A 144,179-nucleotide genomic window follows, 5' to 3' on the forward strand; every position below is an offset into this window, starting at 1 on the left:
GACAACTGTTAGTATTAGGCAATGGTTAAATGCGGGTTAATGGGTATATATAGACAAAATCAGAAGTGTAGTCATGCCACAGGCAAATGGTTGATACAGGCGGCAGACAACATAAATGAGAGAACAAGGCAGGAGTCAGACACAGACAAAGACTAGACCAGAAGAATGCACGGTAATGTTGAAGGATAACCAAACAAAACTCAGCAATGAAAGTGTCAAAGTGAGCCATTTATTGGGTCTGTGTAATCAGTACTTGAGCAGCTTCTAGCTGTGTGTGTAATTAAAGGAGAACCGGAACAGCTGTGTGTGTGTGGTGCATGACAGGATTTGTAGTCCAAGTGAAAGTGATTGGGTTAGATCGCTGGTGATCATGACCACCATTAGCTTCAACTTTTTCACTTCCTGTTGGTATTTAGTCCACTGTATGAAGAATTTCTGGGTATGAATCGTCAGTTATTTAATTTTGCTGTCCTCATTTACACAAACTATAGTGTTCTGCGCCCTAGTAAAAAACAAACTGTCAAAAACGTTATTTCTATTTTGGGCTGTTTGTGTATTATACTACACTTACAATCATTTGGCCACTAGCTTCATAAAAAAAAAATCATAAAAAACTTGTTTCCAACAGGTTTCTCAACCACTCCACAGACCCTCTGTTACTAATTTATTCAAATCACTGTCACAATCATTGAAATCTGTGATAAACTGCTGTATTTTTGGTCTTTTCTCTTTTATTTCTCCTGTCTACTCTTTCTTGATGTATTTTCCACCCGTCCCATTTGTAATCGACCCGAAAACCAGAAGAAAAACATCTGCGAGTTCCACATTTGCAACTAATAACCAGTGAACCTGTTCAGTGTTTTCAAAGTAAATCAAGTTCGCCTCACGGAGAACTGGCTGATTTAGAGACAAGAATGAACAGAATCTAAATTCTCCTCAATTATTGTTGGGGGCAACTCTCGGGGGTTGCTTTGAAATCGATCCAGATTTGTAGGCAATTCAATATTTCTTTACCTCCCAGCTACTTCTGCATTTGATTTTATCCATCCATTGCTTAGCCTTACTTTGAGGCTAATATGTCCTAATATGTCCATTTTAGGACGGCAGTTAAAATGAGTTGTTGCTTGACTCCAAGGCTTAAAAATATATATGTATGTATTGCTTTCAGAAACCCCTTGTTCATTTTGCAGTCTAAGGCTGCACAATAAAGGAAAAATAAATATTGTAGTCCTTTGCTTTTCTGCAAGATATGTAAATATATTTATTTTGATTTTAACATAGGCTTATTCTGAAAATGTAGCAGTATATACATTTGTGGGGATCATGAATTATGTAGTATGTATGGCTGCATTTTGTCTTTAAAAGGAACACTACGGGGTGATATGACACTGTTACTTTTCCCGCTTACCAGCTAACCGATTACCTCCATATGGATAGCTTTCCCGCTGTTACAAGGTTTTCCAGTAGCTGGCCATGTACTGTACGTCTGCTGACTTGAGATGCAGAGAGGAGATGACCACAATGATGGGGTTCAAGTCTTGTGAAGAGCTGTTCCAGAAGGAGGGTAAGACAAAAACAGAAGCCAAAAAATTAAATAAATAAATAATAGGGGGGGAATGTGTTAAAAGATGAAAATGTGGTAAAAATCAGGTAGCTGTAAGGGCTTTTCTTTTTCTGGATTGCTTTTGAAAACATTATTGGTTGGGTTTAGGGTGATGAGGTCAATTAAAATCAGATGAAAAGCAAATGTAAGCATCTTAAAGGGGACAGGGCAAATCAGATACTAGAGAGCAGTTGATTGGTCAAGATTTGATTAGAAACGTTGATCCTTTTAGGTAAAATTGACAAATTGCGAGCTTTGAAATTTTAAAATGTGGTGAAAATCAGGCAGGGTCTTTTCTTTTTCTAGATAAATTTTTAAAACTGTCGGTTGTGTTTAGGGAAGTGGGTTGGCTGGTCAATCAGTGCTTTTGAAAATACTATTGGTTGGGTTTAGAAAAAAGGGAAGGTGGGTCAGTCGATCGGTCAGTCATTCATTCATTCAGTCGACAGCAGCCTCTCGTGGATTTAAGTGAGAACAGCAGGCGCGAATGAAGACTCGCGAGAGAAATTAGAGGTCTCAAAAACAGACCTTGTGGGACATATTTGGCGATCTTTAGAAATGTATATAAGGCTATGTTTTCTGAATGAGCCTTTGTTGTTTGATTTTTTATTGATTGTGGTGATTTTGTAGAGCAGCATATCTGCATAAAACATAATAGACAAGCATATATAGATAAGCATAGATAAATACAATATAATGCCACAATGAAGCAAACATTTCTTTAATATTATGGCTTAACTTTTCAGAGACAAATCAAGAGTTCTGAACTGAGATTCCAGCTCAGTAAAAGAAGAAATCTGTAAAACTTCTCAAAACTGGCAGATGTGGTTGCCAGAATAGCAACAAATACAGTAGAAACTATTGTTATACACCATAGTTTGGCAGTTCTAACATCTTGCGTAGTTTTGTTACACTGATAAAAAACAGTGTTTGTCCAGTGGCTCGTCGCGTACGTCAGAGGATTTGAGAGGTTAGTTAGGTTTAGGGTGCTAGTCAATCTGTGCTTTTGAAAATACTATCGGTTGGGGAGGATGGTGGGTCAGTCAATCAGTCAGTCGACAGTGGCCTCTGGTGGATTTACACGGGAACTGAAGGTGCGAATGGCACTCGCGAGAGAAATTTGAGGTCTCAAAAATCATACACAGTGGCCTCTGGCTGATTCACGAAAACAAAAAATGCAAAAAAACTAAGCTCCTTGGACGTATTTTGGCACTCTCCAACAATATTCATAGGGGTAACTAATCAGAAAGAGCATGGGTTGAGAGAAACATACTGTACTAATATATGGAAGAGGTTGAATGTCATTCACACAACTACTAAACATCAAGGCAACACACATAAAATTAACTTAATGCAATAAACATTATTTATTAACATAAGGCAAAGTAAAAAACTAATGTACATCACTGATGAGAAAAACCCTGTAACATCAACAAGTAATGTCAACAAAAAGCAATAAAGTCTTATGCTGGGAATTCTGTGAAAGTCAATTTACAGTTGTTTACTGTATATATTAAGGAAACTTGGTGTTAACCAATTAACCATTTTTATAGTTTTTCCGTTTATATCACAGTCAGTCTTTTTTCAAAGTGGTTCAGTATATTTTACTCTGATCATCCTGTGATGGAACTATTGAGGATGCACACATTTCAATGTTGATGCTAAAACAATACATTGTACAGCACCATCGCAGTAGCTCTCCTTCCATGACTATCATCATAGCGTTGATTGTCATCACTTCGAGGATTAGCACTGTCTGACTATGAAGCCACTGGACGCATGTGAATACTACAGTGGTGTGTGTGTTGCTGCCTGCATGAACCCTGCTATGCCACTGTCGCGGTATGTGCCGCCACCACAAAGTCTCCCCTGCCTTCTGCACCGTTTTCGGCATTCCCAGAATGCCTGCAGGGAAGCCAAACGCTGGCGAGTGGACTGAGCAGGCTGCCATGAGGAGGGGTTGCTGTCCATTGTTATAAGTTTTGAGCAGTTGAAGCAGGCCGTTTATTGGCTATCATCCCAGTCAGCATTGTGAAGCTGTCTTTGGATGTTGGGGATTGTGATGGATTGGGGTTCATATGGTAACACTTTAGGTCACAATTTGCTGTATTAACAAACATTGTAGCTTAATAAACTACAAATTAGCTGTTTATTTATAGTAAGGTAGAAGTTGGATGGTCACACTTTACAATAAGGTTCACTAGTTAATGTTAATTAATGCATTTACTAACATGAACAAACAATGAACAATACATTTACTACTGTATTTGTTCATGTTAGTTAACGTTAGTTAATGAAAATACAGTAGTTCATTGTTAGTTCATGTTAACTCATGGTGCATCAACTAATGTTAACAAGCATGTTAATAATGCATTTGTGAATGTTCAATTATGATTAATAAATGCTGTACAAGTGTTGTTCATGATTAGTTCATGTTAGTAAATGCATTCACTAATGAACCTTATAGTAAAGTGTTACCAAGTGTGTGATACAGTTTTGTGCGTGTTTGAGCTTGTGTACAAACCGAGAGTTACTAATGTACTGTACATTTACTCCCTTCATTGCAGTCCAGTGTTTGAAATAGCTTCTTTTTGTGACCAGACTTGGGGCCCTATCATAAACCCAGCGCAATGTGGCGCAAGGCACGGCGCAATACTTGTTTGGTAGATTTAGCTTGGCATAAGAGTGGTTTTGAGGTGTTGCGCTACGCTGTTTAAATAGCAAATGCATTAGCGCTCATATGTGCGTCCAGGCGTTCTGGTCTAAAAAGGAAGGTGTTCTGAGGCGCACTGCTGGCGGGTCGCTATTTTAAGAAACTAAAATAGATTTTTCTTTGGCCAAAACAAACCCGGTCTAAACTACCGGCGCAGAGTTGCGCCTTGCTTACGCACTGCTTAATACGCACAAGAGAGCAATAGGCAAATATCTCTACATATGAAAAAAATTTAATATTAAGGATATATATATATAGGATATAATAAGAATAGATATAGGATATAAATATAAAGGATTAAAATATTACAAAACATTATTTTCTAGCCTACATAAATATGAAAAACCACTGCTTTTATGCCTTCTTCATCTCTTTCAGTTTATTCATAACAATTTGCTTTTGTATAATGTTATTATTATCAGCAGTATTATTTATTATATCCATAATTATATTTGTTTTATTAAAAACAAGCTTATATTTGCCCACCTGTCAGGTTTTAGACCATAAGGGGCACAGCATGTGTTTTAGGATATAACTCAGGTTTTTGAGCACACTTTGTTATTATTGTTCATTTATTCGTTTGCTGGAAATTAGAACTGAATTTAGAAATAGTTTTGAAACGAATAATTGCGCTTAACAAACAAAATTATTTATTTATAGACTAATTGATGTCTGTGCATAAAGGTTTCCCTATCCAAGAGCGAAAGTGAAAGTAGTTCCATTATCTCTCATTCTCACGCAGTAGATGCTCTGTTTAACAGTTTTCTGTTAAAAATAACTGTTAACTGTTTGCTAGTGAAATGTTTTTCCACTTAGACTTACTTTGCGTCCTATTAATAGCGAATGCGTTTATGGCGCAACGCAGCTGGCTCTCAAAGGGAATGGGAGATGAGACTCAAATTGGTTTATTCTCAAAACACACCTATAACTCATTAGGAAAATAAACTCAACCCTTTCAGAGCATGCGCCATGGCACAAAGCGGATTTTCCAGTCCTTAAATTAGCAAAAATACATTCTGACATGCCCTGAAAGCGTTTGCGCCCTGCGTTTTGCGCTCAAAATAGAGCCCATGGTTTCAAATCACAGAATAAAGAAATCGCTAACACTTTTAGTTTTAGTAACAATTTACACTATTAGCTACTAGCTTATTACCTGCTTATCATTAAGATATTCAATGGTTATTACTACAAAATTAAAATTTTATGCTACATCACTTATCATATCTAATGTCTAAACACAACTACTAAGGCTGTGTGATTAATCAAATCTCATTCGCAATTTGAAATGTTGCGATTAGCTAATCCAATAGCCTGCGATATGTGCTATGTATTATTTAACTTCCTCCACTCAGAGAAAATGTGTGACTGCCATCGGTGTGTGGTAGACTTACTAGCAAATTGAGTGAGCACACTTTCGTTCTGCCCAATCCGAATTGCGCAGCCGAACAATGCAGAACGCACACATTAAAAAACAAACAAAGAGGAAAGCACGAACGAGGGAGATAATTGCATCTGCCACTTCAGAAGCATTAATAGACTAAGGCCGCATTTACACTGCTCAAGTGACTCAATTCCAATTTTTTCCCCCCATGTGGCACAGATCGGATATGGCCCGTGTACGTGTAAGCAGGAACAAATCACATGGATTCCAACTTACTCAAATCAGATTCAGGCCTCGTTCATATGTGGAAACTTATTCGATAGGAATTGGAACTGTGCTCTCGGGTCTGCAGTGTAATTAGGTAGATCGGATTTTCACCTGTCGATGCGAGTCGCGTATTATTAAAAACCATAGCTAATAACAACAAGTCTGAAACTCTAATTTTAGAACAGACTTCAGCAGTCCAACGTGGACTAAATACGCTTTTATTTTATCACATAGCACAAGTATTTAAGCATGTTAACGAGAGAGAGAGAGAGAGAGAGAGAGAGAGAGAGAGAGAGAGAGAGAGATTGCGAGAGCGTAACATCGACCACATTACCATAAACTTCCATGATAGTGCTTACAACTGGCAACTACGAAATGAAAGAGGGTATTTGTAATTTGTAATTGAATTTGTAAGGTGTTAAACACCGTGTTCCATTCAGAAATTCTCATTTCTGTGCTTAAATCCCTATAAGAAGATTTGTGGTTAAAAATATTGTGGTTGAAGCCGTCAAACTGACGTCAAAAGAGAAGGACTGCCACTAATGCATACGCAAATGGTTAGACTTTGATTGAAGATTAGCAAAACAAACATTTACTTACATAGATTCATTGTTGACATAAAAATAACAACGTGAGCATGTAAAAATAAACATTGTAAATTTTGATTTCACACAGATGTTTAACATTTAACATTAATCACTAACATTTAGCCTAACATTTTAGTCTGCTATTCCACTGACAGGATTAAAACTGGCAGGAATACTCAACTGAGCCAAACCTTTGCCACAGGTCTGCATATGAGAAAGGTAAATATTCAAATCTTCTGTTTTTTGTCACCATCTGCACTGTTTCTCAGCAGCTCAAAGGTTGGAGATTTTCCCCCTTGCTGAATGTTTAAAGTTAGGTTTTCATCAGTTTCTTTTCCTCCAATCTAACACATTTGTAAAATAAGCTTGTCTAGCCGTGAACAGGCCATTTATTTTGGACTCTTTCCATTGGGTTAGTATTAGACTCTGTGGGTGCGTTAGCCAATGAGGTTTCAGCCTCAGTTCTCTGTCTGTCACTATTAAGTCTGACAATGAAGTTAGTTTGATACTGATGGCTGTATCAGACGTGCGTGCTGGATTTGTCTGAGTCTTCTCATTTCCAGATATGTTAATGAATGTAGGTTACTAATAGCATTTACATGAGAGATGAGGTGAATGCTGGCAGACATCAGGACAATTTGTGTTTGTTTGGATTCCTTTTATCACACCACAACAAGAAACCTAAACAAAATGCTGGTATTTATGCAACTAGACTTTGTTTACACCTGGTATTAAAGGGATAGTTCACCCAATAATAAAAATTGTCATTATATTTTAAAATATATATATTTATATGTTTGTTTCTTGTGTTGAACACAAAAAATATATATATTTTTTTTAAATGCTGGTTGCTCGGACCCATTGACTTCCATTGTAATTTTGTTTTTACCATGGATGGCAATGGGTAACAGCAACCACCATTCTTCAAAATATCTTCTTTTGTGTTCAACCAAAGAAAGAATCTCATAAAGGTTTAATATCACACAAAAGAATAAATGATGAGATAGATTTTATTTGGGGTGACCTATCCCTTTAAGATACACTTTTGACAATCTGTCCACAAATGAATAAAAAATGCTAAAATCACGTAAATGGGTTCTGAAACATTTCTAGTTTGTAAACTTTTGACCACTTAGTAGTGAAAAACTAATTTGGCTGGATTGCTAGTGTAAATGCTCTTGTGTTTGAATGTGTTCAAAAAGACCACATACTCTCTATCTACTGACCTAATGCTTAAACATTATATGATGTGATGTAGAGGTGTAATCTGTACATCTAAAATTATCTTCACTTATTTATCTTCTTTTTGGCTTAGTCCCTTTATTAATCTGGGGACGCCACAACAGTATGAACCACCAACTTTTCCAGCACATTTTTTTTGCAATGGATGCCCTTCCAGCTGCAACCCATCACTGTAAAACATCCATACACACTTATTCACACACATACACCACAGACAAATTAGCTTACCCAATTCATCTATACCACATGCTTTTGGATTTGTGGGGTAAAACCGGAGCATCCGGAGTAAACCCGCGCAAAGACAGGGGGCTCAAACCAGCGACCTTCTTGCTGTGAGGCAATTGTGCTACCCACTGCGCCACCACGCTTCCCCTTTTTTCATTTATTTAAAATGTTAAAAAATGATGGGCAATGCAGTGGTGCAATGGGTAGTACTGTCACCTCACAGCAAGAAGGTCGCTGGTTCGAGCCTTGGCTGGGTCTGTTGGTGTTTCTGTGTGGAGTTTGCATGTTCTCCCTGCGTTCGCTTGGGTTTTCTCCGGGTGCTCCGGTTTTCCCCCACAGTCCAAAGACAATGTGGTACAAGTGAATTTGGTGGGCTAAATTGTCTGTAGTGTGTGAGAGTGTGTGTGAATGAGTGTTTGTGAATATTTCACAAAGATGAGCTGCGGCTGGAAGGGCATGTGCTGCGTAAAAACGTACTGGATAAGTTGGCGGTTCATTCCGCTGTGACGACCCTGGATTAATAAAGGAACTAAGTAGAAAAGAAAATGAATGAATGAATCAATTAATTAAAAAATTATGTGCTTTGTGCTGTGTTGTTTTTTATTGTTATCTGTTGTCTCCTTTTGCGATCGTTAATAAAAGGTGCATGCTATTTTACACAATTATAGATCTTAACGGGATACACAAAGCTGAAAAACAGTAACGATTGACATCCAGAGTCACAGGTTTCCAGTTTTTCTATCCTTTTTTGTGTTTAATAAACAAAAAAAGGCAAACATTACTCAAAAAAAGTAATTTATTATGTTCAGTCCACGTAAAAAAACAAAACAAAAAAAAAATGTTAGAGGGTGGGTAAACTGAGTATATTTTCAGTTTTGGATGAACTATTATGTAAATGTAACCAGGGAAGTGACATTAACAACTGAATTGCGGATCCACATGCAGTCAGGCAAGCAATGATAAACACTGGAGCAAACAGATGTATGAGGGCAATCCAGAGTCGTAGTCGAAATAGCAGGCAAATGGTCAAAGTCAGGCAGCATACAGGAATAATCAAACAAAACAAAGTAAAGGTTCACAACACGGAAGGCAAGGAAAATGTTGTAATGTTACTTAAACAGATAACAAGACTCAGCAATGAGTATCTCAAAGTGAGCTGTAAAAATGTGTGTGTAATCAGTACTTGAGCAGCATCAGCTGTGTTTGCAATCAGTCAGGATCAGGAACCGGTTTTGTGTGTTGCATGACTGGGTTCTGTAGTCCATAACATGGTGGATTTGTAGTTTGCATACTTCCAGACTATATAGTACACTAAATCAGTATGCGAGCCGAGTAGTATGTCCAAATTCATAGAATTCGAAAATCAGTATGCGAGAAATAACCGGACGACTTACTACTACCTGCAAGATTCTGAAGTGCGCATTCCATGCATGCTGCGCTATCCCATGATGCCCTGCGAGAGAATTTATGAATGGAACTGAAGCAACACAGCTAATGCAGGTAGGTCACATGACCATGACAAAATGTCAGATTTAGTACGTCCGAATTCCATTCATACTTTTCAATTTCGTACTGTATAGAATATACTTTTCTTATGGCTGTGTAGTACGTTTAAATTCAAATGCAGCACCTGAGTGGTAGGTGGTTTCAGATGCAGCCAATGTTTACCAGCGAACTCTGGTGGTTAGATCGCTGGTGATCATGACCCCCCCTCCAAAAAAAAAAAAAAAACCCAAAACAAAGTAAAATAAAAAAAAATTAAAATGCCCCACTTCAGCTTATGGTCTAATCAACCAAAACCCTAAATAGGGCTTAAAAATCTCAGACCTTATTCACATAAGAAGGGGACAGGGTTGCAAACACACACAATGCTATAAGCACCTGAAATTAAAATAGTAAGGCCATTCATTAATCATTTTTGTACCCAAATCACTATGCTTCAAAACATGAAGAGATGAAGAAACTAATGAAATTATAAAAGTGTCAGAAATATTACAAATAAACTAGTTAAGCCTTTGATTGCACTTTAAGCTGAATAATAGTATCTTGCAAAATAACTAATATTATGTTCTGTAGCTATGGCAAAGACAAAATAAATGAGTTACTAAAAATATTATGTTCAAAAATGTGTTGATCAGTGCTTAGGAAATATTTGAAAATTAACAAAATATCACAGGCTAATCATTTGGAGTGCAGCTGTATGTTTATTGAGCCCTCTTTTGACAGAAAAGTGCATTACAACACAAAGAACACATTTTGAACTCATAAACGGTTATGCTACAAAAAGTCTTTTTTTTTTTTTTAGAAGATCTTTTTGCTGACGGAAATCTAGCTTCATTTAACCAATTACAGCAGAAATTTAAATTCCCTCAGAATCTTTTTTTTTTTTTTTTTTCAGATTTTTATAGATTAGGAACTACATATATGCCCATACGTCTTCATTAGATAGTACACCCCCTTAAATCATTGACAAATGCCTAGATTGGTGTAAAGGTAGTAAAAAGCGTTATCAATAATTAATGAACAACTACAATATGTTACTTCCCCCTCCACAAAATGATTTAAGGAAGAGTGGGAGAAAGACTTGGGAGTGGAAATTTCAGAAAAAATATGGCAATCAGGTTTGGAGGATATTAATAAAGACTCTATTAATTCAAGACATTGTCTTATTCAATTTAAAATAGTTCAAAGGTTACATTATTCAAAGAAAAAACTACATAGAATCTTCCAAAATATTTCACCTTTTTATGACAAATGTAATTCATCAGATGTGGATCTATCTAACAGTTTTAGTTTTTTGTTCTAAGATACAGAATTATTGGAATGGAATTTTTGAAGTGCTTACCGAGATGTTAAAGTTGCAATTACAACCAGATCCAGTGCTTGTAATTCTTGGATTCTCTGAACAAACGCATTTGTTGTCAAATACACAACATGCATTGCTCTCATACAGCTTAACTACTGCCAAGAAGCTACTGCTACTGTTCTGGGGAAAAAGGAATCCCCCACATGTAAACTGTGTAAACAGTGGCTTGGAAAAATTGCCTCTATGTTACATTTGGAGTGATTTAGATACCATTTTAAATGAAAACTTGAACAATTTGACAAAATTTTGAATCCTTTTATCTGTTACCTTGAAAAAAAAAACTCTCATAATAATGTATCATTTCTGTAATGTTTAACATGCTTTGTCATCATACTCTGCTCTTTAAATAGGTCTTTGTAACAAGTTTGCTTGTTATGTGTGTGGGTGTCTTTTTATTATTATTATTTTATTTTTCCTTTTAATTTGTCTCATTTGTTGTGCATATGTCATATGTGGACAAAATATGTAAACAGAATTCTTTTCATCTTGAATCTGTGACACAAAAAAAAAAAAAAAAAAAAAAAAAAAAATATATATATATATATATATATATATATATATATATATATATATATATATATATATATATATATATATATATATATATATATATATTATCACCATTATTAAAAATTATGGAATTAAGAAGGTTGACATTTAGGTGACACGGTGGCTCAGTAGTTAGCACCACAGCAAGAAGGTCGCTGGTTCGAGTCCTGGCTGGGTCAGTTGGCAATTTCTGTGTGAAGTTTGCATGTTCACCCCATGTTGGCATGAGTTTCCTCTGGGTGCTCCGGTTTGCTACACACGTCCAAAGACATGCACTATAGGTGAATTGAATACACTAATTTGGCCGCAGTGTATGTGTGTGCATGTGAGAGTGCATGGGTGTTTCCCAGTAATGGGTTGCATCTGGAAGGACGTCTAGAAAGGGCTGTGTAAAACAAATGGTGGATTATTTAGTATAGTATATGAACAACAGGGCGTGCTTAAACTGCAGTCTGTGTGGGTCCTAACGCCCCAGTATATTGATGGGAACTCAATACTGCTCAGTGAGTGCCGTCTTTCGGATGAGACGTTAAACTGAGGCCCAGGATGTTGATCCCAGGATGTCCTTCAAAAAAGAGTAGGAGTTAAGTCCGGCATCCTGGCCAAATTTGCCCACTGGCATCTGTCCATCATGGCCTCCTAACTATCCCTATACCATTATTGGCTTCATCACTCTGTTTCCTCTCCACCAGTCAGCTGCTGTGTGGTGTGGGGTCTGGTGCAGTATGGCTGCCGTTGCTTCCTCCAGGTAGATGCTGCACACTGGTGGTGGATAAGAAGATTCCCTCCATTGTGTAAAGTACTTTGAGTGTCTATAAAAAGCACTATATAAAAAATATAAGTACCTAAAATAAATTTAGAGTATTACAAAAGTATCCACTCAATAAGCTGACTTGTCATAGAGGAACTTTTTTTTTTCACACTTCATCATCAGTTTTGGTGCTAGCCAGATGAGAAGATTAAACATCTCAAGTGTCATTTTAGACATGAAACTACAAGGGTTACCAAGAATTCATATGGTTAGCATCACTGACGTCACAAGCTGAAAAACATTCTCCGCTCACTCTTATATTTAATCTGCTTCTTCTGCAAACATTTACTGGTAGTCTTCACCATGACCATGGTCATCATCTCTCTGCTCCTGCTGGTTTCTCTGCCGCCACGGTTGACTTTCACTGGTGAGACATGATTACACAACAAAATGTTCTTCTGAATTTTGGTAACTTTAATTGAGTGTGTGCTGAATAATATGACTGACTACTCTATTTCTCAGCTCATGTGGGTATAGTGAACGGCAATGAAGCAACACCTCATTCCAGACCTTACATGGTTTCTGTTCAGTATAAAGGGCATCATATCTGTGGTGGATTCCTCATTAATGAAGCGTTTGTGTTGACCGCTGCACATTGCAGAACCAAGTAAGACTGTGGTTATGTCTATTAAATAAAGTGTTAAAACTAATAAATGGTTAATTGCATTCACAACCTTTTCTGGGGGATTAAAGGATAACACAAAGGCTAAACATTATGTTATTATGAATTAATGACGAGTTAAGGCATGTCCTAATCATAAACTAACTTTAACTACAACATAAATCGCAAGAGTTTGTGTGTAAATAACAGCTGCCTTAATTACTTGTTAGTAGATGTTGTTAATGCTAATGCTAAATGAACCAACATGAACTCATGACATGTTAAAGTATAATTATGTCATGACTTTACTTAGGGGGCACATCACCATTAACTCATCCTAAACTACCCATGAACTGTGTTAAAACTGTTCACGTTTATGATGACAGAACTCTTTTCTATTGTTATTCAGTGTAAATACACTATAGTTGGATGTGCGTAAACGGTTTATAAGTAATTAAGAATGAGTTATGGATGAAGTGCCCCTCCAAGTAAAGTCATGACACAATTATACATTAACAGCTCATGAGTTCATGATGGTTAAATTAATTAAAAACTAATTTGGTCCAATAATTAACAAACAATCATGAACTAACAACTTATTATAGTAGCCATTATTCAAACATGAACTCATGTGAATCATAGTTAGTTCATGATTAGCGCCTTGACTCATCATCAGTTAATAATATAGTAATGTTTAGTTTACATATTAACATAATTATTCATGTATTATTGTACTATTATTGTAAAGTGTTACCGTTAAAAAGAAACCAGTTGAGAAATGCTTAATGTTTCTTGCAGCACTACTCTATATTTGACAATCATTGTTGGTGCACATAACCTAAAAAATATGAGCCAAGGAGCCGAACGGATCGGAGTGGAGTCTTATTACAAGCATCTGGATTATTATGATAGACCAAGATATGTAAATGACATCATGCTGTTAAAGGTAACAAAAACAAAAAACCAAACAAAAACAAAAAATAGACAAACAGGCCTGATGTAATATATGATTCTTGACCATTTAACCACTGACTCTGTCTTTCGGTGATTTGTTTGGGGCAGCTAAAGAAAAGGATCACAAGAAGCCAAACTGTAAGTTGGATCTCCATACCAAAAGAAAATGGAGACATCAATAAAGATCCGGTTTGCAGGGTTGCAGGTTGGGGAAGTTCTGTTTTTAATGGAACGCCAAGTCCAGTCCTCATGGAAACAAATGTGAAGATCATGAACAACGCAAAGTGTAAAGAGAGATGGCAATCAGACTTCTTACCCTCACAGATGATGTGTGTATACGGCAATGGAGGAAGCTGCAGTGTATGTAAAAATAAAAAAATAATAATATATATTTTTATTATACTGTACTACATGGTATATTAAATGTGCTACCATCGTTTTTTTTACTACCTCAATATAGTGCTTTACATTACATGATGTAATGCTAAAAAGAGATGGGTGATTCACTGCGCTGTGTTTTTTAACAGGGGGATTCAGGAGGCCCTTTGGTTTGTGGAGACACTGCTGTTGGTATCGCATCTTTTGTAAAGACTGGTCTCTGCAATTCACCTCAATATCCTAATGTGTATACTAACATTTCAGCATTTCTTCCGTGGATCAACAATATAATTAAAAGGGATATTTGACTGCATAACAAAAAATGTGCAGTGCAAAAATGTCTTGAACTGTTCAACGGTGTTTACGTCTTCTAATAAAAGCATCAAGCGTTGTTAAACAAGTCAAATTGCCATTCATGCAACAGTTGAATGAAATTGCAGTAACTGTAGAATGCAGCGCACTTGTACATGTAGATTACAAGAATTTATATTGTCATCCTCACATACAGTTGAAGTCAGAATTTTTAGCCCCCCTTTGAATTTGTTTTTCCTTTTTAAATATTTCCCAAGTGATGTTTAGTGAGGAAATTTACACAGTATGTCTAATAATATTTTTTCTTCTAGAGAAAGTTTTATTTGTTTTATTTCAGCTAGAATAAAATGTTTTTCATTTTTTAGCAACCATTTTAAGGTCAAAATTATTAGCTTCTTTAAGCTATTTTTTAATAGTCAGAACAAACCATTGGATTACAATAACTTTGCGTAATTACCCTAACCTGCCTAGTAAACCTAATTAACCTAGCTAAGCCTTTGAATGTCACTTTAAGCTGTATAGAAGTGTCTTGAAAAATATCTAGTAAAATATTATTTGCTGTCATCATGGCAAAGATAAAGTAAATCGATTATTAGAAATGAATTATTAAAACTATTATGTTTAGAAATGTGCTGAAAAACATTCTCTCCATTAAAGAGAAATTGGGGGAAAAATGTACAGGGGGCTATATATAATAATTCATAATCAAGTGGGAAAACAAAGTTAAATAAAAATGTATCTTAATGTTTTATCTTTTTTAATCTATGTGTTGATGGCACTCATCAAACTAAATGTTTTATTATTACCTTTATTGTTATTATTGAAAGCTGGTATATTGTCCAAAAGCTGAAGACATGGTCTACAATACTTCCAGATCTCAAATAAAGAAAATATTTCATACTTAATTCTGTCATAATAACTGATTGTTCTTAGTCAAAGTATGTTTGCAATTTTGTGTGCAGTTTTTTTTTTTTTTTTTTTTTTTTTGGCCAGTGGTTTCATTTGACACCTAGAATCTAAATAGCTGATCCTGCTACAATTGCTGTGAAAGTTCACCACATCCATTTCAAAGGTGTAAAACTACTCTTGCCGTTTCAAGAAAGACCTAAAACAGAAGCACAAGTGTATCTACAGACTACAAAGTATGTTTCAAATAGAAGCAGCTTAATGCATTAAACTAAATAAACTGCAATTTTACAATTTATCAAAATCAGGAAATTACACTAATTATACATGGATACACAAACAAAAGAATTTTTCAAATTCACCTCTATTTTCTAGAACCCAGTAAATTTGATCTGAGTGACCATGCGGCAAGCTAATTTAGCAATAAAAAGTGTTTAAAATCTCACTATAATGCAGTATTTGATCCCATAATTAAATGGAAAATTAGTCAAATAACTGCAAAAAGGTCCAGTCTTTGAGAAAAAAGAACCCCCCTTTTCACTAGGCTGGCCAATGGCTTTAGTATTATTACTATCACAATATTAAATGGAAAATAGCATATTAACAAAAGGCTGATGACATATGGTCAACTTAGATCTCACAAATAGCACCAAGAGTATAAATCCATCATAACTGTTTATTCTCTGTCAAAAAATACTTTGTATTTCACACATTGCCTGCATTTTTTTTTCTCAGATTTTGATTCCCCACTGCTTTCAGTTGACACTTGTGGTTGGCGCTCAAACTTAAATAACTGATATTGCTAAAATGGCTGTGAACTTTTACCACATTAATTTCAAAGGCATCAAATAGCTCAATGTAGCAGCCTATAGAAAATGTATTGAACGGCATATGCAACAAAATTGGATTTTTCTACCTAAGGGGTGCCCAAACTTTTTCTAATGAAGGGGAAAGAATCTAAGCTTGATTGAGAGCTGTGGGCCGAGTTAATACAATTTTTCCTAAATTATTTCATAATAGCTGGAAATAAAAGGTAAAGATTACTTCAGCCATATTTACTAATGCATTACATGTTTTTGAGAATGTGTATTATTTTATTGACCTTATTCTAAAATGCGGAAGTGCGCCTGTTTTGACGATTGTCTTAGAACTTCCGATTCAGTCGCCTATGGGAGAAATGACTAGGAATAATAAACGGCAGAAAACGGTAAAACTACTTGCTCTACAAACAAATGTTTGCATGACTATGCAGACCAAGTAGAATAATATAATAAGAATATATCAAATTGCAACATCAAGCAGCGTAACGAGCAGTTTTAAACGTCAAAAAATGAATGGAAGTGAATGAGACTGGAACTCTCAAGCCAAAAAGATTCAAATGGCAGCGCCCGCTGGTCGGCGGAGAATAAGGTGACTATACTAGTCCTGCTGAACCTGCCTTAGCCTTGATTTACCTGCTGATGTCTTTAGCTTTGTCCTCTATTGGTTAAGTGACAGCATTTACATCCTTTAAAAATCTGGTTCATTTAACATTTGAGTTAAGTTTGCTTTTTTTGTGAATCAACATTAAAACAAATAAACAAAATGTTAAATTAACATAGTAATGAGATTCTCTGTTAAAGGCATTTCCCAACCCTCCCCAATCATTTTCCTTCTGGCACCACTTGAATAAATGGGACAACTTTGGCCCGTGGGCCCTGGTTTGGGTATCTCAGCTCGTTTGCACAAGTTTAGTGCGCCCTCTAGTGGTACAGACTGAAAAAACACCCATAAATATATCTGTAAATTCGGACTGTGAAATATGAACGAATATGCTGAAAACACATTCATCGATTCGTCACTTAAAATAAAGTTTATAATTGACTAAAATTACCGTAAGGGTTTTTTAATCTCATGCTATTAATGGCTAGAATATGCTACTTTGTTACAAAAGGCTGCACTGTCGGATGGTTTTAGTCATGCCACCTTCATTTAAGCCACAATGAAGTTTTACCATCAGAGTACCGCTTTCTATACCACAAAATGAAAGAAAAACTATTAGGGAAGCTGAACGTGCCTAGTTCTCTCGTTATATAAAAGGTATCATTGAGAGTCAGTCAAAGTCTTCATCATGAAGATCATCATCTCTCCTGCTGACTTTCCTGTTGCTACACCTGACCTTCAGTGGTAAGACTGATCAAATGATTTTAAAAATGACTTCGATCTGATCTCTCTCAGCGTATGTGCATGTCAGTCTAGTGAACCGCACAGAAGCCAAACCTCGTACTATCAACTTTGATTTTGGACTAAATAAAATAATGTAATTGGGCTAATAAACTCACCACAAAGGTCAGCCACTAATATTTATAGATAAAGTAAAGTAAAATTGGCCTGGATCAGAGGTGCCAATTCTGCCCAGACATTTTCTTTAAAAAAAAAAAAAAAAAAGGCTAAAACACAACCTGATTGAGAGCTGTGGGCTGAAGGTAAATATATAAAACTGTATTACTTTGAAGTTTCCATGAGTAATTATCTAATTTATTTCCTAAAATTTAAAATAACTGCAAAACATTTCTTTGAACTATATTAACTAATGCAGTATGTTCATTTTTTGAAATAAAGAACTTATTACAGTAAAAACATAAGCAATCCAGTTAATAACACAATGGAGTTCAATGCTGAATACACCTGCCTTTGCCTTGATTTGCTTGCAGATGTCTTGTACATTGCCCACTATCTGTCGAGTGACTGTATTTACAAAATTAAATGTCTGATTCATTTACAAACAAAGGAAATTACAAAACATACAAACAAAAGGTTATATTAAAATCGAAATGATGATATCTGTCAACAATATTCGCCCCAATCTACTCCCTATCATTCTCCTTCTCCTCTCAAATGCTAAATCAAAGATTAGTATGAGCCAACTTTTGTCCACAGGCCCTAGTTTGGGGCTCTCTGGCCTGAATGTTGTGTTTGATGACAGTTTTATTTCAGCAGTCAAAGCCTTGGGTTATCATCTAATCTGAAGAATGGTGCTCACTGACAGTATAGCATCACCATCTTGGGTATTGAGACCCACACAGACCAAAGGCCCCATCCCATTTGTTAAGATACTTGCACAAAGTTTAGGGTCCAAACTTCTTTCAGTAATAAAAATCCCAAATGACCTTAAACTCTTTAATCTATTCATTCAGAGAAGTTTCAATGTAAATAAACAGCAGTGAGCTGAAATGGTCAGTATGGTAAAAAAGAAACTACAAAAACAAAACAAATACATGCATGATTTAATATATTTTATACCACTTAGTCTTTTTTTTTTTTTTTAAAGTCTTTCGTTTTCTTTTACCAGCGTTGTTTCAGTTGCACTTGGAGAATAACAAACTTGCGTGTGCAAATGACACCAAATGTGATTGGCCCCTAACATCTTTATTCTGGGATTACCACTCTAAATTAATACATTTTAATAAAATAAATTGTATCTCTGAAAGCTTACTAGGGCACATATGATTTTTACTGGGGCACATTTTGTTTTTTTTGTGCACCGTCTTCCCGTACCGCCCACAGCAAGATGCCTAAATACGCCACTGTTTAAGACTAAACATGACAAAAAATTTCTAAGAGTATGTAAGTAAACACACACACAAATCTTAATGTGTCCATTTTAACTCTTCCTCAAATCGAGTAAAGCTGCTCGAGAAACAGTGTCTACCCTGCAAACTAGCCGCACAACCTGTTAACAAAACATTGTGTTTTTTTTTAAAGAGCCCATATTATGGGTTTTTGAAAATTCCCCTCCATGTAGTGTGTAACACAGCTCTAAGTGAAGTGAAGTATCCAGCTAAGGCTTAAATCTGTTAGTGTACAGTGTTTAAAACGGTTGATTCATCTATAAAAGAGTCGACTCATAGTGCTTCAAACGAGTCGCCTTGATACCGATTCATTAGGTGTTTCGCCATGACGTACGAACGAAACCAAGTTATTCACGTGCACGCGCAAACCCGGGAGATTTCAAACCTGAGGCCCCCCCCTCTGACGCAGAAACCCAGACACACACACACACACACACACAAACATGCCGGTCGATTGAAGTCACACTGCAGATGGATATATTGAGTCTCTACCCAAAGATGAAACCTCAGCATTATAGCCAAGCAGTTGGAAACTACTGGAAACTTCTGGAAACTACATGCTACAAATAATACTTTATCAGCGTTTGTTAAAGGAAGGATCAGTAAAGAGTAACTTACTGCTGGACGTCAGGATGGATTTTTCTTCCTCCATTTCTAAAGTGTAAGTACTTGCGATTAAAGTTGCCTCGTTGACTCTAGATGGCAAATGTATTTAGTTGTGATTTGTTACTTGTAACCGCGTGTACTGTATCAGGTTCTCTTATCGCGTGCAAAGTCACGTTAAAAACGTGACGCGTGCTGCTTTGTTAACGGAGCTCCGTGGACGAGGAGTAGTGTGTGTGTCTGTATGTGTGTGTGTGTGCTGTCGTCCGGAGATGTGTGTGTGTGTGTGTGCGCGCGCGCGCGCGTTGTCGTCCAGAGCAGGGTTAAGTGTGTGTGTGTGTGTGTGTGTGTGTGTGTGTGTGTGTGTGTGTGTGTGTGTGTGTGTGTGTGCAATATGTGTGTGTGTGTGTCTGTGAAAAGAGCAGAGTGAGAAGCTAGGAGATCTCCTCAACTGTTTTTGGAGTTTTTGCTCAATAAAATAGTTAGTCGTCTGAATTTTCAAGTCCATAGTCTGTATTTACATTGACCCACTGGCAGCTAAAATCCACGCCTACACTATCGAGCGTGTATGCACTGTGATTACTTTTATATTGCTGATTAGCTGTTTGGCATTTCACTCTCTGACTGAAGGCAGTCGACCAATCGCGACAGACTGTCATCGGTCCAATCAGCGCAGATTAGCTTCGCGCTAAGGAGGGGTTTGGGAACAAATGAATCACTGGACGATTCATACAGGAGTCGCTGGAATAATTAGGTAAAAATAAATGCAGATTATAAGACCACGAAAGTGTTTTTTTTACCTTGGAGACCCTTACAACCAAGATATGACCCTATTTCATGTATAATATGGGCTCTTTAATGAATAATGCATTTTTTATAATCATCATCACCCATTTTAGTTATTTTATGCACCATTTGGGGTCCCCTGGTCGCCACGAGACCCTAAACATCCGGTCAGTTTGCTTATGATTTAGGCCGGTGTTCTGTCGATTTGTCCTACCTCCAATTCAAAAATAGGTAGTGCATTTTGATGACACTATATTTTACGAATCAGATTTTGCTACCACTGTAAATTTTAATGTGGAGTAGTGTGATATGAAGCTGTAATATCACCCGAACCTACCTAATCCCTAACCCTAACCTTAGAGCTTTTTAAATACAGTGTTGGTAGCATAATCTGATGAGAAAGATAACTTGTCAGGACACCTCAACTATCCTCTAGTAATCCCTGACTAGTCCCACACTTAAGAACAAGAAGGCAAATACATCAATAACAACCAGTGAGATTTCGTATAGGAATATTAAAATGTAGGAAGAAAAATAGGTGGATTTAAAGGGATGATAGTGTGATAGAATGGTAAAATATGGAAAACATTAGGATTGACAGGTATGTCTCAGTCATGTTTCACATACAGAATGTGTGAAGCATGTTCTCTTGGGTTGAGTGCGCTATCTAGAGGTAGAGACACAAAATAAAGACGACAAAAAAAGCCACTTTATCTTCAAATCTCAAATTTTCATTACTTCTTTTAAAAGTTGCTGACTCCACCCACTTCTCGTGTTATTTAATAGTGGGCATCACTGCGAGCTCACTGATAGTCTTCATCATGACCATCACGATCATCTCTCTGCTCCTGCTGGTTTCTCTGGTGCCAGACGTGACCTTCACTGGTGAGACTGACTGTTGAGATTTACACATTTGTGAATAACATTTAAATGGCATATAATTGACTAACAACAAAATTTCTTTCAGCTCGTGTGGGTATAGTGGACGGCACTGAAGCAAAACCTCACTCAAGACCTTACATGGTTTCTCTTCAATATGATGGGGAGCATATTTGTGGTGGATCCCTCATTACTGAAGAGTTTGTTTTGACTGCTGCACATTGCTGGGAAGAGTAAGAGTTGTTTTTAGTACGAACTGAAATGTTTGTTTTTTTCTGAACGACATATCAGCTGCTGTGTATTCATATGGCAATTATATATGCTTTTTCAACAGAGGTGACGTCCTGACGGTTGTGGTTGGTGCCCATGATTTGAGTAAAAATGAAATTTACAACTCCTATGAAGTGGCATCCTACATCCCACATCAAGACTATGAACTGAATCCTGATCTGAATGACATCATGCTTTTGAAGGTATCAATCTGTAATTATTTTATTTGTAAAATTTTTTTGAATTTCTACTGAATGAATTAAATGTATTTAATTCATCTTTGGGACTTCTGTTTTGAACCTTAAAACATTTACCAGTATAATTATACAAAAAAGTTTACAATTTACAATTGTGCATTAAAGCTGAAGAAAAAAGTCAGACTGAGCAACAGCATTGGACTGATATCATTACCAAAAGATGGAGAAGATGTTGAAGCAGATACTATCTGTAGTGTTGCTGGTTGGGGAGATTTGTGGAGTAAAGGCCCAGTGCCTGATCGTCTAATGGAGGCAGAGACAGTTATAGTGAATGATGCAGAGTGTGAACGCAGATGGGGATCTGAATATGTGGCGTCAGAGATGATCTGTGCTTATGGCCATGGAGGATCCTGCAATGTACGTATGAATAATGATTCAGATTTTATGTTAATGTACAAACCTTTTTCACTAGTGACGTGCTTATCTGTGTTTTTAAACAGGGGGATTCAGGAGGTCCTTTGGTTTGTAATAACACTGCTGTCGGTATCACAGCTTTCGGTGATGGTTATCTCTGTAATTCCCGTCTCTATCCTAATGCTTATACTAAGATTTCAGCATATCTTCAGTGGATCCGATTCAAACTTGAAAATGTTTAGTAACTTCATGAAAAAAAAAAAAAAAAAACATGAAATGTTTTTCTTAATTTTTTTTTTCCATGTCTTTCAATAAAACAATCAGTTTACAAGCATCAGTGAGTTGAATTGTCCTCATTGTCTCAAGAATTTTTAATACAATATTATCACTTGACTGGTCTTAGCATTCCGTTTGTCCTACAGGTTGGAGTGTGCATGTGTTTGCCAACATGTGCCTCCAGTTTTTGTAGTGTAAAAATGGTTTTATAGATGTGTGCAATCTTCATGAAAATAGAAAATGCTTTATTTTGCATAATGTTTAGGTCATTTTAGAAAAAAAGATATCAAATTTCAAGAATAAGAACAGACTATTTGGTTGTTAAAATGGCCACAAATTGTTTTTGATCTGTAAGTCAACAGGAGGTTTTATTTAAATATGGGGACACATCTTGACAACTTCTTAAATTTCCAAATTTCAATCTGAATGGTGGAACATAATAAAAAATTATTGATTAATTTAACCAGGCTGGTAAATAAAATAAAATAAATGAATGAATGAAATAAAAAAATAACAATCATCTGTTGCCTTTTCCTAAACTCAGTGCTAGAGGTAATTGCAATTTCTTACAATTTAATGTAAATGCCGTGAGTGTGATTACTACACTGTAAACCCAAAAAGTTATGGCAGGGCCTGAGTGGGACTCCTTTTCACCCCCGGAGTTTCAAGCCATAGACCGGCCCAAATCTGTGCAATATCTGAATATATAATCTGTGCAAAATTCTTTAAAGATATCCAGTCCTTTGTAACAATGGTCACACAAAAAATAAAAATAAAATATGTACACCTACATAAGTAACCCAAACAGAATTATACGTCTTAACACTAAAAATAAAATAAAAAAATTACTCAGGTGAGGTTTGAATTCGGGTCGGCAACATCGTAACGGAACATGCTGACCACTGGACCACAATGGCACTGTTATACTAGAGCGTTTGGAATAAAAAATAAGTATTGCAGTGTTATCTGCAAGACTCGTGACCACAGTATTACTTTCTGATGATGGTTCATTCCTTTTCTCCCCTTTTTAAATTTCTGATCAAGTTATGTTAGATTTATTAATGTAGTGATTCATCTGATTTTCATTGAGCAGGTTTAATATTCATTAATGTTAATCATGCAAATTATTTTATTCACTAAGGTGCCGCTGTTTGGGGTGGAATGAGAGTTAGTTACCTCATTATTAACCTGCAGGCTGCATTTTGCTTACGGGGCTGCGAAAATAATTAAAAAGAGCAGAGCTGCGGCAACACAATGAATAAAAAGAGTGAGGCTATGGTCAATTAAATAAATAAATGAAAAAAGTGTGACTGCTGAGAGTGCAAGCAGCTAGGGACACTGGTCCTCTCAGCCAAAAAACAGACCGGCCCATCTGGAATTCTCCCGGTCCTTCTGATTAGCCAATCTGGGTCTGGGTTATGGTAACTCAAACCGTTTGAGGAAACCGATTGCAGCAAACCATTTAAGTTCAAAAACTAATTCTAATGATTACTGTGAAATTAATCCATTTGAGTAAACAAAGCAATTTGACTAAAAACCCAATAAATGAAGAGAACTCAAACCAACTGAGTACTATAAAACCAATAAGTAAAGGCAATAAACTGCTACAAACCATTTGAGTTAAAGGGCACCTATAGGCTACCCCTTTTCCAGATTTAAGATAAGTCTTTTTTGTCTCCAGAATGTGTCTGTAAAGTTTCAGCTCAAAACATCCTTCAGATTATATATTATGGCTTTCAGAAGTTTATATTTTGTAGCCCTAATCATCAGGTAGTGGTTTTTGTGAACTGTGCCATTAAGGCTAGTCCTTCAAGCCCAACATTTCCACTTGCTTGTCAATATGCCTTAATCTCCTTCTTCGGCTGCTTCAGACAACAGATAGACATGAAGGAAGCAGATCTCACCTAACTTTTGTGAGAAAAACAACAGTAACAACTTTACCAACGAGTATTTGATGCATTTGTTGTGGAGTTGCAACGATGAGTCACACACAATGTCATTACAAAGTTAAGGCACACACGCAGACACACACACACACACACGCACGCACGCACGCACACACGCTCAAACACACACACACACACACACACACACACACACACACACACACACACACACACACACATCGCGGACACACACAGACAGTGCGCGCATTTAGCTTTGCCCTCTTTTTTCAAATGTTACAGGATACAAGTTAATATCCACGGCTGTATGTATATCTGTTATGTTAATGTACAAAATAAACCTAATTTAATGTCTACAAACTGGGATTGAAGCGTCTTCTTTTATTATTGTACAGACATGCGGCTATGGTGATTCATTACAAGTTTTATAACATTTTAAACTTGTAAAACTCACTCATGATCACATCTGATAATAATTGATGATCCTAGCGAACTGAACAGACCTTTTAATCCTGGTTACTTTGTGCACATCCTGTCTTGTTTATATGATTATACACATGACTACCGGGACATGTTAATATGCAGCTGTCAATCAATTCAGTGGGCGGGGTAACCGCTCCAATTGGTCCACCGTTTTTATGTTGTTAATTTAAAAAAAAAGGGCTGGGTGTGTTTACATCACCCCAATATGACGGTATATTCACTATATCTACACATATGTCTGCCCAAACAGCTTGAAATGTAGATTTTTCATAGGTGTACTTTAAAAAACTAATCTATATGAGTATTCTGAATTTATTACATTTAAGTTGAAGGTATTTAATTAACTCAATACCTTCAAAATTTTTCAAATGAATGTGCGACAAGACTGATGACACTCAATGAAGAAGCCGATCAGATTCAAGAACCAGACAGAATTGTTGTGTGTGTGTGTGTATACATATATACATATATATATATATATATATATATATATATATATATATATATATATATATATATATATATATATATATATATATATATACATATATATATATATATATATATATATATATATATATATATATATATATACATATATACAGAGTTTATGGTACATTCTCACTGTTCCTAAATCTTCTAGAGAGATGATGGGCAAATTGTTTTTCACTAAAGGAGAGATAAAACACACCTTTTCTTTTCAGAATTATGTTTGTTTATGTTTTTGAACTAAACATGGATCATGTAAGAATTTTTCTTTCTGTTTATTGAATCAAATAATAAAATCTATGCTGATGTGCTTAATAGTTTTGTAATAAATCATGTGACCTGAATATGAGACGACAAGTTTAACAAGAAATTTTACTTATCAAGTTTCTTATACCCCCATCTCATATCACAGCTTAAATTCTCCACAAAATTCACAAAACTTTGATAGTTTCACTGTTTATCTTAACCATGAACATAATCTCTCTGCTTCTGCTGACCACATCTGATGTGTGAAACACAACTTAGCAGTTTTTCTGATGCCCCACAAAGATGTTAATTTTAATGTTTGTGGTAAATAAGATGTCACAATGTTTTGAAAAAAAAAAAAAAAAAAAATATATATATATATATATATATATATATATATATATATATATATATATATATATATATATATATATATATATATAACTTTTACATAACAACAGCCTTTTGGAGTCTGGAAATACACAATTTTAAGAAATGCACGAAAACATTAAGTTTTTAAAAATGTCACCATTTTTATTTCTATGCAAACAACCAGTATACAAAAATCTTTGTGCCATTATGTGTGTCCATAGTGCATCTTAGTCATGTAGACATGCACAATTCCGAATGTGAATAATATGCAATTTAATTATAAAATCAAAGAGTTCAAAATTAAAATAAGGACACATTCTCATCGCTGAGTCTAAGCTAAATATGAACTCTGGGGACTTTTACAGTTGAAGTCAGAATTCTTAGCCCTTTTCTTAACTTATTAGCCATTCAGTCAATTATTAGCATGCGATTCTCTCGAAATTAGTTTATAAATAAACCTTACTTAAGTAAAAGTAATGAGGTATCTCAATACCTTAACATTGAATTCAAAACTCATTTCAAATAAGTAGAATGAACCTTCAGTAAATTTTGGGTTAACTACACTCATTTCATTTGATAATGTTGACGTTGGGGTTTTACAGTGTGCTCTTATGTACAACACTTCGGTTGTCTTCAAATGTTCTTTAAATATAAATATTGTATTGTTTTGTCTTGGGCTTCTTCTACATCGGCTACGTCTCTGTCAGTCAGCCTGGCCCTCTATATGCCACACTCACCCTCCCAAAATGGGGACATCTGCAATTTGCATTCATTGACTTTGTTTTGTTTTCTTTTATTGAGTTCTTCTGCGATCATGTGTTCTTCATCAGTATTTCTGTGTCACCATTAAGCTGCTCAATCGTTCAGTTCAGTTAATCAGTCTGCATGACTACATGCCTTAAGTTATCGCAATATGCTGTGTTTTTATATTATTTACCATACTGATATATTTGGATATGAATTCAGCAATAAATAAACTGACATGTTTATGAATTATAGACCAAACTGTCTGTGATCTGAAAATGATACCAAGCGTTAACAGGAACGCCATCTGGCTTATGCAACATCTTAAAAGTCTCCACGAAGTTGCAAACATTTGATAGTTTCCACTGATTATCTTTATGATTAGATAATCATAACCATTTCTCTATTTCTGTTGGCTCTGCTAAATAAATATGTTTCTGTGTGTTAAATAAGTCAGTGTTTTTTGGTACTTTGGTAGTTGACAAATCAGCAGTGGAAAAAATCTAATTTGTGAAAATGTTTCCATTTACCACATACAGTTAAAGTCAGAATTATTAACCCCTAACCCCCCCCCCCCCCCCCCCTGCAAATTATTGGCCTCCCGTTTTTTTTTTTTATACCCAATTTCTGTTTAAAAGAGAAAAAAATTTCATCACATTGATAAACATATTAGTTTTAATAACTCATTTCTAATAACTGATTTATTTTATCTTTGCCATGACGACAGTAAATAATATTTTATTAGATATTTTTCAAGACACTTTTATAAAGCTTAAATTGACATTTAAATGCTTAACTAGATTAATTAGTTTAACTAGGCAGGTTAGGGTAATTAGGCAAGTTATTGTATAACAGTGGTTTGTTCTGTAGATTATCGAGAAAAAAATATAGCTTAAAGGGGCAAATAATTTTGTCCCTAAAATGGTGTTTAAAAAATTAAAAACTGCTTTTATTGTAGTTGAAATAAAACAAGACTTTCTTCAGAAGGAAAAATATTATCAGACATACTGTGAATTTTTTGCAAATATATTATGACTAGTCATATTCATCCATTGACTTCCATTGAAAAATATTTGCAGATATCTCTAAATGAGTTTTGACTAGTCACAATTGTAATTAGAGATATCTCTGAGTTTTTACTAGTCATAATACATTTGGAGATGTCTTTAATTCATCATATTTAGAGATATTTACAAATATATTTGAAGATCTCTAATTAATTTACTAATAGTCGAATTACAGTTGTAGATATCTTGCATTGGATTTTTGACGAGTCAAAACTCAGAGATATCTGCAAATATTTTTCAATGGAAGTCAATGGATGAATATGACTAGTCATAATATATTTGCAGATATCTCCAATCTGATTTCGTACTAGTACAATTGTAATTGCAGATACCTCTAATTGTCATTCTGACTAGTCGAATTATAATTATGACTAGTCAAAATATAATTAGAGATATCTCTAAATATATTTATGGATAGTCAGAACAAGGTTTAAATGCTAAAACGGCTTGCCATACGCTCTCACTCAGTAGCACAGTGGAGATTTCTCTAGTTATATCGTTTCAGTCGTTTGATATGCAGTGACATGCAGTCAAATATTTCGCCAAACAGTCCTTAGGGATGCGGGGACACGCAGTCAGATGTTTCGCCGAACAGATCCGCCACTTTTGGCGCTCATAAACAATCATTAAGCTCTCGTGCTGCAGGAATGAGGAGGTCTGCTGAAGGCGCGCAGCTGGCGTGCTGTGAGGAGTTTGCGTCTTTAATAAACTACGGCAGTTTGCGTTCACTGAACAGTAAGAATGATTAATAAATCCATATCAAACAGTCCCTTAAAAGTCACGTCTCGCTTTCGGTTTCGGGCTTTGGCGCGTTTTGCACTCACACACAAGCGTACCGCGCCAAAGCCCAAGTGTACCGCGCTCAGGCACACCTCTTCCAACTGGGCCAGGGCCGGCCAAGTGAACCGTGCTTGAGCGCAATTCAGCGCACTCACACTTCTCAAACGATCCGGGAAACGGGCCTGGGCACGGTACGGATGGCATAGTGTGAGTAGGCCCTAAGTTCAGCTCAGTTAAGTGTGGTTTAATATTCACTGCTGAGAGTCCAAATACTGAGGAAAGTAAAAGAATTAAAAAACATTTAGAGAAACCAGGCTCGTTTGGGCACGACCATTTCTACTCTAGCCAAACGTCTTGTGCAGAGCTGCAGTCTAGGCGCTGAAGGCTGGAGAATGCTGGACATCATAGAAGACTCGTCTGTCCCTGGAGCGTCACAGGATTCAGTCTCATGCTCTCCAATCCACCAAGACCATCATAGCAGCTGCTCTAAATGCGGCCTGGTCTAGGATTATTTAAACCTTGGGATTATCTAGTTGCTGCATAGTCTATAGGGGCCTCGGGATAAGTATCCCCAGGTACTGTAGATACATTATTAGTGCTACAAAGACTTTCTGACTGAGGATACCTTGTCAACAAAGTAATGAAGGCAATCATCACAGGTTGAGCTTGACACATGGTTTAAAATGTTAAAAGAAGGTGTTAAAATGGAGAATTGTATAAAATAATATTCTAGGACAATTACAAATAGACAAGGTGATATTAGAGAGATAAAAAATATGTTTTTGAAAATTTAGTCAGGATGTCAAAGTTAGACCCTAACTCTTTTTTGAAGAACATCCTGGAATTTTTAGGACAACAGAGTGTCAGGGGCATAGTTTAACAACTCATCTAATGGATAGTCATACCCAGGGTGTGATTTACATGAGGGGCTGACCCCCTTATTTAACTCTTGATTACTCCTGAAAGACATCCGAACAAGATGTATGGGGAGGGGCTGTGGTCTGCCCTTTAAATAATTTAGAAATAGGTTGCTCTGATCTGTATCTTATTAATAATAAATTAACAACCCCAACACCACCTATCACTGTAGCAGAGCATTAGGGCCAACACAGACCCCTGGCAAAGCACCTTATCGTCATCTAACCTACAACAATCAGACATCACTGCAAAGTTATGTTGAGCCAGAAACAGTACTGTAGAGTTTTAAACATGCTTACCCTTGCAGACAAACGATTATCTCTACAAAACTTCTTGGATTTTATGTTTTTAAAAGGAACTTGGCTCAAAGGTGTCAGCAGAGCAACACCTTTAAACGAGTCAGACCACCCAAATTACACTTTTATGAATGTTTGCAGAGATGGTAAGAAATGTAGCTCTTTTTAAAGATGATTCTCAGTGCAAAAAAAAAGTTTTAGGCTGGTTTGATGGTGAATAGCTTGAGTGATGCTTGCTGTGAAGCCATATCTACAGTACCAGCTGACAAAGGATTCAGACAGGGGAGCTGATGTATTACCAAAAAAAAAAAAAACCATGACAAATTTGCTGAAGACAAATGCTAGATAGTAAAGTTCTGATTCTAATTTTAAGTATTCTCTTAACTCTAAACTGCAGTGACAGAAGTCTTCTGATTCTTTATTAACAATTACAAGAGAATAAAAAAAAGAAATTTTATGAACATTTGGAAATTTAAAGGGATTCATTTGAGCAACTGATTTAATCCTCACTGTCATGGTGCATTTTCAATGATATCACCATCTAGATAATAATAACATGATCAAAACTGTGGATTTTAAGTCAATATTTCAGTTGATGACAACTCATTAATCAGGGGTCTGTTCTGTGTACCTTGCTTAAATGATCTAAAATGATTTGACAGATCCTGGATCTTTTGTTTAGGTGTGCTAAACAAATAGTTCGTGCAGTATCACATGTTCTGCACAAGGAATATGAGTTCTTAGCCTCGGGAAAAAGATTCAGAGTACCTTGCTGTAGATTAAACAGATTTAAAAATTATTTTTATCCTACGAGCATTAAGCTATTAAATAATAGTGGTGGCTTAGATTGAGAGTATCAGTTTGCTTATTTATATGTATATGGAGTGAGGCTTGTAACTTGTATTGAATTACTTATTTGTGTTTTGTATGTTTATTGTTTTGTCCATGTTTGTGATGACTGCAGCTGAGGGCAAGAGCCCAAGACAAATTTCTCTAATTGGGACAATAAAGTTTTACCTTACCTCACCTTTTAATCTTGATATCTAATCTCTGGCTAATTTGGTTCTTCAAACAAGATTGCGAATCATATTAAAATGTCTGGATGAATTGATCTAAGATCGCTGTGTGTGTTGTGAAGGACAAATGATAAATGATTCGTCTTTTGTTCGGATCTGTATATGAAGTGCCAGATCCAATAAAACGTAAACGTGACTGCTAGGGATCATGGGATTGATGATGATGCGAAGATTACTATCACTGAGAAATGGTCAGACTTGCAGCTTTGGTGAATAAAGGGTTAAAGTTAATTTTCACAAAATACCATACTATAAGATCAGGGTGTTATGTTACATAGCAATTTAATTCTTAAAAAGCATATCTCGTGTCACAAAAACTGCCTTCTTTCATCTGAGAATAAGTTACAAAATAGGCTTTCCTTCTCATATGCAGAAACAGTAGTTCATGCTTTTATGACTTCAAGGCTGAATTACTGTAATGCTGTGTTTGCTGGCTGCCCAGCATACAGTCTATTATCAAACTTCAGCCAGTACAAAATGCAGCTGCCAGAGTTCTTAACAGGTCTAGAAAATATGATCAAATCACCTCAATTTTATCCTCCTTACACTGGCTGCCTGTTAAGTTTCGTATTGAATTTAAAATGTTGCTACTTACCTATAAAGTTTTAAATAAACTAGATCCTGTTTACCTTACTAACTTTCTGTCTCGCTTCATTGCATCAGCTCTTTAAGATATGAAAGCTTTAGCTATAGTTCTACCAGGAAGACTAAAATGTCACATCATTCATAATAATAATCTCGTCAGCCTATAACAACCAAGCAAGCCATATATAAAAGCCCATCTAAACAATCTGTTTCGCTGTACTCAGGTAACATTGCGGAAGTTTCCCTCCATCCTCCCCACCACCACCACCACCACCACCACCACCACCAACACCAGGTCGGCCTCGTCTCCACTCAAGGGGTTGGCTTTGCCCTGTCTTCATCTTCAGGCAGGATCTGCTAGCTCATCCAGAGTTCTGCACTATAGACGGGGCTTACGCCAAAGGACTTTATGAAAGGATCGTAACGAACTCGCATTTATGCAAACAATTCACAATAAATGTTCAAACGTTTATCTGCCTCCTAAAGTCTTTCTGGTAAAACTAAACAAACTCAGGGCTTCTGGTTGTCCCTAAAATAGCAAAGTCAAGTAAAGGGGGTTGAGCCTTTTTAATTAAGGCTCCTAAACTTTGGAATAGCCTTCCTGATAATGTCTGGGTCTCAGACACACTCTCCTAGTTCAATACAAGATCAAAGACCTATCTATTTATAAAAGCATACACTCAATGCATTGCTTAATGGTATGATGCATGAGTGTACTCCATGCAGGTAAGCGGGCTTGATAACCACATGTAGGACATACTCCACCTGTCTTAATGCACCGAACATTTTGTTAAAAACACTCATATGCTTTGCAAGTTTGTTTCTATGTTTGTTTAAATAACTACTATTTTTATTTAAAGCACTTCATTTTTGCATCTCGTTTAAATACACTATGAACAGCTGCTACGCTAATTACTTTCTTTGTTCTCCACCTGGGTATACTCATCTCGAGGCCTCTAGAGACTATGCAGTGACATTGATGCGATTCAAGACCTGTGAAGAGACGATCCAAAGATATTCATAATCATGGACCAGGCCGTATCCCAAACTAATGTGGTGGTCATGGAGGAATGGAGTGCATGAGACACAGAGATTCTTGCAAGACCACACTGACAAATGATTCCTGATCTCCCGCCGGTGCCCTACCCACACCTCTAACTTCTCCATGATGATCGTCCAGCTTCTCCAGCCTTCGGTGCCCAGACTGCAGCTCCACACAAGATGTTTGGCCAGAAGAATTATGGTCATGCCCAACAAAGATTGGTTTCTCTCAAGATTGTTTTCCTTCACTTCGTCAATTGAAGTTTTTTTTTTCCTCGCCACTGTCCACTGGCTTGCTCAGATTGGGACGTGTCGATCTGCGCTTCGGTGGATTTGCTCTTCAGTGATTGAACTTTCAGCAGTGTAAATTAAACGACACTGAACTGAACTTCAACTCTGAAATCTGGACTTTACTAGAATAATTGTGGCGTATCTATTATCCGCCACTGTGCCTGAACCATGCATGAACCCATCATGATGGCTACACACTGCCTTTAAGAGGTAGTGTATTTTGGTGTAGTGTATTTACCAGTTAGTGTAACTTTTGAAATGGTATGAAAGTGTTGAGTAATTGACTAACAACACTACTTCTTTCAGCTCATGTGGGTAAAAAGGAGGGCACAGAAGCAAAACTTCACCTCAAACCTTACATGGTTTTTCTTCAGATGTATTGGCAACATATCTGCTGGTTTCCTCATTTTTAAGAGGGCTGGGTTTCCCAATAATCATGTGTCTTGGCTCTTAAGATGGTTTTGTACATGCAAGGTTTTGAACATTCTTTGCAATTCCACATTTTTCTCAAAAAGACAGACAACATAATCACGCAAGAACAGTTTCTACTGGCTACTTAGAATTTGTGGCCTATTTCCAAATTGCTGAAATATAGCTATACCTATATGAATTCATATAGCTTGAATGTTTAAAACAAAAATCATCATCTATCGTCTTTTATAAATCACTGTAAGGCACCTACGTAAAGACTGGGGCATAAAACGGATATAAAAAACCTTAAAGTTTAAGAACAGATGGTTATCAATAAGAAATGCATGGATTATCCCTATTGTTTTTTATTGTTTGTTTATATAACCACTATTTTCATTCAAAACACTTAATTTTTGCATCTATTTTCTTTAATCTCGACCTGGGGATACTCATATCGAGGCCTCTAGAGACTATGCAGTGCCATTGATGCAATTCAAGATCTGTGAAGAGATGATCCCAAGACATCCATAATCCTGGACCAGGCCGTATCCCAAGCTAATGTGATGGTCATAGGGGAATGGAGTGCATGGGACACAGAGATTCCTGACAAACAATTCCCCACATTAATCCTGTTGGTTAGCTTAATCTCCCGCCGGTGCCCAACCCACATATGCAACTTCTCCATGATGGACGTCCAGCTTTTCCAACCTCCTTTTTTTTTCCTCGCCACTGGCTTGCTCGAATCGGGACTTGTGGAGCTGTGCTTTGGTGGATTTGTAGTTTATATGGACCCATTTCTTCTGAATCAAGATCCTGCAAGTGTTTCTCCTTCCTACAGAACATGTGGGATTAGAATTAGTGTCCTGTTTTCTGTTGTTTGCAACATTTTTATTCATTTGTGTCATTTGTGTTTTTTTAACTTGTAATCGATCGCGTACCTTGTAACCACGTATCTATTATACATTAGTGCTTGTAAAGTATCTCTCAGGTTAAATCTTTTAAGCTATGTTACATATTGCAACCAAAACCATGTTGAAAACACTTCTTCCTTTATGGATTTAAATGTGTATTGTGCAATTTTCTTTTAAATAGTTCAACGTTGCCACTGTGTGGATTAATACTGAATGTGTGTCATTGTTATTGCTTGGGGTTGAGGTCAAGAGTAATATGTTGGTGTTTAACTGCATTGATTTAATGCACTCCTGCATTGGGCTCACACATATACTTTGTGTTTCTTCCTGACCATGGTGAGCATTTCTCTCTGTCTCGTGATGACCACAGTCAATCAATCACAACAGACAGTCTCATCGGACCAATCACCGCAGGTTAGCATCACACAAAGGAGGGGTTTAGGAATAAATGAATCACTGAACAAATCATATGGGAGTCTTTGAGATAATTAGGTAAAAATAAATGCATATTATAAGACAATGAAAGTGTTTTTTTACTTAACGTTCATGTCAGCTGTTGTTGAAGACGCCCAAAACCAAAATAGGACATTTAATAATGCAAAACAGGGGCTCTTTAAACGGTGACTGCTTTCTTGGCTTTAGTGAAATGTTGTATTTGTATTTAAAAGCTTGTGTACAAATTTGATGGCTTTTAAGTGACTTTGTGCTTGAACTGTTCATGATGGCTACACACTGTCTTTAAGAGGTAGTGTATTTACCAATCGGTGTGACTTTTGAAATGGCATGAACGTGTTGAGTAATTGACTAACAACACTACTTCTTTCAGCTCATGTGGGCACAGAAGCAAAACCTCACCTCAAACCTTACATGTTTTTTTTTTTTCAGATGTACTGTATTGGCAACATATCTGCTGGTTTCCTCATTATTGAAGAGGGGTGGGTTTCCCAATAATGATGTGTCTTGGCTCTTAAGATGCTTTTGTACATGCAAGGTTTTGAAAGTTCTTTGCAATTCCACATTTTTCTCAAAAAGGCAGACAACATAATCATGCAAGAACAGTTTCTACTGGCTACTTAGAATTTGTGGCCTATTTCCAAATTGCTGAAATATAACTATACCTATATGAAGTCGTATATCTTGAATGTTTAAGACAATAATCATCATCTAACGTCTATTGTCAATCACTATAAAGCATCTACATACAGACTGGGGCATAAAACAGATGTAAAAAACCTTAAAGTATAAGAACAGATGGTTATCAATAAGAAATGCATGGATTATCCATATTGTTTTCCATTTTTTTTCAGTTAGTTCTTTCCATAGGTTGTTTTGTGCATGTCATACTGAGATCTAGCCTTTACTTGTAGTACAAGCTTAAACTTGTACCTCAACTTTTACAGTTGAAGTCAGAATTATTAGCCCCCCTTTAAAGTTTTTATTTATTTTTTGCTTTTTTTAAATATCTCCCAAATGATGAAGTATGTCTGATAATTTTTTTTTTTTTTACTGGAGAAAGTCTAATTTGCTGTATTGCGGCTAAAATAAAAGTAGTTAAACATTTTTTAAAACCATTTTAAGGTCAAAATTATTAGCCCCTTTAAGCAATTTATTTGATAGTCTACAGAACAAACCATCGTTATACAATAACTTGCCGAATTACCCTAACCTGCCTGGTTAACCTAATTAACCTAGTTAAGCCTTAAATGTGACTTTAAGCTGAAAAACTAGTCTGGAAAAAAATCTAGTAAAATATTATTTACTGTAATCATGGCAAAAATAAAATAAATCAGTTATTAGAGATGAGTTATTAAAACTATAGTGTTTAGAAATGTGTTAAAGATACTTTCTCTCCGTTAAACAGAAACTATGGAAAAAAATAAACTGTATCATTCATTCAAAACCCAGTAAAAACAAGTAACACATTAATTTAATTTGTGCCTTTAATTGAGTTTGTGCCTGAAGAGTTCATGGTGGCTGGAAACAAAAGAGGTGTATTTTGTGAGAGTTTCATTGTGGGCCAGTTGGTGTGGTTTTCGAAATGACTCATACTTTACTGGCAGCCAATCAAATGGGTTTCCTCCACTCTTAAGAAAACAAAAGCTGTTGCTCAGGGTGCAAAATTAAAATTAAAACATCAGTTTGAATGTCTGTACCCACCTTTAGTGTCTATTTTTAGAGAGGTGTATTTACTGTATAGTGTTTTTTTCATTGAGAGCTCACTGACAGTCTTCATCATGACCATCATCATCATGTCTGTGCTCCTGCTGGTTTCTCTAGTGCCACACCTGACCTTCACTGGTAAGACATGACTTAAAGGTTTGTTAAGAATATTGAAAATACATGTTCTAATGCAGTAATTTACTAACAACACTATTGCTTTCAGCCCATGTGGGTATAGAGGACGGCACTGAAGCAAAACCTCACTCCAGACCTTACATGGTTTCGCTTCAATATTATAGCCAACATATCTGTGGTGGATTCCTCATTACTGAACAATTTGTCTTGACTGCTGCACATTGCTGGGCAAAGTAAGAGTTTTGTTTAGCGTGAACTGAGCTAAAATCCTCTTTGATTGACACATCAGCTGCAGTAGAGTCATACAGTGCATCATATGACAGTGATATACAATGTGCTTTTTTTTTTAAACAGAGGTTTGGTCCTCTCGGTTGTCGCTGGCGCCCATTATTTGAGTGAAAATGAAATTTACGACTCATTTGAAGTGGAATCCTACATCCCGCATCCAGACTATAATTCTAATACATTTGAGAATGACATCCTGCTTTTGAAGGTATCAACCTGTAATACTTTTATTCTTTGGCATTTGGTGGTTCTGTTTTGAAACACTCAAACAAAAATAGCAGAATAATCACAAAAAAATAAGTCGTTAACCGTTTTCAATATGGGTGCACTAATATCCATAAAAATACTTAACTAATGCACGGATAATCATGGCATATTGTATATTTAAAACTTTATCACTGCATGAACAACAAATGAGCATTCTATATGGTTCATACTTTAAGTAATCTTTAAACTGTAATAGTTAAATGAGTCATAATGAACTAATTCCCTAATAGCATATAGTATTAACTAATAGTGTTAATGTGTTGAAGACAGGTCATAACCATGTTTTTTCAACTACCAATTGTTTAATATTTTGCCAAAGTATCATGATGTTATGATTTTAATTGTTGAGCCACAGACAGGACATAAACTGACTAGTTATAGAATATAACAAAGTAGTTAACAGTCCTGTGCCTAAACAAGCAGCGATAACATAATGGGTAAGATTCTTTTAATTGACAGTTCATGCTGTTAATAAACCATTAACTAAGACATTTACCTCAACAAATACTCGTTAGCTGCTTATTAATAGTTAGTAACTTAGATATTGGGTTTAGGATTTTGGTAGGATTAGGGATGTAGAATAAATCATACTTTATAAGTACTAATAAACAGTTAATATCTTAATAACAGGCAGGAAATACGTCAGTTGTCAACAATGTGAATTGTGACAGACAAAAATGTTACCACACAATGATTCCTTTGCAAATCTTTAGCTAATAATTAACTAAAGCAGACAATTGCAAGTTTAATTAAATGACTTAAATTAATTTAACATATGAATTTATATCATTATTAATATAATATGTTATTAGAGAATAAATACATTATGACTCATTTAAATAATCGTTTATGGATTAATGTAATCATATCAGGTATATTCAATTTTTCCTCGTGAAGTAATCATCAATGATTGTTAAGCTCTTAAAGAGTTATGCATGACCTGTGACTTTATGAACATTATGTAAACATCATTTTGAACATTAGTACATACCAATACGTTCATAATTAACAATTGTGTTTTGGATTACAGCTAAAGACAAAAGTTAGACTGAGCAACATTGTTGGAATGATATCATTACCAAAGGATGGAGAAGATGTTAAAGCAGATACTCTCTGTAGTGTTGCTGGTTGGGGAACACTGTGGAAAAATGGCCCAAAGACTGATCGTCTAATGGAGGCAGAGACAGTTATAGTGAATGATGCAGAGTGTGAACGCAGATGGGGATCTCTTTATAAGGCCTCAAAGATGATCTGTGTTTATGGTCATGGTGGATCCTGCTATGTATGTATAAAAGATGATTCATAATTTATGTTAATGTTTGAACTAATTTCACTAGTGACGTGTTGATCTTTGTGTTTTAACAGGGGGATTCTGGAGGTCCTTTGGTTTGTGATAACACTGCTTTTGGTATCACTTCTTTTGTTGACCTTTATCTCTGTAATTCACGTTTGCGTCCTAATGTGTATACTAGGACTTCGGCACATCTCCCCTGGATCCACAACATAACTGGAAATTTTTAGTGGCTTCATGTAAAAAGATTTTTTATTGAATTTTTATGTAAAATTTTCAATAAAAGTATGAAATGGCAAGCATCAATCAGTTGTATCGTCTTCATTGTCATAACCATTTAGAATTAGAATTTTACATAATTATAACTACAAGATTATAAGGGTTGAAAACTACTGGTCAAACAGTAAGATCATACGGTGGCCAGGAAGTGCAAAACAACATTACAAAGAGTGAAACACTTTTAACAAGCTCGAGACTAATTTACATTTTGAAAAAACATTTTTACCTATCATCAGACACAGTTACATAGGAAAAACAATTTTACCAAGGACCAAACAAATTTATGGAGGACACGGACCAGACATACTGCATTAATGGGCTCTATTTTGACGGTCCATGCTCAGAGCGCAAAACGCAGGGCGCAAACGCTTTCAGGACTTGTCAGAACACGTTTTTGCTAATTTAAGGACGGGAAAATCTACTTTGCACCGTGGTGTATGGTCTAAAAGGGTTGAGTTTATTTTCTTAATGAGTTATAGGTGTGTTTTGAGAATAAACCAATTAGAGTCTCATCTCCCATTCCCTTTAAGAGTCAGCTGCGTCGCGCCAAGAGCACATTCGCTATTTACAGGACGCAAAGTAAGTCTAAGTGGAAAAAAATTAGCATTTTACTGGCAAACAGTTAACAGTTTTTTTAACAGAAAACTGTTAAACAGAGCATCTACTGCGTAAGAATGAGAGATAATGGATCACTTTCACTTTCGCTCTTGGATAGGGAAACCTTTACGCACAGACATCAATTAGTCTATAAATAAATAATTTTGTTTGTTAAGCGCAAATATTCGTTTCAAAACTATTTCTAAATTCAGTTCTAATTTCCAGCAAACGAATAAATGAACAATAATAACAAAATGTGCTCAAAAACCTGAGTTATATCCTAAAACACATGCTGTGTCCCATATGGTCTAAAACCTGACAGGTGGGCAAATCTAAGCTTGTTTTTAATAAAACAAATATAAATATGGATATAATAAATAATACTGCTAATAATAATAACATTATACAAAAGCAAATTGTTATGAATGAACTGAAAAAGCCTCCCGAGATGAAGAAGATATAAAAGCAGTGATTTTTCATATTTATGTAGGCTAGAAAATAATGTTTTGTAATATTTTAATCCTTTATATTTATATCCTATATCTATTCTTATTATATCATATATATACCCTTAATATTTAAAATTTTTCACATGTAAAGATATTTGCCTATTGCTCTCTTGTGCGTATTAAGCAGTGCGTAAGCGAGGCTCAACTCTGCGCCAGAGTTTAGACCGGGTTTGTTTTGGTCTAATGAAAAATCTATTATAGTTTCTCCAAATAGCAACGCGCTAGAACGACTTCCTATTTAGACCAGAACGCCTATGGGCGCACAAATGAGCGCTAATGCATTTGCTATTTAAACAGCGTAGCGCACCGCCTCAAAACGACTCTTGCGCCAAGCTGAAACTACCAAAAGACTGTTGCGCCGCGCCTTGCACCACATTGCGCCATGCGTATGATAGGGCCCAATGTGTTCAATATTTTAACGAGGGCCACTCGTACACTGTAATCATGGACAAGATGTCAAGTCTACACGTTGTAGACATCTGCTTGAGGACTCTTAACAGTTAACTGAATGAAGCCGGTGTTATGGTTTAACTGGTGTCCGTGTTAACTGAGGCCCCTTTTCAGATGTGAACTATTCACGTTTGCAGATTGTCAGATTCGTCACTTTTTCACAGCAACAAAACATGCCCATATAAATGAATATTCTTATTACTTGGTGTCAGTGTAAACATTATTGATTTTAATATTTGTGTAGCAGAACAGTGTATAACCAAAATTAATGTAAAGAAATTATTATAATTGACATGTCAGGATTCAGGATTCAAACCCAAGTCAAAAGGTTCTGCGCGAGTATCAATCGACCTCTCTAACTGAACTGCTCAGGTCTACAGGTTGGGGTCCGTTTTGATCTCTTTATCAGTCAACATGTGCCGTGCTTTGATTGTTTCCATGTACCTGTGTTTATATGTTTCTACATTCTCTCACGCTGATATTTTCTCAGAATAGCTCTAATGTTTTATCGCAGTTGGTCAAACCATGATTTTTATAGTTGTAGACTCTTGGAAACCTGTGTCTACAAAGTCACACACAAGCTGATATTTTCCGGTGTGTGTGGTACATTCCACGTCACTTCCGGTGTGTGGAATTGACAAATAGACAGAAGAACAAAATGATCCTGGATCGTGTCAACTTGTCAATAACCAAATCCAGCTAATTAAGTAATCCATGTATGAAGAACGGAATTCTGATCCTTGCTCATTTTTAGCGTAGTGGTGACTCATTACAAGTAACGTGAGTTACGTAATAATATTACTTTTCAAAGTAAAGTATTACTTTTAAAAATCAAGTAATAATATTTCAGTAACTTTTAAAAAAATGTAATTCAAGTTACTTTTTAGTTTAGATAATTTACTAAAAACCTAAATTGCTTAAATTTACTTAAATTGCTTAATTAAAATGAACACAGTCACGTTGAATCTTGCACACAATAAGATAATGCATGAAAAAAAAACTGTAAATTCTGAAAGAGATCAAGCCTCACCCAGGTAAGAAAAAGTAACAAAAAAGGAACTCGAAGGTAACGTAATTTATTTCTTACCATAAAATGTAACTAGTTTATTTTCTGGAGAGTAACTCAATATTGTAATGCATTACTTTCTAAAGTAACTTTCCCCAACACTGCTCATTTTGCTCATAATCTTCTTTGTTTTATGCCTGTGTTGACTATGAAACTTCATGTTATCATTGTATATGAGACATGATGCCCACCTTGAAGAATAAAGGGGAATTGCAGGTTTTGTGTATGCATTACGTATCTGGGATCACTAGCCAATATGAGTATGTATGTTTAAAACATCTAGCACTCAATTTTGGGCATTTCCACCTACCCAACTTTAGATAGTAACAGTTCCTGACTTCAAGCTACAAACACAGCTACAAAGATACAAATGTATCATTGGAAAGGAGGCACTTTGAGCTTTACTGTGTTAAATTTTTAAAAATATAAACATAAAGTTTTACATTATGAAGTCATGAGGAAAAACAATTGTATTGTGTTTAATATTAGTTTTTCATATACAAACACAGGAAAACATTAATGTAATGTCTTAGAAAACTTGAATGCCAAGTATTTCATGAGTTTATATTTTAAATTTGATGAAGATAGCACACAAATTGATATTTCTGTAAAAGTTTTCCGAGGCTATGTCGATGTCCTTCTCTCCCTCACTGTCAGAGGCACTTTCTCAAAAATGATCTTCCCAAGTTGAAAGATTTACAGTTGCTGAATGATTTGATCTACATTCAAAGTTTATGTATCTTTGGAAAGAAGACACTCTGGGCACTCCATCATCTAGTTTATAATGCTCAAAATAAAAAATAAAATAAAAAAGTTATAGATGCTGAAGCACTGTAAAAACAATTGCATCGCACTAAACATTTGATTATTTCATAAACAAATATGTGAAATTTGTTCTGGAGCAATACAAATAAGTAATAGGTCATAAGTCACAGATCTCCTGAATATATGTTTTCAATTTGACACCAATATTATGCTAAATGAAATTTCTGGAATTATTTTTCTAAGACAATATCTTGTGCTTTTCTCCCTCTCCTTATTTGTGGAGAAGTCTGATGACCACACGTACTCACGTTTCACATACCACTAATTCTTATTTGTAAAATAATAAGCATAAACAAAGTATGAATGATTTATTTGAGCACAAGTAGTACATTGTGTGAAATAAGTCCAGTGCATATTGTTTTGCTCATCACTCACTGACAGAAAGTGCTTCATGGGAGTTTGCTGCTGCTTGAAATCCTCAGCAGAGATTCAGCTACATGACAAAAAAAAAACTGAATTAGGATTCTATTGTAAACAATTGTATTTCCCCCCTTGAGTAGCAAACACAATTTACTCTAAAGCCCATATACATATGATAATTTGTATACGGGCTTTAGTGTGTTTACAGATAGCTTAGCTTTTATAAAGATAGCTTACCAAACAGCAGCCATTCAGATAAATGGCAAACATACTGTATGATAATGCCAAACATTACTGAAAGATTATGGCTGGCGGAGAGACATTCACACTTTTAGGGACAAGCAGGCTAAACACAGAGAACACCTGAGATGTAAACAATGAGCCAATAAGAGTAAATACTCACTGTATTGATTTACATTCATACACTCATATGCTTTACATGTTTGTTTATTTAACTACTTTTTTCATTTATAACACTTCATTTTTCCATCTTGTTTAAATGCACACAATATGCACAATATGAACAGCAGCTACGCTAATTATTTTCTTTAATCTCCACCTGTGGGTACTCATCCAGAGGCCTCTAGAGACTATGCAGTGCCATTGATGCGATCCAAGACCTGTGAAGAGGCATGATCCAAAGATATCCATAATCATGGACCAGGCCGTATCCCGAGCTAATGTGGTGGTCATGGAGGAATGGAGTGCATGAGACACAGAGATTCCTGCAAGACCACATTGACAAATGATTCCCCACATTAATCTTGTGGTCCAGTCTGATCTCCCACCGGTGTCCTACCCACACCTGCAACTTCTCCATGATGGACGTCCAGCTTCTAAAGCCTCCGGTGCCTAGACTGAAGCTCCGCACAGGAAGTTTGGCCAGAAGAATAATGGTCATGCTCAACAAATCCTGGTTTCTCTCACAATTTATTTTCCTTCACTTCGTCAATTGGTGAAGTTTTTTTTTTTTTTTCTGTCTACTGGCTTGCTCGGATCTGGACTTGTGGAGCTGCGCTTCCGTGGATTTGCTCTTCAGTGTTTGGACTTTCAGCAGTGAAAATTAAACCACACTGAAGTGAACTAAACTGAACTTCAACTCTGAAATCTGGACTTTACTAGAACAATGTTAAGCTGCTTTGACACAAACTACAAAGTAAAAAGCGCTATATAAATAAACTTGAATTAAATTGAATATACCATGTGCTGTGTTTGTTCCTGTCATTTTTCTGATTGATACAATAATCTACCTTGCAACAACAGACGGATTCGCCGGACGTTTGTTATTAAAGGAAGGAGCAGCAAAGACTATGTGACTTCGTCAGGAGCTGTTACACAGTTTATATGGACCTGTTGCCTCTTCATCCAGATCCTACAGGTTTCTCCTTCCTACAGAACATGTACAGTTGAAGTCAGAATTATTAGCCCCCCTAAATTATTAGACCGCTTGTTTATTTTTTCCCCAATTTTTGTTTAAGGGAGAGAAGATTTTTTTCAACACATTTCTAAACATAATAATTTTAATAACTCACTTCTAATAACGGATTTATTTTATTTTTACCATGATGACTGTAAATAATATTTGACTAGATATTTTTTAAGACACTTCTACACAGCTTAAAGTGACATTTAAAGGCTTGACTAGGTTAATTAAGTTAACTAGGCAGGTTAGGGGAATTAGGCAAGTTATTGTATAACAGTGGTTTGTTCTGTAGATTATCGAGAAAAAATGTAGCTTAAAGGCGCTAATAATTTTGTCGATAAAATGGTTCATAAAAAATTTAAAACTGCTTTTATTCTTGCCGAAATAAAACAAATAAGACTTTCTCTAGAAGAAAAAATATTATCAGACATACTGTGAAAATGTCCTTGCTCTGTTAAACATCAATTGGAAAATATAGAAGGGGGCTAATAATTCTGACCTCAACTGTAAGTGTGATAAAAATTAATGTTTTGTTTTCTGTAGTTTGCAAAATATGTATTTAATTGTATTTTGTAACTTGTAATCACTCTGTGCGGCCTGTAACCACGTATCTGTTATATTATTTAGTGCTTGTAATGTATCTCTCAGGTTAAATCTTTAAGGCTATTTCACATATTGCAACCAAAACCATGTTGAAAGTGCAATGTCTGCCTCTTCCCTTATGAATTTAAATGTGTTTTGTGCAGTTTTCTTTTAAATAGTTCAATGTTGCCACTGTGTGGATTAATACTGAATGTGTGCCATCGTTATTACTTGGGATTAGGGTTAAGAGTAGAGTAATATGCTGGTGTTTAACTGCATTGGTTTAATGCACTCCTGCATTGGGCTCACACATATACTTTGTGATACTTCCTGACCATGGTGGCTATTTCTCTCCGTCTCGTGCTGACCACAGTCAATCAATCACAACAGACAGTCTCATCGGACCAATCAATGCAGGTTAGCATCATGCAAAGGAGGGGTTTAGGAACAAATGAATCACTGAACAAATCATATGGGAGTCATTGGGATAATTAGGTAAAAATAAATGCATAAGACAATGAAAGTGTTTTTTTCACTTTACGTGCAAATCAGCTGTTGTTGGAGACCCCCAAAACCAAAATATGACATTTATAATGCAAAACAGGGGCTCTTTAAACTGTGACTGCTCTCTTGGCTTTGGTGAAATATGGTATTTGTATTCAAAAGCTTGTGTACAAATTTGATGGCTTTTAAGTGACTTTGTGCCTGAACTGTTCATGATGGCTACACACTGTCTTTAAGAGGTAGTGTATTTACCAATCGGTGTGACTTTTGAAATGGCATTAACGTGTTGAGTAATTGACTAACAACACTACTTCTTTCAGCTCATGTGGGCACAGAAGCAAAACCTCACCTCAAACCTTACATGTTTTTTCTTCAGATGTATTGGCAACATATATGCTGGTTTCCTCGTTATTGAAGAGGGGTGGGTTTCCCAATAATGATGTGTCTTGGCACTTAAGAAGGTTTTGTACATGCAAGGTTTTGAACGTTCTTTGCAATTCCACATTTTTCTCAAAAAGGCAGACAACATAATCATGCAAAAACAGTTTCTACTGGCTACTTAGAATTTGTGGCCTATTTCCAAATTGCTGAAATATAAGTATACCTATATGAAGTCGTATATCTTGAATGTTTAAGACAATAATCATCATCTAACGTCTATTATCAATCACTATGAAGCATCTACATACAGACTGGGGCATAAAACGAATGTAAAAAAATGTAAAGTTTAAGAACAGATGGTTATCAATAAGAAATGCATGGATTATCCATATTGTTTTCCAGTTTTTCCAGTTAGTTCTTTCCATAGTTTGTTTTGTGCATGCCATGTACTGAGATCTAGCCTTTACTTGTAGCATAAGCTTAAACTTGTACCATAAACTGACCTCTTTCTCGGTTTACAGTTGTTCAGAATTATTAGCCCACCTTTGATTTTTTTTTTTTTTTTTATATTTTCCAAATAATGTTTAACAGAGCAAGGACATTTTTTACAGTTTGTCTGATAATATTTTTTCTTCTGGAGAAAGTCTAATTTGCTTTATTTCGGCTAGAATAAAAAACGTTTTTAATTTTTTGATAAAACATTTTAAGGTCAAAATTATTAGCCCCTTTAAGCAATATGTTTTCAATAGTCTACAGAACAAACCATCGTTATACAATAACTTGCCTAATTACCCTAACCTGCCTAGTTAAACTAATTAACCTAGTTAAGCCTTTAATTATCAATTTAAGCTGAATACTAATTACTGAATACTAATTAATTAATTAATTAATTAATAAATTAATAAATTAAATTAACTTAATTAATTAATACTGGAAAAATATCTAGTAAAATAATATTTACTGTCATCATGGCAAAGATGAAATAAATCAGTTATTAGAGATGAGTTATTAAAACTATAGTGTTTAGAAATGTGTTGAAGAAACTTTCTCTCTGTTAAACAGAATTTATAGAATAAAATAAACAGGGCGGCTAATAATTTTGAGTGAAAAGTGTAAGTGAAAAGTAGTATTGTGAATGAGGCTGGATCATTCATTCAAAACCCTGTAAAACAAGTACCACATTTAGTGGCCTTTAATTGAGTTTGTGCCTGAAGAGTTCATGATGGCTGGAAACAAAAAGAGGTGTATTTTGTGAGAATTTCATTGAATTTCAGCCAATCAAATGGGTTTCCTCCACCCTTAAAAAAACAAAAGCTGTTGCTCAGGGTACAAAATTATTTAATTGTTGGTAAGAATATTGAAAATAAATGTTCTCAGTAATTGACTAACAACACTATTGCTTTCAGCTCATGTGGGTATAGAGGACGGCACTGAAGCAAAACCTCACTCCAGACCTTATATGGTTTCTCTTCAGATAAACAGCAAGCATATCTATGGTGGATTCCTCATTACTGAACAGTTTGTCTTGACTGATGCACATTGCTGGGCAAAGTAAGAGTTTTGTTTAGCGTGAATTGAGATGTTGAGCTAAACTCCTCTTTGATTGACACATCAGCTGCAGTAGAATCATACAGTGCATCATATGACAGTGATATACAATGTTTTTTTTTTTTTAACAGAGGTTTTGTCCTTACGGTTGTGGTTGGCGCCCATCATTTGAGTGAAAATGAAATTTACGACTCATTTGAAGTAGAATCCTACATCCCGCATCCAGACTATAATTCTAATACATTTGAGAATGACATCTTGCTTTTGAAGGTATCAACCTGTAATACTTTTATTGGTAACTCTTTATAATAACTACACATTATGAATCATTTATTAAGCATTAGCAAATAGTGAATTCATTATTTGTTAAGCATCAACTCTACATTAATAAACGTTAGCAGTTTATAACTGCAGCTACAAATGCTCTATTCTTGACTTATAAGCACCATATATTGTGCTTTATAATTGTACTTTCATACTTAGTTAATTATTTTTTTCATTACTAAATTAAGTATCGCATTATTTACAAACCAGTTGTGTTTAAGAGTAGTTGAGGGTTTTTAGGATCATTCAGAATGAGTTAGTAAATGATTAATAAACAATTGAAATCAATATTTATCTATCCTATTATTCTGGCATATACTAATAGTTATCTAATATGTTAATAAATGTTTTATTAACTCAACTTCATGCAGTTTTGTGACCTAATCTAAAGTGAGGACTATTTATGCGTTATAAATCCCTCATAAATGACAGATAAAGGCTCAGAATCAAATGAACAATTATCTTTGCAATCTTTCTAAAAAGTAAAATTACTGTAAAGTTTAAACACTGCTGAATAACAGGAGTGTCAAAATACGACATGCAACTGGATAAAACAACAACAATATAATACGATTTAATGTTTAAACACTTGAGTGATTATATTTTAGTTAAGGTTGAAAAGATTTATTTTTCATTTGAAGTACAGTTTTATTTGTGTGTCTTTAAATTAATAGGAATGAATAATGTAATTTGTTGTGCTTAGAATTTAACTGAGCCTTTATTTGTCATTTACAAGGGATTTCTAAAGCATAAATAGTCCTCACTTTAGATTAGGTCACAAAACTGCATAAAGTTGAGTTAATAAAGCATTTATTAACATATAGTAGCCATTATATATGCCTGAATAATAAGACATAAAAATGTTGATTTCAATTGTTTATTAATCATTTACTAACTCATTCTGAATGATCCTAAAACCCCCCAACAATTCTTAAATACAACCGGTTTGTAAATAATGCGATACTTAATTTAATAATGAAAAAAATCATTAACTAAGTATGAAAGTGCAATTATAAAGCACAATATATGTTGCTTATAAGTCAAGAATAGAGCATTTGTAGCTGCAGTTATAAACTGCTTACTAACATTTATTAATGTAGAGTTAATGCTTAACAGATAATGGATTTACTATTTGCTAATGCTTAATAAATGATTTATTTTGTGCAGTTATTATAAATTGTTACCCTTTTATTTTTTGGCATTCGGTGGTTCTGTTTTGAAACAAACAAAAATAGCAAAAACAGTCGCTAATAGTTTACAATATTGGTGCACTAATATCCATTAAAATACTTAACTAATGCACAGATAATCATGGGATAATGTATATTTAAAACTTTATCACTGCATTAACAACAAATGAGCATTCTATATGGTTCATACTTTAAATAATCTTTAAACTGTAATAGTTAAATGTGTCATAATGTATTAACTCCCTAATAGCATATAGTATTAACTAATAGTGTAAAAGTGGTGAAAACCGGTCATAACCATGTTTTTCAAATAACAGTTGTTTACTTGAATGATTTGCAAAAGTATCATGATGTTATGATTTTAATTGTTGAGCCACAGACAGGACACCAACTGACTACTTTCAGTATATAACAAAGTAGTTAACAGTTCTGTGCCTAAACAAGCAGTCTTCACATCATAATGGGTAGTGTTGGGGTACTCGAACTTGGACTCGGTTTTCATTGGACTCGGACTTGTCACGGACTTGGGGAAACTTTTACTCGGACTTGACTCGGACTTGGACATTTTGGACTCAGAAAATATCACGAGTCCAGTCGAGTCCACATCATTTACAACACAAATAAAGATATTAAAAATGAATAAATAACAGCATGAAACTATAACAAGAATTTAGCGATCTCTCTGGCTGCATGTCAGCTTTTATTTACGCCACCGCACCATACCAGCAGGCAGCAGCAGCACGTCATCACCCTAAACGTGTAACCAGAAATAGCAAAAATCACACAATGCGTGGCTAGGTTTAGGACAATAATGTCTTCAAAATCAGCAATTATTTGTCTTCTACCGAAATGTTAAAAGAAAACAAAGAAAGGTAAGAGCTTATTTACTTGAATTGTACATTCATATCGTAGGGATGATGTAACATCTTGGCGATATTGTTTTGTTGTTTATATTGGTGTCAATATATCCGCAAATAACTGTGAGATTCAAAGTTTCACGCTTTGGCTCTGAGCCAGAGAAATATTCGTTCAGCGCTTGATTTAGGCCAGGGCTTCTCAAATACGGACTCCGTAATATTCAAAGTTTTCCTGTGTGACTCTTATATTGACATCCCCGCAATCATCCCGATTCATTTTCCAATACTTCCCCCTTATGCTTAATCTTTCTATGAAAAGTGAAAGTACCGTCAACACAGCGATCTGAAATGCGATAGAACTGCAAGAACTGTTCAAGAGAATTGTGCTTTCGCTTTATTTTGGCTTGAAAGCACGTTAAAATGAATATAAAAATGTCTGCATTCACTTCCATTAAAGATGTGCGTCGATCACCACATTTCTGAATCAGTGTAGCCTATACATGCTGACTGACGGACGCGTTCTGTATAATAAACTCATCCCAGATCCCAGATCAGCTTCTGCTTTTGAGGGTAGGGTTAGGAGAGTATAAAGATTGTGTAAAATTACAGTAATTAAATGATGGAATAGCAAAAACGTTGTAATAATGTTGCTTGGAGTTGCATATTAAGTCAATATAAGCACAAATGAATTTAATGTAGAGTTATATTAAAATCCAGACAACATTCAGAATGGATAATCAGTGGACTAAGTCCACAAATTCAAGCAATAATTTAATCTTTTTAAAGATAAAATGAGGTTTGAATTTGAATTTGTGTAAAAATTAATATTCAGGTAATATTTTGATGAGAGACATTAGAGAGATTAGGGGTGCCTGTGTCCACAATGTGAGTCTTCTGTGTGAGAATAAACATTACTGATTGTGAGCAGCAGTATATATCTGCCATGTTGAATATGCAAAAGAGAATCTGATAATGACACATTTCTGATTCTATTTATATGTAGTCAATGACCGAGTGCAAGAATATGTGTATTGCACAATTAATCATCTCAAATGTTTCGTTTTAAAATGATTCAGAATTATGCATAGTTGTATGCTGATGTCATCATCACTGTCTTTTGAACAGAGGACCAGGACTGTCTATGACCTATATCCTCAAAAGCCCCCCACCCTCCATTTTTATATATATATATATATATATATATATATATATATATATATATATATATATATATATATATATATATATATATATTATTATACAATTAATATTCTAAATAAATAACAGAAATTTGTCCTAAATGTAACTGGAACACAAAGACACAACAGGAGTGATGTATTAAGATAATTTGAGAAGTCTTTTGCAAGAATATTAATTTAATTCGACAATTCCATAAGATACAAAAACATATGTTTTATAGAATTATCTGTGGGCTGCAAGGTAGCGCAGTGAGTAGCACTGTCGGCTTACAGCAAGAAGGTTGCTGGTTCGAGCTACGGCTGGGTCAGTTGATGTTTCTGTGTGGAGTTTGCATGTTCTATTCGTGTTGGTGTGGGTTTTCTCCGGGAACTCCGGTTTTCCCCACAATCCAAAAACTATAGGTGAATTGATGAATTAAATTGGCCATAGCATATAAAGGGAAGGGCATCCGCTGTGTAAAACATGCTGTATAAGTTGGCGGTTCATTCCTCTGTGGCGACCCCTGATTAATAAAGGGACTAAGTCGAAAAGAAAAAAAATAAATGAATGAATGAGAATTATATGTTGTCTTTTTAGACCTGAATTGTGAACTGTTTTAGGCCTAATACCTGCCTGACTCTTCATCCTTCTTTTCTGCTTCATAGCATGTTTAGTTAAAATAAGATCATCATCATATTGTTTTAATTTTTGTTTTGTCCAGTTGCAAAACTTACACAGGTTTCACAATGCATAATCGCTGCATATTTTTTCGAAGTGTCCCAGAGTTGCAAAAACTTCTAAGTGTTTGGAATGTACACTTGCTTTATTAAAATGAAAGGATGTCCAAGACAAAGCTAATAAGTGTCTTATGAGTATATGTACACTAGCAGTGGAATTTACTGAAATTCACCTGAAATCTTGCCTAGGGCTCCAAATTGGTTAGGGCCGGGCCTAATCATGATCATGCTGGATAATCGCGAGCGCACGCCTGTTTTAACACACTGCAGCAAAGCAATAATTTAAATGGAAGAAGATGTCAGCCTCACTGAAAAGAATTGATGAAGAGAATAGACAGTTCAAAGTTGAATGAACAGATAAGTATGTGTTTATTTTGCCCTAAGCCAGCTCAAATCAGTAACCTTCTTGCTGTAAGGCCATTTTGCTACCCACTGCGCCACCGTGCTGCATCTTATGGATGTTTATTAAAAACAAGTTATGTAATATCAATTGTTTAATTTCTTTGCTTTGACCTTAATAAAAAAATTCAGATTTAGACCTTTTAATGTAGACATTGAGAACCCTTGTTTCAGGCTATCATTAACAGGTAGACCCAGATCAAGAGCCTAGAAATCTGCACTGGACTATTTTTTTCAGTCTGATTCCCACTGGGTTTTATTTTGCACCCAATCGCCCCGCTATTTATTCACTCTTTCTTTATTTAAAACAAAATTCTTCTGACTGTTAATTCCCTGTTAAGACAGCGGTGAAGCCGAATGGTCTCCCTTTGCTGAACCTTTTATGTTCTGTGCTGATCTGGGTCAGTTGGCATGAGTATGGTTTCATTTTCCACACTGGGGCTGATAACAGTTCTCTGTTATTTGATGTTTAATGTTAATAAAAATGCATTGTTGCCTTGGTAATGCAAGTGTAATTTAAACAAGAAATGTGAAAAAGTGGCATTAGAATAATGTCAAACGTGTGAGTCTTGTAAAATAATAAAAATTCAACATATATCCTCCTATTTTTATTTTAATTTGAAGCAAGCTAACAAAAAATACAAGTCATTTTGTAAAAATGTACAAAAAGTTTAAATTCTTCATTTAACAGTTTAATTGTTAATAGAAAAATATATTTGATTTATTATTATTGTTATTTTACATACGTGGTACCATGGCTCAATGCTTAGCACTGTTGCCGCACAGCAAGAAGGTCACTGGTTCGAGTCTCGACTGGGCCAGGAGTGTTTCTGTGTGGAGTTTGCATGTTCTCCGTGTGTTGGTGTGGGTTTCCTCCGGGTGCTTCGGTTTCCCTCACAGTCCAAACACATGCGCTATAGGGGAATTTAATTTACTAAAATGGCCGGGGTGTGTGAGTGTGAATGAGAGTGAATGGGTTGTGGCTGGAAGGGCATCCGCTGCGTAAAAAATATGCTGGACTAGTTGGCAGTTCGCTGTGGCAACCCCTGATAAATAAGGGATTAAGCCAAAAGAAAAAATAATAAATGAGTTTTAAGACTGTCTGGACTCGGCCGGACTCGACTCGGACTCGCATGTTAAGGACTCGGACTTAAGTCCGACTCGACCCCTTTTGGACTCGGACTCGGACTTGTACTCGACTGGTTAAGGACTTGGTCTCGACTTGGACTAGACAAAGGTGGACTCGACCCCAACTCTAATAATGGGTAACAATTCATTCTGTTAAGAAACCATTACCTAAGACTACTACCTCAATAAACTGCTAATTAGCTGCTTATTAATAGTTAGTAACTTAGATGTTGGGTTTATTTAGTTTTTTTTTTTGTTTTTTTGGTAGGATTAGGGATGTAGAATAAATCATACTTCATAAGTACTAATAAACAGTTAACATCTTTTACAGGCAGGTAATACGGATGTGGTTAAAAGTGTGAACTGTGACAGACTAAAGTGTTACCACACAATGATTCCTTTCCAAATCTTCAGCTAATAATTAACTAAAGCAGACAACTGGAAGTGTAAGTACATGATTTTGACTATGGTGGTATTATATAATATATGAATATATATCATCAGCTATAATAATAAATTTAAATAAGTACATTATAACTAATTTAAATTATAATTTATTGATTATATGGATCATACTGGATATTCATTTTTTGCTCATTAATTAATCATTAATAACTGGTTGAGCTCTCAAAGAGTTATACATGAACCTATGATTATACAGTATTATATACCGATACCGTAGCTAAGCATTATTTTGTATATTAGTATATATTATTGCGTTTATAAATCACAATTGTGTTTTGCATTACAGTTAAATAAAAAAGTCAGACTGAGCAACATTGTTGGACTGATATCATTACCAAAGGATGGAGAAGATGTTGAAGCAAATACTCTCTGTAGTGTTGCTGGTTGGGGGGATCTGTGGGGAAAAGGCCCAGAGACTGATCGTCTAAGAGAGGCAGAGACAGTTATAGTGAATAATGCAGAGTGTGAACGCAGATGGGGATCTGATTATGTGGTCTCAAAGATGATCTGTGTTTATGGTCATGGTGGATCCTGCAAAGTATGTATGATATTGTAGATGATTCAGAATTTGTTAATGTTTAAACTAATTTCACTAGTGACGTGTTGATCTGTGTTTTTAACAGGGGGATTCAGGAGGTCCTTTGGTTTGTGGAGACACCGTTATTGGTATCACTTCTTTCGGTGACCAGTATCTCTGTAATTCACGTTTGTTTCCTAATGTGTATACTAGGATTTCAGCATATCTTCCTTGGATCCAGAAATATTTAGTTATTTCATAAAAAAAGGAAAAAATATTTTTCTCGAATTGCTCTATAAATCTTTCAATAAAAAATATCAAATGCCAAGCATCAATTAGTTGTATTGTCTTCATTGTCACAGCCATTCAATATGAAATAAATATAATTAAAACATTATGAGGTTTTAAATCTATTGGTCAAACATTTTTTCAGACTAGCGAAAAATAAGTGGCATAAAATATTTTACAATAGTGCGCTTCAATTCAATGGTTGTTTTATATTTTTCATTGTGTTTTTTAAGAGCTTACTGCATGCATTTTGAAATTTAAAAGGTTTTATTTGAGCAAATGACTTTAGCCTCATTGTCATGGTGCAGTTTGCAAATAAGATCAGCATCTGGCTAATAAATCTCTAAAAAATCTATTTAAAATCAGTATTTTGATTGGTGACAACTTATCATCCAAATCCACCCTCATTTTGCTGGTGGTTTTCTTGTGTTTTTAGCCTCTGGTAATTAAATATATATATATATATATATATATATATATATATATATATATATATATATATATATATATATATATATATATATATATATATATTAAGGGTGGAGCCGAATACGGTATTCGGAAAGGCACGAATAGCGTGTTTTTACGAATACTTATTTCGAACAAATACTTGAAAAATTATTTGTATTCAGGAGCAAGAAAAGCATATCAAAAAGCAGCGTTTCCTCCTGAGACCACAGTGCGTGAGTGAGAGAGAGAGAGAGAGAGAGAGAGAGAGAGAGAGAGACGGAGGGCGGGGCGGAGGTAAAAGGTCTCTGGCACACGCTTCTCCACAGCAGCAGACAGAGAAGGCTCGGCTGAGCGAAAAAAAATACTTCTCTGCATCACTATTTTGTACCTTAATTGGGTTCCAGATGCAGTTTTTTAAACTTGTAGCGGAGTTTGTTCGGGATTTTCCATTACGCTGCATTTCTGAAGTTTGCAATCGGGTGCTCTCTGTTTACGTAACGTTAGCTCTGTTAGCGCGGTAATTTAGACAATAGACTGTTGACAGAGTAACGTTAACGTTCGTTTATAAAGGTTAAAACGATGCTTTTGCAGTTGTGTCGAATAGTATGCACTTATGGGAGTTATATGGTACGTCTAAATAACTGTCTTTTGCAGACAGCAAGATATATGCTATAGGCTAGTTAACCTTAGCATAGCTTCCCGTCACTTTTTATTAACTTGAAACTCCTCAAATACATTTGGGCACCATGAAAAAGAGTGAGAGTGCTGCTGAGCCATTTCTTAGTCCTCCACCAGTAAAAAAAAATAAAACTTCATGTTCTTTGTGGAAGCATTTTACAGTCAGTGGTGCTGCAGATAAAACAAAGTGATACTATATAATGTGTGCAAAAGTGAAATCAGCAGAGGCAGAGATATTAAACATCTGTCAACATCTTCTATGCATAATCATTCATTTTCTTTTCGGCTTAGTCCCTTTATCAATCTGGGGTTGCCACGGTGGAATGAACCACCAATTTATCCAGCATATGTTTTACGCAGTGGCTGCCCTTCCAGCTGATACCCAGCACTAGGAAACATCCATACACTCTCTTTCGCACACATATAATAGGGACAATTTAGCTTACCCAATTCACCTATATTGCATGTGTTTGGACTGTGGGGGAAACCGGAGCACCCGGAGGAAACCCACGCCAACATGGGTAGAACCCAGTCGAGGCTCGAACCAGCAACCTTCTTGCTGTGAGGCGACAGTACTACTCACTGTGCCACCGCGCAACCTTCTATGTAATGTATTATCACATGCACTAAAAGCATCCTCTCCTGATACTGTCTGTAAACCCCACACAAGCATCAATCCCCTCAATCAGCACAGCTATGTTCTGCTAAATCCTCCACAAGCACCAAACCATCAACACAGCCACATTCTGCCAGATGACAATAGCAGGGCTGTATCTTTTAGTATTATATAGAATACTTTTGTTCTGCCAGATCTCCCAGGCAGGGTTTTATTTAGATTTATTTAGTTAATTTTAGTTTTTGGAATTCTGTGCATTGGAAAAAAGTTCTTTTAGAAGAAGAACAGTTTTTTTAAATATTATTTGTTTTTATTCTGTCTATTCAGTGTCCTTCAACAAGAACGGTGGTGGTGGGGTTCATAATATTCACAATGGTATTTTATTAGTTGTTGGTTTAACCATAGATGAGATAATGGCTTCTATGTTATTTTCTTTTTAATGACATTTCTTGTCACATGTTCAAAAACAACAACCAATATTGCATGTCTATAATTTATATAATGGGTATAATTAAACAATACTTTCACTATAACGTAAATTAGAAGTGTAATAGAAAACATATATATTTTTGCGCCATTTTGAATTTTACTCGAATACAAATACAAATACAAATACTTTTCCCCCTCAACAAATACAAATACAAATACAAATACCGGCTGCTCCGCACATCCCTAATATATATATATATATATATATATATATATATATATATATATATATATATATATATATATATATATATATATATATAATTAATGTATGAGACATTGAAGCAACCTTAAAAATAGGGGTGAATTACGCTAAACTCCATAGATTTCAAACTTTTCATTAAGAAAAACAAAACGTACACTGTTACATACCTCAGGTCACTAGCCACTCAATGGACTTTTTAGAAATTTGTTAATAGCATTAAGGATGAGGTCATTGTGCTGGGTTAATATGCCAGAGTAATTGGCTATTTATTCCGCTGTGACGACCCCTCATGAATGAGGTACTAAGCCAAAGTAAAGTGAGTAAGTAGATCAAACAAACTTGGCAGATATGCTAGATAAATATAAACCAAAAAGAGCTTTCAGATTACAAGGTTAAAGCCAGTTAATAACAAATATCATTCCTTTAAAGAGCCCCTATTATACATTCCAATTGTCATATTTTGGTTTTGAGGGTCTCCAACGACAGGCTGATATGCATGCAAGGTGGAAAAACACTTTAATTGTCTTATTGTGCATTTATTTTTTACTAATTATCCCAATGTCTCGCATATGATTTGTTCAGCGAATCATGTGTTCCCAAACCCCTCCTTAGCATTATGCTAATCTGCGCTGATTAATCCACTGAGCCAGTCTATTGTGATTTTACGACTTCGTTCAGTGTGAGACAGAGAGAATCGCCCACCATGGCTTATCAACAAGTAGTCAGAGTGCAGAGTATATGTGTGAGTCCAATGGATGAGTGCACTTAAGCAATACAGTTGAACAGCAGCAAATTGCTCTTTTCAAAACATGGCAAAAAAGCTCAGCTATTTTGAAACTTGACTGCTGCATGTGTGTAGGAACAGCTGATGGTGGCCATAACAATGACAAAGGGCAGAGGATTGCGAGCTCACAAACACATTTAAATCCATAAAGAAAGTGGCATGCTCTGCGTTTTCAACATGGCTTTAGACGCGATATGTGAATATAAAGAGTTAACCAGATACAGTCCAAGCCGCATGAAGCAATTACAAGTGACAAAACACAATTAAATACATGTTTTGCAAGCAACCAATTTAACCACACTTACACTGGTGAAATGAAGGAAGAAACTGATCCATGAACTGTTTATTAAAGTTTCTGTTAAGCTCTGACAAAGTCCCATACATCAATAGCCTTTTCTGATCCTTACTTTAACAAACAGCCGGCAAATACCCCATTGCAGGGTAGACTATTGCATTAACCACCAAAACGTTCACACATTAGCCTAATGTTCAAACACCTTCAGTCTTAATCAATCCCACACACACCCGCTCTCTGCTAGTGTTTGAAGGGAAAGGAGTGTTCAAGTTTGACCGGATCCGGCACTTCATATTTGGTATTGTCAAGTTCCTTTAAGGCAAGTCATTTCACTCAGCAGCCATCTTTAAAATGCTTCTCAGGCAGTATACTCGGGCATTCTGTCTAAATTAGGGAAATCAAATTCTTCAAAACTACTTGCCAAGCTTACATTTCCAAGATTACATTTCATATTACAAATAACAACAATTGTCTATTTAGTTTCACTTTTGAATGTTTGTATTACACATACTGCAGAATCTGCAGAAAATCACATTTGGTCCAATCCCCTCCTCTGGAGAATTGTCATTCGATAGTAATCGCTGAATGGGTACTGTACTAGAAAGAGGGCTTTAAGCACCATATAGCGATCGCTAATTGGCTCCTGTACTAAGGCATGCCTTAATTCGCCATATTGACAGTTACACTTTTCCCCAGTCAAAAGGACACGTCTTGTGTATTCTAGAGTCTTTGGCATTGTTTCGTGTCAATGTCGATGCGAACAGGAAAAAAAATCTGAAAGAACAACGAATCATTTGATTGACTCTGAGTCAAATCTTTTATTTAAAAAAATTGTAATGTAAGCAAAATGTACAAAATGGCATAGGCTATTGTTAAGCAATAATTTTATATAAATAGCCAAGTTTTACAAAATAAAAGCAAATTAAATTGTTTATTTGGCTCATTACTAGTAGCTGAATGGTTGCCAAGTAACAGCCACATGTATATGTTTGTAGAGTCATTTTGCTTGTACACTGTTAGACCTTACCAGGCTTTTTTACAGTAGAACACTGGCAACACTGTTGCCAGCTACTCACTGTAAAAGTTTGGTTACAGTAAGTAACTGGCAACAGTGTTGCCAGTTAATTACTGAAACTGAACCATTACAGTGAGTGGCTGGCAACAGTGTTGCCAGTTGTTTACTGTAACCGTACCATTGCAGTGAGTAGCTGGCAACAGTGTTGCCAGTTAATTACTGTAATAGAGCAGTAGTGGTAACTAACTGGAAACTGTGTACAGTTAATTACTGTACTGTAGTGTTACAACTCACAGCATTATACTGCATACACAATAGTATGTCAAGGTGTTACTAAAATTAATTAGTATTCTTACCTGTTATTAATTCTTTAAATTAATTAAGTTGTAAATTCTGACAAATTTATTTTATTGTTTTGGCAGCAAACAAATATAAAACAGAAAATGTATAACAAAATTAAGAAATCAGCAGACAAATATCATCTTACATATTACTGAGAGCCACAGGTCTGCACAGCAAGGCTGCAGTCAAATTAACGTTTAAGCATGCAAAATTCTGTCACATGGCTCTGCGAAAAGGAGTGGGATTAAACAAAATATTTAGAGATTGAAAAAGCAAGCAACTGGTCCATAATTTTTGTTTAGAGAGGTCATGGTTTGATCTTTGATTTGTCTCAAGCAATCACATGATGTGATTTCGCAGTTCAGAGTTCTCCAAACTTGAACTTTCCAATGCTGCAAACTGTAAAATTTGTCGCATGAGCATGCATTCCAGGTCTGCAGCATTCACATGCATATGAATGGAAGTCTATAGGGAGAAAAGTTCAGTGTGACCGGGACTTTAAGCTGTAACTCTAATTAAACACACCTGATAAAACTAATTAAGGCTCGTTAGAAATCTACAGGTAATGTTGAAGCAGGGTGGGAACTAAACTCTGCTGCCCTGCAGTTCTCCAGTAACTTGGAGTTTGACCCCCATGGTACATAGCAGGGGTGCTTAATCTTGTTCCTGGAGATCTACGTTCCCGCAGATTTCAGTTGCTACCCATATCAAACACACCTGCCTGTAATTATCACGTGGTGTTCAGGTCCTAATTCATTGGTTTAGGTGTGTTTGATATGGATAGCAACTGAAATCTGCAGGAAGGTAGATCTCCAGGAACAGGATTAAGCACCCCTGATATATAGCATACTTTTAAAGCAACTGCTAACATTTATCACAATCACATATCCAATAAACACACACACACAAAGTGCTGCAGTGAAATGTGTTACTCTCTCCTCAATGCTGACCATGCAAAAAAAAAAAACTGAACAGCAAAAAACACAAAATAATTATTTTAAATTTTAAAGTTTTTAATAATTAAAAGCTCTGTCAAATCTCAAAAAGTTTAAAATAATTATAGAAAACAAAAATAAAGTTGGCAACACCGAAAAACCAAAGGATCCAATCTTTTATTGTTATAATTATCTCATGACAACAAACTTTTTTATTGTTTCAAATATAAATTCATAGATGGAAACACTGCTCTGAAAAATACTTAGCAACAAACTCACAACCTGGGACCTGACAGTGGAGCTTTTGTGTGTGGATGGCTATGTGTATCATGTTTTTGTGATTCCCTGCGATGATGTGCAAATGTTACCTTACTGAGATGATGGAATTTAATTTTGGCTTAGTTGCCAGAAAGATACATACAACTGTTAGCATCTGTACATTATGGCAGTATGCAATATCCAATAAATACATATACTTAAACAAAAGTAATGTAAGAAGTTATATGAGGAGAGGCTAACTAGCTAACAATGTAGCTTTCAAGTACACAGTTCAAGATAACAACAATATAACTTAAAACACAGCCTTATTTTTATAAACCCTCAAAAACATTTTAACACATTTTACTTACTCATTTTAGATTCTTATTTAAAGCCTAAAACATATCAGACTCAACATCTGAATTGATGGACAGAGAATACAGCACACTCAGCTGTAAACAAATCAAACACCTGGCTCTAATTAAACACACCTGATCAAACTAAATGTAAAGGTAGTGTGTTGAAGCAGGGCTGGAACTAAATTCTACTAGGCTGTGGCCTTCCAGGAGTTTGACACCTCTGGTACATAGCATATTTTCAAAGCAACTGCCTACATTTATCACAGTTATGCACATATTGTTTAATAAAAACAATAAAAATATACTATAATATAAACTTCATCCATAGAAAAAATAAATAAATAAATAATCTAATTCTCATGTTGTTCCAAATCTGTAGTAATAATAAAAAACACAACAAATATCATGATTTATACATTTATTTAGGAAAGCCTTTAAACTGTTAATGGCACTTTTACTTGCCAGTTTTACAGGCAAATTCATTGAGTCTCTGCAAAAATGTATATGCGTGTTGTTTAAGATATATATTTTTTTTAAATAACACATTTTTACTAGTTATTTAGCAAAATACTAATATTCAGTTGAAAGTGCGATTTAAAATCTTAACTATAGGCCAAACTAGGCAATTAAATTAGATTATTTATAGAAAAAGTAAACAAAGTTATAAAAATTATTGTGACAATTTCTTTGCTCTGTGTGAATATTTTTGCCTTTAAATGCATTTCGTCCATATCTTACACTTACCTTTTAATAAGCTCTGTGGCATTGGTTGACTCCTGATACTCAATGTTAAAAACATTAAAGGAACCAAAGAAAACACAGAGATAAAATAAATATAAAATAGCAACATAAAGCATCAGAGTAGATGGGGCAGTAATGGTTGAACAGTAATTTACCATTTATTATCACAGTAAATATCTGTAATGGTACATAGAGTAAATAACTGTAATTTATTCTTTGCACTACAGAATTTCATACAAATCCTGCTCCTTTTACAGTAAAATACTGTTTCCTTTCATTACAGCTAAACACTGGCTATTTTACAGTTATTTACTGCATAATCTACAGTAAGGGTTAACAGTGTAGAGTGTTACCTTTGTACGACTCAAACACAACTCAGCCAATCAGAATCAAGAACCAGAACTATTCATATACAAGTTTAAATACAAAGCAGATCTTTTTCAAAACTAGATTTCCTGATTAAGCACAATCACACTGCTGCACTGTTCATCTGAAACCTCTTGTTGATTTTAAACCAAATGTACATTTGTATATTTCAGCTGAACTCTTTTTCCTGGCTTAAATGAAATGTAGTGTTGTGAATGAGGCTGGATCTCATTTAAAACCCTGTAAAAACAAGCACAAAATACACATTTGGTATCCTTTAATACAGTTTGAGTTTCAAGAGTTTATGATGGCTGCACACTAAATGAGATGTATTGTGTGTGGATTTCATTGCGGGCCAGTTGGTGTGATATTCGAAATGACTACTTTGCTAACAGCCAATCAAATGGGTCTCCTCCACTCTTAACACTGTTGCTCAAGGTGCAAAATGAAAAATAAAACTATTCGAATGTCTACACCCACCTTTATACAGTGTTTTGTCATAGCGAGCTCACTAATAGTCTTCATCATGACCATCATCATCATCTCTGTGCTCCTGCTGGTTTCTCTGGTGCCACACCTGACCTTCACTGGTCAGACTGACTTACAGGTTTGTTAAGAATATTCAAAATACATGTTCTCAGTAAATGACTAACAACACTATTTCTTTCAGCTCATGTGGGTATAGAGGACGGCACTAAAGAAAAAACTCACTCCAGACCTTACATGGTATCTATTCAATATTATGGGCTGCATATCTGTGGTGGATCTCTCATTACTGAAGAGTTTGTCTTGACCGCTGCACATTGCTAGAAGAAGTAAGATATTTGTTTGGTGTGAAGTATGATGTTAAGCTAAAGTCTATTTTGAATGATGCAACAGCTGCAGTAGAATCATACAGTGTGTCATTTGATAATAATAAATGCTTTTCCAATAGATGTGACATCTTGATTGTTGTGATTGGTGCCCATGATTTGCGTAAAACAAACAAAAAAAAAAAAAACAGTAGCAACTCATTTAAAGTGACATGCTATATCCCGCATTCAGGCTATAATTCTAATACTTTTGAGAATGACATCATGCTTTTGAAGGTATCAACCTGTAATACTGTTACTTGTTCCAGATGTTTTTTTTTTATTCATTCAGTTCACCTATGCGTTTGATGCTTCTATTTCCAAATAAAAACAAACAAACAAACAAACAAACAAACAAACAAACAATCTAAACTGCAGAATAATCCTAAAAATAAGTTCATAATTAATAATTGTGTTTTGCTTTACAGTTAAAAAAAAAAAAAAAAGTCAAGCAACAATGTTGGACTGACATCACTATCAAAATATGGAGAAGATGTTAAAGCAGATACTCTGTAGTGTCAGTGGCTGGGGAACATAGTGGATGACAGTGCCCAGTGCCTAATCGTCTAAGAGAGGCCGAGACAATTCTAGTGAATGATGCAGAGTGTAAACGCAGATAGAAATTTTCTTACAAGGCCTCAAAGATGATCTGTGTTTATGGTCATGGTGGAACCTGCATTGTATGTATAATAAAAAAATTCAGACTACATGTTAATGTTTGAAATAATTTCACTTGTGACGTGTTGATCTGTGTGTTTTAACAAGGGGATTCAGGAAGTCCTTTGGTTTGTAAAAACACTGCTGTCGGGAGTCACATCTTACGGTGACCCTTATCTCTGTAATTCACGTCTGCTTCCTGAAGTGTATACAAGGATTTCAGCATATTTACCGTGGATCCACAAAATAACCGTTTGGTGACTTCATGATATATAAAAAAGGAGAAAGGTTTTGCATGAATTCATGTATAAATCTTCCAATAAATGTCAAGCATTAATCAGTTGTATCGTTTTCATTGTCAAAATTATTTAGAACTACAATATTACATAATTATAATTACACAACAATAGAGGGTCTTTAAACCTGGTCAAATATTTTTCCTTTTTCTTTTGAAAAATAATTAATGAAATAAAAAAACTGCAAAAGAATTACATTTGAATTTAAGGAAACTGACAAAGGAGTTTCTAACTGAACAGTTTTATTACTCTTCATTTAAACATAAAAAGATAGATCACTTTAAAAATTAAAATGATGGATAATGGGATGCAAAATAGAAATGTATATACACAGAATGTAGTGGGGGTATTCTCTCTTTCACTGCTCTCTAAGTTTACCCAATGATGACAACAGCTGTAGAGAAATATGCAAATGTTTCCACACTGTATGTTTATGAAACACGGTTTCAAAATATCCATTATTCCAAGTAAAATGTACAAATGCATTTGTGATTTGCTATAAATGATTAATTTTGGTTTCTTAAGCTTTCTCTAAGTACATTTTTGAGTTAATACTGTCAGTAAATGCATATTGTATTGTGTAAAAGTCCATCTATTAGCCCAATGATGAAACTAACAGCACTGTCGAAGGTTAAATGCATCTAAGCCTTTTCTAGTGCTTCCTAATAATAATTTAGTTATTTATTAGAAATTATTTATGTTTATTTTTCAGTTCCGAATTTGATCTGACTCCAATTTTAAGTGAGGGTCAAATTAAGACTGTTTTTCGAATTGTAAGAATGGATCACATTGATCATTTATGACTCAATTTGGAGTTTTGTCTGATCCCATGCTCTTCAGTTATACGTTCATTAGGGACCCAGTGCGGCACAGAGTTATCATGCCCTAGGATTTGCGTACATTTTCATTTCATACAACTTGCTAAATTAATTGAACAGTCTCTGCACTGAAGTGCTGACTGCTCCATACAGTGTCGTGCGGTTTGTTTGGATATCATGTACAGAGATCAAGGTAGTACAAGCCTCCAAATAATCTACTGAATGTAAAAGATTTCAGGAGATATCAGAATGAATAAAACTTACAGTTGAAGTCAGAACTACTAGTCCCCCTTTGAATTACTTTTCTTTTTTGAATATTTTCTAAACAATGTTAAACAGAGCAAGGAAATCTTCACAGTATGTCTGATAATATTTTTTCTTTTGGAGAAAGCTTTATTTGTTTTGTTTCAGCTAGAATAAAAGCAGTTTTTTTTTTTATTTTTTAAAAACCATTTTAGGGACAAAATTTTTAGCCCCTTTAAGCAAATTTTTTTTTTTTTTTTGATTGTCTACAGAACAAACCATCATTATACAATAATTTGCCTAATTACCCTGACCTGCCTAGTTAATCTTATTAACCTAGTTAAGCCTTTAAATGTCAATTTAAGTTGTATAGAAGTATCTTGAAAAAGATCTAGTACAATATTATTTACTGTCATCATGACAAAGATAAAATAAATCAGTTCTTAGAAATAAGTTATTAAAACTATTATGTTCAGAAATGTGTTGAAAAAAATCTTCTCTCCATTAAACAGAAATTGGGGAAAAAATTAAACAGGGTGGCAAATAATTCAGGGGGGCTAATAATTCTGACCTCATCTGTACTTCATTTTCCAGATAAAAATCTATTATGCCAATTACAGAATCAAAGAATAAAAATGTACAACACCAAAAACTCAAAGATAAATCCAAGAGTTTAAACTAGCTCAGAGACTCACACACTGCAACCGGGTATCTTGCCTACAAGATCCCAATAACATCTTGGCACCTTTCTCTTAATTACTCAACTCAGAACAAACAGCCATACATTCAAGACAATAAAAGCTTCACAAAGACCCTCGTCCAGATCAACATTCATTCATTCATGCATTTTCTTGTCGGCTTAGTCCCTTTATTAATCCGGGGTCGCCACAGCGGAATGAACCACCAACTTATCCAGCAAGTTTTTACGCAGCGGATGCCCTTCCACCCACAACCCATCTCTGGGAGATGTTCCACACACATTCACACACACACACTCATACACTACGGACAATTTAGCCTACCCAATTCAACTGTACCGCATGTCTTTGAACGTTGGGGAAACCGGAGCACCCGGAGGAAACCCACGCGAAAGCAGGGAGAACATGCAAACTCCACACAGAAACACCAACTGAGCCGAGGCTCGCACCAGCGACCTTCTTGCTGTGAGGCGACAGCACTGCCTACTTCGCCACTGCTTCGCCCCCCCAGAGCAACATATACAAGTAAAATTGTGAAATATTACAGTGAAATTGAGACAACTTTACCAATCATACAGAGACATTTAAAATGATACTAAAGATGAAGAGCTACAAGATACTCCATATTAAAAACTTATTTGTGGAATTTGTGTGATCTGCTCTGGTGGAAGTAAAATAAAGAGCAGAGGGGGGAGCTCAGGGTGGGTGATTCAGACACTTCTTCTCAGATCAGAAATATTATTGCTTTAGGGGCTGACAACTCTTGTGGTCTGGCCTTATGGAATTCCACAACAGTTCTCAGGGCTTGATAGTATTGAGAGACTTATCCATCCTTACAGTTGTAATTACATAAACTCACCAGAAGAGGTCAACATGGTTTCTTTCTTTACTTGCAATGGTTAGGCCCTATTGACTTCTTATATTAAAGCCACACAGTACGTAGACTTTCGCTGCTAAGCGGAACACATTCAAGATGAGCATTGACTGATTTGGAAGTTGCATACTGTCCCTAATTTAATTTCACCAAGTAGGACATGTTTCTGGATCGACATCTATCAACATCTACAAACACAATCTCAAAACTATACACCAACATGCAAAAGCCTCAAAATTCTAATAATGTAGTCAAAAACATATTATCTTTAGTCAAAATCAAACTTTGGCCTCTGATGACGCACAAACCTAATTTAGGAGAATTTCCAATGGATATAAATAAATAAGTAAAGGTTTATTTATATAGCACCTTTCCCAGACATTGAGTCACAAAGTGCTTTACAATAAGAGAAAACCAGAAAACAGGAAAAAGACAACATATCAATTAAAGAAAACATTAAAACAAGTTAAAAATCCAAGTACAGAAACACAAATACTGTCAATAAAAAGCTTGACCAAAAAGATGTGTCTTTAAAGTTCAGCTGATCCCAGATTTCTCAGTGCTATGGGGAGAGAGTTCCAGAGACTTGGGGCTACAACACAGAAGGCACGGTCACCTTTAGCCATAAGCTGCCATTCCACTGCACACGACATTTGGACATACTGTCGGAGCACACCCCCTTGTGGCAGTCGCACAGAATTTTTTTTTTGTGTTGTCGTACACTATTGGAGAGAAGCTGTTCTCGCAGTGTCCGAAATAAAGTGCAAAAAGAGCCTTTATTCTCTGTGTGTTCACCCTGATTGATAGGATGAATACTAGAAACTTATAGATCGCTAAAAATGTTGGAGGGAATGTAGAGACACTATAAAAAATAATAGTTTTTATTACTCATTTATGAATATATATATATATATATATATATATATATATATATATATATATATATATATATATATATATATATATATATATATATAGACCTTTTTATTTAAAAAATTACTAAAAAAGGTGTTTTTCTCATCTCACACACCTGCTTGGGCAACATTGAAATACATCACATCTAGTCGACTGGTTGCATACGGTCTAGTCGCAGGAGTTCAAATATTTCAAGGAATCCGCAGCTCAATTCGGATCCAAATTTTCCGCATACAGAGATGATCGGAAGTCCACCCAGCTCACGGACAACTCTCCATTGGAAATAAATGACTTCCAGTCTGTCGCTTGTCGTTTGTCTTGTGCAGTGGAAAGGAGGCTTTAGGATGAGACTGGCTAAAAGGTCTTTGCCAGAAGACCTCAAAGACTGGCTACATGAGAGACTACATAAAATATTTTGAATATATATTCATGTAGACCATGAATTATGTAGCTAGAGATACGTATGGCTGCAATATTTTTTTTAAACGAATGATACGGAGCGGTTTGACACCATACCTTTTCGCCTTTACCAGCTGACTGCTTACCTCAGTATGGAGAGCTTTCCCGCTGTAACCAGTTTGTCCCGTTAGCTCGCCATGTACTGTACGCCAGCAGGCTTGAGACGCAGAGAGGAGTTGACCACAATGACGGTGTTGGAGTCTGGTGAAGAACGGATCCAGAAGGCAGGTAAGACAACAACAAAATCCAAAAAAATTAAATAAGTAAATTACAGGGTGAGATTGTGGTAAAATCTGAAACCATGGTAAATATCAGATGAGGGCTTTTTTTTTCTGGATTGCTTTTGAAAATTGTTGGTTGGGTTTAGGGAAGTGGGTGTGCAGGTCAATCAATAATATTGAGGGTGGGTTAGTTAATTGGTCAGTCAGTCAGTCAGTCAGTCAGTCAGTCAATCAGTCAGTCAGTTAGTCAGTCAAACAGTCAAACAGTCAGTCAAGAACAGCCTCTGGTGGGTTTATGTGAGAACAGCAGGCACGAATGGCACTCTCGAGAGAAATACACAGCAACCTCTCATGGATTTAAAAAAAAAAAAAAAAAAAACACCCCCTGGGACGTATTTCATGGTCTCCAGAAATAGTTATATATATATATATATATAGTTGTGTGTATACTTTTTCAGAATGAGCCTGGGTTTACATTACAATAATCCAGCAGGAGGTTTCAAAGTACTTTGAAACAATATTTCTGATTTTTGCAATGTTCCTTGGATGTAAAAAGCATGTACGAACATTCCCTTTAACATGGCTATATAAAATGACTTTTATTATGTAATCACTATGCGATCGTGATAATTGTAAGAAAAGCTAGTACCTAAATATACTGATATTAGTTGCAATTCAGAGCAACTTTCATCTATCCTAACTAGGGTTGGGTACCAAAATTTTAAATAATGTCATTGCTTTCTCCTCCCTTGTTGCTCGTAAGAAACTTTTATTAATGTGTAAATCCCACCAACTACCCTCAAAAAAAGTGTGGTTAAATGACAGGTTAGGCTTTCTGAAATTGGAGAGGGTAAGTTCTCTCAGAGCCTCATCTATAGGTTTGATTTATGTTCATAAAAGTGTTTAACAGGCACCTATTTGACCCCTTTTTTAAAGATTTAAGATAAGTCTTGCGTCTCCAGAATGTGTAAAGTTTCTGTAAAGTTTCAACTCAAAACACCCCTCAGATTATTTATTTTACCTTTCAGAATATTAGATTTTTTCTGCTCAGAACACAAAAGTAGCTGTTTTTTGTTGCCTGTCTTTAATTTTAGACCCCCCCCCGTCAGTGTGTCTCTATGTCCCCGTGAGATAAACAGCACAATGACAAACATGATGGAAGCAGATCTCACACAACATCTGTGAAAAATACTACAGCAAGAACTTTCCCGATGGTTAGACAATGTATTTGATGTGGAGTTAATTCAAGCCTTTCGATGAGTCACACACAATGCCGTTCCAAAGTTCACGCACAAACACATCGGACACAAACATAGTGCGTGTGTTTAACTTTGCTGTTTTTGCACGGCAAATGTGACAGGATACACATTAATATACACCGCTGTATGGATATCGGTAGATTCTTGATCACATTTGACAATGATTGATGATCACAGCGAGCTGAACAGATTTTTTAATCCCAGTTGCTTTGCACACGTCCTGTCCTGTTAAAATGATTATACACGATACTATGGAGACATGTCAATATGTGGCTGCCGATCAATTCGATGGATGGGGAATCCGCATATCCTACATCAAGCTGCAGTTGGCCTCAAAATGGGAGGCATTTGGATCCTTTTTTTTTAACATCAGGAAATTTCAAAAGAGACTTATTGTGTTTCAATCACTCTAATATGACTGTAGATACACTATACCTACACACAGTTCTGTCCAAACAGCTTACAAAAGCTAGTAAGCCCAATAGTAAATCTTCTTTTAAAATATTTAAAAATCCTACTGACCTCAAACTTTTGACCGGTAGTCTTCATGCTTAAATGCATTATTGCAGCTATAGCCTGTGTTATTACATTATTTGATCATATTGATACTTTTGGATATGAATTCAACAAAATATATACTGACATGTTAAATAATTCTAGACCAAACCATCTGTGATTTGAAAAAGATACTACAAGCATTAACAGGAATCATGTTATTTATACCACAAACATTAGATAGTTTCCACTGATTAAATTTATCATAAGAACCATCTCTCTCAGCTCTGATAAGCAAACATGTTTTTTGTGTGGTGAATAAGTCGGTGCAAGGGTGCATTTCATAAAAAAAGAAGGTAACTCGCGGCTGAACTATCATTGTATAATGCATCTATTGGGAAAAGAACTATAGTGAGGAGTGATTCCCAAAACCCGTTGTTTCTCTGTCGCAGATCTGCTGTTTGAACCATGTTAGTTATAACGTAAAACACCCATATGATGCTTTAAACGAGGCGGAGTAACAATCTTTTTAAAGAATAACCCAATCATTTCTTTGTGCAAATTATATCGTTTTACACGCACACATATTTAAAATAACATCCAATATTAGTTTTAGCAAAAACATGCACTCGCTTTCCATATTAATTCAAATATATGTAAATGGCACATATAGGGTCTGTGTTTCCTTTACAAATATTATTGAGAAGTTGAACATTACATATTCTATTCTAAAACATAAAATCACTTACAACAGCTAACACATATTCTAATCTCATATATACATTATATAAACAAATAAATAATGAGGCTTTTTTATTAAAAAAGTGAAATGTAATATTTATTATTTATTAGGAAAAAAAAAATCTACTTTAATAATAATATTAATATTAGTAATGAAGATCATGATGATTATTAATAAGTAGGATATTGTTTATTTATTTTCTATATTTCGAAAAGTCTACTTTTACACTGACACATGCAAACTACTGCAGAAATGTTCTAACCAGCAGGCCCATGTCAGATACAGTATAGATACTTAATAAATAGCCTACTACACAGCAAAATATGGGGACCCAAAACAACTCTATGGGTGTTAATTTCAACCCTTTGAAAGTGTCTCATGGGGTCCACTCAAAACAGAGTTAAATCAACACTTTCAAAAGGGTTGGCACATTGACACCGAAGTAAGGGTTAATTTTAACTCTGGGCAGAGTTAAAATATGTAACTATATTTAACACCGCCTGGTGTAATATATTGTTATTTTATTCAACTCTCTTGAGTGTAAATATGGTAAAAAGGTCAAATAGACTGTAAATTACAAAATAAAAAACATTTTATTTGAAAACATTCACCACTTCAACAATTCATTCAGTTTTTAAAATGCAACAATGTCAAATATGCTTTAAATGTTTTATTAGTACAGACAGTATTAACAAAATATGTATGACCAGTGCTCAAAAATGCTGTTTCAGTCCTTTGGTCCAAACTTGATGTTTCATCAGAGCCATTTGAAAGTTCAATATAGGGTCACTCATAGTTTTCTTCTGAACACATAGTTTTCTTCTGAAATTACATTTTAAACAACTTGGCGTGCAAATCTTTCACTTCTGGTGTTTCCTTGGTCCTCCATATCAAACACAGCAGTTTAAATGAAGGTACAAATGCTGTAAACTTGTGTGAAAACAAACTGGAGCTAGGAAATCTCATCAAGCATGTCCTGTGAATGAAGTGCTTCCCAGCCACAGGATGACCTTTTTATCCATGACGATGTAGTAGCTGCTGATCGCTCGTCTGGTGGTTCCTGATGCACAGATATAGGGTGATGCTCATCTAAGAACTCTTCAAGACTCCAGCATGACTAAGAAAAATGTTTGAAAACAAATTGCAATCAAATTCTATGATATATTTAAAAGAACATTTCAAGTAAATAAAACATTCAAGAAATCTAAACTCACCTTTTGAAAATCTACATGATGATCCACAACTTGACTCTCCCAGCTGGTTGAGGTGACAGGATATGGAAAAGTAGAAAAAACACATACATCACTGTTGGATCTCCAAAAACAATTAGGTTAACCACTATGACTAGAACTGGAAAAACAGGTAGCTGTCTGTCCAGAATCCTGAATTTAACACAACACTTGGAGCAAAATTTAGAGGAGCTTAAAATCTTTTATATCATTTAGTGATGCTGACTTCTCCAAAATATTGGCCACAGTGTAAAAAATATTCATAAATTTACAGTTTTCTGTAACCGTGTGCGTGCATGTGTGTGTGTATGTGCTTGCGTGTTTCTTTACCAGATTCAACTTGTTAGGCCCTTTCAGGTCCAGTATTGACGCCACCTTTCCTGGAGTCTAGCAGATGTTTCAGGTCCAAATATAATCTAAAATATTAGGATAAGCAGAAGAGGAAAAGTGCAAAGCAGAGCAAAACATTATTTAAGTAACAGTTCACCCACAATACAAAACTTATCACCTTCATGTCATTTGTTATTCTCTAATGCTCTAATACCCTCTTAGCTTATTGTGAAACAAATACAGAACTTTATCAAACATACCTTCATTATTATCACCACATATGACCAAGAAGGTGTGCTTGGTCATTTCACCAACTCTGGAAATACACCATCCGTCTCTAATCAGCCACCGTCACAGGGTCTTGTGTTATTGTATAGAGAACTGTGGCTGTTAAAAAACAACAACACATTAGTATCTAACACATATGCATAACCTTCAGATAAAAAAGAGAGATAAACATCACAAAGTATGCCTCACACTTTTTCAGATATCTTTTGATTCAGATGTTGATTATTGATAATAAATCTACAAATCAAACCTGTATCATCATTAGGCAGCTCAAATATGAATCAGTTGATTAATTTTACAGACAGGTGGCTGTTTACAACGCACTAAATTGTCTTTAATAAAACGGAAATGTTGTGTACAGTACATGCTAAGTTTAGCCTACACTGTAAAAACGCCAACTTTCAAAAAGTCCTCTGAACAAAGTGTATTAAGTAAACTGAATAAAAAAAATTTAATTTAGAATGTTGACAAATAATAGTTAGTTTGCTCAACAAATATGGTGTTTCAATGTTAAAAACTTACAATGTTTTGTTGAACTAATACAAGATTGTTAGTTTTGAGTTGATGCATGTCCCTCTTGTTGGCGCATGCGCGTTACAAGCTTTTAGCGCATGCGCGATTTACTTTCATAGCTCGCTGCTGGGCAGGGCCGGAGTGGGACTCATTTTCAGCCCTGGAGTTTCAAGCCAGACCGGCCCACCTCAGTTCACGACTGATTCCAATTCAGTTACTAATGGCACTATCACGTCTTTTTCAAGAAAACTGCTGCTTTAGAAATTCAAATGTTCAACAGCCCTAACAGTATTTTATGTCTTAACAATAAAATCAAAAAAAAAAAAAAAAAAGATTTTTCATGGGAGATTCGATCACAGGTCTATACCATTGAAATGTAATGTGCTTACCACTGGACCACATTGCCGCTCTTCAAGTGAGAGTAAAAAATAATGAGTTGCGACCCTTAGGACACAGCACTACTTTCTTTTGATGGCTCAATCTTTTTCTCCTATTTTTAGATTACTACGGAACCCCGGAAGGGACGTAGTGGAGGAGAAAAAAAATAGGTGGGTGAAAAAAAATAATGGGTGAAAGAAAAAAAAATGGGTGGGAGGAAAATATATATTTCTAAGTTTTTTGCGTTCTCTCGCAAAGTTTTGCGTTCCCTCGCAAAGATGTTTTGCGTTCCCTCGCAAAGATGTTTTGCGTTATCTCGCAAAGATGTTTTGCGTTCCCTCGCAAAGATGTTTTGCGTTCCCTCGCAAAGATGTTTTGCGTTATCTCGCAAAGATGTTTTGCGTTCCCTCGCAAAGATGTTTTGCGTTATCTCGCAAAACTGTTTCTCCACAAACACTTCCTGTTCACTTCACTCACGTAAACCCTCCCGTTTTTGCTGAAATTCTCCCATATTTTACCATTCTATCCCACTTTCTTTACTGTGCGCTGATTGTCGCCTTTCACTTTGCAACCTCTGAACCAGTGAATGCATGTATAAGCGCTGACTGACGGACGCGCTTCGTACAATAAACTGATCCCAGATCAGCGTCTGTACGCGCCATTTAAAGGGACACTTCTGTTATCAAACAAGTGCACAGCAAATGAATCTCATGTTTTGTTTAGTTTGATAACAGAGGTGTCTCTGTAAGAATGCACAGATCTATAATGAAAGCAGTCCATTACTTTAGAAACTGTTGTGCTCATTTAAGAGAAAATAAGCTGTTTAAAATAAAACATGCAGGACGGAGATGTTTCATATTGTGTATTTGTCTGTTTAAACATACACCCGCTCCTCTGTAAATGGCGTGTACATACGCTGATCTGGGATCAGTTTATTGTACGAAGCGCGTCTGTCAGTCAGCGCTTATACATGCATTCACTGGTTCATAGGTAGCATACGCACAGTAATGTAAAGAAAGTGGGATAGAATGGTAAAATACGGGAGAATTTCGGCAAAAACGGGAGGGTTTACGTGAGTGCAGTGAACAGGAAGTGTTTGTGGAGAAACAGTTTTGCGAGAGAACGCAAAACATCTTTGCGAGGGAACGCAAAACATCTTTGCGAGAGAACGCAAAACATCTTTGCGAGGGAACGCAAAACATCTTTGCGAGAGAACGCAAAACATCTTTGCGAGGGAACGCAAAACATCTTTGCGAGAGAACGCAAAACATCTTTGCGAGGGAACGCAAAACATCTTTGCGAGATAACGCAAAACATCTTTGCGAGGGAACGCAAAACTTTGCGAGAGAACGCAAAAAACTTAGAAATATATATTTTCCTCCCACCCATTTTTTTTCTTTCACCCATTATTTTTTTTTTCACCCACCCATTTTTTTCTCCCCCACTATGTCCCTTTCGGGGTTCCGTAGAATTCTTATATTCACTAAGGTGCCGCTGTTTGGGGCGATAGTTGCATTACATCATCAACATTAACGTTAGTTAACCTGCAGGCTGCATTTTTCTCACGGGGCTGCGAGAAAATAAATAATAAGAGCGGCACTACGGTAAAATAATGATTAAAAAGAGTAAAGCTATGGTCAAAAAAATAAATAGAAGAAAAAAGTGTGACTGCTGAGAGTGCAAGCAGCTAGGGACACCGGCCCTCGCGGCCAAAAAACAGACCGGCCCACCGGGAATTCTCCCGGTCCTCCCGATTAGCCAATCCGGGCCTGCTGCTGGGGGTACATAAAGCTCACGTGCGTGCGTGTCAAATCGGACCATCTTTTTTTTTCTTCAGAGTTACAGGTAACGTATGTCAATCGTTTTCACCATCGATTGTATATATTTGTATATGTTTTTATGTGCGATGTGCTACCCATCTAACTGCTTGATCTATTTTACCAGTGTAATATTGATGTGAGAGACCGTAACAGAGCTGTTCAGAGCTGTCCCGGATTTCTGCAAAATCATCGGCATGTATATATCCTTTTATGTTGTCATCTAACGTTATATTATTTGATATGTTGGGTTTGATGTTCCAATGTATCCTAGTATATAACTATTTGTTGTAATTTAGCCGTGGATTACTTGTTTCGTGCATTTATTTTGGCTAACGTTACATCACAAAGTTTTGTGTGCTTGCATTTGGAACAAATAGCGATTTCATTCGAGTCATTTGCTTTAAAAACTCACACGATTATTACAAGTAGTATCAGGTGTGATGTTTCCTTGGCAGATTCTCTTGCAAAAAACGAATATAAGTTGAGGTGCTGTCTATCTGGATTGCTTGTCAGCAAGTGACTTTAGTGTGCATTGTGCACATCACACCTTTTTTTCCTTCGAACTAGACAAGATTGCCAGTGGAACAAATGGTGACGTGATTTAACTTTGTCATTTGAATAATATGAAAATCGCGTGATTTTTTTTTTTTTTTTTTTTTTAATGTAATGAGCATTATGTGCTTGTTCATCAGTTAGCTCGACTAAATTGCCAGTATATATTTCAACCAACTTACCTAAACAGTCAGCTAGATTAAATTTATGTTAAAAAAGTAAAATGGCTAAAAATACATATTTTTTCTCTTTTTTTTTTTTTTTTTTGCTCAAAATGACTCCACCAATTTAATAAAATAATTAAATATTGACGTAATGCAATGCCGATACTGCAAATTTTTAAATACTGACACTGAGATCCTGGTAAAACACTACAGGCTTCGTCATGGACGAGGTCACAAAGGGGCAAACTGGCCCTGTCTATACTCGGATTGTGTCTGCTCATTTAGGACACAAGGTGCTTTGAAATCACATTTATCGCGCTTCCACACCCACAGACCTATTAGTCATGTCAATGTAAAATTCAAATGTGAGTTGTGTGAGTTTGAAACTGTTTGCAGTAAAAGTGATTTTTTTAAACATCTTGGAGGACATCTAAGAAGTCATGAAACTATACAATGTCCTTTTTCTAGCTGTGAGTATAAAACCAACAAGCTCACCAATTTTACCTCTCACAGGAATAGGAAACACAAACATCACACAATAAAAGATATAAGAAATTCAGTCACTGTAACTGAGAACCTTTATACTGATACAACAAACTTTGATGACAATCATGATGATGCAGAGCAGCCCTCACGGTGTGTTCAAGAGGCTGCTGAAATTGGTTGTGAGAGTATGGATATTGAGACTCTTACACACAAACTGGCATCTCTCTTTTTGAAAATGCAAACAGTCTTGCATGTATCCAAGAGTGCCATTCATTGCATCATTGAGGAAATTCATGATATGTTCTACATTTCCAAGTCTCTTGCTGTTGAAAACATCAAAAATATTTTTGTCAACCACAACATTGATGTAGATGCTAGTATCCTCCAGAAAATTAGCAGTGCTATTTTTGAGACCAATCCTCTTCTCCTGACTACTACAGAAAAAGGTAGTTTATCCACAGAACATAGAAGGAACTTGTATTTCAAAAAGCACTTCTCTGTAATTGAGCCAACTGAGTATCTCTATGACAGAACACACAAAAAACACTTTGTTTATGTGTCTTTATATCATGTCTTAGAACGCCTACTGGGTCATAAAGATATTTTGAATAAGATTGTGTTCAGTGGAGAGTCTACTTCTGGACATTATGAGTCTTTTCAAGATGGTTCCTACTTTAAAGAGAACAGACTACTATGTGACAAAGACCTTGCAATATCTCTGGGACTGTATGTGGATGAATTTGAAGTGTGCAATCCCTTGGGCACTTCAAGAAAAATTCATAAGATGGTTGCTATTTATTGGGTGATTCTAAACTTGCCGCCCAAATTTCGCTCTAGTCTTAATTCCATTCAACTTGCTGTCCTTGGTAAAAGTGATGATGTGCGGCTATTTGGATATGAGAAATTTCTTAATCCACTGATAAAGGATGTGAAGTGTTTGGAACAAACAGGTGTTTTTGTTCCTGCTCTCAGTCAGTATGTAAACGGAACAGTCTTTTGCGTATGTGCTGATAATTTAGGAGCCCATAGCTTGGCAGGCTTTCAAGAAAGCTTTAATTCTGACAATTTCTGTAGATTTTGTTTGATAAGGAAGCATGAACTCAAGTCTGGCCAGGTTGAGATCAGTAATTTCAAGTTAAGAACTGCAGAAGAACACAATTCCTTTGTGCAGAAAGTCCAGACAGATGTAAGTGTGCAACATGTCAGTGGTGTGAAAGGCGAATGTGTTCTAAGCAAGCACTTGTCTTTCTTTCATCCTGTTACAGGCTTCCCACCTGATGCATTACATGATTTTTTGGAAGGTGTTGTACCTGTAGAATTGTCTTTGTGCCTGAAAGATTTAATTTCAAAAGGAAAATTTTCATTTGATGAGCTCAATAACTACATTAATTCTTTCCTGTACAAAGATTCAGACAGGGTTAACAAGCCAAAGGTATTAACAAAGTCATGTTTCGCCAAGGGTACTGTAGGGGGAAATGCACACGAAAATTGGACACTTTTACGTTTGCTACCTCTAATGATTGGTCACATAATCCCTGAAAATGAACCATCTTGGCAGATTCTAATGGACCTGAAGGACATTACTGAGATCGTTCTATCATCAAAACTTTCAGAGGAGGCGCTGTGCTACCTAGAGAGCAAAATTGTAGATCACCAAAATTTACTGGTTGAAACTTTTCCTAGCTTTTCGCTACGTCCAAAGCATCATTTTATTAACCATTACCCGCATTTGATTCGTTGTTTTGGACCATTAGTGTCACTTTGGACAATGCGCTTTGAGGCAAAGCACAGCTACTTCAAAAAAGTAGTCCATGACACTCAAAACTTCAAGAATGTTCTATTGACACTTTCCTCAAAGCATCAACAAATGATGGCTTATTATCTAGATGGTGACGATCTTTTTAAACAAACTGTATATGTGGAGAAAGCAAATGTTTTCACAATTGCTTCTCTGGAAACATCAATCAGAACAGTGATTAAGAGAAGGTATCCTAACACAAGTCAAGTCTCACTCTCCTCTGATATTCATTTGCATGGAGTTCGATATAAAGCTGGCATGGTAATCTCTGCAGGACAATGTAGTGGTTTGCCAGAATTTTTCAAAATATTGAACTGTGTAGTGACCTCCCAAGATGTGTCATTCCTTTGCACAAAACTGTCAGCCTGGTATCTTGAACATTTTAGATCATTTGAGATTAAGGAAAGCAGTTTCAGTGACATTCATGTTCTTGATCCTGACATGCTGAATGACTTTCATCCACTGAGTGCATACAAAGTTGGTCTGAAAGTGCTTGTGACACCAAAAGTGTTTTTAACTCCTTAGGGGTTATAAGTAACCGTAAACAGTTTTCTCTGCTTCTTTAATCGGACATAAAATTGTTTAATCTGAACAGATGATTTTTTTGGGGGTCCAACTATAAATATTACAATAGAAAATAAGTGTATCTTTGAGCACTAGCAATGGCCTTTTGATTTTAGATGATTTGTTTTATAGAGAATATGTTGTTGCGGATTCACATTTCCCCTACCAACATCAGGAGGGTGGAGCTGCCTCAAAGACCTCAGTCGGTGGACCAATTGAAGTCTTTCCTTAGTGAGAAGTGTCAATTAGAAAATGGAGATTTTCTAATACAATTTGAAGATCCGGACTTTAACAATGAACTTTGCAACTTGAATGATATCAATGAGCTGCCAGCAGAGAAGGCAACGTTAAAGCTTTTGTGGGAAGAGGTATGTCCTTCACAGGGTTTTGCAGGAGATTCCAATTCAGTGTCTTCTCTTGATACAGCAAGCATGCCAAGCTGTCACAGTGGGGATCAAAGTCCTGAATCATCTGTGTTAAGAAACCTTAGAAGTGCTGAAAAGTGGCCATCCACATTTAACATACCCACTTTTCCTCTGGATGTTGAACTCAGGCTGCGTAAAGCCAATGAGGTTTACCAGCAGACAAATAAGCCCCTAAATGTCTCAAGAGAAATGAAGTCCCAGATTCTGGACAAGATTGTGCAGGCCATATTTGATATCAAAGCCTACCCTGATGCCTATGAGATCCAGTCAGTTGCGTCTTCTCTTGTACAGAAACACCCTTGCCTTACAGAAACCGGCAAACGCACAGGTTGGGACGGATGGGTGATGAGTATTAAGTTTAAGCTTGGCAATTATCGGGCCAAACTGAAGGAGGCTGGTTGTTCTGAGTTGAGTGTTAACTGTAAAAGAAAATCTTGTGAGGGTATGGTAGAAAGGCCCTACATGAAAAAGCCTAAAAGAGCAGAGGTAAATTTTTTACCTGACCATCCTGAAGGCCACACTGAAGATTCCCTTGAGGAGGTGAGACTTACTATGATCAATGAAATGAAGAAAAAAAAAATGGATTTGACAGTCATTCACCGAAAAATGCAAGAAACCTTTTCTCTACGCCGAAAAGAAGTTGTTAAGATTCAGCCATTGGTGGAAGAAATTAGAGAGCGATGGCCTGGACTTTTTTTAAAGGAAGAGGTAAGTCACTATATTGCAATTGTTCAATATTTTTATGAATTTACATTGTTATATATTTTTTTTATGTGTAAATATTAAAATGTATTTTTTTGTATGCTGTAGATCTGCATGGAGTTTTCTCGAATCTGTAATGTAGATCTCTTCAGACAGTTCAACGAGTCAATTGATAAATATACAGCACCTCTTCTGAAACTGTACAGAAAACGACGGGATTCATTGGGTGCACAGATGAAGACACTTTTGGACAAGCTGGATGATCAGGTACTCTAAGATTTATTTCCTTATTCATCAGTGTGATGTTTTTAACATGTGCAACATAGTTGTCCTGTCAAACAAAAGCAGGAATTTCAAGGTCAGGCAATACCATCTAAAAAAAAAAAAAAAAAAAAAAAAAAAAAACGGAATTACAACAATTTTTTTTTAAATTTCAAGCAATTTTTCTTTCACTCAAATTGTGTCAAGTAGTGTTTTGACTGTGTGACAGAGGTAAGACAGTTAAGGTAAGACAAATAACAGATGTTTCACTTGTTTTGAGTGACTATTTCAAATGAATACATGTATAGACGAAGATAGAAAAATATTAACTGTACGTTATTGTACGTAACTCAAAGTAATTGACTCTTCGCTAAGCCCCGCTCTCCTTAGTTATTGTTGCTACGCCTGTCAAGCTTTCGTGCTTGACACGGCTTTTACAATGTGTGCGCTGGTGTCAGACATTGCCAGGCATATAATGTAATTTTTGGCGAACAGGTGAGATATCTGAGAAAGCCAGACAAAAAAGGACTGCAGTATGTGTTATATTGGTATGTTCACAACATAATAGGCAACTGATTAGAGAATAATTCTATCAAAATTGAAGCTAGCTTACCCTAGCCGCCTCATACTCTGACCATTCAACAGCTTAGCTTATGCTCAGCAGGGGAGGTGAAATTTACAAATAATCTAATAATAACAAATTAAACTGATTTCTCTATTTTAGCCAAAAAGCCTGATAGATTAATTGTTGTGCAATGAAATATAGCGTTAATAAGCGATGAGGAAACACGCATGATATAATTTTTAATAGTTCATTCATAGAAAAAACACCCAGAAACTGAAAACTGATGGAATTTTGCCGAATATTAGCATCATTGATTCATAACAATAGACAGTAAGTTACCTATTACTGTCAGTGTGTTTGTATGCTCTTTATAAATGACTGAAAAACAGCTGCTGATAAAGTATATTGATTGCAAGTGCTCAGTTTGTGATCATATCTCGGTTTTGTTCTGTTGATTTGTAATTTCAAATATTTGTAGCTTGAAATAGATGTAAATATAAAGTTCAGTAAAGTTAGCAACAGATTCGCAGTTGCAGATTCATATTTTCAGATCAATAACTCATGTCATTATGACCTATTCGCTATGAGTATGACTAAGTTAACGTTACTATGGCTAAGGCTTAAACGGAGCATTACTCATAATATTGAGAAAAGAAAAAAAAGAAAAAAAAAAGAAAAAGACATATGTGAAACATAACCTGCTTTGTTTTTTTTAAGGAACAGTTTAGATCTATTTAGGGTAAGATGTGTGCGAGTTATTGCCGTCGGTCTATTACTGAATGTCAGAAATATCAAAACAAAACCAACTTAACTCCGCTCCTTTAGCACCCCTCGCAGAGCTTGATCCACGCTGGCATTTCTCCTCTTGGGTTTTTGGTTTTGAAAAGAGAAATATTTCGACCATCCCCTCCAAACTTTTAGGAGACCTGGTGTAGGATTTGCACAATCCATATGCACAACACGTTCACCTGTTTCTTGTCAGAGCCCCTGCGCATAGCTACGGTTGCTAAGCCACAATTGGTGGATGGCGGTTTTAGGGTGTGGCTTAGCGAAGGGTCAATTGTCACATGAAACAAAACAAAGTTCAAGGGATTACAGTTATTTTTTATTTTTGATAACACAACCATTATCAAATTCCTTTGTATGGAAACCACACAATTATTTAAACATTTTTGTTTTATGTTTTACACTTAAAATAATGCCACAGGGTTTTCAACAGCATGAATAAAATATCATGCTCAAAGTACATATTTACTTGCAAAACAATTGTAATCCCTTTGTTAAATTTACAAGACCTTATAAGACTGTAATACACTCTTTTTAAATTACTTTCTTCTAGGTCACTGATATTGTCACCCATAGAAAAAGAGTAGCTCTTGAGGGATTGCCACTTTTTCTGCGTGAAAATTCTACTTGTTTTCTCAAGATGTGTCTGGTAAGTTACCCATTTTCATACCCTATTCTGCTTTCATTAGTCTGCTTGTTAACAAAATAATAGCTACACACTGAATGTTTTATTAAGCATTAGCAAATAGTTAATTTGTTATCTTTTAAAGGGGAAATAAAGCACTCAATTAAGTGAACATTATTTTGTTCATTGGATTCCACTTAAAAATAAAATAAAGTGTATATATATATATATATATATATATATATATATATATATATATATATATATATATATATATATATATATATATATATATWTWTTTATATATATATATATATATATATATATATTTATATATATATATTTATATTTATATATATATATATATATTTATATATATATATTTATATATATATTTATTTATATATATATTTATATATATATATATATATATATATATATATTTATATATATATATATATATATATATATATATATATATATATATTTATATATATATATATATATATATATATTTATATATATATATATATATATATATATATATATATATATATATATTTATATATATATATATATATATATATATATATATATATATATATATATATATATATATATTTATATATATATATATATTTATATATATATATATATATATATTTATATATATATATATATATTTATATATATATATATATATTTATATATATATATATATATATATATATATATATATATATATATATATATATATATATATATATATATAAGCTCAGCACTATTTGCTAATGCTTAATAAATTATTCATTGTGTATAGCTATAAATTGTTGCTGTGTAAGTATTACATGTATTCTATTTTCTTTGTATAACAACAAAAATAATAGTAATAATAACAATAAGTAGTAATTAATATTACACATCAATTGATTTCTCCTTCTATTACTTAATCTCCTATAAGGACACAGACCCTGAAGATCACAGCACCAGAGATGTAAGGATTGGCATCCTCACTGTGGTGGAAGATGATGTTGGCACTTCTGCATCCCTGCCCAATGTGATAAACCACGCTATAATCCTGGAGGAAGCCATTGTTCTTCAGGATATTCCAGATCTGCCTGCAGCCTTTGCTTACTTGTTCGGTTTCTTGTATGCACTAAATATGGAATATCCAAAAGAACTCAAATATACTTTTGAAGTGATTCAGAAAGTATTCATGGATCTTGGTGGCACATGCTCTGCGAGAGTTCAGTCCCTGAAGTCTAAATTGTTATAGTTGCACACAGCCATTTTGCAAAAAGGCACTGCAACCATCATTGGTTACAAACTTTGCAGACTGAAGATAAAGACTGAAGTCCTGAGTTTTACAGTACTGTATATCTAACTATATTTTATTTTATTGTTTTTTCATTTAATACACAGGTAGGTGCAATTTAAAGTTCAAATGTGAAATAAAACATTTTTTGAACTGACAATGTTTTGAGGTTCGGGATGAGAATTCTAGTGACTGTTCAAAAGTTTCTGATGCCCCGTTGGCCAGAAAAACTGGGAAAGACTTGACAAAACTTCAAGTTAAGAGGAGGACATCCTTCTGAGTTATTCTTTTATTCATGTCTGTTTTTGGAATTGTGTACTTTGTTGACAAAGTGCTTTACACTTTATATACTTTGAATAAAGTGGGGTTTAACATTTATTTAGATTAGATATTTTTGTACTCATCTGGTTTAAGTGTTGGACACATTAGCTTGGTTTTACTAACTTAGTAAAGCATGAAGAAAGCTCGCCTGTCATTTTATGTTTAGGCAATGTTGTAGTGTACAAACTTTTCACACATGTAAAAACATTCAGTACAAGTTGTTAAATGTTGATTTTTGTACTAAAATGTTTTATATTGTGTTTTGAACAGTTTAAAAAAAATAAAAGGTTAATTTACTTTTCTTGTGTATCTAATTTAAATTATAAAAATTATTAGTGAATGCATAATGGACCATTTTGTCATATATTTGTTCAGCAAACAAAAATATCTTGTTGGGTGAACATGACATTTTTTGTTCAGCAAACAAAAATATCCTGTTGGTTGAACATGATATTTTTTGTTCAGCAAACAAAAATATCTTGTTGGGTGAACATGACATTTTTTGTTCAGCAAACAAAAATATCCTGTTGGTTGAACATGACATTTTTTGTTCAGCAAACAAAAATATCCTGTTGGTTGAACATGATATTTTTTGTTCAGCAAACAAAAATATCCTGTTGGTTGAACATGACATTTTTTGTTCAGCAAACAAAAATATCCTGTTGGTTGAACATGATATTTTTTGTTCAGCAAACAAAAATATCCTGTTGGTTGAACATGATATTTTTTGTTCAGCAAACAAAAATATCCTGTTGGTTGAACATGATATTTTTTGTTCAGCAAACAAAAATATCCTGTTGGTTGAACATGATATTTTTTGTTCAGCAAACAAAAATATCTTGTTGGGTGAACATGATACTTTTTGTTCAGAGAACTAAAGAATTCAACAAAATATTTTGAGTTCACTGGTCTTCAAACCCTGTTTGTTGAGTTAACTCAAAAAGCTATGTGTGATAGGTTGCCTAATTATTTTAAGTTTACTCAACTTTTTTTTTTTACAGTGTATAGTTTTAAGCACAATATCATGCGGGAGAAAAAGCTTGACTAAGATGTTCCTGACTACAGAAATAGCCTAACTTACTAACGTCAGACATCCCGAGTTGGGAAAAGTCATTTTCGGGGGATACAGAGTTGATTTGCGGGAGGTAACGGGAGAGATGAGTACCTGAAGATCAATGAGATGAGTTGCGCGCGACGTACCTAAAGAGCGGTGGGGGTGACTTGCGCGTGACGTACCTGAAGAGCTGAGAGGGATGCGGTGGAGAGGGGTGTGCAAAGTGTTTAATGACCGGGCGGGAGACGCGCGATTTCCGGGAGATTATCATTCATTTGCGGGCATCTACTTGGGCATCTGGGAGTCTCTGTGCATTTGCGGGATAACGTTAACGTTAGTCCCGCAACTTCCGTGAGACTTCTGTAACGTCAAATGTCTGATAAAGTGCAAACGCGGTCATTTAAAGACATTAATGTTAACATTCCGACTTTAATGGTTGTCAACACTTAATATAATTCAAGCGTAACTGTTACGTTATAACACGAGTCTATGGACTAACGTTATATGGACGGCCACGAATCAACCAGTTTAAAAGGGCCGCGGTGTTTAAAATAACCAAATTAACGTACACGAATAACAAACAATCATGTTTCAGTCAGGAAGCCTTTTACAAGTAAGCATGTTCATTTACTCACCAGATATGTTTTAGAAACTCTCCAGAGCTCATGGAAACCGTCCTGTGTTGCCGTTAGCATCCGGGCAGAGTAGGCTAGGCTGCTCCGGGGATTCCCTCGCTAGTTTGCTTCGAATTAAAGGAGAAGTGTCGATTTTATTTTACAGATGGGTAACAACGCACAAAATGGCATTAAGCGTGACAGAAACGTGTTGAACATGTACATTTGATGTTTTTATGCACTATGTATGCGTGAGCATATAAAAACATTCTTGAAAAGAAGTCAATAGTAATGCAGTTAAGCTAGATACACAAACGACCATGAATGAACCGCAGAAGTTTAAAATTGTCACTCCATTCTAAAGTTATTAACTTAACAGTATGTTTACAACTGTATTTCCTTAAAGAAAGTCAGTAAAATACCAACATTTAGGTAGTTTGACTCACCAGTTGCTGTTCTAAACCTGGAAAATGGCGTCTGGAAAATTCTTCAGTGACTGGGGCTGCATGAATTCCCGGATGTTGGAAATAACACCACCAAGTGTTGAAAAGATAACTCCTTGATTTCGCACTGAATAAAATCAATTTTAACTCTTATTATATTCATTTATCAAAATCTAACTCTTTAACGTCAACACTTTACTCTGAAATGCTTCAACACCGAGAATTTAACTCTGATGAATTTGCTGTGTATAAATTAATTTTTGTTTTCACAAGCTTTGGAGAACATAAATTCCGTTTTTAAATAATAGGTCACCTATAGCTTTTGTCATGAGGTTCAAAATGACATCAATGTTTTCACAGTGCACTGCGAAGGGAGAGCAGTTTTAAACATTAAGATCGCTAAAACTGAACTGTAAAAATACTTTGAAAGCAAATTAAACCTAAGAGAGATGACTTTAATGCTTTTGTTATGTTTAATCAATTCAAGTGTAAATGTTAGAATGTTCTAAATGGATAGGGAATAGAGAGGATAAGTGGAAATACAAACAAATGACAAATCAACGAACTATGTTTGTAACGACGGAACTTGCGACCTTAGTTGGCTAATGATGGTTTTGGGAAATGCACCCATAGTTGGTCCTTACAGTTTATGTGGTGGATTTAGAGGTACAGTTTTTCTTAACTACCGAAGTGCCATTTATTCACAGATTAATTATATATTTAATTACATTTCTATAGCTCAGATAATCTCAATAACACTTAAAATAGCACAGTTGAAGAAGTAAATCTCCTCAATATGGGGATGGATGTGGGGCCATGGTGGACAAAGGCCAATGTCCAAATTTAGTCAGGATGTCGGAGTGAGACGTGACGACGATTTTTTATTCTCTAAAAGTCTTCTCTAAGAGTGAAGCAGTTTGTATTCTCTAAAAGCAAACATGTAAACTAAAGATAACATGAGCCAGGCTAAAACTGGATTTGTGTAAGATGAGTAAGACTATTGAAAAAAATAGCTTAAAGAGGCTAATAATATTGACCTTAAAATGGCTTTTAAAAAATTAAAAACTGCTTTTATTCTAGCCGAAATAAAACAAATAAGACTTTCTACAGGAGAAATAAATATTATCAGACATACTTTGAAAATGTCCTTGCTCATAGTTTGTGAAATATTTAAAAAAGAAAAAAAAAATCAAAGGGGGGCTAATAATTCTGACCTAAACTGTATGTTAAATACTTATATGAAGCAAGAGTGAGTAACATATTATCAACATATATTATCAAGTTATTATGCCATCATAACAATGTAAACCCTTAGGCCCAATCCCAATTCTATTTTTGTACCCCTACCCCTTCCCCTTGGCCCTTACAACAGAGGGTTATGGCAATAAGATTGTAACTATACTGTGTATTTACACAATGGCCATATTCATCTATGTAAACACATAAAACAACAGTAAAATTATAGCAGACACTGTAAAAAGCTTATTCCCAGCCACTAGACTTTTCTGACAGGGGATTCTAGTTTCATCGAGTGACAGAATGCTGTGGGACTGCTATACAGAGACCCTAAATGGACCTCATTCAAAACCCTGAGAAGTAAAACATCAATTTGGTGGCCTTTAAGTGGTTTTATGCTTGAACAGTTCATGACGGCTACACACTGCTTTTAAAGGAAGTGTTTTTTTAATGATAGTTTTATAGAGTCAGTTGGTTTGACTTTCAAAATGACTCATACTTTATTACAGCTAATCAATGGGTCTTATCTACTCTTAAAAAATGTTTAGCATGCAATATTGAAAAAAGGACTGTCAATCTGAATGTCTCCACCTATCTTAAGTGTCTATTTATACAGAGTTTTGTCATTGAGAGCTCACTGATAGTCTTCATCATGACCATCATCTCTCTGCTCCTGCTGGTTTCACTGGTGCCACACCTGACCTTCACTGGTAAGACATGATTTACAGATTTGCTCAGAATTTTGAAAACACAAGTTTGCGGTAATTGACTAACATAGGGAACAAAATCAATGCCAAAAGTATTGAATTATAAAGCTTGTTGACTAGCACAAACTGAAAAAATACACTGAAATAACAAGTGCTTGCATTTGATTGACTTGAATTCCAGGGTTTTATTTTAGGTTCTGAAATTTAACAAAGCTGTTAATTTAAGCTGTGAATATTTCAACTAAAACTATTTCAAACACATTTTCATACTTATAAATTCAATAATTCATATTCAATTTCCAGATTTTACTAACAAAATATTCAACAAAAATACAGTGATTATTATTCAAAAGGCAATTTTCAGTTCATTTTATTTCAGATCAAATGTCCACTTCCATAAATTCAGTGGCTCAAATTCGACTGTTAAAATTCAACATTACATCCAGGAACTGCAGGAAAAGCAATGGATTGAAGATTGAAGATCGCAGGCCGCTTTTTTACCAGCAGGTGGAGATGGAATAATTGAAATTATTTTTAACTCAGTAAATAGGTGAGAAAAGGCTAATAAAGACAAAAAAGTAGCATTTAATATTAATATCAATGTCTTGGGCATTATAAGTAATAAAATGAGTATGAGTAAATTATGCTTTGGACATTTATATTTGCCCTTATATAACTCCTCGGATCTCAAGAGGTGATCCAGCGACAGACATTGTTCTGCAATCTTTAGCCTCCTCCTTAGAGCATTTGTCTCTGATGCCGCTATCGCCGGCTTGTGGCCTGCTCGGACTGGTGGGGTTGCATGCACATAAACCGTCTTTTGACGAATATCATGTTTCACATGCTCTATCTTTATTAACTCTTCCATAGATGTAAAGTAGCCTATTGACTGCTGAATATAAATGTGAGAAAAATAGGGGAGAAAATAATATATTAATACAAAATAGATAAACATAAATGCCAGGGCCTAGGACAATTAAGAACGAAGATATTAGTTACAAAACCAGATACATTTTATCAGAGTGTGTCACACAAAACAGTTCACTTGGAACTGTTAGACAGAGTGTTCAGGTAGGATTTAAGATTGGGTATGAATGGGATGTGTAATTTAAAATAATTTAACATAACACGAGAATACATTAAAGAAGCATCTTTAGTTATTCATACAGACCTGTTTAATATATGGCATAACCATGAAGGGGTTAATTTTTTTTTTATCTAAAAATACAAACCCTGTAATAAAAGCTATTTAAATGCAAGCAAGTGTATTATTGTTTTGAGTTTGTGCTATTCAACAAACGTGTTCATTTAATACTTTTGGCATTGATTTTGTTCCATACTAACAACACTATTGCTTTCAGCTCGTGTAGGTATACAGGACGGCACTGAAGCAAAACCTCACTCCAGACCTTACATGGTTTCTCTTCAATTTTATAAGCTGCATATGTGTGGTGGATCCCTCATTACTGAAGAGTTTGTCTTGACTGCTGCACATTGCTGGGAAGAGTAAGAGTTTTGTTTAGTGTGAAGTGTGATGTTGAGCTAAAATCTCTTTTGAATAACACACCAGCTGCAGTAGAATCACACAGTGCGTCATATGGCATTGATACAATGTACTTTTTCAACAGAGATGATGTCCTCACGGTTGTGACTGGTGCTCATGATTTGCGTAAAAAAGCAATTAACAACGTCTATAAAGTGAAATCCTACATCCCGCATCCAGACTTTAATTCTAAAACTCTTGAGAATGACATCATGCTTTTGCAGGTATCAAGCTGTAATCCTTTTATTCTTTGGCATTTGGTGGTTCTGTTTTAATACACACAAACAAAAATAGCGGAATGATCATAAAGAAATAAGTTGTAACAGTTTACAATATGGGTGCACTAATATGCGTTAAAATGCTTAACTAATGCACAGATAAACATGGGATAATGTATATTTAAAACTTTATTACTGCATGAACAACAAATGATTATTCTATATGGTTCATACTTAAGTAATCTTTAAACTGTAATAGTTAAATGCGTCATAATGTATTACCTCCTTAATAGCGTAGAGTATTAGTTTAAATTACCACAACAGGTCGTAAGCATGTTTATTAAACTACCAGTTGTCTACTTTAATGATTTGCAAAAGTATCATGATGTTATAATTTGACTTGTTGAGCCACAGACAGGACCATTACCTAACTGCGTACAGTATATAACCCATTAGTAAGTCCAGTGCCTAAACAAGCAGTCATAACATGATAATGGGTAACACGTTTTATTAAGTGTCAATTCATGCTTTTACCTAAGACTATTACCTCAATAAATACTCATTAGCTGCTTATTAATAGTTAGTAACTTAGATGTTGGGTTTAAGTTTTTGGTAGGATTAGGAATGCAGTATAAATCAAACTTAGTACTAACAAATATCTTAATAACAGGCGGGTAATACATCAGTAGTTAAAACTTGTGACAGATTAAAGTGTTACCACACAATCACACCTATGCAAATCTTTAGCTAATAATTAACTAAAGCAGACAACTGAGAGTGTAATTACATGATTTTAACTATGATAGCAATTAACATCTGAACGTATATCATTAGATAAGATAATATGTTATTAGGGAATAAATACATTGTGACTCATTTAAATAATTTAATGATTAATGTATGAATCATGTTGATTATTCATTTGTTGCTCATGCAGTAATCATTAATAATTGGTAGAGCTCTTGAAGAGTTATGCATGACCCGTGATTGTATGTGCATTAGTTAAGCCTTACTATATACCAATACGTTTAAAATTAACAATTGTGTTTTGCATTACAGCTAAAGACAAAAGTCAGACTGAGCAACAATGTTGGACTGATATCATTACCAAAGGATGGAGAAGATGTTAAAGCAGATACTCTCTGTAGTGTTGCTGGCTGGGGGGATCTGTGGAGTAAAGGCCCAGAGACTGATCGTCTAAGAGAGGCAGAGACAGTTATAGTGAATAATGCAGAGTGTGAACGCAGATGGGAATCTGATTATGTGGCCTCTAAGATGATCTGTGTTTATGGTCATGGTGGAACCTGCAGTGTACGTATGAAAAATTATTCCAAATTTATGTTAATGTTTAAACTAATTTCACTAGTGACGTGTTGATCTGTGTTTTTAACAGGGTGATTCAGGAGGTCCTTTGGTTTGTGGAGACACTGTTGTTGGTATCACTTCTTTTGGTGAACCTTATCTCTGCAATTCACGTTTGTTTCCTGATGTGCATACTAGGATTTCAGCATATCTTCCATGGATCCACAACATAACTGGAAAGGTTTAGTGGCTTCATGAAAAGAAGAAATGTTTTTCTTGGAATCTTCCGAAAATCATTAAAATAAAACTATCAAATGGCAAGCATCAATCAGTTGTATCATCTTCATTGTCACAAGCTATTAGAATTAGAATATTACATAATTGTAATTACAAGACTATGAGAGTTTAAAACTATTGGTCAAAAATTTTTCAGACTAGAAAAATATAAAAATGGCACAGAAAGACATCTAACAATGGTGCGCTTCAATTCAAAGTTTTATATTTGTCGCTTGCATTCTTTAAAGACTTACATCATTCATTTTGTTTAAATAACATTTGGAAATTTGAAGGGTTTAATTTGAGCAAATGACTTTATATTCACTGTCATAGCGCAGTTTTCCAATAAGATCAGCTTCTGGCTAATATTCATAATCTCAACTACATTCTTAAAATTAAAAAAAAAAAAAAAGATTTTGACTTAAATCAGTATTTTTATTGATGCAACTTATTATCTAGATCCACCTTCATTTTTCTGATGATCTTGTGTTTTTAGCCAGTGGTAAATTTTTTTATTACGCTATTTTTGCTTATGAGACTTACACTACCTCCAAGATTAGGGTGAATTACTCTAAAATCATTACATATTTAACTTTTGCATAGGAAAAATAAACATATACTGTTACAAACCTCAGCTCACTAGCCACTCAATGTACTTTTTACAAATATACTTTTATTTTTGTTATATTGTTTATAATGAATAGACTGAGGAGTACAAAAAAAATATATTTGTTAATAGCATTAAGGATTAGGTTAATCTGCTGGGTTAATATACCAGAGTAATTTGCTATTCATTTCGACCCCACATAGATCAACGACTAAGCCAAAAAATAAAAAATAAAAATAAGTGAGTGAGTGAGTAGACCATAATACTTGTCAGATATGCTAGATCAGGGGTCACCAATCTCAGTCCTGGAGAGCCAGTGTCCCTGCAGGGTTTAGCTCCAACTTGCCTCAACACACCTGCCTGGATGTTTCAAGTATACCTAGTAAGACCTTGATTAGCTTGTTCAGGTGTGTTTGATTAGGGTTGGAACTAAAATCTGCTCAACACCGGCACTCTAGGAACAAGTTTGTTGACCACTGTGCTAGATGAATGTAAACCAAAAAAATCTTTCAGATTGCAAGGTCCAAGGCAGCTAATAACACATAGAATTCATTTAAAACATGGTGAACGGGTGATTAGATTCCAGAGGAGGTCAGATGTGTCCCATTGGTAATTACCTTTAAAAAGTAATAAGCCATGTGAAGCTATAGTGAATTCACAACAGTAAATGGGCGTGAAGAGCTCCTGATCAAATTTGGTGGGGGCTCCATCATGCTGTGGGAATGTGTGGCAAGCAAAAGTACTGCAAGCCTTGTCAGAGTTAATGGTCGCATGAATTTCACCCAGTATCAGCAGATTCTTAAGACAATGTTCAGGAATAAGTCAAGAAGCAGACGTTACTCCTGGGTTGGATGTTTCAGCAGAACAATGACACAAAGCACAGTTCCAGATCTACCAAGGAATTCATGGTCAGACACGATACAATGTTCTAGAACTGCCATTCTGTTATTTCAGCAAAAGGTGACTGTAATGTGCCTAGGCGTGCCCCAATTTTTCCACCTGTCAGTTTTTGTTAAGACATAAATTGCATTGCCTCTGTTGATGAAATAAATGTTACGTCAGAACTGTTGCTTTTTCAATAGAATATAAAAAAATATTCAAATTAAAACGCTGATTTGAAAGGTCAGCAGACTATGACCATCAAATTGAAAGAATATGCTTAAAACAGCTATTCATCAAAGTTTAGTATTACCTAAATAATAAATCAGTCAAGCAATTGAATTGTCCTCACTGTCTTAACCATTTTCAAATACAATATTAACACTTGTCTGGTCTTAGCATTCCCTTTTTCTACAGGTAAGAATGTGCATATGTGTGCCAACATGTGCCTCCAACGTTTGTAGTGTAAAAATAGTTTTATAGATGGTACAACCTTCATGAAAATAGAAAATGGTTCATTTTCCAAAATTTTGAGGTCATTTTAGAAAGATACATCAAAAAAATAAATAAATAAAATAAAAAAAAATAGGTGTTAAAATGGTCACAGGTCGTTTTTGATCTGTAAGTCAACAAGATGTTTTAATTAAATATGGAGGTAAAGGATGGGGTGTTTGGGGGTCATCTTGACAACTTCTTAAATTTCCAAATCAGACATTGAATGGTGGAACATGTTTAAAATTATTGATCCATTTGACCAAACTGGTAAATAAAATAAAATGAAATAATGAATGAAATGAAATGAAAACAACAATCATCTGTTGCCTTTTACTAAACTCACTACCAGAGATTACGTACAGTGCATCCGAAAAGGATTCCTAGTGCTTCACTTTTTCCACAGTTGTTTATGTTACAGCCTTCCTCCAAAATGGATTAAATTAATTTATTTCCTCGAAATTTTATACTAAAATAATGATTTATACCATAATGACAATGTGAAAAAAATTTTTTTTTTAAATTGTTGCAAATTTTATTAAAAATAAACACCTGAAAAATCACATGTACATAAGTATTCACAGCCTTTGCTCAATACTTTGTTGATGCACCGTTGGCAGCAATTACAACCTCAAGTCTTTTTGAATATGACAGCAAGCTTGGCACACCTGTCTTTGGGAACTTTTGCCCATTCCACTTTGCAGTACCTCTCAAGCTCTATCAGCTTGGATGGAAAGCGATGGTGTACAGCCATTTTCAGATCTTTCCAGAGATGTTCAATAGGATTTAGTTGTTGTTGTTGTTGTTGTTGTTGTTGTCGCGCGCGTACTGAAGAGTGGTGTTGTCGTGCGTGTACTGTAAAGCGGGGGGGTGGGGAGTGGAGAACGCACGTACTCAAGAGCGATGTTGTCGCGTGCCTACTAAAGGGCGGTGATGGTGGTGGTGGTGGGGGGGGGGGAGTCGCGGGGGCACTTTTGATCATTTTGGAAGGGCACTTTCTATCCAAGACTAAAAAAGGCATGTGCACTGCACAGGTTGAGCCCTATGTGTGCACGTGCGTGGTCTCATCAGACCACAGAATTTAGTTTCTTATGGACTGAGAGTCCTCCAGATGCCTTTTGGCAAATTCTTTACTAAGAACTGGCTACCATCTGGCCACTCTACCATACAGGCCTGATTGGTGGGTTGCTGCACAGATGGTTGTCTGTCTGTAAGGTTCTCCTCTCTCCACAGAAGAACAGACAGAGTGACCATTGGGTTACTTATCACCTCCCTGACTAAGGCCCTTCTACCCGATCACTCAGCTTAGATGGCTGGCCAGCTCTAGGAAGAGTACTGGTGGTCCAAACATCTTCCATTTACGGATGATGGAGGCCACTGTGCTCATTGGAACTTTCAGAGCAGCGGAAATTTGTCTGTAACCCCTCACAGCCTTATGCCTCGAGACAATCCTGTGTCTGAGCTCTACAGACAATTCCTTTGTCTTCATGCTTGGTTTGTGCTTTAACATGCAATGTCAACCCTGGGACCTTATATAGACAGGTGTGTGCCTTTTCAAATCATGTCCAATAAAATGAATTTACCACAGGTGAACTTTAATTAAGCTACTGAGATATCTCAAGAATGATCAGTGGAAACAGAATGTACCTGAGCTCAATTTAGAGCTTCACTGCAAAGGCTGTGAATACTTATGTACATGGAATTTTTCAGGTTTTTTATTTTTAATAAACTTGCAACCATTTAAAAAAATATTTGTTCATATTGTCATTATGGGGGTTTGTGCGTAGAATTTTGAGGAAATACATTAATCCATTTTGCCATAAGGCTGTAAAATAAAAATATTTGGAAAAAGTGGAGCGCAATGAATACTTTCCGGATGCACTTCCGGATGCCAGCTGCTCTAGCCAAAGCTTTGGTTACTTTCGCCACTACAAAACGTTAGTTTTAATGGTGCCCACAGCAAAAATCTTGGGCTGTGAGCAATATGAAACTTGTATTGTTCCACATAAACTGTCTTTCCCACATCTGGGAGAGCATGCATCCCTCCCAGCACTTCAGGTATGTTGGGCACAACTCACCCCCCACCGCTCAGGTACATTGCACGCACACGCCTCCACCGCTCTTCAGATACGTCGCGCACCATCACCGCCACCAAGAGAGTGGTAATATTTGAGCATATCAACTCATTTACACTGACAACACAGAATCAGTATCTGGAACTGGAACAGCATTCAGACAGGCAATTCCTACAGATTCGAACAGGGTAAAACAAATCAACAAGGCGATCGGCACATTTATAGCTGTGGATATGAGAGACCTTAATCGGATGAGTGAGACCTTAATCGGAAGTGGGAAGTGGGTTTTAAGAAAATGTTTAATGTAATAGAGCCCCGTTACATTATTCCTTCATAAGCCCATTTCAGTCAGATAATTCCTGCTTTCACATCCACTAAAAAGGCAGGTGCCAGTCAAATCAAGCAGATCTGTGTTGTCTGAGGAAAAGGTGGACACTCATCTTTCTGAAAATAAAAAATAATTAAAAATGGATTGAAAATGAGTTTATTTTTTATAAGATGCTCTTTGGTTTTGAGTATAAAGAAGGATTTGTTTTATTTGCTGCTAAGCAGAAACCCCAGAAGTATAGCTCTATCACTGTTTAAAGTAAAAGAAAAAAAAAACAAGATCATACTTTTATTGTAACGGGGAGACTGACACGGAGGGATCCATTTTGCAGTATTTATTAAGTCACACTTAAACATCAACAACTCGCACGGCTGTGCGGACATACAACATACACATCAATAGGGAAGTAGCAGATGAGAGACGCAGTGTGATTACCAGGCTTGGGTCAGAGGCAGGCAGCGTGATTCAGAGTCCGTGTAACAGGCTTTAGTCAGGGGCAGGCGGCGATAATCAGAGTCCGAGGAAACAGGCTTTGGTCGAGGGCAGGCAGAAGACAGAGCAGAGTCGTGAAACGGGCAGTAGTAGTAAACGGAAGATCAGGCAGGATAGAACGCTCAGAAATGCTGGCCGGGGCTAAACAAGACTTCGCAGAGAACTGGAGTTTGAGTGTGGCTTATATAGGAGCGTGGGTCGTTAACTGGATTCAGTTCAGGTGTGTGCACGATCAGTCTAGGTGGATGATGTAATGCTTAGAAGTCCGGGGATGGTGGCCTCTGCTGGCCAGCGAGGGGAATGACTGGGACCGAGTCGGTGACAGAGCCCCCCTCCAACGAACGGCTCCTGAAGTGAGAAGAATTGCGACGCCGGGGTCTTCCACGGGGGCGAGGGGCCGGCATTTCCGGATGTTGCAAGTGAAACTCATTCACCAGAGTTGGATCGAGAATATCCTTACGTTTGATCCAAGATCTTTCCTCCGGGCCGTACCCCTCCCAGTCGACGAGGTACTGTAGTTGTCTGCCCCGGCGTCTAGATCTCAGGATCTCATGGATCCGGTAAGCCTCTTCTCTGTCGATCATGATAGGTGGGAGACCCTGTTCACCGGCTGCCACCTCCCTATCCACCTCAGCTGGACCAACAGCAGGCTTGAGCAGGGAGACATGGAAAATGGGAGAGATACGGTAGTGGTTAGGTAGTGTCAGTCGGAAGGATACAGGAGTAATCTGTTTCTCAATTTGAAAAGGACCCACGTACCTGGGGCTGAATTTCTTGCAAGGAAGTTTCAAGTGGAGGTCTCGGGTTGATAGCCACACCCACTGTCCGGGGAAGTACATGGGACCAGGACGACGAGGTGCTTCCAGGGGTTTCTTACGAATTTGCTCGACATCATCGTTTCTCTTGGCAGGGTTACGTTTGAGAGAATGAAAGGTATAGGGGTGGAGTTTGTTAGTTGCCGGGGTCCTCTGGGAACGTTTAGTGCCGATGCCCGTGTCAGAGGTATCACTCTCGACGACAAACGACATGGCTGTGGAGGGGACGGTTAGGCTAGCTGGAGCAGGTGATGCGGATGTTTGAACAGAGCCCTTCTCCAACTTCTCCGTGACGCAAGTATTCCTGGCTTCGGTCTCAGGCTGAGAGAGTGGAAAGATCCTTCCACGAGGAGGCGGTATGCCTGGTAGTGACTCCATAGCATGATCATACTCACGATGGGGAGGGAGTTTAGTGGCTTTCTGTCTGTTAAAGGTTTCATTGAGATCTTGGTAAGTTTCGGGGATCTGACTGGACTCAGGGTTTTCAGGACAGGCGATTCTGGTCTTGAGTTGGACAGAGGTGACAGATTGAAGACATTGGTTAATGCAGTTCTTACTCCATTTGATAATCCCACCAGTCTTCCAGGAGATCTGGGGGTCATGGGCCTGCAGCCAGGGCAATTCGAAGACAATGATATGCTGAGGAGAGTCAATTACTAGGAAGGAGAGTTTTTCTTCATGGTGAGAGGCAGTTTGAACAGAGAGTGGTTGGGTACGGAGTTTAATGTTTCCTTCCCCCAGGGGGCGTCCGTCTATAGCTGTGATGGCTAGGGAAGAGTCACAGGTGGTAAGAGGGATGGAGTGGTTTCTCGCAAACGTGTGGTCAATAAAATTGCCAGCAGCTCCCGAATCAACCAAAGCTCGAGTCTGAATCCTTACATCACCATAATTCAGACAGACGGGTAAACTCAGATGGTTATTGGAGGTGGAGGGTAAATTGGTTGCACTCACCGACACTGTCTTAGGTGGAGGTTTATTGGGACACCGGAACTTGGTATGACCCAAAAGACCACAATACAGGCATAAATGATCATACAATCTTCTTTCACGTTCCTCAGGGGTTAATCGGGTTCTTCCCAGTTGCATGGGTTCAGGGGAACTTGGAGCTGAGGGGTCTTCAGGGGTTACAGGACAGGGAAAAACAGACTGTAGGGGTCTTCTAACTCGAAGTAAATTATCCAACCTGATTGAAAGTTCAATGAACTGATCCAGTGATTTTCCCTCATCACGGCATGCCATCTCAGTCTGCAGTTCTGGGTTCAGAGCTTTTCTGTAGAGTGTCTTTAGAGGACCGTCAGCCCAGCCAGTCTGCGCAGCTAGCGTGCGGAAATGTAGAGCGAATTCGGCTGCAGGTTGATTTCTCTGCTGGACACACAAAAGCTCCTCGCCAGCATTACGACCTCCTTCAGGATGGTCGAAAACCGTACAAAAACGTTTGAGAAAGTCATTAAATGAGGGGAAAATTGGGGTATTGTCTGGCCAGAGCGCAGTAGCCCAATCTAAAGCTTTTCCCGTGAGCAGGGAGCACACAAAGGCAATTTTACTCTTTTCATCAGTAAACAGATGGGGCTGTTGAGCGATAAAGAGTTTACACTGTAGTAAAAAGCCTTTGCATTTGGCTGGGTTACCTGAGAACTTGTCGGGAAATGCCAAACGAACGCCGGAGAAGGTCTGGAGCGGTGTAACAGGATGTTGGCTCGGAGTGTAATTGGTGGTGAGTTGCACTGTGGAAGCAACTCGAAGATCTTGCAATGCCTTAACTAATTCATCGGTCAGCTGGGTTAGATGTGATAACTGTTGCTGATGTGTTGTTAGTACCTGAGCTTGAGTTGCGACTTCGTGGGACAGGGCCTGCATGACTGCGGGATCCATGTTGGGCGAAGTCTTCTGTAACGGGGAGACTGACACGGAGGGATCCATTTTGCAGTATTTATTAAGTCACACTTAAACATCAACAACTTGCACGGCTGTGCGGACATACAACATACACATCAATAGGGAAGTAGCAGATGAGAGACGCAGTGTGATTACCAGGCTTGGGTCAGAGGCAGGCAGCGTGATTCAGAGTCCGTGTAACAGGCTTTAGTCAGGGGCAGGCGGCGATAATCAGAGTCCGAGGAAACAGGCTTTGGTCGAGGGCAGGCAGAAGACAGAGCAGAGTCGTGAAACGGGCAGTAGTAGTAAACGGAAGATCAGGCAGGATAGAACGCTCAGAAATGCTGGCCGGGGCTAAACGGGGCTAAGCAGAGAACTGGAGTTTGAGTGTGGCTTATATAGGAGCGTGGGTCGTTAACTGGATTCAGTTCAGGTGTGTGCACGATCAGTCTAGGTGGATGATGTAATGCTTAGAAGTCCGGGGATGGCGGCCTCTGCTGGCCAGCGAGGGGAATGACTGGGACCGAGTCGGTGACATTTATGATGTTAGTTTTAATACATGAAAACATTAAAATCAGAGAAATCCTCTGGCTTTTTTTCTTTTATTGCTGTATCAAAAACATATCGAACCGAACCGTGATTTTTGTGAATCATTACACCCCTAATACTAATATATATTATATTCAGGGCTTTACATTAACACCTGCCAACCCGCCAATTGCTATGGCCAATGCAGTTGATGGCTGCTGCAACCAATGCAGGTAGATTTTGGCGGTGGCGGGTAAAACAGACACTCCCACTAGCCACTTTGGCTTGTTGAAAATAATTTTCCCAGATAATAATTCTTAAGAGCAGGGTTCGACCAATATGCATGCACAGGCGATCGAGAAGCAACACGACTGACAAAAATAATTGCATTCGCAACTTCGTGCGAGCAAAGCAGGTGAATACCGAATGAGAGGATAATCACTCGCGCTAACAGCTGAGGTGATGCACGCGACTGTTTATAAGGCGTGCGCGCTTCCGTTTCCTTTTGTGAAGCAACTGTGTCTAAAAACACAACTGATGCGATTGATTCTATTTCAAATAGACTGAACAAAAAGGGAGGAACATGCACCTGTTCAGTCTTGCTGCTTTCAAGAGTTCCAGAGTTGACTTATTGTAAGCAGCGCCAGTTGCTTTCGGTTTAACCATTCTTTGAAAAGATAATTTATGGGTCTATCATTAACCATGCGTGTGTGATCATCCTTTCATTATCACAAATATGTTTTTTACCTGCTTTTTTGCATTAATATGGGTTAATTATCTTTTTTTTTACAATAACATTGCTGTAATGGGAGAATAACTCCCCATTTATGTGCAGTTAATTGGTGATCTTTAGCCAGGACATATGACTGTGCAAATGTTTTGTTAAGTAAATGTAAAAAGTTTAGTATTCAGCTATATTTTTGCATGTCTTCACACATTTAAAAAATGCTAAGAAATAATTAACTGTTTATTTATGGTGTGGTCATAGATAAATTGGGTAAATCCTTCATTTTGGGCTCTGAAAATTATGAAAACTAATTGTAATATATAAAACCCTGACCCATTAGCTCATGATTTTTGAGCACGCTCATACACGACACACAAAAATATTTATGTGTATAAAATATATTTTCCCAACAACAAAATTGTGGCTAGTGAAAATGGCAAGTGGCTAGTAATGCTGGAAAACTACTATCCACAGTGGCTGGTGATCAAAAAAGTTAATGTTTAGCCCTGATTATATTATATATTATACACTGTTCTTTAATCTTCTACAATGATGAAAGGCAACGTTTTTTCACTGAAGGAGAGAAACTGATGCAACAAGACCAAAACCATTTTTGCCCACGAAAACACACATTTTGTTTAAGAATAATCATTTATCATGTTTTTCAGTATTAAGTTGGTTTATATTTTTAAACTACACATGGACGATGTAAGACTTTTTCTTTCTGTTTAATAAATCAAATATTAAAATCTATGCTGATGTGCTTAATAGTTTTATAATAAATCATGTGACCTGAAAACTAGACCACAAGTTTAACAAGAAATTTTACTAATCATGTCACTTATACCACAGTCTTATACCACGATCTTATATCACAGCTTAAAGTCTCCACCAAATTCAAAAAACTTTGATAGTTTCACTGATTATCTTAACCATGAACATAATCTCTGCTTCTGCTGACCACATCTGATGTGTGAAACACAACTTAGCAGTTTTGCTGATGCCTTACAAAGATGGTAATTTTGATTTTGAGTGTGTATGTGTGGTAAATATGAGGTCATTTACACAATGTTTTCAGCCCGAAAAAAAAGTATCAATTTTACACGAAAACAGATTTTGGGTGTCTAAAAATGACTATTCTTAAAAAAAAAAAGCAAAGTTTAAGTTATTAAAAATGTCACCATTTTTAATGTAAACAACCAGTATTCAGGAATCTTTGTGACATCACTTCATGTATCTTAGTCATGTAGACATGCACAATTAGGAATGTAAATAATATACACAATTAATTAATCAAACAGTTAAAGACAAAAAAATTACACAATCTTACCACCAAGAGTGAGCTACAGTAAATATGAAAAAGGTCTTGGGAATTATATAATATAATATAATAAACTGCTGCATTAAAGAAAATTACTGGTTTCTACCATGCTTTCTGAGTCTGTCCAGGTAAAACTCTTCAGTGCCCCAGCTCAGAGCAGGTAATATTAGAGGGTGGGGGCGATTGGTGATGGGCCCCTAATCCTAAAATGCAAGGGCCCTTAGAATCCTCCTAACTCCTAACTGTTTTTTTTTTTTCCGTATTTGAAACACAAACATAAATTACATACCTCACTCCGCTCACCAAGGGGTGCTAGATTTTAAACACGTAATGTTAGCTACTAGTTTAGTGATGGTCACCTGGCTAAACTGTACACACGAATGTAAACATGAGACAATACTACAAAAAACAAACATTATAACGCACATTATTGTGATTACATGGCTTGCATTAACTTACATTTGTCACAGGAACTTGTTATCACCAAGCTTCTAAGACTAGAGTGTTTTGATGAGAGTGACGTTGTATGATTATACAGGTTCCGGGGTTTGCCTTAACCTGAATTAACTGAGTGAATTAAATCCCTATAGTGACCTCTTGTGGCCATTTGCACAACCACTCTTGGGCTGCTTAAATGAACTTAAACTATCGATTTGGCCAAAATTTAAATGAAGACTGAAAAAAAGTTATTTGGCAGAAAGGAAATTGTGTGCTGAATCCTGATGTTGGTTTAAATCTAAATATTGTGTTGTTTTATATAGGACTTCTTCTACATAGGCTACATCTCTGTCAGTTAGGTGGTTCCCTGTCCTCCTCCAGATCTTTCACTCTCCCTCCCAGAAATGGGACAACTGCAACTGTATCATTTGTCCTTCATCTGTATAACTTCTTTATTGTTTAGTTGCTCAGTTGTTTCAGTTCAGTTAATCAGTCTACATGCCTAAATGCATCAAGTTATTGCAATAAGCTACATTATTATACTATTTAAGCATACTGAAATATTTGGATATGAAGTTACAACAAATATGCTGACATGTTTATTAATTATAGCCCAAACTATCTGTGATCTGAGAATGATACCACAAGCATTAATGGGAACGGTATTTACTCACCATCTTGCCTACACAACATTAAAGTCTCCACCCACTTGCAATCGTTTTATAGTTTTTTTTTCTCACTGATTATTTTAAATAATTAGCACTATATTTCTATTTCTGTTGGCTCTGCTAAATAAATATGTCTCTCTGTTTGTCAAATCGGGAGTAAAAAAATTACTGTCTAATTTGTGAATATGTTTCCATTCATACTTGACCACATAAATTTACAGAAGCGTATGCTGTAGATCTTTTTTGGCATTCAAATTATGCTATTTGCAGGCTGTAAAACATCGTTACAAGCACACAAGGCATCTATTTTGTTCAAGTTAATTTGTGTATAACAATCTTCCAAAAAAAAAAAACTTGCCTTTGTAAATGAACAAAACGCTATATATTTCTATTATTATCTCGCCCCTTTCACAGAGATCTGTTGTTAAAGGTGCTATCTGGTATTATTGGCATAAATTGAACAATTTAATAATAAATAATAAATTAAATTAAAATAAAAAATAAAATGAAACTAAAAATTTAAATAAAAAAAAAACAAAAATCTCCTGTGGCCTTCTGTTGCTTTTGCATTTGTGTTTGTATATACAGTACAATCATAAAACCCACAACGCATATAGCCTCACACCAGTCGACATGATTTTCAGTGACAGAATGTATCAAGTTCATATATTTTAGAAACATATGGCTTAAAAACAATGAAATTTACTAAAATAGCCACTTGTAAAACTAGACCTGATGAATTTGTTAATTATGTGTAGTAATTTATTAAGCTATGTTTGAGACAGTCACACCATAGAATGGTGCTAAGATTTGGCTCAAAAATATAAAGAAAAAAAAGAAAGAAAAAAAAAACCGTAATAACGCAGCAGTTTTGGTTATGGGCTATGATGGACAAAGGCCATGTGAACATTTAAACGAGATTTTGAAGTTAGACCCCAACTCTTTTTTTAAGGATATTGTGGGAGTTTTTTAGGCCCCTGAGGAGTGTCAGGGGCATACTGTAGTTTAATGACTCTTCTAATGGATGGTCATACTCAGGATGTGATTTACAAACGGGGTTTTGGGGGTCTGACCCACTTAATTTACCCTTGATTCCCCCTAAAGAACATCAGAATGAGTTTGCTCTGATCTGTATCTTGTTGATAATTAAAATAATAGATCATTTAAATATACATTTGACCAGTCTTTTATAGTTTAATATTATTGAGAGTGCCTGCACAAAGCCGTCTATGGCTGCAGAAAAATATAAATTCAGTGGTTTGAAACCGGCAGATCTAGAGCACAAAACAGTTATGTATGTTGTAAAACAGATGTTTGTATCCACATAGCCTAAAAGTAATGTAAAAAAGCTGTGTAGTTTATATTATATTATACACTTGCTCCAACATATTATTTTTTTACATCAACAGTGCAGATTTTCATGGGCATCTATTTTTTTTTTTTTTTTTGGTGCAGGAATGCAAATTGCACCGTTTGTTTAGGATCAAGAATGTCCTTGCTAACCACACATTTGATTAATAGATTAGATATAATTGAATTAAATTGATAAATTTGGTTTACTGAAGTATGTTACACAAACTAAAATTGCTGGAAAAAACTGACTCCCCCTGATCGTCAGTGTATAATCATCATCCCCAACTCTGTAGTGGCGCATTAGGATCCTCTCAGATCCCTGGAAAGCACACTATTACCTATACACTATTACCTATACCTATTACATATACCTCCATAGCATCCAACCTACAACAATCAGACATCACTGCAAACATTCTGTAGAGTCAGAAACAGTACTGTAGAGTTTTAAACATGCATTATCTTAAGGACAAATGATTGTTATCTCTACAAAACAGCTTGGATTTTATGTTTTAAAAAGGAACTTGGCTCAAAGGTGTCAGCCCACCCAAACCACACTTCTATAAATGTGTGCAGAGATGGTAAGCAACACAGGTCTTTTTAAAGATGATTTTCACTGCAAACAAATACATTTTGGAGAATTTATAAATTTTAAGTACTGTATTTAAGTGTTGTGCTGGGAAAAACACACCATTTTCTTTATTTTAAATAATTTATAGTCCAACAAGATACTTTCATACACTGTGGAAAGAATTTACAAAAAATAACATGTTGTTTTTGTTTATGACAATAGACTAACACCTCTAATCTTGACACCTTTTCTTAACACCTCTGATCTCATTTCTCATTCAGGATGTGAGAGAGGAGCAAACCACAGACATACTCAATTTATCTCAGACCTGTAGGTAGAACTGGTGAAACGTGTGGCCCTTCTTTAACTGGATACTGGAAGTTCGTCAGCTGATAATGTGCACTCTAAATTTTGTCAAATCTCTTACCATATATTACTAAAGTATTCATTTACTTATTTATTTATGGGGTGACACGGTGGCTCAGTGGTTAGCACTGTCGCTGGTTCGAGCCTCGGCTGGGTCAGTTGACATTTCTGTGTGGAGTTTACATGTTCTCCCCGTGTTGACGCGGGTTTCCTCCGAGTGCTCCAGCTTCCCCCAGTCTAAAGACATGCAGTATAGGTTAATTGAATAAGCTAAATTGGCCGTAGTGTATGAATGTGGGCATATGAAAGTGTATGGGTGTTTCCCAGTATTGAGTTGGAGCTGGAAGGACATCCGCTGTGTAAAACATATGCTGGATAAGTTTGTGGTTCATTCCGCTGTGGTAATCCCAATAAGCTGACTAAGCCTATGGAAAATGAATGAATGAACTTTGATTTATATTACAGTATTATAAATAATGCTACGAGATCATTGCTTTAAATTTTACTTTTTAAATCAACAAATGTTGGTGTACATTTCTTGCAAGTTTGAATAATCAGTGTGTCTGATTGGGGTTGTTTATAAATTTTTCAGGACATTGGCCCTCCAAGAGTGAGTTTAAGCACTCATGGTTTAAACCAGTGGTCCCCAACCCCTGGGCCGCAGACCAGTACCGATCTTTTATTTTTAAAAATGACCGTATTCTCTCGGTTACATCTTGGTCACTTGAACTATAAATTTCAACTCACAAGCTAGCAAAATGAGTAAGACTTCTTTTGAAATTGTCTTTGCGAAGGGGAAAAGGTCTAGTGAAGGATCCACAAACTGCCAAGCAATGGGTCCGCAACCCATTAGTCAACAAGTCAGGTAATTCCAGCAAGTCTCTGAAAGAAGACTGCTTGATTTTGCAAATGACGGCAGACTTAGGGGTCGTTTACATATCATGTCTTTTCCATGTGCAAGTTGATTGTTTACAATGGAGGTGTGTGGCTTGCATGTGCATACTGATGTCATTGGAGCTGTGTTTGGCTGTACAGTCATGTGTGTACAGGGAGTACAGGAGTGGGCTGAGAACACAGCCCTGTGGAGCACCAGTGTTAAGGATCAGTGGGGATGAGGTGATGTTTTTCATTCTGACCATGTGGCGTCTTCTTAACAGGAAGTCCAGGATCCAGTTGCACAGAGAACTGTGCAGACCCAGAGCCTGGAGCTTCACCGCCAGCTTGGCAGGCACTATGGTGTTGAATGCTGAGCTGTAGTCCACAATAAAGTTGAGACAGAGCAGTGTGCAAAGTGAAAGCAATTGCACAGTCTGTGGAGTGGTTACTTCTGTATGCAAATTGCAGAGGGTCGGTGTGAGCGGGCAGTACAGAGCAGATGTGCTTTTTAATCAGCTTCTCAAAGCATTTGCTGAAGATGGGTGTCAGAGCAATCGGAGGCCAGTCATTCAAGCATGTGCTTTTAGTTGATTTTGTTATGGGCACAATAGTAGCTGTCTTGAAGCATGTGGGAACCACAGACGGAGAGAGTGAGAGGTTAAAGATGTCCGTGAAAACTCCAGCTAGCTGGTCTGCGCATGCTTTAAGTACACATCCAGGGATGCCATCTGGCCCCGTAGCTTTCCGGATGTTTACACGACGAAAAGGTCTCGTTACGTCCGCAACAGAAATAAAGAGTGTGCTTTCGGTTTCGGACATGGGAGCGCACAGTTTGTGCGTGCTTTCCTGAGCTTCAAAGCAAGCGTAGAATGAGTTGAGCTCATCCAGGAGAGACGCAGCAATGTTTACAGTGGCGGGTTTGTTACTTTTAAAGTCTGGGATTTAATTAAGTCCCTGCCACATGCTGTTCGAACTTCACCATTGATCCATGGTTTTTGGTTGGGGTAGATACGGACACTGTTTGTTGGGATCATGTCTTCTATGCATTTTCTGATGAAGCATGTAACTGTGTCTGAGTACGCTTTAATGTCATCATCACAAGCTGCCCAGAACATATCCCAGTCCACGTGATCAAAACAGTCTTGAAGTATGGAATCTGGTCCGATTGGTCCGGGATTTGTAGGGGTACCGGAACGGGGAATAGCAATAATCCAAAATATGGTCATCAAGTGTATTTGTGGTGATATGTTGATAGTATTTTGGAGCGATTTTCCTGAGATTGGTGTTGTTAAAGTCCCCTGTAACAATAAACGCTGCCTATGGGTGTGCGGTTTCCAGCTCGATTATGCTCTCGTACAGTTCCCTGAGTGCCTGCACTGTGTTGGCTTGAGGGTGGATGTAGACAGCCGTGATTATATCAGTTGTGAACTCCCTCGGTAGCCAGTATGGCCAACATCGAAGCATAAGATATTCTAGATCAAGGGAACAAAATGATCTAACTGGGTGTATGTTTCTCTCATCACACCATGAGTTGTTAATAAAGAAACACACACCTCCACTTTTGCTTTTCCCTGTGAGTTCTTTCTTTCTGTCCACGCGGTGCATGGAGAACCCCAAAAATTGAGCAGCTGTGTCTGGTACCTCCGCAGATAGCCAGGTTTCTGTAATACAGACAATGCAGCAGTTTCTTGTTTCCCATTGGTAGGAAATGCGCGCCCGTAGCTCGCAAGATTTGTTGTTCAGTGACTGAACGTTAGCCTGCAGAATGGTGGGGAGCGGAGGTCGAAATCCACGGCGTCTTAAGCCTGACGAGGATTCCGGCTCTCTTTCCTCTTCTCCTCGTTTCCACAAGCTGGGCTAGTTGGCATTTCTGTGTGGCGTTTGCGTGCTTGCGTGGGTTTCTTCTGGGTGCTTTAGTTTCCCCTGCAGTCCAAAGACATTTAATGTGAATTGAATAAACTAAATTGACCTTAGCGTATGTGTGTTAATGAGTGTGTATGGATGTTTCCCAGTAGTAGGTTGCAGCTGAAAGGGTATCCGCTGTGTAAAACATGTGCTGGATAATTTGGCGGTTCATTCCACTGTGGTGACCCCTGATAAATTAAGGGACTAAGCTGAAGGAAAATGAACGAATGAATGTTCAATTGTACATTTCAGCATGATGCTTGGATTTCTTTACTTAAACTGATCTCTTTCTTGGCTAAAGTGAAATGTAGTACTGTGATTGAGGCTGGATCTCATGTAAAACCCTGTAAAAACAAGTAAGAAATTCTCATTTGGTGGCCTTTGGTGGAGTTTGTGCCTGAAGAGTTCATGAGGGCTGCACTAAAGGGGATGTATTTTCTAAGTCAGTCGGTGTGATAATTTCATCAACATCATCATCATATTTGAGATAACTCATACTTTACTAACAGCCAATCAAATGGGTTTCCTTCACTCTTTAAATAAAAGCTGTTGCTAAGGGTGCAAAATTAAAAATAAAACATCAATCTGAATGTCTACACCCACCTTTAGTGTCTATTTTTATAGTATACTCATACAGAGTTTTGTCATTGCGAGTTCACTGATAGTCTTCATCATGACCATCATCATCATCTCTCTACTCCTGCTGGTTTCTCTGGAGCCACACCTGACCTTCACTGGTAAGATCTGACTTAAAGATTTGTTAGAATATTGAAAATACATGTTCTCAGTACTTGACTTACACTATTTCTTTCAGCTCGTGTGGACATAGATGACGGCACTGAAGCAAAACCTCACTCCAGACCTTACATGGTTTCTCTTCAGAAAAACAGCTGGCATATCTGGCATATATTCCTCATTACTGAACAGTTTGTCTTGACTGCTGCACATTGCTGGAAAAAGTAAGAGTTTTGTTTAGTGTGAACTGTACACTATGCTAGGCTAAAATCCCTTTAGATTGACACATCAGCTGCAGTAGAGTCATACAGTTCATTATATGGCAGTGATACAATATGCTTTTTCAACAGAGGTGATGCCCTCACAGTTGTGGTTGGCACCCATGATTTGAGTGAAAAAAATTATTGCAACATCTTTGAAGTGAAATCCTACTTCCCGCACCCAGACTATAACTCTGAAACTATGAAGAATGATATCATGCTTTTAAAGGTATCAGCCTATAATTATTTTATTCTTTTGCATTTGTGGTTCTGGTTTGAAACAAACAAAATAGCAATCTATACAAAAAAAAAAAAAAATAGTTGTAACAGTTTACAATAGGGCTGCACCGTTATTCATTAAAATTCTTATTCTTATAATCATGGGATGATATATATTTAAAACTTTATTACTGCATTAAGAACAAATGATTATATATGATATACGTAATATGTTATATGTAGTATAATATGTTATTAGGGAATAAATGCATTATGGCTGATTTAAATATTTATTTATTGATTAATGTATGAATCATATCTTAAATAATCATTTGCTTCTCATGAAGTATTCATTAATAATTGCTTGAGGTCTTGAAGAGTTATACACGAGCCCATGATTATATGTGTACAGTATACTAAGTATTAGTATATACCAATAAGTTTATAATTAACAATTGTGTTTTGCGTTGCAGCTTAATACAAAAGTCAGACTGAACAACAACGTTGGACTGATATCATTATCAAAGAAAAGAAAAGATGTTAAAGCAGATACTGTGTGTAGTGTTGCTGGTTGGGGAAGACTGTGGAAGAATGGCCCAAAGACTAACTGTCTAAGAGAGGCAGAGACAATTATAGTGAATCGTGCAGAGTGTGAACGCAGATGGAAATCTCTATATAAGGCCTCAAAGATGATCTGTGTTTATGGCCATGGTGGATCCTGCAATGTACGTATGAAAAATTATTTAGACTTTAATGTTTGAACTAATTTCACTAGTGATGTGTTGATCTCTGTTTTTTTAACAGGGGGATTCAGGAGGTCCATTGGTTTGTAATAACACTGCTGTTGGTATCACAGCTTTTGGTGACCTTTATCTCTGTAATTCACGTTTGCGTCCTAATGTGTATACTAGGATTTCAGCATATATTCCATGGATCCACAACATAACTGGAAAGGTTTAGTGACTTCATGAAAAAAGGAAGAAATGTTTTTTAATTCTTCCATAAATCTTTCAATAAAAGTATCAAATGGCAAGCATCAATCAGTTGTATTGTCTTCATTGTCAAGATTATGAGGTTTTAAACTACTATTCAAACAATTTTCAGATTAATAAATGGCATAAAAATACATCTTACAATGGTGCGCTTCAATTCAAAGGTTGTTTCATATTTGTCAGTTGCATTTTTTAAGTAGTTACTAACTACATGCATTTGGAAATTTGAAGGTTTAATTTGAGCAACTGACTTCATATTCCATGTCATGGTGCCGTTTCCAAATAAGATCAGCATCTGGCTACTAATCATAATCCCAACTACATTCTTCAAAAGAAGAAAACTATTTTAAATCAGTATTATGACTGATGACAAAGATCTGAGGAGATTTCTTTGCATGAATGACTTGTGAACGGAAGGTTAATCTGCTGCTGTTTCTCCAATAAATTAGGAAATCAAATACAACAGAAATGTGGATGGTGTGTGGATGATTGACAGGGGGAAAACTAATCAGCACAACGATCTGTTAAAGAGGAAGTAGTATGTCCCAAAGCTTGCATACTCTTCTGCTGCACACTCAAAACTTTTTCCTGACAAAAGAAGTACATACTTTTAGGGCGTAGTATAAGTATGCAAATTGGGACACAGCATATGTTTGTAGAATGTTTTTGTTTGTATTGTTTTGTTACCACTGTTATGACTCAAACACAACTCAGCCAATCAGAAACAAGAACCAGAACTATTCATTTAGAAGTTTAAATACAAAGCAGATCTTTTTCAAAACTAGATTTCCTCATTGAGATCAACCACACTGCTGCACTGTTCATCTGAAACCTCTTGTTGATTTTTAAACCAGATGTTCATTTGTACATTTCAGCACGAAGCTTGAATTTCTCTTCTTTTTCCTTTGTTTAAGTGAAATGCAAAAATGTCTCATGTAAATGAGACTGGATCATTCATTCAAAACCCCATAAAAACAAGTAAAAAATGCACATTTTCTGGCCTTTAATTAAGTTTGAGCCTGAAGAGTTCTTAATGGTTGCACACTACAGGAGGTGTATTTTGGGAGAATTTCATTGTGGTCCAGTTGGTGTGACTTTCGATATGACTCATATTTACTAACAGCCAATCAAATGGGTTTCCTCCACTCCTAAAATAAAAGCTGTTGATTAGGGTGCAAAACGGAAAAATAATACATCAATTTAAATGTCTACACCCACCTTTAGTGTCTATTTTTATATTGGTATATTTTGTGTTTTGTCATTGCAAGCTCACTGATAGTCTTCATCATGACCATCATCATCATCTCTCTTCTCCTGCTGGTTTCTTTTGTGCCACACCTGACCTTTACCGGTAAGATCTGACTTACAGATTTGTTAAAAATATTGAAAATACATGTTCAGAGTAATTGACTAACAACACTATTTCTTTCAGCTCATGTGGGTATAGAGGACGGCACTGAAGCAAAACCTCACTCCAGACCTTACATGGTTTCTCTTCAATATTATGGGCAGCATATCTGCGGTGGATTCCTCATTACTGAAGAGTTTGTCTTGACTGCTGCACATTGCTGGAAGAAGTAAGAGTTTTGTTTAGTGTAAAGTGTGATGTTGAGCTAAAATCTGTTTTCATTGACACATTATCAGCAGTACAATCATACAGTGTGTCATTTGATAATAAGATGCTTTTCTAATAGATGTGACATCTTGACGGTTGTGGTTGGCACTCATGATTTGCGTGAAAAAAACGATTGCAACTCCTTTAAAGTGACATCCTACATACCGCATCCAGACTATAATTCTAACACTTTTGAGAATGACATCATGCTTTTGAAGGTATAAATCTGTAATACTGTTAGTCGTTCTAGATGCTTATTTTTTATTCATTCAGTATACCTTTTCATTTGGTGCTTCGGTTTTTAAACAAACTAACAGAACCAGCAGAATAATCATAAAAAAACAGTTTATAATGAACGATTGTGTTTTGCATTACAGTTAAATAAAAATGTCGGACTGAGCAACAATATTGGACTGATTTCATTATCAAAGAATAGAAAAAGTGCCAAAGCAGACACTCTCTGTAGTGTTGCTGGTTGGGGAACACTGTGGTTGAATGGCCCACCGATTGATCGTCTAAGAGAGGCAGAGACAGTTATAATGTGCAATGCAGAGTGTGAATACAGATGGGGACCATACTATAAGGCCTCAAAGATGATCTGTGTTTATGGCCATGGTGGAACCTGCATTGTACGTATGAATAATGATTCAGACTTTATGTTAATGTTTAAACTAATTTCACTAGTGACAAGTTGATCTGTGTTTTTTAACAGGGGGATTCAGGAGGTCCTTTGGTTTGTAATAACACTGCTGTTGGCATCACAGCTTTTGGTGACCGTTATCTCTGTAATTCACGTTTGCGTCCTAATATGTATACTAGGATTTCAGCATATATTCCATGGATCCACAACATAACTGGAAATGTTTAGTGACTTCATGATACATAAAATATTTTTGTCTTGTAATCATAAATCATTTAATAAACATAGTAAATATTGAGCATTAATTGTTGTATCGTCTTCATTGTCAAGACCATTAAAATTACAATATTAAATAATTATAATTTTAAAACTAATGGGGGGGGGGGGGGGGGCAGGGGTCTTTAAAACTACTGGTCAAACATTTGTATTTTAAAAATGAATGAAATAAAAACAAGGCGACACAGTGGCACCATAGGTAGTGCTGTCACCTCACAGCAAGAAGGTTGCTTAGTCGTTCGAGCCTCGGCTGGGTCAGATTCTGTGTGGAGTTTGTATGTTCTCCCTACTTTCCCTCCGGGTGCTCCGGTTTCCCCCACAGTCCAAAGACATGCGGTACAGGTGAATTGGGTAGGTTAAATTGTTTATAGTGTAAGAGTGAATGAGTTTGTTTGGATGTTTCCCAGAGATTGCGGCTAGAAGGGCATCCGCTGGTTTATTCTGCTGTGGCGACCCCGGATTAATATAGGGACTAGACGAAAAGAAAATGAATGAATGAATGAATATATATATATATATATATATATATATATATATATATATATATATATATATATATATATATATATATTATGATATTGTGTTTATACAACAGTTTGAGGGCATAATTGTGTATATAAAAACAAAATCAAACATGGAGAGTCTCAAAAACCTTTTTGTATGTGGAACTACTTTCTTCCGCATTGGATTCAAATCATAAGCTGACAGTTAAACAGTTGAGCATGCATCTTTTAAACTTTAGATCTGTAGTGTCTGCTTCTTTCTGGCTGTATGTGGGCGGAGTAATACACAAAGGGTAAAGAGGCTGTAGGAGTTCTGATATTCCAGAATATTGTACAGCTATCAGCCTATCAGATTTGAGAACCAGACAGAATTGTTGTATATATATATATATATATATATATATATATATATATATATATATATATATATATATATATATATATATATATATATATATATAGTTGAAGTCAGAATTAATAGCAACCTGAATTATTAGCCCCCTCACCGTTTATTTTTTCCCCATTTTCTGTTTAACAGAGGGATTTTTTTTCAACACATTTCTAAACATAATAGTTTTAATAACTCTTTTCTAATGACAAATTTATTTTATCTTTGCCATGATGACAGTACATAATATTTTACCAGATATTTTTCAACACTTCTATACAGCTTAAAGTGATATGTAAAGCCTTAACTAGGTTAATTAGGTTAACTAGGCAGGTTAGGGTAATTAGGGAATTTATTGCATAACAATGGTTTGTTCTGTAGACTATCAAAAAAAAGAAACGTTTAAAGGGGCTATTGATTTTGACCTTAAAATGGTTCATAAAAAATTTAAACTGTTTGTAATCTAGCAAAATAAAACAAATAAGACTTTCTCCAGAAGAAAAAAAATATTATCAAACATACTGTGAAAATTCCCTTGTTCAATTAAACATAATTTGGGAAATATAAAAAAAAAATGAATAAAAGGGGGGCTAATAGTTGATTATAACAGCATAAATTTATATCTTTGTGTTTGTGTGTGTGTGTGTGTGTGTGTGTGTGTGTGTGTGTGGTACTCTACCATTAACTGTTCTCTAAGTTTATCCAACTATGATGACCTCAGCTGCTGAGAAACCCACAAATGTGAAAAGGGTGTATTCCCATCCTGTATATTCCTAATAGATTCTTAAGTTATGTTGGGGGGAAACTAGGTTTTCAAAATATCCATTAATCAAAGTAAATGTATACATCTGTTACATACTATAAACGATTAATTCTGGCTTCTTAAGCTTTCCCTGGGTAAATGTTTTTAAGTAAATGCTGGCAGAACATATTGTATACTGAATGCATGTGAGCCAACTAAATGGCAAGATATGAAACAAAACATACAGATAAAGCTTAAATCATTATAGAAAATGTGTTGCATATCTGTTAAAAAAAATAATTTAAAGAATTGTCTAAATTTGTATTAGTATTATTTAGTGTTTCTATAACATGATTTTGCACTGTAGCTGGATTTTTTATTAATATAAATAATAATAATAGTAATATTAATAATAATCACACAAAATGAGAAAGTGAACTGGATGTCTACATGAATGGATGAATAGGACACTGAAGTGGTTACTGTGTCCAATGTTTCAGCCTGGGTGAAAACTGAAAACTATTGACTTTCTAATCAACGAAAACACATGATTATCCTGAATAACACAAAATGCGAAAAAAAAAAGAAAAAAAATTAGCTACATGCAACTATTCCAGTTTACAGATGATGTAGAAATACAGAAATGGAGGAAGTTGGATCATTACAAAAGATCATCAGTTATTTGATCAGGGCAAGTACACAATAATTGAAATGTTTATTGATTTTAACAAGTGGTTGCAGTTTGTAATATTATAATTTTATGAAGATAAATTTGATAAGTATCTTATCAGACACATCTCCTGCAGACAATCTGATCACATTTTTTATTATGATACAGGAAATTCTGTACATATTTTATGTCTAATGTCCAGTTAAAATGTAGTATTTTATAAATAAACATTCACTTTGCTGCTAAGTACTTTTAGTGAGATTTTCCACGTTTAGCTTAAAGATGTTAGCATGTAGCATCACCTTTGATTATGAAGTCAATAAAAGGTTGTAAGTACCTAAACTCATCAGAAGAGGTCAGCCTTTCTTTCTTCACTTGCAATGATTAGGCCTTATTGACATCTTAAAGCCACAGTTTGACTTTTGCTGCTAGATAGAACACAATTAAAACAACGACAATGAATGATGTAGCTTGGTGATCTTGACAAGGATGTAGCTTTTAGCGCTAGTTCTACCAGGAAGACCTAATGGGACTTCAATCATCACAATTAGTTTCGACCAATAGCTAGGAGACACAAGGAATAGATAAGCTGTCCATTCACTGTTTTATGCAATTGATAACCGATTTCAAGGCTGAGATATTGCTCCTGATATTGGAGATTTGAGGTGTAGTTTTGCATTTTGAGTGAGAGATTTCAGAAATTGTGTGACAAGAAAAGATTTAGTGTGAAAGCAGTTGGAAAAAAAACTGTAATGTACAAACAGCATTTTTGTCACTTCAAAAAGTATGCGCATGATTTCAGAAAATGAGCTAATCTAGCACTAAATATTAGAAAATTTCACCAAAATGCTGTATTTTAACGTCTTAATCAAATAATAAATACGAAGAAAATAAGCAAAAAAACATCCACTCTCGGAGAAAAAGAATCCCCCTTCACTAGGCTGGTTACGGGACTGGTATGAGTGCACCCTTAAGGTCCTCCACAGACTACACTATAGCAAAGAAAAACTCAAAGCTCAACAAAATAGATATCGAATTTAACAGGTGTTCACAGACAGTGCAACCTCACCCACATGATCTGGTCTTGCCCCAAAATGTCTGAACTTATTTTTCAAAGCAATCTCAGACATGTGGGCTATTATCTAAACCAAAACCTTCATATTGCAATTTTAAGTAAAACCTGAAATGATTTCCATGTGCCAAATATTTAAAATACTGTCATTTCCTTTTCCTTCCTTGTTGCTCATGAGAGAATTATGTAGAAACCCCACCAACTACCCGTAAACTAATTCTGGAAACATGACATGTTAGGCTTTCTGTAATTGGAGAAGGTTAAGGTCTCTCAAAGGTTTTATTTATGTTCTTAAAAGTGTTTAAAAGAAAAACAAAAAGCAGAAATTTCATTTGTATACAATGAATGCTATTCACGCACACACACACACACACATACACACACAAACACACACACACACACACACACACACACACACACACACACACACACACACACTTACAAGCTCAAAATACAAAACATAAGATGTACCAAGGAAAAATCAACAAATTTCTGGAAAAATTCCTCAGATATCTTGGTCACACACTTCTTGGGATCATAAAGTTGCTGCAGATGTTTCAGCTGCACATCTAGGAATCTCTCGTTCCAGCACTTTGCAAGTCAATTGACTTATTTTTTTTTTATTTCAACTGCTTCCACAGATAATCTTTACTCTACACAATTTCTGAAGCCTGACACTCAAACAAGAGAACCACACAGCAAATCTGCAAAACCATTTATTAATGCTCATCCTTTGACTCAGTTTTCACTTACATGACACATGACATGAATATCTAATTAACAGAAAATCTAACATATCTTTCTGAGACCCCCCAATTGTTTTTCTTTCTTTTCTACATCCTTTGGGTTAAAATAATTCTACAATTTAAAGTTTTTACATTTTGTTTTTATTTTAAATTTTACAGCATATTCTGTAGTGGACCACAGGACCATTTTAGTTTGAAACGATTGCCAAACTCAGACAACAAAACTGTACAGGATATGACTGTAAAGGGATATTAATCCAACATCAATATAACAAAAACAAAACAAAAGCAATTTTTTCCTTTTGTATTGAAATTAATGTAACAGTTTAGTCTGAAAGAGAGCCGAACTCAAAAACAAAAAAGAAGTGATGTTATTCAAAAACAAATTTTAACATAAAAGCGATTTAAAACTAAATGTTGTCTTTCTTTTATTGACTCTAATTCTCTAATTGTCAGACTCTAAATCAGAGTCTCCCTCAACTATTAAAGAATCCTCTCTGCCTCAGTTCTGCCTCCTACAACATGCAGTCATTAATTACATTAACATGGTTCTGGTGTCCACTATAGTGGACATTTAAAAAAGGATAATATTTTGAAACACAAACAAGTTAACAGCTTTGAAAGCTAAATGTATTGTTCCGGACACTTTAATAAACAAATTTATATGTAATAATAATAGTAAAAAAAAAAACAATTAAAGAGCTAAACTTTACATGCCTCGCTCCTTCCCATAAAATGTCCTTTTTTGTCTGTCAGCCATTTTGGTTGCAGTGTAAGAAGGGCAGGCACTTTTTTCCAGGGGTTTCAGTACAGCGTAACCGCTACTACGTCATCGGGTGGGCGTGGTCTATCTGTGAATTTGCATAGGTCACGGATCATGCGCAGATTGTGAAAACAGCCGTTTGATTCAGATACCTGTACGTATTCGCAGGGGTTTCGTGTCCAATACCATTTATATGCAGTACAAAATAGCTCTCCTGATCGCAGGTGTTTCATGTGAAGTCAGTGTATGTTATATTAAACAAATTAACTTAAGATACCTCTCAGATTACATTAATACTGTATAACTTAAGATACCTGTCCTCAGGTATCCCAGGGCTTTTGTGTCAAATACTTTATATATCATATACAGTAACATCAGATACCTGTCCTGATCCCAGGGGTTTCATGTATGATCACTTTTATATTATATACAGTAACATCAGATACCTGTCCTGATCCCAGGGGTTTCATGTATGATCACTTTTATATATATTAACATCAGATACCTGTCCTGATCTCAGGGGTTTCATGTATGATCACTTTTATTTTATATACAGTAACATCAGATACCTGTCCTGATCCCAGGGGTGTCATGTATGATCACTTTTATATTATATACAGTAACATCAGATACCTGTCCTGATCTCAGGGGTTTCATGTATGATCACTTTTATATTATATACAGTAACATCAGATACCTGTCCTGATCCCAGGGGTTTCATGTATGATCACTTTTATATTAGTTAACATCAGATACCTGTCCTGATCCCAGGTGTGTCATGTATGATCACTTTTATATTATATATATTAACATCAGATACCTGTCCTGATCCCAGGGGTTTCATGTATGATCACTTTTATATTATATACAGTAACATCAGATACCTGTCCTGATCCCAGGTGTTTCATGTATGATCACTTTTATATATATTAACATCAGATACCTGTCCTGATCCCAGGGGTTTCATGTATGATCACTTTTATATATATTAACATCAGATACCTGTCCTGATCTCAGGGGTTTCATGTAAGATCACTTTTATATATATTAACATCAGATACCTGTCCTGATCCCAGGGGTTTCATGTATGATCACTTTTATATTATATACAGTAACATCAGATACCTGTCCTGATCCCAGGTGTTTCATGGATGATCACTTTTATATTAGATAACATCAGATACCTGTCCTGATCCCAGGTGTTTTGTGTATGATGACTTTAAATAAAAATAGAAAATAAATATGAGTTATGTTAATTAACTAAGATCGAGAAAGAAAAATTAACCACGATTTATTACAGAAAATGTGGTATTTATTTGTTTAAACATGACTGAACACCATATTTTAAACTACAAAAACACGGTTAATCTTACCACAACCATTATTATTTGGTTTAAAATGGAAGTACAAAAGCCCAGAGACAGTAAAACGGAGTAATACGGATTAAAACGAGGTCACCTGTTTTTGCTAATGAAATCTTTAAAATATAACATTATAACAACAAAAAAATAACATGTATGATTGTTTTTTGCTTCGTTATCCACCGCGGTAGGTTCTTTATCCATAATCATCCTGTTTGAAATGACCGCGCTAAAAAAGAACCTGTACTGCGCATGATCGGTGACCTCTCAGTATTTATTATTTTTTTTAAGGGGGCGTTTCCCAAACACCGACCGAGCCACGCCCATTTTACGTCGTGGTAATGAAACCCCTGGAATTTAGTGCATGCCGTGTAAGAAGTGATTCCTAGCATGCCAGCCAATCAAATGACATCTCACTAAAAAGCCCAGGATGTTGATGTTCATGGACTTTCTCTTTAGTTTTTCTTTGTTCAGTCCTCCTGCCATCAACTTGTTTCTTTGTTTTCTTAATTCATTGTTAAATCTCATTTATTGAATGGTTTATTGAATTATTGAATTGAATAATTATTGATTTATTGGATTATTGAATAGTTTAACTCTGTCTTTGTTTTGCACTTTCCTTGTTATGTGTACTGCAACACATTTCGTGCAAAAACAACCATGTCAAGTAACTTAAATCCACTTTCATCCCAATTCTGATGCTCAGTTTGAACTACCGCAGATCAGCTTCACCTCAGTTATTACAATACCTTACCATAACGATATTTTGTATATATATTCAACATAAATTGACATTAAATAATTCTAAACCAATCCATCTGTGATTTAAAAAAGATAGAACAGGAATTAACAGGAACCATATTATCTCTCACTTATACCACAAACTCACTTGATCGTTTCCACTGATTAACTTTATCACAGGCACCATCTCTCTCAGCTCTAATGAAGAAATATGTTTCTTGTGTGGTAAATAAGTCAGTGCTGGTTGGTCTTTACAGATTATGTGGTGGAATCATCCGGTTTTATTCACAGATTAATCATATATGAAGTTACATATGAAGTTACATTTCTATAGCTCAGATAATCTTAGTAACACTCAGGCATCAGGACCATCTTATCTCACATACAGTAAGGTGGTGGTGGGGGCCCTCATTTTGTCTCTGGCCCCATAACCGAATGAAAGTAGTGCTTATTATCAAAAAGACAATAACTTGACTTTTTTGCAGTTTTTGCAGTTGTTCCAATCATTTTATATTTTAAATGAGGCTTAAACCGCTTTCTAGTGCCATTTTATCTGCTAATAACTTGTGTTTGGACACAACTGATAATGTGAATGCTTTTTGATGCCCCAAAATTTGTTCCATAGTGTTGTCAAACTGCTTACCATGCTATATTGCTACTTGAGTATTTATTTAAACTGAGGATTACATTAAACTTTCACATATTGGTGTTTTAAATGTAGTCCAGTCTGACAGTGAATAGTGCAAGTGCTGCTTGTTGTGAAGCCAGAGCTACCAGCCGGCAAATGGGTCTGCTTGGTCCTAAAACCTTCATTAAACTCTCTCTGATTATATTTGCATTTTATTTGATAAGGCATATTTCTATCCTATTTCCTAACATTAGTTCTAGATACGCCAGAACATAATTCCAACAGCCCTAATAAAGCCAAAACTAAAGCAGCCTATCACCATCTAAAAAACTTGCACAGATCAGATCCTTTATATAAAAGTGAGACCCAGAAAAACTGCCAGCAGGACAGATTACTGCAGCAGACATCTCAACAGTCTTACTCAAAGGAATATTACTTACAGTAGCTGCATCTTTTACAAAATTCTGCTGCCATACGACAGGCCAAAACCAGGAACCATTCTAGTTGTTAAAGACTTTCTTCAAAAATGTCTCAACTGCAAATTTGTGCATGATAGTCAGCAGGAGTTTATTTGTATTGAACCCCCTAAATTCAACTGTCACTCCTCCTTACATTGACTCCACCACAGCCTGTTGTCCTGGCAGTCATGTGTCTCCGTTAGATTTATCAGGGTTCTCCACAGCACAATGAAGCCCCTCAAAACAGATCTTTTTAACTATTATAATAACAGCATATGATCTGAAGCAAAGCACAGGCAAGTAATATGACTTAAGCCTGGTTTATAATTCTGCATCAAGTGATCGCCGTGATCCATGGCGCATACCTTGCGTGTTATTGTGCACACTTCTGTGCACAGTTTGTGTTGCTCTGCAATAACACTTCCGAAATGCTAGGCACTAGGTTTTTATGTTCCTCTGTGTCGAGTTTCTTCACTGGTGTTTTGTTTTTTTTCTGAACGCTACCTTAATGTACAAGTAGTTCATACTCACTCATTTTGAGGCAGGAACCAGCAGATGTGCAACAACTTGTAAACACTTGCTCCATCGGGCTCGCGCGGCTCTCGATCTCGACCACACTCTTCAGCGCTACCAAGATGACCAATCACAGAGCTCGCACTCTGTGTTGTCGCGACGTGTTGCTACAATTTTGAAAGGTGCACATTAGCGTTGGTGACGGCCACGGTGAGGGATATGCGTCCATGCACAGGCTGCACCGGAGCATATGCATGCGCTTGACGCAGAAGTATAAATCAGCCATAAAGGGCCATGAAACCCCGCACTTTCGGATCATGTCTTCCTCAAAATTTTTTCACAAAATGCATCATAATGGACGTGGAGGAGTGGGTGTGGCCAGCAGAGCAGAGGAGAAGGAGGGGAGCGATTAACTGTTGTAAGTTGGCTCAAAAAATGAAACAAACCGGTAGGATACCCATGATTTTATAGTTTACAAAGTTAAAATGCAAAGAAATCAACAGTAATTGAATGTCCTGCTATATTTGTTATTCGTAACTTCATATACACACAACCACAATTTATATCATCATAGCTAAAGATAATCGTGTTTATATAAACACTATAAATAAGGACTTCTCCCTCTATCCCCAGGTCTGAATGCAGACTCAGTGTAGCAGGTCTCTTGCCCTGTCTATTGCAACCATTAGCCCTGCTAGTAATCTAAAGAATTTAGGCAAACACAGCAGTACGGCGATGTGTCTACATGTGAACAAACTCAACTGATAAAAGACAACGTCCGCCATTCTCCAATTCTCATACAGCTCTACCGACGTATATGCTTGCTGCACACAAACAGCTTTGCTGTATTGACCCTGACAAGATTGCAGGGAAAAACATGCAACAAACCCCATGGATCATGGAAACAAACACATACGACACTTCATAAACGGCTAAATACTGTGTGCCGCATGAATAATAAAGATGCAAGCTATTCACATAGAAAGAGTAAACTCTGCTATGAATATTAATGAGAAACCGACACATCATCACTCCACTTGCAGTTTTGTGCTACATCACCGATTTTGATCCCACCCCAAAAATCATTTTAAACACCGAAGATGAAATTAGCTGTTAAAAGCTCAAAATTATCCAGTTTTCCCCACAATTAAAGCTGACAAGTGCTAACATTGTCTTAAATGATGCTCAATACACACAAATCTGTTAACATCTCAAAAAAGTACTCGAGGATTTCTTGAACCTTTAAGTGATACACATGGACGTGCTTGACAGACTGACTCTGAGAATAAGAACCTGTTGAATGAAACTGTTATTTTTCTTTTATGTTCTTTTATTCTAATTGAATAAACATTTTTATTTGTATTTTTTTGAAATACAAATAACCTTGCTGTCTATGGAGGATGATGATGACACTCTCAGATTTTCCCTAAATAATCTTAAATTGCATTTTGCCAAATGTTCAAAGATAACTGTTCCTAAACCTAAAATTCATTTGTCCATTTTTAGCACTATGCTTGAATTTCTCATAAAAAAAAAAAAAAAAAAAAAAAAAAATTGACTTCTCTCCTGGCTTTAGTGAAATTACTGAATTCTAAGCTGGACTTCATTCAAAACCCTGTGAAGTAAAAATACAAATTTGGTGGCCTTTAACTTTTTTTTTTTTTTTACAGTTCATGCACATTACTTTTAAAAGGAAGCATTTTTTTCTTTTTGTGAGAAATTCACTGAGTCAGTTGATTTGACTTTCAAAATGTCTCTTTAAAACAGCCAATCAAATGGGTCACCTCCACTCTTAAAAAAAAAAAAAAACTGCTGTTCAGGATGCACTACTGAAAAACGACTGTCAATCTGAATGTCTCCACCCAACTTCAGTGTATTTATACAGTGTTTGTATAGTGAGAGCTCACTGATCTTCTTCATCATGACCATCATCACCATCTCTCTGCTCCTGCTGGTTTCTCTGGTGCCACACCTGACCTTCACTGGTGAGACATGACTTACAGGTTTGTTAATACTATTGAAATACATTTGGTGAGTAATTAACTAATTGACTAACACTATTTCTTTCAGCTCGTGTGGGCATAGTGGACGGCACAGAAGCAGAACCTCACTCTAGACCTTACATGGTTTCTCTTCAGAAAAAAAGCCGGCATATCTGTGGAGGATTCCTCATTCATCAACAGTTCGTCTTGACTGCTGCACATTGCTGGAAGTAAGAGTTTTGTTTAATGTGAACTGTGTTGAGCTAAAATCCCTTTTGAATGACAATGTTTTGATCAGCTGTAGTAAAATCATACAGTGCATCACATGGCAGTGATACAATATGCTTTTCCAACAGAGGTGATCCCCTCACGGTTGTGGTTGGTGCCCATGATTTGAGGATGACTGATAGTTCCAACTCCTTTAAAGTGACATCCTACGTCCAACATCCAAACTTTGATTCGAATACTTTTGAGAATGACATTATGCTTTTAAAGGTATCAGCCTGTAATACTTTTAGTTGTTTTGAATGTTTGATTATGTATTTTAAAATAATTCTGTTCACCTTTGCATTTGATGCTTCTGTTTTCATTCAAACAAACAAAAACAGCAGAATAATTAATAAATGTCCTTGCATTATAGTTGAACAAAAAAGTCACACTGAGCAACAACGTTGGACTGATATCATTACCAAAATATGGAGAAGATGTTAAAGCAGATACTGCCTGTAGTGTTGCTGGTTGGGGAAGACTGTCGAAAAAAGGCCCAAAACCTGATCGTCTAAGAGAGGCAGAGACAGTCATAGTGAACGATGCAGAGTGTGAACGCAGATGGGGACAAACTTATGTAGCTTCAGAGATGATCTGTGTTTATGGTCCTGGTGGAACCTGCAAAGTATGTATTACAATTAATTCAGACTTAATTTTAATGTTTGAACTAATTTCACTAGTGACATGTTGATCTGTGTTTTTAACAGGGGGATTCAGGAGGTCCTTTGGTTTGTGGAGACACTGCTGTTGGTATCACATCCTTTAGTGACCCATATCTCTGTAATTCACGTGTCTATCCTTCTATTTTTACTAGGATTTCAGCATATCTTTCATGGATATACCATCTAACTGAAAATGTTTAATGAAGTCATGAAAAAGAATTTAAAAAATTGAAGAAATGTTTTTAATTCTTTCATAAATCTTACAATAAATGTATCCAATGTCAAGCATCAATCAGTTGTTTCATCTTCATTGTGACAACCATTTAGAATTTATATTTCATATATAAATATTTGATATAATAAATATTTCATAATTACAAGATGAGGGGTCTTTTAAAGTACTGTTCAAAATTTGTTCATACTAGAATCAATCAATAAATAAATAAATTAATTAATAATCTCTTAAAGTCAAGTGTTATAAAATCTGCCTGGATTTTTCCTATCCAAATGCAAAAGCTTCCCAAATGCACATGCAGAGATGTAAATGCAAAAGTTTGATATCATTCAAAAGATAACCCTTTGAATTTTTATAAAACACTGTTGAAAATGAATAACATAAATGTATATGTTGTCTGTGTTATAATAAACATCTCCATAAAAAGATTAGCTTTATTTTTGTAAAGTCAAATTTGAAAATGTACCTTTTAGGTTCTGTGTGGTCTAGGTTGCTGTAAATAATTTTGTTGGTTCCTGTTCATGTCAGTAATCATAGGAAAAAAGAAAAATGTCTCTATCATAATCTATGCAAAAGTTATACTTTTCCAACTAATGAGAGTACGGATGGGGGTATTGGGCCACTACGGACCTTTAAAATTCAAAGAATGCGGAAGCAAATGACATCACAGACCCGGTGCCGGGTACGCAGAGGTACAGCTACACTCTAGACTAGTGACAACTTTTATAATTGTATATAAAGAGATACAAACTCACAGGCCATTTTATTAAAAAGACCTTGCCACACTTGCACTCTCAGGCACATGCACTTTAAATGTCTACACCTTTCCACCCCTACACCTATCCCTCACAGTGATGTCGTTTACAGAGTACAATTGAATGTCTACCAGTCTCTTTGGAATCTGGATCAGTCTCAAAAAAGAATACATTTACAATGTAAAATTCATACATACACAGCACAATAACGATTACAATATCCAATTCATAATTACAACACACAATTTGTGAAAAAGTCATAAGTATTTTTGGCCAAATTAATTGGATTTGTGTATTTATACTTTATGTTTGGAATTTATTAATTGGATTTGTGTATTCATGAATCGTATTCGTAAATTGTATAAGTGAAGTTTCATAAACAAATTTTGAGAGGAACACGTGATATGATTGAGCACGACTGGCCGCTCATCTGTAATCAGTAATAGAGTGGAGGAACTATGACGTCACTTTGTAGGCTAATCGGCTGCTAGCATAAAACTGGTTCCCTCGTGAAAATCCCTATAGGATTTTCCCATAGGCTTTTCGAAGATTGCAAATAATAAACTCTGCGTTTAAACACTGTTCATGACACTTACACGTTTTGTCCAGCCAGATAATCCTCACACGAAAATACAACTTTGAGCACTTTTGGATCTTAAATACAAACGCAAGAATTGAAAAGCTAACATTAGGTTACAAACGGACTACACTGCCCTCGGGGCGCTCGCCGGTGACGTCAGCACCACCCTGCTACAGGCAACTTTTCAAGCTTATTTTTTAGAAATAATGTCCATGACAAATAATTAATCTATTTGTTTATTATAATAGAATCCACTGTATATATTATAAACAAATAAATACGCAAAAACACATAGACCTATGTGCCTTTTGGATCATTTTTACATGGGAAATACATCTGTTTTGCTTTACGGTTGTTCTAAAAGTTTTAAAAATGTGTGTATAAATGTGCCTACATAGTATTATCATAAGACATATTAAAATAAGTGTATCGCTCGCGTGCACACAGCCTGCTTACCTCAACAGACAACAGAAATGAGGTGTGAGGAACTATCAAATGCCTGCAAGTTCCATAATCGTAGACACAGAGCAACATTCAATATTCCTTTTTGTCACAAAATACACTGAAAATCAGCCCATACAGTCACATATGCTGTACATTTTACGGAGGAGTGTAAATATGTTATGACAGAGTTAAATGTGTTCAGATGAAGAAGAAAAACCCGACGAAAAATCACTTGATCACATTAAAATGACAGTTAACATGCATATATTTTTACACATTTATTCATACGTTTGCATTACTGAGAGCAGGACAGAGACAGGCTGCACTAGTAAGCAGTATCTTCATAATATTGTTTATTAAAATGATCAACAAATTAATCTGTCTCGACAGCCTTTACAAGTGAAGGAATTATCTGCACACAATCTGAATTCCCAATTAGAGTAATACTACAAACTATAAAATACTATTCATGAAAATACCTAAATAACAGACAAATCCAAATGCCCATCACGAGCGAGCTGCGCTCCAGACCAGATCAGCTCGATGACGTATAATGTCTCCGACAACACCTGTAGTCCCAATTAGCAACTTGATAGCAACCGTCTTTTTAAAGAAGCATAACCTATTTAAAAATTTAAGCGTGTACTGTAACTGAGGTGTTTTATGTCGTAGAACAAAACGTGAAAGTATTTTGAGTTTGTGTTAGCCACAAGCCTTATTTAAGCGATTATACTGAAACCCCATTTAAAAAACCCATTGACTTTGGGACGAGGGAACCGGAACTGCTAAAATGCTAACTCGCTTCCGTGTTTTTGCATACAAATTGACGTCATAGTTCCTCTGTAGCAGTCGATTCTGTTCCCCTCGGAATGTCTGTTCCCCTTTACCGTTTAAACTACATGGTTTGTGTTGTTGCCGAGGCACCATACGTATGATCGCAAACAACGTACCCGTGAAGCACAACTTGATATACGGGAAGCAGAGTGGTTCTTAAAGTACGTATTTTTCGCGAACCTGAAAATGAAGTTTCTCAACGTAATCTAGAAGGTTTTTCCTTATTCCTTAAGCGGAATTTTATTTTAGACAGCATGTTTGCCATACACAGGTTTACATTTTAGTGACAAATTTACAGCAGGTATACCATAGCAATTTCCAAAGAGATAAACAAGAAAATAAAATTTTTTACATTTCATTTTTTTATTAACAGGAAAAGCATTTGTAGTCTCCTTCTTTTGCTGGATTATTAAAACATAAACTCAGACATTAGAAAATAGCTAAGAATGCAAACAAGAACCACAGGTAATATGTAATGGAAGTGTACGATTGATTTTATTGCGCTACTTTGACATTGCAAGACATAACAAGCATAGCCAACACTTTTGTCCCTTTTCGCTTTCCGTACATCCAGTTGTGTTTAGGTGTGTCTGCATACGCTGTTAGCAGATACGCTTCATAGAGGGGGAACTGGAATTCCAGAAGGGAACAGAATCGACTGCTACACCTCCACTATAATCCAATCAGAGTGATCCTAGTTTACTATAAATGGATAATTTTCTCCCCACTGCTCTGTCTTCGTTTTGGAAAAATGTTTCCCACCAAAAATGCTCGAGCATTTAACCTACACTTCAGCATCATTTAACCTTTTGACATGGAAGAACAAACAAACAAACAACAACTTATGCCAGAACCCCGCTCTCCCCAAAACTTTAGCTGCTGCCTCGACAGAAATCGAGCCTGAATTCTGAAGACGCTGGCACACCAGCTCTTCCAACTTCTACTCCAACTGCCCCACACAACGCAAGCCACAACTCCGACTAAACTGGAGACATCGGCGATCCAAGCCACTGCAAAAAAGCCAAACTCTCATTGATCTCGTTGTGGTCTACTCTCGATAACGTACATGTTTTAAGGGGAAGCCTCACTAGATAACTACACTCCAACAAAGACTAAACATTTAATAAAGATTTTTAAAGACGAGACCAGTGTAAATGGAATGATTTCAACAAAGAACTTACCTCTCAGCGTCTCGCCTTTCAACAGATCCATAACATTCTGACAGCTGAAGTAGTTCGAATGCAAAAGACCAGGCTTTCTAATCTACAAACATTAGTCTACAACATAATCAAATGTTGATAAACATTCATGGAAGGGTGCACTGTTATCATCCAAACCAGCTGCTGAAGCGCGTGGAGCCAGTCTTTCAAGCATAAACACTGTAGTGATTTTAGTCTACAAAATGGCCGCCGACCTTTTGCACTCTGACTCATACTCCAAGGAGCCAATAGCTGAAAGGAGAAGTATCACCATTCAATGAGCTTTCCAAACTTGAGATGGTCCCGCCTTCTCTCTTGACAGTTTCATGAATGGACTGAGTGCAAAGACTTTGTGAATGAATCAGGCCAAATATCCTCAAGATTTTTCAATCATGTTAAGACTTCAAACGTGATGTTATTGATCATGGATTTAGTAAAAGCCCATGATAAACATTACATCCAAATAGTTCCTACTAGGTGGTATCATAGTTTTTCAAGTTTGATGTTGGCTGTTGATATATTTACATTTATTAATAAAACTAAATAAATAAATAAAAAATAAACAATAATAATAATAATAGTGATAATAATAATGAGTAAAAAGAGTATTACCCAGCTAATGAAAGACATTCAACACAACAAGCATTGAAGCTCTTTTGTAACATGCCAATAGTGACTCAAATATCAATACACACGAGTGTCATAGACAAGTTTATAATGGCAAGTCAGTGAGATGTGAAACAGCTAGGTATGCTCATTTCGGTTGGTTTTGCTAATCGACAACCGCCAGTTAACTGGTCAGATTACTATAAAAAAAATTTTTGAAACAAATTCACGCGACTACTTTGTGTCTGACACTTAAAATATTGCATTTTAAAATACTGATTTATTTTGCCATTCTAGCATATTAATAACAGAACATAACAACAGAGCATCTTCACGCACCTGCAGTTTCCAATAGCACGGAAGAACAGAATAAACTAAATAAAATAAATAGGCCTGCCCTAAATTATTTTCCACTTAAATGATTAATTTATATTACAAAACGAAAACACTGACTGATTCTTTTTAAGAACTGGCATAGGCTGTTTTTTTTTCAATCATGTTTTTTCTTCCATCAAATAAAAAAAGCAGACTTCCTCAAATCGCTCGCTCCACAGAAAATATGCATTTATTTAATGCCCCACTGTTATTATTATATTACAAAACCTTTTTACATTTTTAATAGAAATCATTATTTTAAAGATTATGTCTTGAAAAAAGGTTTCCTCTCTCACTCGCAGTTCAAATGTGCGTGCTGTGTGATGAAAAGACATTGGCAACGCGCGCATATGTTGACTTTTTGTAAACAATTGTGTTGTTTAAATATGATATTGGAATAATGTGCATACATGCTTTATAAGCTGTAAAATAAAAGGTTAAGCCTATTTGTTGTGTTTATGACGCAGATCCAGGAGGCGATCAGCATCAGTGCTGGTTTGGCAACAACACGTCTCAAACAGCAATATTCTTCATCCATTTTGCTTCTTTGGCAAATATGTCTGTAGGCAGATTTAGCGTGTTTATGTAGTGAGTATGTCTCCATTTATTAGATTTGCAAGGAATATTTATAAATGTCTCGATTAGACCTACAGAGCGGCATTAATGCGTCCTGAAGTAAAGTGAAACGGCTATAAATTCAAGCAAGACAAAGTCATTATATGCAGAGCTATAGACCTTTTTCTATAAATAAAGTATGGAAACTGTGTTCATCTTAACTGAAAACTACAATGTGTTTGCTGGCCTCATGCATCATGCACCAGTCAGTCAGTCTATTAGCGCACAGCACTACTGCAGTTACAGAAAAGTTTGCGCTGTTATAATTCACTCACCTTTTAATACGTTTTGGTGCGATTATAATCTGCAATTAAAAATAATAACAATGACTGAAAGTTTTGAATGGGTAATGTAGCCGTGGCATACCTGTCAACATCGGGATGTGAAAATAAGGGATATGCCCACCATAATAAGGGACAGGTAAATGGTCAGTAATTCATTCATTCATTTTCTTGTCGGCTTAGTCCCTTTATTAATCCGGGGTCGCCACAGCAGAATGAACCGCCAACTTATCCAGCAAATTGTAACGCAGCGGATGCCCTTTCAGCCGCAACCCGTCTCTGGGAAACATCCACACACACATTCACACACACACTCATACACTACGGACAATTTAGCCTACCCAATTCACCCGTACCGCATGTCTTTGGACTGTGGGGTAAACCGGAGCACCCGGAGGAGCACTCGAACGGGGGGAGAACATGCAAACTCCACACAGAAATGCCAACCACAAAGCAACAGCCCTGGATTCCGCCATTTTGGAGTGAAAGTGATCGGCTGCCCATTGGATCTCATTACTGTCGCGATGGCAAGCAGCTGCTTTGTTTTTTATTTATATATTTTAAAAGCGCATTAAAGCTGAGATATAACCTGAAAGATGACAATTCAACACTTACTATTACAATCATCAGCACTTTTAATAGTTTATTTTACAGACTTATAATATGCTGTTGTTCTAATGGAGTTTTCATTCCAAAATGGCCGCCCTCTAGTGGCTGTTTCCCAAATTACACTAGAGTGTCGCCTCTTGGTCATTCTAAGCTCTTTGGCCGCGTGCAAAACAATTGCGGTCGTTAATAAACCATTCAAAAGATGCCCCTCTTAACGCAAAAAGTACATTCGATCGGCCCATTATGCAGCCAATCTAAAATATTAAAAAATAATATTTTTAATCATTTAACTGATATCATTAATCGGTTACAAACGCACCCTTTCAGTTAACGGTAAATCAATTATTTTGAGCATCCTTAGAAATGGCAAAGAAACAATTTCCTGCTTGACTGCTATGAACAGGAGGAGGACATTTTTGGCAATGGAGTAACCTTTCATACATTGACTGCGTTAGATGCATTTGCTTTTAAACAAACTTCTATATCCATAACTCCACTCCACGATCATCTCACCTGCTATGTTGATATGCTATAAATATAAATTCCCTGCTATAAATTATATTTTTGTCATGCCCTGCTATTAGTGTGTTTTGAATGGCTAGATATATCACATGTATTCCTTTTGATGCAAAGCTGCACTGTCAGCAAGATTTCAATCGTGTCATCAAAGGTCACAACAATTTCATAACTTTTTATCACTAATTTACTAACACCATGAAAAGTTACAAGAAGCTCAGTGTCTCCACCCACTTCTCATACTATTTCAAATGCGGTCATCATTAAGAGCTCCCTGATAGTCTTCATCATGACCATCCTCATCATCTCTCTGCTCCTGCTGGTTTCTCTGCTGCCACACTTGGCCTTCACTGGTGAGACTGACTATATCACACACGATTTACACAATTCTGAATAATATTTACGTGAGATGTGCTAACTGAGTAACACCACTATTTCAGCTCATGTGGGTATAGTAGACGGCAGGGAAGCAAAACCTCACTCCAGACCTTACATGGTTTCTGTTCAATATTATGAGCAGCATATCTGTGGCGGATCCCTCATTACTGAAGAGTTTGTCTTGACTGCTGCACATTGCTGGAAAGAGTAAGAGTTGTTTGGTGTGAACTGAAATGTTTAGTCAAACCAATCACTTTTGAATTACATATCTGACATAAACATAAAGTGCATCATATAGCAGTGATATAACATGCTTTTTCAACAGAAGTGATATCTTGATGGTTGTGGTTGGCGCCCATGACTTGAGTAAAGATAAAATGTACAATTCCTTTGAAGTGGCATCCTACCTTCCACATCCAGACTATAATTCTAATACTTTAGGGAATGACATCATGCTTTTGAAGGTATCAACCTGTAATACTTTTATTTGTTTAAAATGTTTTGAATTTCAAATGTATTTAATTCATCTTGGCTTTGGGGACTTTTGTTTTGAACCAACAAACAATACCAATAAGATTACATAAAAAGTTTACAATTAACAACTGTTTTTGTATTACAGCTAAAGGAAAAAGTCAGACTGAGTGACAATGTTGGACTGATATCATTACCAAAGGATGGAGAAGATGTTGAAGCAGATACTCACTGTAGTGTTGCTGGTTGGGGAACACTGTGGATGAACGGCCCAGTGTCTGATCGTCTAATGGAGGCAGAGACAGTTATAATGTATGATGCAGAGTGTGAACGCAGATGGGGATCTGATTATGTGGCCTCAAAGCTGATCTGTGTTTATGGCTATGGTGGATCCTGCATCGTACGTAAAAATAATAAATAAATAAACAAAAAATCATTTTTTATGGTAATGTACAAGCCTGTTTCACTAGTGATGTGTTGATGTGTGTGTGTTTTTAAACAGGGGGATTCAGGAGGTCCTTTGGTTTGTGGAGCCACTGCTGTTGGTGTCACATCTTACAGTGACCATTATCTCTGTAATTCACGTTTGCTTCCTAATGTGTATACTAGGATTTCAGCATATCTTAAATGGATTCACCACAAAATTGAAAATGTTTAGTGGATTTATGAAATGTTTTTTCTGAAATGTTTTTCTTCTATCACATATCTTTCAATAAAACTTTGAAATGGCAAGCATCAATCAGTTGAATTGTCCTCATTTATAAATGCAATACTAAATTAAATTGGGGTTATAGGGTGGGGATGGGTGTGATTGGCGGCAACTTGACAACTTAAATGTTTTTAATGCAAGTACAACTTTTATCTACAGTTTTATGCAAAAATTTGGACCTTTGCAGCTGCATAATTTAGTGATCTTTCTTCATAAGAGAAGGTCACAATAAAATGCCATTCAGTTTCTAAAGAAAGCTAGATAATGTGATGTTTTTTTCAGACAAAAATATGTAGTGTAGCAGTATTGAGATGTGTGAAAGCTGAAACTGAAAAATAGGCTATACAAATGTTTGAGCGCACTCTCTTTTTTGTGGATTTTAAAACCTGTAGTCACTTAATGCTGATTGATTACAACACAAAATTTATTTGAGTGACTCAGTGAACCTTAACAATCCTAACACAGGTGCAATGAAAAGGGATATTTAAGATAGCTGGTTACCAGTTGCGCTTCTCCTTATTGTAAACCGAAAACTAGCACCAAGGAAACCTTAAAAGAACTTCCCAATGACCTAAAAACTAGGATAATTGATACTAGGAGAAGAAAACAAAAAGCGATCATAAAGTTTTTAAGTCTCTACTGTATATCCACAGTCAGAAATATAGTAAGAAAATGGAAGGCCACAGGAACAGTTCTGGTGAAGGAAAGATGGGGTGAGTCATGAAAAATATCTGAAAGGCAAAGGTGAAAAATGGTTTGAATGGTCACAGACCACCTCTAAAGAGCTCCAGGAACATCTTGCTGCTGATAATGTCATTGTAAATCATGTCACAACCTCAACTCTTCACAAAGAACAGCTCAATGGGAGGTGATGCAGAAAAGCATTTTCTGCAATCTGCCAACAAGAAAAGTCGTTTGAGGTATGCAAATGCTCATCTGGACAAGCCTGAATCGTTCTGGACAAATATACTGTGGACAGATGCCACAACCATAGGCACTTTGCGTGGTGGAAAAAGAAAACAACATTCCAGGAGAAGAACCTGCTCTTTACAGTGTAATATGGTGGAGGGTCCATCATGTGTGAATGTGGCAAGCACAGGTACTGGAAACCTTGTCAGAGTTAAAGGTTGCATGGATTCCACCCAGTATCAGCAGATTCTTTAGAGCAATGTTTAGGACTCAGTCAAGAGGCAGAAGTTACTTCAGGATTGGATATTTTAGCAGGACAATGACCCAAAGCACAGCTCCAGATCTATCAAGAAAGGTATGGTCAAATAAGTTACAATGTTCTAGAATGACCATCCCATTTCCCAGACTTAAACATCATTGAACATCTATTGATTGTTTTGAAAACGGGCATTCATGCTTTGCAGCACCCATCAAACCTGATTCAACTGGAAAATTGTTCTAGGAGGAATGGCCCAAAATGCTCTCAGCAACAGTTCAGGAACTTATCCTTGACTATAAGTTTTTCAGTAAAAGGTGGCTGTATTAAAGATTGATATCATTCTGTTGTTTTATATATATATATATATATATATATATATATATATATATATATATATATATATATATATATATATATATATATTCGTTTTTTCATTTTTTTTTCTTTGGCTTAGTTCCTTTATTAATCTGGGGTCGCCACAGCGAATTGAATTTATCCAGCACAAGTTTTATGCAGTGGATTCCCTTCTAGCTGTAACCCATCTTTGGGAAACATCCATACACACCCTTTCACACTCATATATTACAGACAATTTAGCCTACCCAATTCACCTGTACCGCATGCCTTTGGACTGTGGGGGAAACCGAAGCACCCGGAGGAGCACTCGAACGGGGGGGGGGAGAACATGCAAACTCCACACAGAATTGCCAACTGGCCCAGCCGAGGACACTCTAGACACTCAGACCAGCGACCTTCTTGATGTGAGGCAACAGCACTACCTACAGCGCCACTGCGTCACCCTTATATATATATATATATATATATAAAGAATCTAGATTAGGCTTACAAGCCCAGAAGTCGAAACATAAGGTGTACCAAGGAAAATTCAACAAAGTGCTTGTAACCTTCACCAGATATCGGAACCTTCGTGGCATCATAAATTTGCTGCAGATGTTTCAGCTGCTTATCTATGATAGGAATCTTTCGTTCCAGCATATCCTAAAAATGCTCTGGTAGATTCAGATCTGGTGACTTTGCAAGACATTTGACCTTTTTTTCAACTCCTTACACAGATAATCTTTACTTGTTACACAATTTCTCAAACATGACACTCAAATAAGATAACCACATGGCCAATCTGCAAAACCCATACATTAATTCTTAGCCTTTGACTTTTTTTCAATTTCAATACACAAATAATTTTCGCAATTAATCTATAGGTAACAAAAACAAAAAAAAAACTAACATATCTGAATCCTTTTTCAAAGACAACCTATTAAAATGGCAAACTAAATCAATTTCATCTGTGTGAAAAAGTGCTCTCCAGCTGACCAAAATAAAACCCACCCTCGCTCTGCAGTTGTTCCTTTTATCATGGAAAGACATCCCTTTCCAGTAACTGTAACCTTCATGGACTTTTTGTTTAGTTTTCCTTTGTTCCTTTGTTTTTTTAATTCATTGTTAAATCTCATTTACATTTTATGTATATTTTTCTGTGGATTATTGAATAGTTTAACTCTTTTGTTTTGCACTCTCCTTGTTATGTGTCCTGCAACACAATTCGTGACAATAACAATCAAGTCAAATCACATAGATCCACTTTCATCCCAATTCTGATGCTCAGTTTGAACTATCGCAGATCATCTTCATTACATTTACATGCCTAAATGCATTAGGTTTCTGCAATGACCTGTTATTACACTATTTTACCATAATGATACTTTTGGATATGAATTCAACAAAATAAATACTGACATGTTTATAGCTCTAGATCAAACCATTTGTGATCTGAAAAAGATACAACAAGCATTAACAAGAACTTATAATATCTTACTTCACAAACTGACTTGCTAAACATTAGATAGTTTCCACTGATTAACTTTATCATGAGCAACTCTCTCTCAGCTCTGCTGAACAAACATGTTCTGGTACTTCACAATAACAGTACATGAATAATGAAGTGCTAAGAGTAAGCTATTCGTCATTAGTTTATAATAAAGTAATGTTCAATGCATGCATAATCATGAACTTGTTTTAACTACAACATGATTCCAACCCGGGCTCATTGTGGAAACGTAGCCCCGCGGACGTTTCTGCGGACCGCGATTTCCCGGGAGGTATGTATTCGAGCGTTTTTTTGTTTTCGCGGATCTGCGAGAGGCCGCTGTGCGCGCTTTTTCGCGAAAAAGCCGCCGGATCGAAAAAAAAAAAAAAAAAAGCAAACCTGATTTCCGGAACCTGATTTCCGGAACCTGCTGTTCCCTAGGCGTGAGCTAGGCGGACAAACTGATTGCGTCGGGAAAGCCCTCCACTCGGAGGCGAGCCGTCGGCCGGCGAGCGCGAAGAGGAGGGACGGAGCGGCGCAACACCGCCCCGCAGCATTCGCTCGAAAAAAAACAAACGCGGCCTTTACGTACCTCCGGCCACGTAAATCGCGGTCTCCAGAAACGTCGGCGGGGCTACGTTTCCAGAATGAGCTTGGGTTGCATGGTTCACAAGTCCGAGTTCATGTGTGAATAACGGCTATCTTAATTACTTGTTAGTACATGATTGTTTGTTAATTAACATCAACATCAACAGTTTAAACACATGCGTTGATGAGTAGTTAAGGATGAGTTAATGATGGTGTGCCCCTCCAAGTAAAGTCATGTCATAATTATACATTAACAGCTCATGACTTGATGATGAATTACATTATGAATTAATTACATTAATTATACATGAATTAACAACATGTACTAACAAGTAATTAGCCGTTATTTACACATGAACTCTTGTGAATCATGTAGTAAGTAAAGTTAGTTCATGATTAGCACCTTAACTCATCATGCATCCGCTGCATAAAAAATGTAGGATAATCATCCAGGCGATCCCTGATTAATAAAAGGATTAAGTCAAAAAGAAAACGAATGAATGACTGAATGAATGGTATTTTTCTGAATTTTGAATGAGCCTTAAAGAGTCTCCATATACCTTGCAGTCTATGGAGGATAAAGCTCTTATATTTCACGTAAATAATCTTTATTTGTGTTTTAACAATTGTTTAAAGACACTTGTTCTTAAACTTAAAGTTTATTTGTACATTTTTAGCACTATTCTTGAATTTCTCATACAAAAAATAAATAAATAAAATTAATAAATAAATAAATAAAAAACCTTAAACTGACTTCTCTCCTGGGTTTAGTAAAATTATTGAAATTTAGGCTGGACCTTATTCAAACCCTGTAAAATAAAACTGCAAATTTGGTGGCCTTTAACTGACTATTTTCTTTAAACAGTTGATGATGGCTGCACTGCTTTTAAAAGGAGGTAATATATATATATATATATATATATATATATATATATATATATATATATATATATATATATATATATATATAATATATATATAATATAATAATATTATATAATATAATATTATATAATATTATATATTATATATATAATATATAATATATATATAATATAATAATATTATATAATATAATATTATATAATATTATAATTATATAATATATATATATATATATATATATATATATATATATATATATTTTTTTTTTTTTTTTTTTTTTTTTTTTTTTGTAAGAAGTCAGTTGATTTGACTTTAAAAATGTCTCTTTAAAACTGCCAATCAAAAGGGTCACACCTCTACTCTTAAAAAAAAAAAAACTGCTGTTCAGGATGCAATACTGAAAAAAGGACAGTTAATCTGAATGTCTCCACCCAACTTCAGTGTATATAAATATACAGTGTTTGTATAGTGAGAGCTCACTGATAGTCTTCATCATGACCATCATCATCATCTCTCTGCTCCTGCTGGTTTCTCTGGTGCCAGACCTGACCTTCACTGGTGAGATTGCAACACATAATTTAAAGATTTGTTAAGAATATTGAAAAGACATGCTCTAAGTAATTGACTAACAACACTATTTCTTTCAGCTCGTGTGGGTATAGAGGACGGCACTGAAGCAAAACCTCACTCCAGACCTTACATGGTTTCTCTTCAGAAAAATAGCAAAAATAGCTGTGGGGGATCCCTCATTACTGAAGAGTTTGTCTTGACTGCTGCACATTGCTGGAAAAAGTAAGTTTGTTTGTGTGTGAACTTTGATGTTGAGCTTTGAATGACAATGTTTTGATCAACTGAAGTACAATCATACAGTGCATCATATGACAGGGATACAATATGCTTTTTCAACAGAGGTGATGTCATCACTGTTGTGGTTGGCGCCCATGATTTGAGTGAAAATGAAACTTACGACTCCTTTGAAGTGACATCATACATCCCACATCCAGAATTTAGTTGGCAGAATTATGAAAATGACATCATGCTTTTGAAGGTATCAGCCTGAAATTCTTTTGGCTGTTTTAAATGTTTGATTATTTATCTAAAATGAATACAGTTCACCTTTGCAGCTTCTGTTTCCAAACAAACAAACAAAAACAGCAGAATAATCAATAAATGTCCTTGCATTATAGTTGAACAAAAAAGTCACACTGAGCGACAACGTTGGACTGATATCATTACCAAAAAATGGAGAAGATGTCAAAGAAGATGCTGTCTGTAGTGTTGCTGGCTGGGGAAGATTGTGGCTTAATGGCCCAAGACCTGATCGTCTAATGGAGGCAGAGACAGTCATAGTGAGCGGTGAAGAGTGTAAACGCAGATGGGAATCTCTTTTTAAGCCCTCAAAGATGTTCTGTGTTTATGGCCATGGTGGAACCTGCAAAGTATGTATGAAAAATAATTCAGACATTAATGTTTGAAGTAATTACTAGTGACGTGTTGATCTGTGTTTTTTTTTTAACAGGGGGATTCAGGAGGTCCTTTGGTTTGTGGAGACCATGCTGTTGGGGTCACATCCTTTAGTGACCGTTACAGCTGTAATTCACGTTTGCTTCCTAATATGTATACTAAGATTTCAGCATATCTTTCCTGGATCCAAAAGATAACTGGAAAGATTTAATGAAGTCATGAAAAAAAATTGAAGAAATGTTCTGAATTCTTTCATAAATCTTTCAATAAAAGTATTAAATGGCAAGCATCAATCAGTTGTTTTGTCTTCATTGTCACAACCATTTAGAATTACCATTTTTTTGTAGAATTACAAGATTATGAGGGGTCTTTAAAACTACTGGTCAAAACTTGTTCAGACTAGAAAAAAAAAATTAAAAGACTGCAAAAGACTAAATGTAAATAAGCTGTAACAGTTAGTTTCTAACTGAACTGCTCTACTATTCACTTAAACATAAAGGGATACTGTAGTTCAGAAAAAAATACAATTTACTTACACTTTTACTTGTTCCAAACCTTTGAAGAAAGGTTTACTTTGTACTTTGTAACTATTAGCTTCCATAGTATTTGTTTTTCCCATGATGGAAGTCAAGGGTTACAGGTTTTTATCTTCAAAATATTTTATTTTGTGTTCAACAAAAGAAAGAAAACTTTAAAGTGTGAGTTAATAATGATGATTTTTAAAAAAATTTCTTTGGCTAAGCTCTATCCCTTAAAAAATATTTAAGATTAATAATAATTAATTAATAGTTAATATTTTCAAAATACATTCAGCCACTCTGAATTATTAGCTCCCCAATTTCTGTTTAATGGAGAGTAAATTTTTTCAACACGTAAACAATAGTTTTAATAACTTTTTTCTAATAACTGGTTTATTTTTCGTTGTCATGATAACAGTAAATATATTACTAGATATGTTTCAAGACACTTCTATACAGCTAAAGTGACATTTAAAAGCTTACATAGGTTAATTAGTTTAACTAGGCAGATTAGGGTAATTAGGCAAGTTATTGTATAATGATGGTTTGTTCTGTAGATTATCGAAAAATGAATAAAATAAAACTAGCAAATAATTTTGACCTTAAAATGATTTTTTTTTTTCAAATAAAAGTTGCTTTTGTTCTAGCTGAAATACAATAAGCAAGACTTTCTCCAGAAGAAAAAATATTATCAGACATACTGTGAAACTTTCCTTGCTCTGTTAAACATCATAACTTTCAAAATTCACAGGGGGGCTAATAATTTAATTGTATATATATATATATATATATATATATATATATATATATACAATTAAATTATTGTATATATATATATATATATATATATATATATATATATATATATATATATATATATATATATATATATATATATATATATCTTATACATTTATAAATTCATATTTTTATAGGAAGCTATACAATATTATATTTGTGCATATATATCAGATTACTCTCTACTGAAGCCAAACCTGGAGCTTATCTAACAAAATAAATTACAATAACTGTCCATAAACTAGTACACCCAAATTTATATGTAATAAAAATAATTAAATACAAATTTAAAAAAGGGGGAAAAAAGAAAAATGTTGTTAAAATTTTATAAGTTGTAATTTGCAGTATTGCTTGAAATAGTTCAATTTCTAAATATGCTTAGTGACTAAAACAATATTTTTATAATTATGTGTTTAATAAATCTTTTTTTTTTAAATGCACCAAGATACATTACCTGTACTCATTGAGAAATTGATCAACATATGCCGAGCACTGTGTGTGTGTGTGTGTGTGTGTGTAATGTGTGGGAAAAATTTTAAATAAGAAAACAATTCAAAGGGGGTTTATGATACTGACTACATCTGTAAATAAATTTTTTTGTCTTGTGGTCCTCGTTGATTGTTGCTTTGAGAGCTTTTTTGTGTGTGTTCTGTCGGCCAACTAGAGCAACTAGTGGCAGCTACTTATGATGTTAACGGCAGACATGGTGGCACAATGTGGTAGGAAATGAACGAAACCATTGTAATGCATCTAAAAGAGGGAAATAGGGGTTTATTATGCGTTAAGAAATTATGTGTTTATATAAAAATCAACAAAGTGCTGGAAACCTTCCTCAGATATCTTGGACACACACCTCGTAAAATCATGAGGTTGCTGAAGATGTTTTAACTGCACATCTATGATGGGAATCTCTTGTTCCAGCACATCTTAAAGATGCTATCTTAGATTCAGATCTGGTGACTATGCAGGTCATTTTACTTTTTTTTCAACTGCTTACACAGATAATTTTTAATCTTTACTTGTTACACAATTTTTACAACCTGATATTCATTCAAGATAACCACACAGCAAATCTGCAAAACCATACATTAATTCTCAGCCTTTGATTTTCACTTCCATAAAACATTTTTTTTTAATTATTATTTTCTAGGTAACACAAATTATATCTGATTCCTTTTTCAAAGACAACCGATAAAAATGGCAAACTAAATCAACGTCAAGCAAATATACTGTAGCCTAACAATCAGACAAAAAATGAGACAAAGGTCAAGTTATAGATTTTACATAATGAATGCAAACAATGTAGAGAGTAAGGGTGCTTTCATATTTGTGGTGTGGTTCTTTTGGTCCGGACCAAGGGCAACAAATGACACATTGTAGCATTTTCTGCCGTCTCTGGCTTTTTTTCACATGACATTGATTGATTTGGCCCGATCGATTTGAAAATAACTAAAAAGCAGTCATCTGACAAAACCCACATCACTCATTGGCCAGATGTGAGAGCAACTTTCTTAAACTGCTAATCAATTGGATTCACATGCAGAAAAATTTTAATGGAACTCTTGCAAGTAAACAAACCGGCAGAGACAAAATGTCACTTTTAACTATGGAGCTACAACTGCGCTGACAGATTGTATTCCTCCTCATAGTATACTACATAGTTTGTATACATCACTTTAAACAAACTATACATTTTGAGAATGAAGTGCTGTTGCTGCAAAAAAACAACAACAATGTTTTAATGCACTGCAAATGGCGAAGACCCATCATACGTCAATTCAGGAGGTGGCGTAAATTAATTTTGCTAAACTTCGACATGGTCATCCACCGGAAATATTATCAACGATCCATCAGGTAATGTTTTCCCCCCTCTCTCTCTCTCTCTCTCTCTGTGTAGGTAAAGCAATGTTTAACCTCATTCCATAATGCACAGCGCATCGGCCTACGGCAGCTGGATTAGTCGAAAAAGGCAAAGTACTTTTTGAGGTTGGGTCTGTTTTAGTTCGGATCACATTCTCACCACAAACAAACTGCTCCAGGGTTTGCTTAAAAGCGTACAGAGACTACCTCTTTAAGGTGGTCTCTGTGAGCTTTTTTAATTTGCTTTGGGTGCAAACTCGAGTGCAATTGCTACATCTACATATTTCACACCTGCTTAAACGAACCGCACCAAGAGGGAAATGAACTATCAAACGATTCAACCGAACTAAATAAGGCAGGTGTGAAAGCACCCTAATGCTGTGTTCACACCAGACGCGGAACGCGTGGATAAATGGCGCTATTCGCGCATAAATAGCCGCGTGAACATTTGAGTTTACTCGCTTCATACGCGCGTCAAACCCCGCTTCATTCGCGTGTCAAATTCATATCAGAACAGACGCGGATTCGCGTGATGGGCAGGGCTTCTGTCTGCCCGAAGACTCTAGCTTTATAGCTAAATGGCTAACATGGATTTTATGAAGAAAATAGCAGTGTTTATGTGCTTTATGAAGACTGAAAAACAGCGTCGATATGTTTAGGGTCGTGTCTGAGTCCACTACATTCTTTCAGAGGTGCATTCAGCTCTGTGAGCTCATAAACTCTTCCGGAAACTTAACCTGGATGACGGAGGCTTTCAAAGCGCGTTTGCATTGACTTAACATGTAAATCACTCACGATTGACGCTCGTGCCGCGTCTGGTGTGAACGCAGCATAAGAGAAGATAGAGAGAGAAAGAGAGACATGGGGCTCTTTTTTGACGGTCCATGCGGAGAGTGCAAAACGCAGGGCGCAAACGCTTTCAGGGCGTGTCAGAACGTATTTTTGCTAATTTAAGGACCGTGTTGCCAGTTATTTACTGTAACACAACCATTACAGTGAGTAGCTGGCAACAGTGTTGCCAGTAAATTACTGTAATAGAGCATTAATGGTAACTAACTGGAAACTGCTTACAGTTAATTACTGTACTGTAGTGTTACAACTCATTATACTGCATACACATTAATAGTTTGTCATATATAGTTATTGTAATGTTACTAAAATTAATCAGTATTCTTAACTATTATTAAAAATAGAAAGCATAAAAATTCTTTAGACAAATATATTTTATTGTTTTGGCAGCAAACAAATATACAACAGAAAAGGTATAACAATATTAAGAAATCAGCAGATATCAATACATGTTCTATTTACAGTGAAACAAAAAAGTTAAATTAATAAACAATACATGCAGTGTATATAGCACAGGTGTCAAACATTTAAATATCCTCTTACATATTACTGAGAGCCACAGGTCTGCACAGTAAGGCTGCGGTCACACTAACGTTTGAGCATGCCAAATGATGTTGTACGGAACTGCGAAGTGGAGTGGGATTAGACAAAATGATTATGATGAGATGATGAAATGATGAGCTTGAAAAAGCGAGCGACTGGTACATAGTTTGAATTTTTGTCCAGAGAGGTCATGTTTAAATCCTTGATTGGTCTCAAGCAATCACATGATGTGATTTTGCAGGTCAGAGTTTCCCAAGCTTGAACTTTCCAATGCTGCGAACTGTAAAACTTGTCACATGAGCTTGCATTCCAGGTCTGCAGCATTCACATGTCTATAGGAAGAATAGTGCAGTGTGACTGGGACTTTAAGCTGTAACTCTAATTAAACACACCTGATCAAACTAATTAAGGCTTGTTAGAAATCTACAGGTATTGTTGAAGCAGGGTGGGTACTAAACTCTGCTGCACTGCACTCCTCCAGGAACTAAGTTTGACCCCCATGGTATATACTGTATCATACCTTTAAAGCAACTGCCAATATTGATCACAATCACATATCCAATAAAAAATAAATGAATTAATTCATTAACAAACTCAAACTAAAGTAAAAAATATGAAAAAAAATTGGTCAACACTGATCCACATGTTGCTCCAAATCTGTAGGAGTAATAAAAAACAAAACAAATAATTTATGCATACATATAAGAAAGTCTATAAATGCTATATATTCCACTTTTACTTACTTCATTTGAAGTTTTCCAGTCAACTTCATTCAGCCACTGCAAAAATGTATGTGTGCTGTTTAAGGGGGGGATTTTTTAAACACATTCTTAGTTATTTAGCAAGACACTATTATTCAACTTCTATTGAAGTTTACAGGCTTAACTAGGTTCATTAGGAAAAGTAAACAAATTTGTAATAAATACTGTGACATTTTTTGCTCTGTTAAACATCACTTTGTGATATATTTGAGAAAAAAAAATTAATTTAAAAAAAGACTGAATAATTTTGCCTTTAAATGTAATTCACATATAATACTTACATTTGAAGAATCTCTTCTGTGGCATTACTTGAATCCTGATATAGAAGGTTAAAAACATAAAAGAAACAAAACACACACACAAGCACGCACGCACGCACCGAAAGTGCTGCAGTGAAATGTGTTGCTCTCTCCTCAATGCTGACCATTCATAAAAAAAAACTGAACAGCAAAAAACACAAAATAATTAATATATATATTATTAATAATATTATTGCTATAATTATTATTTACTTTTAAAATCTCATGACAGCAAACTTTTCTATTGTCTCTAATATAAATTCATAGGTGGAAACACAGCTCTGAAAAATACTTAGGAACAAACTCCCAACCATGGGACCTTACAGTGGAGCTTTTGTGTGTATATATATTTTTTGTGATTCCCTGTGATAATTTCTGTGCACATGTTACCTTACTGAGGTGATGGAATGTAATGGTTCCAATAAATAAATATACTTAAAAAAGTAATGTAAGAAGTTATATGAAGAGAGGCTAACTAGCTAACAATAGTTCCCCTTCGGTTGGGGAACTTCAGTGCTATAGAGTGGATTGATTGAAATCCACGAATGGGAGGATTCGGATCAGAAGCCGCTTGTCTGGAGAGTATTGAACGGGCCAATGAATGAAAATGAATTGGCAGCGTAAGCTTGCGCAGGTGTGCTGCATCGCCAATTATCCCAGCATATAAGCACACCTGAAGCGAGCAAACGCCATCCTTTTCGCTTCAGATCCTTTCTGAGTGAGTCGATGAGGGTTCCTCTTGCTGTTCAGCACTTCAGAGCGAACGATTGTCTTCCGGTCCAGAGTGGGTTTTCGCGGCGGCAGACGGTCGAGCTGGGTTTCTCTCTTGCCTGCGGTTCTTTGGGTCCGGTCCTCCAGAGCGGTGCGTATTGTTGCAACTTTCCTAAAAGAGCAACACAGTCGTGCAGCACGTCCTTTTCAGGATGGCGCTCCGACTGTGCGTTTCTGGATGCGGGGGTTTCCTGGCTCCGGATGATGGACACGATCACTGCATTGCATGTTTGGGGGTCCAGCATGTTAATGCGGTGCTCGCGGGCGGTTCATGTCGTCATTGCGATGCCATGATTTTTGCACAGCTAAGATCGCGGCTAACTTTCG

General features: G+C 35.9%; 10 protein-coding genes, 1 long non-coding RNA gene and 1 other non-coding gene across 12 annotated transcripts; 11 read left to right on the forward strand and 1 right to left on the reverse strand.

Annotated features, from left to right (window-relative positions):
• The first annotated feature begins 12,547 nt into the window (after nucleotides 1-12,547).
• Nucleotides 12,548-17,804, forward strand: LOC137488920 (duodenase-1-like). The gene is made up of 5 exons (XM_068216457.2): nucleotides 12,548-12,611; nucleotides 12,707-12,851; nucleotides 13,644-13,791; nucleotides 13,908-14,159; nucleotides 14,327-17,804. The coding sequence occupies exons 1-5, from the start codon at nucleotides 12,548-12,550 to the stop codon at nucleotides 14,483-14,485; spliced, it is 768 nt and encodes a 255-aa protein (XP_068072558.2). The 3' UTR covers nucleotides 14,486-17,804.
• Nucleotides 17,805-21,203: 3,399 nt separating this feature from the next.
• Nucleotides 21,204-22,489, forward strand: si:dkey-21e2.4. The gene is made up of 5 exons (XM_021474468.3): nucleotides 21,204-21,280; nucleotides 21,363-21,507; nucleotides 21,609-21,747; nucleotides 21,907-22,158; nucleotides 22,242-22,489. The coding sequence occupies exons 1-5, from the start codon at nucleotides 21,217-21,219 to the stop codon at nucleotides 22,395-22,397; spliced, it is 756 nt and encodes a 251-aa protein (XP_021330143.2). The 5' UTR covers nucleotides 21,204-21,216; the 3' UTR covers nucleotides 22,398-22,489.
• Nucleotides 22,490-34,871: 12,382 nt separating this feature from the next.
• Nucleotides 34,872-38,487, forward strand: si:dkey-21e2.7. Its single transcript, XM_017353303.4, has 5 exons — nucleotides 34,872-36,343; nucleotides 36,429-36,573; nucleotides 36,695-36,833; nucleotides 37,923-38,174; nucleotides 38,258-38,487. The coding sequence occupies exons 1-5, from the start codon at nucleotides 36,280-36,282 to the stop codon at nucleotides 38,411-38,413; spliced, it is 756 nt and encodes a 251-aa protein (XP_017208792.2). The 5' UTR covers nucleotides 34,872-36,279; the 3' UTR covers nucleotides 38,414-38,487.
• A 10,515-nt stretch (nucleotides 38,488-49,002) lies between these two features.
• si:dkey-21e2.8 lies at nucleotides 49,003-54,238 on the forward strand. Its single transcript, XR_012397559.1, has 4 exons — nucleotides 49,003-49,093; nucleotides 52,853-52,967; nucleotides 53,273-53,524; nucleotides 53,610-54,238. It is a non-coding gene; the product is annotated as a si:dkey-21e2.8 (transcript).
• Nucleotides 54,239-70,426: 16,188 nt separating this feature from the next.
• Nucleotides 70,427-85,136, reverse strand: LOC141380306 (uncharacterized). The gene is made up of 6 exons (XR_012398128.1): nucleotides 85,089-85,136; nucleotides 84,664-84,770; nucleotides 71,672-71,798; nucleotides 71,412-71,497; nucleotides 71,067-71,109; nucleotides 70,427-70,969 (listed from the first exon to the last, which is right to left on the reverse strand). It is a non-coding gene; the product is annotated as an uncharacterized lncRNA (long non-coding RNA).
• Nucleotides 77,078-83,271, forward strand: LOC141380305 (uncharacterized). The gene is made up of 4 exons (XM_073937787.1): nucleotides 77,078-79,107; nucleotides 79,210-79,368; nucleotides 81,267-81,362; nucleotides 82,300-83,271. Exons 1-4 carry the CDS (start codon nucleotides 78,091-78,093, stop codon nucleotides 82,612-82,614), a joined length of 1,587 nt encoding a protein of 528 aa, XP_073793888.1. The 5' UTR covers nucleotides 77,078-78,090; the 3' UTR covers nucleotides 82,615-83,271.
• A 1,681-nt stretch (nucleotides 85,137-86,817) lies between the features above and the next one.
• Nucleotides 86,818-90,419, forward strand: si:dkey-21e2.10. Its single transcript, XM_021473470.3, has 5 exons — nucleotides 86,818-87,031; nucleotides 88,390-88,534; nucleotides 88,657-88,795; nucleotides 89,849-90,100; nucleotides 90,183-90,419. The coding sequence occupies exons 1-5, from the start codon at nucleotides 86,974-86,976 to the stop codon at nucleotides 90,336-90,338; spliced, it is 750 nt and encodes a 249-aa protein (XP_021329145.1). The 5' UTR covers nucleotides 86,818-86,973; the 3' UTR covers nucleotides 90,339-90,419.
• Nucleotides 90,420-105,565: 15,146 nt separating this feature from the next.
• On the forward strand, nucleotides 105,566-109,322 carry si:dkey-21e2.11. Its single transcript, XM_068219371.2, has 5 exons — nucleotides 105,566-107,420; nucleotides 107,498-107,642; nucleotides 107,769-107,907; nucleotides 108,371-108,622; nucleotides 108,702-109,322. The coding sequence occupies exons 1-5, from the start codon at nucleotides 107,273-107,275 to the stop codon at nucleotides 108,855-108,857; spliced, it is 840 nt and encodes a 279-aa protein (XP_068075472.2). The 5' UTR covers nucleotides 105,566-107,272; the 3' UTR covers nucleotides 108,858-109,322.
• Nucleotides 109,323-109,359: 37 nt separating this feature from the next.
• LOC137489056 (duodenase-1) lies at nucleotides 109,360-111,448 on the forward strand. Its single transcript, XM_068216635.2, has 5 exons — nucleotides 109,360-110,240; nucleotides 110,322-110,466; nucleotides 110,584-110,722; nucleotides 110,882-111,133; nucleotides 111,217-111,448. The coding sequence occupies exons 1-5, from the start codon at nucleotides 110,177-110,179 to the stop codon at nucleotides 111,370-111,372; spliced, it is 756 nt and encodes a 251-aa protein (XP_068072736.2). The 5' UTR covers nucleotides 109,360-110,176; the 3' UTR covers nucleotides 111,373-111,448.
• A 10,079-nt stretch (nucleotides 111,449-121,527) lies between these two features.
• si:dkey-21e2.13 lies at nucleotides 121,528-123,208 on the forward strand. Its single transcript, XM_021474471.3, has 5 exons — nucleotides 121,528-121,990; nucleotides 122,076-122,217; nucleotides 122,344-122,482; nucleotides 122,628-122,879; nucleotides 122,962-123,208. The coding sequence occupies exons 1-5, from the start codon at nucleotides 121,858-121,860 to the stop codon at nucleotides 123,115-123,117; spliced, it is 822 nt and encodes a 273-aa protein (XP_021330146.2). The 5' UTR covers nucleotides 121,528-121,857; the 3' UTR covers nucleotides 123,118-123,208.
• Nucleotides 123,209-130,232: 7,024 nt separating this feature from the next.
• On the forward strand, nucleotides 130,233-131,551 carry LOC141375005 (duodenase-1-like). Its single transcript, XM_073936819.1, has 5 exons — nucleotides 130,233-130,318; nucleotides 130,406-130,550; nucleotides 130,669-130,807; nucleotides 130,963-131,214; nucleotides 131,317-131,551. The coding sequence occupies exons 1-5, from the start codon at nucleotides 130,255-130,257 to the stop codon at nucleotides 131,470-131,472; spliced, it is 756 nt and encodes a 251-aa protein (XP_073792920.1). The 5' UTR covers nucleotides 130,233-130,254; the 3' UTR covers nucleotides 131,473-131,551.
• A 4,883-nt stretch (nucleotides 131,552-136,434) lies between these two features.
• On the forward strand, nucleotides 136,435-137,746 carry si:dkey-21e2.14. The gene is made up of 5 exons (XM_068219369.2): nucleotides 136,435-136,547; nucleotides 136,637-136,781; nucleotides 136,899-137,037; nucleotides 137,177-137,428; nucleotides 137,509-137,746. The coding sequence occupies exons 1-5, from the start codon at nucleotides 136,484-136,486 to the stop codon at nucleotides 137,662-137,664; spliced, it is 756 nt and encodes a 251-aa protein (XP_068075470.2). The 5' UTR covers nucleotides 136,435-136,483; the 3' UTR covers nucleotides 137,665-137,746.
• The last annotated feature ends 6,433 nt before the right edge of the window (nucleotides 137,747-144,179 follow it).

This window comes from Danio rerio, chromosome 22 (assembly GCF_049306965.1).
Source record: "Danio rerio strain Tuebingen ecotype United States chromosome 22, GRCz12tu, whole genome shotgun sequence".
Classification (NCBI taxonomy): domain Eukaryota; kingdom Metazoa; phylum Chordata; class Actinopteri; order Cypriniformes; family Danionidae; genus Danio; species Danio rerio.

Bases quoted from the DNA above. Each gene is read 5' to 3' on its own strand.
- LOC141375005 (XM_073936819.1), top strand. From the start codon at position 130,255: ATGACCATCCTCATCATCTCTCTGCTCCTGCTGGTTTCTCTGCTGCCA. The intron at 130,551-130,668 runs GTAAGAGTTGTT...CTTTTTCAACAG, and splicing joins GCTGCACATTGCTGGAAAGA to AAGTGATATCTTGATGGTTG. The intron at 130,808-130,962 runs GTATCAACCTGT...TTTGTATTACAG, and splicing joins ATGACATCATGCTTTTGAAG to CTAAAGGAAAAAGTCAGACT.
- LOC137488920 (XM_068216457.2), top strand. From the start codon at position 12,548: ATGACCATGGTCATCATCTCTCTGCTCCTGCTGGTTTCTCTGCCGCCA. The intron at 12,852-13,643 runs GTAAGACTGTGG...TGTTTCTTGCAG, and splicing joins GCTGCACATTGCAGAACCAA to CACTACTCTATATTTGACAA. The intron at 14,160-14,326 runs GTATGTAAAAAT...GTTTTTTAACAG, and splicing joins GCAATGGAGGAAGCTGCAGT to GGGGATTCAGGAGGCCCTTT.
- si:dkey-21e2.13 (XM_021474471.3), top strand. From the start codon at position 121,858: ATGTCTCCACCCAACTTCAGTGTATTTATACAGTGTTTGTATAGTGAG. The intron at 122,218-122,343 runs GTAAGAGTTTTG...CTTTTCCAACAG, and splicing joins ACTGCTGCACATTGCTGGAA to AGGTGATCCCCTCACGGTTG. The intron at 122,483-122,627 runs GTATCAGCCTGT...CTTGCATTATAG, and splicing joins ATGACATTATGCTTTTAAAG to TTGAACAAAAAAGTCACACT.
- LOC141380305 (XM_073937787.1), top strand. From the start codon at position 78,091: ATGATTTGTTTTATAGAGAATATGTTGTTGCGGATTCACATTTCCCCT. The intron at 79,369-81,266 runs GTACTCTAAGAT...ACTTTCTTCTAG, and splicing joins TGGACAAGCTGGATGATCAG to GTCACTGATATTGTCACCCA. The intron at 81,363-82,299 runs GTAAGTTACCCA...ATCTCCTATAAG, and splicing joins GTTTTCTCAAGATGTGTCTG to GACACAGACCCTGAAGATCA.
- si:dkey-21e2.4 (XM_021474468.3), top strand. From the start codon at position 21,217: ATGACCATCACGATCATCTCTCTGCTCCTGCTGGTTTCTCTGGTGCCA. The intron at 21,508-21,608 runs GTAAGAGTTGTT...CTTTTTCAACAG, and splicing joins GCTGCACATTGCTGGGAAGA to AGGTGACGTCCTGACGGTTG. The intron at 21,748-21,906 runs GTATCAATCTGT...TGTGCATTAAAG, and splicing joins ATGACATCATGCTTTTGAAG to CTGAAGAAAAAAGTCAGACT.
- si:dkey-21e2.10 (XM_021473470.3), top strand. From the start codon at position 86,974: ATGACCATCATCTCTCTGCTCCTGCTGGTTTCACTGGTGCCACACCTG. The intron at 87,032-88,389 runs GTAAGACATGAT...TATTGCTTTCAG, and splicing joins GCCACACCTGACCTTCACTG to CTCGTGTAGGTATACAGGAC. The intron at 88,796-89,848 runs GTATCAAGCTGT...TTTGCATTACAG, and splicing joins ATGACATCATGCTTTTGCAG to CTAAAGACAAAAGTCAGACT.
- si:dkey-21e2.14 (XM_068219369.2), top strand. From the start codon at position 136,484: ATGACCATCATCATCATCTCTCTGCTCCTGCTGGTTTCTCTGGTGCCA. The intron at 136,548-136,636 runs GTGAGATTGCAA...TATTTCTTTCAG, and splicing joins GCCAGACCTGACCTTCACTG to CTCGTGTGGGTATAGAGGAC. The intron at 136,782-136,898 runs GTAAGTTTGTTT...CTTTTTCAACAG, and splicing joins GCTGCACATTGCTGGAAAAA to AGGTGATGTCATCACTGTTG.
- si:dkey-21e2.11 (XM_068219371.2), top strand. From the start codon at position 107,273: ATGTCTACACCCACCTTTAGTGTCTATTTTTATAGTATACTCATACAG. The intron at 107,421-107,497 runs GTAAGATCTGAC...TATTTCTTTCAG, and splicing joins GCCACACCTGACCTTCACTG to CTCGTGTGGACATAGATGAC. The intron at 107,643-107,768 runs GTAAGAGTTTTG...CTTTTTCAACAG, and splicing joins GCTGCACATTGCTGGAAAAA to AGGTGATGCCCTCACAGTTG.
- LOC137489056 (XM_068216635.2), top strand. From the start codon at position 110,177: ATGACCATCATCATCATCTCTCTTCTCCTGCTGGTTTCTTTTGTGCCA. The intron at 110,467-110,583 runs GTAAGAGTTTTG...CTTTTCTAATAG, and splicing joins GCTGCACATTGCTGGAAGAA to ATGTGACATCTTGACGGTTG. The intron at 111,134-111,216 runs GTACGTATGAAT...GTTTTTTAACAG, and splicing joins GCCATGGTGGAACCTGCATT to GGGGATTCAGGAGGTCCTTT.
- si:dkey-21e2.7 (XM_017353303.4), top strand. From the start codon at position 36,280: ATGACCATCATCATCATGTCTGTGCTCCTGCTGGTTTCTCTAGTGCCA. The intron at 36,344-36,428 runs GTAAGACATGAC...TATTGCTTTCAG, and splicing joins GCCACACCTGACCTTCACTG to CCCATGTGGGTATAGAGGAC. The intron at 36,574-36,694 runs GTAAGAGTTTTG...TTTTTTAAACAG, and splicing joins GCTGCACATTGCTGGGCAAA to AGGTTTGGTCCTCTCGGTTG.